The sequence below is a fragment of the Tenrec ecaudatus genome, chromosome 4 (genome assembly GCF_050624435.1).
Source record: "Tenrec ecaudatus isolate mTenEca1 chromosome 4, mTenEca1.hap1, whole genome shotgun sequence".
NCBI classification, from domain to species: domain Eukaryota; kingdom Metazoa; phylum Chordata; class Mammalia; order Afrosoricida; family Tenrecidae; genus Tenrec; species Tenrec ecaudatus.
Genome location: NC_134533.1, coordinates 11257052 through 11401230, shown reverse-complemented (window position 1 = coordinate 11401230; position 144179 = coordinate 11257052).

The window sequence follows — 144179 nt, the reverse complement described above, 5'->3', positions numbered from 1 at the left end:
ACCTCATAGATATTTATAAAGCTCTCCATCCTACAGCCAAAAAACCATACACATTCTTCTGCAGTGTGCATGGCTCATTTCTAGAATAGACCACATACTGCTCATATAGCAAGCGTGAGAAATCCAAACACATACAGATCATTTGATCCATTTTCACTGAAGGCCGTGTCATTAAGCTGTGTACAGCAATAGAGAGAATAGATGAATAAAGACAATAACATGGACAGCCAACAATTCACTTCTCAAAAAGGAATAGCTTACACTCCAAATAAGAGAGAAAATTAGAAAACTCATAGGAACTAACTAGAATGATAAAACAATCTACCAAACCTATGGAATGCAGCAAAGGTGGTTATCAGAGGTCACTTTATTGCAATAAAGGCACACATGAAAAAGAGGAGAGTATCACGGTCCCTCCTGAGCATAGCACCTCCACCTTTAGAACAGAGGCAACAGATAGTTACCCCAACAGCAAGAGAAAATAAATTGTAAACATAAGAACAGAAACAAATGAACTGGAATACAAGAAAATGATTCTAAAAAATGAACAAATAAAGAACCTAGTTCTTTGAAAGGATTAACAAAATCAACAAATCAACAGCAAACTTTAAAAAAGGAAAAAAAGACATGTAGGTCAAAATCAAGAAGTCCCAACAGACCATAATGAAATAAAAAGCATAGAACACAGTAATATGAAATGCTGTATACTAACCAGTCCTTTAACTTGGAGAACATGGACAAATACCTAGAATAACACCCATTTCCTAAAGTATCGCATATGGACATTAACAAGTTGAAGAGACCCATAGCAAAAGAAGAAACAGGTAAGGACATCAAAAAAGGTCCAACTCCATTCCATGATGCTCACTATCCCAACATGATCACTGAAGACAAAGTGGGTGCATATGCAAATGTGGTGAATAAAGCTGATGGTTCCTGGCTATCAAAAGATATGGTATCAGGGGTCTTAAAGGATGAAGATAAACAAGCAACCTTCTTGCTGAGAAGCAATAAAACATGGAAGAAGAAGCACACCATCCTGTGTGGTCACAAGGTGTCGATAGGATCAAGTATTAGGCATCAAGGAACAAAAACCATACTATTGTGAATGAGGGGGTAGTAAGGGGTGGAGATCCAAAGCCCATCTGTAGGCAACTGGACATCCCCTTGCCGATGGGTCTCAGGGAGGAGATGAATCAATCAGGGTGCGGTATAGCACCGTTGAAACACACAACTTTCCTCTAGTTCTTTAATGCTTCCTCCCCCACCGTCTACCCTATCATGATCCCAATTCTATCTTACAAATCTGGCTAGAATAGAGGATGTACACTGGTACAGCTCCGAGCTGGAAATGCAGGTATCCAGCAGAGATAAAACCCTCAGGGACAGTAATGAGGGTAGAGATACCGAGATTGTAAGGGGAAGGTCGAGGAGAAAAGAAGAATCAATCACAATGATCTACATATAATCCCTTCCTGGGGGAGGGACAACAGAAAAAATGGTGAAGGGAGATATAGGGCAGTGTAAGACATAAAAAAGGAATAATTTATAAATTATTAAGAGTTCGTGTTGGAGGGAGGGTGAAGGAGGGAGGGGGGAAATGGGAAGTTGATACTAAGGGCTCAAGTACAAAGAAAAGGTTTTGAGAGTGATATACCAATATCCTTGACACAATGGATTGATGTATGGATTGTGAAAAGGGTTGTATGAGCCCCCAACAAATGATTAAAATTAAATAAATATAATGTTAAATAAGAAAAGGAAAGTCCAAACTGAAAAAAAAGCCCTTGTCCAAATGATTTTGCAGGAGAAATCTACCAAGCATTTAGAAAAAAAGCTGACACCAAACCTATACAAACTCTTCCAGAACATAGAAAGGGACAGCAAACTCCCAAACTAATCCTGTGAAGATAGCATAACCCAATCTGGGCAAAGATACCACAGACACAGAGAACTACAGACCTATTTATCTCATGAACAGAGATTTAAAATCCTCAACCAAGTCTTGGGCAATAAAATCAAACAACATATCAAAAAATTACAGCATGACCAAGTGGGATTCATAATAGTGATACAAGGATGGGACAATATTAGAACAACAATTAATGTTATCCAACACATCAACATGAAAAAGAACAAGAATCATATGTCAAATCAATTAATGCACAAAATCATTTCATTATATCCAACAAATATACCTAATAAAAACTCTCAAGAAAATAGGACCGGAAGGGAAAATTCTCAATACAATAAAAGCAATATTCAAAAAGGCAAGAGCCTATATTATACGCAGTGGAGAAGAGCTGAAATCATTTCTACTGAATAACGGAACACAAAAAGGATGTCTCTTATGTCCACTTTTATTCAACATTTAGCAAGAAGTCCTAGCTAGTACCATAAGGCAACAGCAAGAGTCAACGGAGTATAATTGGGTAAAAAAGAAGCGAAATTTCCGCTATTTGCAAATGATATGATTGCATAGTTTGAGAATCCTGACGTGTCCCCAATAGGCTTACTGGAAACAAAATAGGAGTTTGGCAGTGCAGCAGGATACAAGAGTAAGCAGAAATCTATTGGTTTCTTACATTCCAGTGATGGGAACACCAAGAAGGATATCAAGGAGACAGTACCATTCACAATAGCCATGCAGAAGCAAAAACACTTAGGAATAAACCTAAACAACAAAAAAGGAAGACTTGTGAGAAGAAAACCATAGAGCATTGCTAAAGGAAATCAGAAGGGATCTACAGAAATGAAGAAACATCCCAGGTTCGTGGACTGGGAGGCTCAATATTGTGAAAATGGCAATGTTGCCTAAAGCACTAAAGAGATTCTATACCATCCTGACCCAAACTCCATCATAAGTCTTCAAAAGAAATGAAGCAAAAATGATTACCGACTGCACACAGAGGGAAGAAGCCCAGGATAAGCAAAGAACTCCTCAAAAAGAACAAGGTAGGTGGTCTTGCTGTACCTGACCTTGCAAACTACTATACAGTCACAGTGGTAGAAACAGCCTGGTATTGGTATAATGACAGATACACGGACCAATAGATCAGGACAGAAAATCCAGAAATAAAAACATCCACATACAGAAAATTGAATTTTGGCAAAGGTCACCCCAAAATTAAATGGGGAGACAGGTGCCCTCTACAATGAATTGTGTGGAAAACATGGTTTTCCGTGGTCAGAAGGATGAATTAAGTCCCATCTCTCTCTCCATGCACAAAAACAAACAGAAGGTGGATCAAATGCCTCATTGTAAAACCCAAAGCTATCAGAATCATCAGTAAAAAACCAGGCTATCAGAATTAACAAATGAAACACACTCAGTGGAAGATAACATAGAGGAATGGAACCTATTAAAAATAAAGCACTTGTGTTCATTGAAAGACTTTATTAAACACGTAAAAAAGAGAGTCCACACCCTGGCAAAAGATGTTTCGCAACAAAGTAACAGACAAAGGACTGATTACTAAAATCTACAGAATTTTACAAGCTTACAAGTAGAAAAAAGAACTAATAGCCCTCTGAGAAGGTGGGCAAAAAACCTGTAGAGATGATTCTCAAAGGAAGACAATTGAATGGCTTATAAACACACTAGGAAATGTTCCCAGTCATTAGCCATCCAGGGAATGCAAATAAAAAACAACCATGAGATACCACCTAATCCCCATTTCTGTAGCTCAGTTTATAAAACTGAAAACAGCAAATGTTGGAGGGGGTGTGGTGAGATAGGAATTCATATCCACTGCTGGTGGACTTGTAAAAATGGGCAGCCATTGTGGAAGGTGCTATGGCAATACCAAAACAGCTGGAAATTTAATTACCATATTACCAGCAATACCATTACTGTCTATTTATACCAAAGAAATAATACACAGATCATGTGTAGACGTTTGCTCCCAAATTTCATCACAGCACGGTTCACAATAGCAGGAATCTGGAAACAGCCTAAATTACCATCAATAGAAGAGTGGATAAAGAAAATATGTATATGTACACATGCAAATATATTTATATGTGAGCATGGGGAAATAGATCGATGTGCATAGGTTTAGTATTAAGGTAGCACATGGACGTTGGGCCTCCACTAAAGTACACCCTTAATGCAAGAATACTTTCTTCTTTTAAAGTGGCATTCTATGATGCTCACCCTCCCGACACAAGCGCTGAAGACAAAGCGGGTGAATAAGCAAATGTGGTGAAGAAAGCTGATGGTGCCCAGCTATCCAAAGATATAGCATCTTGGGTCATAAAGGCTTGAAGGTAAACAAGCAGCCATCTAGTTCAAAAGCAACAAAGCCCACAGGGTAGAAGCACACCAGCCTGTGTGATCACAAGGTGTCAAAGGGATCAGGTATCAGGCATCCTCAGAACAAAAAATCTTACCATACTGAATGAGAGGGGAATGTGGAGTAGAGACCCAAAGCCCATTTGTAGGCCACTGGATATCCCCTTACAGTAGGGTCTTGGGGAGGAGACGAGCCAGTCAAGGTGCGATGTAGCAATAATGAAAAACACATCTTTCCTCTAGTAATTAAATGCTGTCTCATCTCCACTATCATGATCCCAATTCTACCTTGCAAGTCTGGCTAGACCAGAGGATATACACTGGTACATACAGGAACTTGAAACACAGAATCCACGGCAGATGATCTCTTTAGGACCAGTGAAGTGTGTGGTTATACTGGGAGGGTAGAAGGAGAGTGGGTTGGAAAGGGGAAACCGATCACAAGAATCTACATGTGACCTCCTCCCTGGGGACGGTCAACAGAAAAGTGGGTGAAGGGAGACATCCAATGAGGCAAGATATGACAAAATAAAATTTATACATTATCAAGGGTTCATGAAGAAGGGGGGAGCAGGAAAAATGAGGACTTGAAGCTAGGGGCTTAAGTGGAGAGCAAATGTTTTGAGAATGATGAGGGCAATGAATGTACAAATGTGCTTTACACAATTGATGTATGCATGGATTGTAATAAGAGTTGTATTAGTCCCTAATAAAATGATAAAAATAACAACAACAACAAAAATACTCTGGCATTTAAACAGAATGGGATACGAACCATCCCTTAAAAACAGTGATGAAACCTTGAAACATCTTAGTGCATGGAGGGATCACAAACACATTATGCTGAGCGAAGTTATTCAAGCACAGAAGGACAAATACTAGATGAGTCCACTGTGGCAAGAACAAGCAGCCAAATAGGCACCATCTCAAGTTTGCAGGCCATCCAGACAATCTGGTAAGGAGGGGGAACCAGTGCCAATGTACCACACACCATTCACTCAAGGTAAATATAGTGTACGTCACTTGGCCAGAAGTTAACTCATGACAGCTGGGATCACACGAACAAGGCAGTGCGGGGTGGAGGAAGTGCTGTCTGCTGGGTGGTATCCAAGTAGATATGGGGTGAGGTCTCACAGAGAGTAAGGGAGCCCTGCAGGGGGATGAGGGTTACTGATGGAAGGGCAGCGCAGAAGTGCAGAAAGGAAATGGTCAAGTTTTGGGTGTACATAGATGCATGTCTGCAGAGGGGAGGGGAGGGAGAGCTAACCTCCAGGTGAGAGGAGGAGACACTGAGGATGCTCTTGGGAATAATAGAGAGAGGGGGTTAGTGACCTGAAGAGGGTGGACATAATTGACCTAGGTAATTGGGGGTACCCCAGGAACACAAAGCGGGTATTGTAGAACACTGGGGTATTGAACTCTGCACCTTCGGGGTGCATGGCACTCTCCAGAAGCTGCATCATTGAGTCCTACAGATAGGAAAACCACTGGGTGAACAGGAAGCCACCCCTACACAATTGTAACTTGAGGACTTGAGCTAGAAACATGTGGGGTCTGAGGAAGCAGAAGGCAGCTGTGACAAGAGCGATGTGTCACTGCTTGGTAGACAAACCAGATCTTGCTGCATCGATGCCCTATAAGCCTCACTAAGAGAGGTATTACTCTGGCAATGCTGTGATGGCCATCCTGGTATATTTTCCTTGTGCTTGTGTATATTAGTGTGTATCTCAGAAGTGTGCCACCATTGGGGTCTCAAAGCTGTGTTATTTGTGTTTTGTTTCTCGGTTTTTCAGTAAATGAACCCCAGGGATGTTGAGCCTGCAAGGAAAGAAAATATAATGGGGAGGAGCAATGTACAGGGGTGGGGGACACGAAAGAGATGTCAAGGAGTCCATGTAGGAAAAGTGTGTTCAGAGACTGATTACAGAAGCAAATATACAATTATGTTAGACATGACTGAACAATGACATATGTATCAATACCCATTTTTCAGCAATTTTTTAAAAAGCAGAGATCTTGGAATAAGTTCTGGGCTCACAGTGAATCCTAGCTCCAACTTAAGAACCATTAGTTCTTACATTCTGGCCTGGCTCAATACTCCTCCGCATGAAAGGATCACTGAAGATAAGGGTGCTAAAGTGAAGCATGGTAAAGAAAGTAGAGGGAGCCAAGCCATCCATCAGAAGAGAGTCTGGGCTCTTCAAGGCTCGTATTCAAACCAGCAATCATCTAAGTGAGGAGTCAACCAAGAAGAAGCACATCAGCTTGTGTGATCCAAACATGTCGATTACAAAATTCAAATATGGTGAAGAGAACCGTATCAGAGCAAAAGTTATAAACTCATAATATGTAGAAGCCTATGGAGGACAGTGGGAGCCCAAGCTCATTGTCAGAGTATCCAGTTAGACAGAGCTGCTGGCAGATCTGCTCTAGCCAAAGGCCAGACAAGGGCCTCTTAGATGTTCCATGACAAAAATGTCTTCCGTGGCTTGGAGATTATCCATGGGCTTCTTCTCCCTCTCCCACATGATTTGTATTTTTGTCTTTATGCTGATATGACCTTATCCTTACCACCTCAGTGTACTTTGTGTTTTCATTGCTTTCTGCTGGATTTGTTTCATTGTTTTCTGCTGGAGGAGTGGAGGTATAATGATAATAATTGATACATGGTGTTATAGGGAATGCAGGGATGGGGATGGGCAACAGGGCAGAAAAGAGGATTTTGGTAGTAAATAATCAAGAGGGGAGGGGGAGGAGCACTAGAACTGATCGATATTGCACAACTCACTTCAAAGGCCATCTGACCAGGGGGATGCTCTAAGACAGAAGTGGTGCTGATTGTAAATTCCTTTTCATAGCATTGATCCATTGAATTATTCAAATGTATGCTTTGCAAATTGTGTGGCAATAAGAATGCTGGTGGAAAAATAGTGCATCATTTTCGTATCGTTGGGGAATAGTATAGATCATGCCCATGAATCTGTGGCACTGCTGTTAACAGGAACATTGTTTTGGCCAATGGACGTTGTAGTCTTTACTGAGCAGATCTCCAGGATTTTATTCTGTAAAGTCACTGAAATCGAGTCCATGGCGACTCATGGTGAGAATATAGGACAGCGTAGAACTTCCCCTGTGGGTTTCCTGGACTGCAATTCATTCCTGGAATAGAAAGCTGGGTCTTTCTCCTGAAGAGTGCCAGTTTACAGATCGCGGCCCAGCACATGACCACTGTGCCACTGTGGGTCCTCTTCTCTGAAGTCTAGGGATTTCCATGTGCACAGGCAAGGCACTGGTGGGTGATGGCACTGCCTCTTCTTGGTAAATTGAGACCATTGGGATTAGGAGAGAAGAAGCCGGAAAGGAAACCAGTGTGACCACATGGTTGGTTTAATGTCAAAGTATATATGGACATTGGGATCAAGAAGTGATTCCTTATCCTCTTCATCCTGTGTGCCACGTGGAAGTCCTTGTGTGTCCTTCAGGCTGTGTGCCCACCAGCTTGACGACCAACGTTCTAGAGGGTTCTAGAACCTACAACCACAGCCAGAAAGGGCTTATGTGACCAACACATCCTGATGAGGACCTGAGTCGAAAGACAATGTGTTTTTTGAGGAGAAACAAATCTTTGTTTTCATTCACTCCTTCCTGTATTTTGCTTCCAATATCCACTTCTGAGAACATTAAAATCTCAATAACAGCCACTCAAAACTTATCACAAACAGGAAATGGAGTTACTTAAAAAATCATTAATTCATCTTCTCTGGAAGAAATGCCAATGGGACCAGAGGACATTTTGTTCCCATTTAGAATAAAACATCCGTATTGGCAGAATCAGTAAGATTTGTCTCTTCGTGTTACATTGGAAGTGAGGTGATTACTGTGTTTGATTTATTACTTATGCTATTGCCATGTTGCATCTTTGCTGTCCTTAGCATTTCCAGCCTATATGCCAGATACAGGGCTAAGAATTTTTCCCAAATTATTCTTTCCTCCTTAAAGCCAATGTAATCCGCATCATTATGATCACCCTTATTTTACAGGTGGGGAAAATGGAGCTGAGAGGTGAAGGACCATGCTGAAGACATCTTGGGCAGAAAATGTCAGAACTCAGTTTGAACCAAGATAGTCTGACACCAAACTTGCCACTTTCCAGTGAACAAGGTCATGTTGTTGCTGGTGCTGGGGGGTTGATTTGGTCTCACAGCCACTCAGTGGGGCAGAATTGAACTGCTCCATAGGGTTTTCTTTGCGATAATGTTTTTTTCAAATTTTATTTTCACGTTGTAGAGACAACAAAATACACAACTATTCAACAGCTTCTACATGTCTAACTCAGAGAAGTTGATTACATTTTTCAGCCATTGTCATCTTCCATTTCTATGTTGTTCCATCCCCATGGATCATATGATGTGCTTGTTTAATCTTTACACTTGCTCTTCTAATTTGACCCCTCACAGGTACATCTTAAAAGAACATCATGCTCGTCAGACATTCTTCACTAGGTAAGCTAAACTATTGTTTAATTTTAAGAGGACTTTAAGGGATATTTTGGATTAAGCTTTCATAATTATCTCATGGCAAAAATTCCTGAGATTTCTCCAGTATCCACGATTCTAGAAAGTCTGGCTTGCAAAGGTTTGTGAACCTCTGTTCTGCATGTCCCTTTTTTCATCAGGATGCCTCTGGAGAACCTTTGATCCAAATGCTCAGTGATCGTAGTCTTGGCTGTCATCTCTGCCGAAGCAGATTTCCAGGTCTTTCCCTTGGAGCAGCTAGGGGTTCACAACCAAGCACGTAACTTCTGAGTCACCAAGTCTCAAGAATGAATGAATGAAAGAATGCCATCTTATTTTTAAAGATTAAAAAAAATTGGGAATTCAAGGCAAATTATAAAACACTCCTTTAAAATTTTGATAGGGGCTTCATTGAACTTGTAGAATAATGTACAAATAATTGATACCTTTCCATTTTAAAATACTTCCTCTGAGATTGTGTATATCCATTTATTTATACTCTTTTTATATCTGTGAGTGTAGCTCATGCTTTTATCCATACAATTAGATGTGTTTCAATCCATTTTTATGGTTATTGTGGAAATTATGATATTTTTCAGTTATGTTATAGAATAGTAATAACTGGTTTGCAAAAAAGTTTTATAACTTTGAATCAGTAGTTCTCAACCTTCCTTATGCCATAACCCTTTAATACAGTTCTTCATGTTGTGTTGCTCCTCAAACATAAAATTATTTTCATTGCTACTTCATAGCTGTAATTTTGCTACTGTTACGAATTGGGAAACACCTGTGAAAGGTTCATTTGATCCCCAAAGGCGTCACAACCCACAGATTGAGAATTGCTGTTTTATATGCTTACTTAATGAACTCTAGAATTTGTACAAGATTTTTTATATTAGATTGACTTAGATTTCCTTGATGATTGGTCAAGTATAAAACATAACCAGTTCATAATGAAGAAAGATGATGGTGCCAGCTATCAAAAGATATAGGGTCTGGGAACTTAAAGGCTCAAAGGTAAACAAGCGGCCATCTAGCTCAGAAGCAACAAAGCCCACGTGAAAGAAGCACATCAGCCTGTGTGATCATGAGGTGTCTGTGGGATTAGGTATTAGGCATCAAAGACCCAAAACAAAACACACGCAAAATTCACATCAATGGAATGAGGGGGATGACAATGGAAACCCAAAACCCATCAGTAGTCAGTTGGACACCCCTGTCAGAAGGGCCTCAAGGAAAACAAGAGCCCTGCCAGGGTGCAGAATAGCTGCAAGGAAACACACATCATGCCTTTGGTTCAGAGGTTCTCGCCTGTGGATCATGACCGCTTTGGGGATCAAATTACCTTTTCACAGGGGTCATCTAAGACTATCAGAAAGGACATATTTCCCATATTTTTAGGATCTGAGACACAGCTCTTCCAGCCATCTCCAGACGGGTCCGCCCACATGCAGATATGCCCACCTTTGAGTACCAGGGGCTCAAAAAGAAAGAAAATGTTTTGGAAAACATGATAACAACATATGTACAGATGTGTTTGACAGGATGGGTATATGTATGGATTGTGATAAGAGCTGTAAGAGCCCCCAATAAATTTGAAAACATAAAATAAAGAAATCTCATTCCATTACAATGTCATATCCTTGTTATCCACCTGCGAGTGAATGTAGACATGAAGACACTCTATTTTACCTCAATGAATTGAATAAATAACGTGTTCTAAAAAAAAGTAACCTGTTGATATTTTTTAAAATACATTTTTCCTTGTATTATTTGTTAACTTATTAGTAATGTATCTTGGGGAGTCTCAGATCTGAGATACAATTGATATTAATGATAATGTTTCTTCAAACGTTTTTTGTTTATTTTTTAACCAGGTTCAAGTCATTTCTGATTTAATAATCCTTGATGTGGCATTTAAAGTTGTGTTTTTACAATCAATTTTGACAATTCAATGTATAAATTCATTTGACAGGTCTAATGGAAACTTTGTAGGCTATTTATCAATTTTTACTTTGTATTGCTATCAGATTTCAATGTATACTTTTTAATTTTATAACAGTAACCATTGTAAAACCCAGAGGGTTCATCCAGGTTCATTGTAACTTTTACCTGTCCCACGCTAATTTTCTCCTTCCACTGCGTTCTACTCCGCAGTGTGTTTGTCTGCCCTTAACATTGCAGCCCTGCTGCATCAGGCATACACTGGATTATCCTCTCTTATCCTTTTATCTACAGTCCATTTGCAGTTGAGTTTTAGATGATTTATTTTCATTGGAATTGCGCCAGGTTTTCACTTGTTTTCTTTTCCCTCCAAAAATCAATGTCTCCTAGCCAATTTAATCTATTGTGTTTATTGTGATTACTTAATTTGTCCTTGCCTTAGTTGAATATTTAACAACTGATTTTATTTTTCGTCTACCATGCTTTTTTTCTTTTTATACTGTGTGTTATTTAGGGCAGTTTGGGGTTTAAAGAAAATTGCACAAAATGTAATTTCAGTAGATCTTCCTACCTCTTATATACAATATCTCCCTCATAAATATCTTGAATATGGTGGTGTATTTATTGTAATTAATGAATAAGAATTGACAGATTATCATTAACTAAAGCCAATAGTTGCTGCTAAGGGACTTGAGCAGAGCTGTGGAATAAATATTGGGTTGATAGTCACTAGGTAGAGAGTTCAAAAACCACTAGCTCCTCTGCAGGAGAAGGATGAGTATCCATTCTCATAAAGAGTAAGCATCTATGAAACCAAGTACAGGGTCACTATGAGTCACAATGCACTCCATGGCCGTGAGTAGAATTAATAGTGCATATAATTTGGTATGATGCAACACTCTGTACTCTACCGAGCAAACAAAACATGAGTCAGATTCAGACTCATAATTTCCCTGTAAAACAGTAGAAATGATCCTTAAGGTTTCAGAAAAAATACACAAAATGAATTGGGGATGTAGGCAAACTCATCTTTCTCCTGCAGACCAGCTGGTGGGTTTGAACAACCTGCCTGACAGAGTACAGTGTTTGTCTCCCACAGCACCACCAGGGCTCCTTGACGTTGTAGAGTTTTATGGATTTTGACAAAAGTTTTATTTTTCATTACATATTTCATCGCCCCAGAAATGCCCTTTGCTCCTCCTACTCATTGCATCCTCTCTGTCCCAAACATCGGATGATCATTGCTCTTTGACCAGGCCCTATCATTTTGCCTACTCCAAATGTAATATGTTGTTGTTGTTGTTAGGTACCGTCCAGTCAGCTCTGACTCACAGCAACCCTGTGTGTGTAAGACAGAATGAAACCGCTCCCAGGCAATTTGTATTCCATTAATTTCTAGAGCCTTCTTTTGGATAATGCCTTCAGTGCAGCTTGAAATTCTTCCTTTAGTATCATTGGTCCTTGCTCATGTGCTTCCTCTTCAAGTGTTGGAATGCCAAGTAGCTCTTTTGGCAGAAAGACTCGGTGTTCTTTCCATGTTCTTTTGATGCTTTCTGAATTATCCCATATTTTGTCTGTACAATCTTTTAGCATTTCAACTCAGCCTTGAATGTTTTCTTGAGTTCGTTCCATTTAAAATGTGCAGAGCATGTTCTTCCATTTTGGTTTTCTAACCCTACTTCTTTGAGCTCTTCTTCATAACACTTTATTTTTGTCTCCTCCAGCTTCCCTCTGAAACTTGCTGTTCCAATTTGGGGCTTTGTCATTTCTTCCATTTTCCTTACCTCCTCAAAGATTAAGAACAAGTTTCACAGTCTCTTCTGACATCTGTTTGATCTTCTCTTTTTATCTTTTAAGTCTTTTAAGGACCTTTTCCCCCCTTCATTCATGGTGTCTCTCTGTAGTTCCACACCTCGTCAAGTCTTCTGCCATTAGTGTTCAATGCAGCATATCTATTCTTGAGATGTGCTCAAAATTCAGGTGACATATATTCAAGGTCATATTTTGCCTCATGTGGACTTGTTTTCATTTCCTCAAATTTCAACAGGAAAAGGAAGTTTACATCAAAAGTCATCCAGGAGTTTCAAATTAAAATAACAATGAAATACCACTACCTTCTTAAAAGAAGGGTCAGAAAAAAATGCCACTCCCCATAGCCGACAATAATTGGAACAATAAGAACGCTCATTGTTTGATATTATGAATGCAAATTTTATGGTGTCTTTAAAAACACTCTCGGCATTTGTTACTCAGCTAAAACCAAACTCACTATGAGACTCAGGTCTACTGGCAAATGTATGCAGATGAAATGAAAACTTACATTGAGGCAAAATCTGCCCACAAATGTTTATTGAAGCTTTATACCAAATCAACTGTGTGGATAGAAAAACTGGTATACCTGTTCCATGGTATATATCTAGAGCTGAAAATAAATTAGTTAGCCGGTTATGGGGAGACATGGAGGAGAAAACTTATTAAAAGATGGAATTAAAAAAGAAAGCCCTGGAGGAATCTGAATAGACTATTTCTAAATTCAAGAACTTTAAGGCCCTAGGACTAAGGTGTGCCTGGCCCAAGCCATAGTATTTTCAATGGCCTCATAAGCATGTAAATATTAGTCTTTGAAGATGGAAGAAGAATGGATACCTTTGAATGATGGGGCTGGTGAGGAATATTTGCCATGGCCTCCCAACAGGACAAACACATCTGTCTAGGAAGAAGTATCGTCAGAGTACTCCGTAGAGGCAAGGATAGTGAGCCTTTATCTCATGTACTTTCGACATCATTCTTGGTGACGCAGAGGGACAGCAAAATGAGGGAGACTCTCAACAAGGTGCTTTAACACAGTTGCTGCAATGACAGGCTTAACATAAGAGCAATTGAAAGGAATGTCCAGGATCTCTTTTAAGAAAGCTTTGTATGTTGTACATACCAGTCCTTTGTCAGATATGTATTTTCCAAATATGTGATTTATCTTTTCAGTCTCTTAACCATGTCTTTGTGGAACAGAACATTTTCATTTTAATGAAACTGGATTCTCTGTTATTCCCCTTCTCTCATGGGTTTTGCTCTTGGTGTTGTATCTAAAAACTCACTATCAAACCCAAGATCCCCTAGATGTTTGCCTCTACTATATTCTGAAATATTTATAGTGTCCCATTTCCCAAATGATTTCTATGAACTAGTTTCAGTTAACGTTTGTAAATGGAGACCCGGTGGTGAAATGATTGTGTGAAGGGCTGATATTGCCCAGGTCAGCAGGTCCCATCCATGAGCCAGTTTAGGGTAATTTTGATAATGATGTGTCTTGCTGGTTTTCTTTCCTGTTTCTGTATAGGATTCATTCTTGCTGGTTTTCTTTGCTGTTTCTGTATAGGGCTCATTCTTGCTGGTTTTCTTTGGGGTTTCTGTATAGGGATCATTCATTTTCTTGAATGTATATCTTCTGATGTTTCACATTAATTGGGAAAGGAGAAGAAAAAAGAGAAACAAGAAAAGAAAAGAGGAAGGCAGAGGAAAAAAAGATAAAAGTGAAGGGAGGGAATGAAAGAAAAGAAAAGGAAAAAAAACTGGAAAGGAACGGAATCAGAGGAGAGAAAACTGTGTGAGCCAGATAAGCAACATAGGTTAGTACTGTCAGCTAAAGAAGTCAGAAGGTTGGGGAATGAAGGTTGATGGGTGATACAAGTGGTCCTACATGGACTTTCTTCCCGCTTAGATATTGTCTTTGGCCAGGGAACATGCTAACGCAGAGTAGTTGAGATCAGGATACTTGTTCTGGACAGGGACTATATGAGGCCTAGTGGGTAGCTGGCATTTGGGGCAGCTGATGATGGAAGAAGCTCCTCCATGCCAAGAGGTAACATGGCAGTGAGTGTTATCTGGGTCTATGAGGTAGCGTTCACACCCTCCAGACACAGGTGATGCACCAACAGCTCAATCCACAGGGTAGGTCTCCTGTTTCAGGCAGATCAGAGAGTAATCAGGGGGGTAGGGGAGTATCAACAACCACCAGGTGGCTGAAGGTGAGAACTGATGACATTCTGATCACTAAAAGGAAATGGGAAACAAAGAAGGGGCCCTCTTTCCTGGTGCCAGTCATCAGAAAGCATTTGTGTCATCAGTTCACAGGCTCAAAAGTCAGCTGTTGTCTGCAGAAGTTCAAAATGTCCACACTGCATCAGACAACAATTTACTAATCTCAATACTTTTATTCACCTGCTTCTCCTACTTGACATTTTATCCATATCTCCTGTAGAGCACAAGATTATCATCCATATTTGCTTTATGTGGTCTTCATTAAGAGGGTCTGTTTAGTATGTCTGCCTAGTTCACCATCTTGCCGTATGTCAACACCAGGATGTCTTCATCACTGTAACCCTACTGTAAATCCTGAAGTAGGTTCATGTCAGTCCGACAATTTAGTTCAACTTTAGAATTTTGTTTATTGTATATGTTCTTTTGCCATTTTGTTCATCATTTATTTTTCTTTAACTGTTTTTGTATAGAATTGAATCCATTGAGAGAACTTCTAGGCAACAAAGACACTTAAGTCACAGGCACAAGAGGATCTGTTACACAACAATCAAAGAACGACCAATGCAGAAGAAAGCCAAAAGCTGAAAACAGACTCCCTGAACACTCAGAAAACAACTTGAAAGCTAGAGGATTTATTAAAAAAAAAAAATTTCATTGGGGGGGAGTGCTCATGGAGCTCTTATAACAGTCTATACATGCATGCATTGTGTCAAGCACATTTGTACATATGGAGCCAAAATCAATTTCAAAACATTTCCTTTTACTTGAGCCCTTGAAATCTAGTCATTTTCCCCCACCCCAACCTTCCTTCCCTCATGAAGCCTTGATAACCAACTGTTGTCTCCGTTCACCCATTTTTCTTTTGTTTGTCCCCCTCGGAGTGGGTTATATGTAGATCACTGTGATCGGCTCCCCATTTCTCTCCCCAAATTGCCCTTACCCTCCTGGTATCACTTCTGTCATTATTGGCCCTGAGGGAATTCCCTGTGTTTCCAGCTCTTATCTGTACCTGTGTACATGCTCTGGTCTAGCCAGATTTGTAAGGTAGAATTGGGTCATGATATATGGCTTGGAGGAAGCATTAAAGAACTATAGGAAAGTTGTATGTTACACTGATACTATACTGCACCCTGTCTAGCTCATTTCTTCCTTGCGACCCCTCGGTAAGGAGATGTCCAATTGTCTACAAATGGGCTTTGGGTCTCCACTCAGCACTCATCCTTAATTCATATTGAAATGATTTTTTTTCTGGGTCTTTAATATCTGACCCCACTGATACCTCATGATTTCACAGAGTGGTTTGCCTCTTCCATGTGGTCTTTGCTGCTTCTCAGCTAGATGACTGCGTGTTTATCCTCACGTCTTTAAGACCCCACATGCTATATCCCTTAATAGCTAGGCACCATCAAATTTCCTCACCACATTTGCTTATGCACACATTTTTTCTTCAGTGATCCTTTCAGGAAAGTGAGCATTGCAGAATGCCAGGTTATTACATTCTTGCATTGAGGGAGTACTTGAATGGAGGCCCATGTCTGTCTACTACCTTAATACTTAACATATAAATATATGTACACAGAGAAATTTCCCTATCGCTTTATATATATGTGTATATATATGTATATATGTGTATATATATATATATATATATATATATATATATATATATATATATATATATATATATATATGCCTGTATTTAGCCCTCTGTAAATATCCTTTGCTTCCTTGTTCTTTTCCTTGACTTTCCTCTGTTTGACCTTCATTTGGATTTCAGTAATTCCTCTGGGACACATTGATCTTAATCGAGTCCAACAAGGCATGCTATGCCCTCCTCACCGCTTTTAGATAACTTATTGTTCTTTTACCCCTGAGTTAATTGACACCCCCTTCCTTTCCCCCATCTTTCCCTCTCCCATATCGCCCTGGAACCATTGGTCCGGTTGTTTTCTCCTCTTGATTATTTATCCGACCTATCTTATCAAGATAGACATACAGAGAAAATAATAAGCAGAGAAACAAGAAAGAGCAAAACAAAGCCATGAAAGAAAAAAAAGAAAGAAAAATCAACCCAAAATGACCAAAAATGAAACGCCTGTAAATAGTTTGTTTGTTGACCTTTAGAAGTGGTTTTTGGTCAAGACTGATGGGGTGCCACATCTGGGCCCAAAGTCTATTTTTTGTATTCCCCTGGGACTTCATTGCTTTGCTCCCCTTGCTGCTCTCTTGCACATCCTTAGTATTTCACCCCAGTGTGGTGGGGTCACATCAGGCACAATTTCTGAACTGTGTCTCCAGTGTTGTCCCCCATAGCACTATGGTTCAGTGAGGGACATCATGTATCGTGGTGGAGCTGGACCTATGGTCCTCTCTGTGCATTGGCTGCTCTGAGCAGGAATATTGTCTCGGGCCTTGGTGGACCAGGTTGTGTTCCACTCTCTCTCCTTCCCTCTTTGTTTGCTCTGATCAGACACACTCCTCTCCCTGAGCTGTAACTTCAGTGCTATACTCTGAAGTTCATTCTTCTGGGCTGCAGGGTGGGGTACACATGGTTGGGACTGGGGCCAGCCCCACAGACCACTCTTGAAAGCTAGGGGGCATTTAATGACTCCAGACACCCCAGAAACTGGGGGGCAATGAGGAAGGGAGCAGAATAAAGGGGGGGAAAAGCAAACTCACACATATAAAACTCAGCTCGCTCTCTCAGCTGCCTCTGGCTGGGCATTGACCCACTAGGAACCACAACTGTAGCCATGCGACCCATCATGCTCCCCACAGTCGACTGTTGCCACTGCACATTCTTCACCACCAACTAAGGCCACCATTGCATGCTGTCCCAACACATGCTCATCCACTACTGCAGTGTAGAGTTACCACCTAATGTTCCACTGGACCTGCGCCTTCCCCACGTGGTTCACCACACTACCACCACCGAGCGCTGCTGCAAGTGAGCTCTTCAGAAACCCTGTCAGTCACTGATGCTGTATACACATCTGCTCCCACCATATGAGTGTCACCACCTCTATGCCTTCCCTTTCAGCAAGCCACTGTTACTGCCACGACTGCCTCATGCACTCTCACCGCTGAGTGAAATCTCAGTCACGTCCTTCCCGATTGCAGGCCACTACACTCCTGCTTGCCAGGCCCTGTCTGCATGCTCTGCCAGCATGCAACCCAAATACATTCCAATGCCCTGCCTTGCCCAAGCCTACTACCACTTCAAGCCTCCTTGGCTGAGAGAAAATCCCAACCAAATAATGCTCTCTTGTTTTATTTCCTTCTTGTTCCCCATTTTATCTTTTTTTCCTTGTTTTATTTTTATATATTTTGTCTGTGAATATTAACACCCCTTAAAATATATTTTATTGAGAATGATACTATTTTCCCTTCTTCCCTTTTGCATTCACACTCTTTTTTTCCTCTCTTTTCTTTCTTGTTGTTGTATGGTTCCTATCGAGACTCCCTTGCACCACTCTACAGAGTGAATTACTCACGTACTACGAGCCTCCCTCCTGCCCCTAAAACTACATCCCAATGTCATAGAAGCAGCAAAAAATATCAATGCACAAGAGAAAGTAAGAAAGCAAGCAGATAAGCAGAATAAACAAGGGAACATGACCCAAATTCAAAGGGGATTTTTGAAGAAGAAAGTTTCTGGGATAACCAAGGGGAAAATGTAGAGTAATGATGTTCAGATTCTTCCAAGGGATGGAGGAAGATGTCAAGAGGGTTATGGGGTGGGGTGGGGGGCATCAACTGGTAAACGAGAAACTTAACAACACACAAAACTCACAAAAGTCCAGAAGATGCATCCAAAAGTAACATAATTAAGTGACATTGTAAAAGAGTAAAGTAATGGAATCAAAGACATTAAAGGCCAAATTATTGAACTTGAAGACAAATCTATTGACTCATTACTGACAAGAAAAATATCAACAAAAGTAATGAAGGAAGTCTAAGAATTATGAGGGACGCTATTAGATAAACACTTACATCTCATTAGCATACGGGAGCAAGAAGAAACAAAAATATCTACCCCAAAAAAGTACAAAATTCCTGGAAGAAAACATCCTTAAACAATAAAAAAGAGGAGAAAATACAATTTAAGAAAGTGAGATAACCCAAAACAGGCTAGACCCTAACTAAAAAACATTGCAGAATATCATGATAAAACTCTCCAATATCAAGGACAAAGCGAATCCTGAATGCAGTTGAGGGGGCTGCGTGTGTGTGTTGTGAGGACAATCATCTACAAAGGAAAATCAATGAAAATAAACTCAGATTTTTCAGTGGAAACCTTGCGGGCAGGAAAACAATGGAATGACATATATAAAATACTGGTGGGGGGGGCGGGCATCCCACCAAACAAAAATCTTATATTCAGCAAAATTATCCATCAAATGTGAATGGGAAATAAGGGTATTACCAGGCCAGGAAAAAAGAAATCGTTTATTGAAAACAAGACCAGAATTACAGAGAATACATTGGGAAAGGAATCAACAGACAAACCTGAGATCAACTTACAAGACACAACGAGTCAGATACAAATGCACTTAAAAAACAGTATTCAAAGTAGCACAGAAATAGAGGAAGAACAAAGAAACGAACGACAGCACAAAGATGAAAACTCAAAACAAACACACACATCATAACAAAAGCAACAAACCCACACAAGTCAATGACAACTCTGAACGTTAATGGATTAAACGCACCTATCAAGAGACAGGGTATGCCTAGCAGAATGAAAGTTCACAACCCGTCAATATGCTGACAACAAGAAACACACATACTTAGCTGGAAAGACAAAAATAGACTAAAAACAACAGCAAAAAGAAGTCACAAGAATCCAAATCGGGAAGAAGGGAAACCCTCACTATTTGCACTTGATGATACGACTTTATATATACAACACCCAAAGACTGCAGGTGGGGAAAAGTTGGAAACAATAAAAAGACTTGGCAATGTGGCAGGGCACAAGGTTAACTGTGAGAAACTGAGGGCCTAGAAGGGAGTATACGTGACCTGCTCTCAGCACACGTGACCACAGGGCTTGGCACACCGTTCCTAGTGTGGGACACGCCTTCACAGTCGGAAATGTGGGAAATATGGGGAAAGTGCCTAAGTACACAATATTCCAGGATGGATATTCTCCACATTACATCTACCCACATAATTGTGAATGTACAGTTGTATCCTACAGACACCCGACTCTTCACATATACATTTAAAGGATGCTCAAATCTAAGAGCATTTGCTCCCTTTGTCCCTTATCTTATGGAGTATCCGCATCTCTTGTCTCTTGCCTCCTTGGTACTCGCTTTGAAGTATCCACTTTGAGGGTTTGAATATTCAAGATTAGTACATTCCCCATTTGTTTGATGTGCATGTCCAACAAGACGCTTGCATGACTCAAACCCACTGTGGATTAAACTCCAGGCTCTACTCCCTCTTCTCTCTTCTCCAAGAATGATGTTGAGTCCCCTGCGCCCCCTTTTCTGTCTCCTTTGTCTTTTCTTTATGCACACATCTCTCTGCAAGACATCTTGATTGTGGGATTGGGCCCCACAATTAAAATAAAAAGTTGATGGGATTTTATTACACTAACAAAGAGGTCTCTGAAAAAGAAATCAAGAAAACCATGCTATTTACAATAGTCACCCCAAACATTAAATAATAACAAAGAAACATAACTAGAGAAGTAAAATATGTATACACAGGAAACTGCAAAACCTACTACAATAAACCAAGAGACCTACATAAATGAATAGGAAAGTTTAAGATTGTGGAAACATCAATAGGGACAATTCTAAGTGCCAGATGCATAGCATAGAAACATTATCAAATATAACGAAGCAACACACAGAGTAGATGAAAAAAATCGATGACTGTTTAGATGACGTACTTAAAACACGACACGTGCATCCACCCCCACAGTCAAAGGGGTCCTTAGAATCGACATGTGTAATTAAAGAAATACAGAGACAGAAAAGACCCGGGCAGGGGTCTCATCTTCAGAGTCAGAATGAGAGCATGATCTTATTCAACAATGACTTTAGATAGTAATGAGGCCTGCACACCACCAGCAGGCACATACACAATAGAATGGACAAAGGGAATCATGGATATCCTGCACTCTTTAGCATTTTAATGAAGGGCCATTGTGGAGAAATTTATCTGGAAATTGTGCGTTTCCAGCTTTATCTATAATCTCATGACTGTGGAGGTCTTCTTCTAAGTCAAAAGGTGGTCTTCCCAGCCCTGTGGTCACCAGTGTAGAGATTAGGCCACTTACACTTTCATCCATGTTCTCAGTTTCCCACAAAAGACTTCATCTCATTCTTATGTGGACAGGGTCATGATCAAGAAGGTGCATTTCCAGGGGCTACATCAGAAGTACTTAACATAGAGGTCCAACGGGATGAACTGAGCCCTGCCTCAAAGGTGCCCACACCTTTGGACTGAGCACTGGGGTCCTCGAATAGGAGGGAAAGCAGAGTACCCACTTTGCACCTATGGAATAACATGCATTGGACTTTAGGAGTGAGACCCCTAGTTTGGTGGGAGTCCAATGTAAAGGGTCCTAGAATGACCATATATTTAGTACCGCAATGCCCCTCTCACAGTAACATGACAGCTGTTGGACAGGGATTTGAGCTTGAAAGAATTGAGCCAGGAAGTTTTCCTCTGCCACCTACCCCATGTTTAGTGGAAACAGAGCTCAATCAAATGAGAGACTGAAATTTGGGAAGCAACAGCTCATGGTGGAAATGTACTGGCATAGACTCCGCACACCTCCAGAGCCCAGAGGGATGTATCATTGGACAAATTGATGATGTTCCAAGTGGAATGGTCTTATTTCCCAAGGAGATGGTTGAAAATGTCTTACTTTTCCTTTTCTATAGGATTTTGTTTTCCTGCCTTTAGGCTGCTTGTTTTGTTTGCATGTTTGTCTTTTGTTACCTGCTAATTGGGTTGGTGCTGATGTTGGGGTAGTTGGCCGTCTGCGATTTTTTATTGGCCAAAAAACAATCACCACATAAGCCAGAGTCCTGCATTCCCAGGGACAAGCAGATGGATTCTGGGGCCCCACTTAATTCTAGCCCCAATTGAAGAACAGCTAGTTCAGATCACATGGCCCTGCTAGGCACTCATCTCCATGAAATGATCACTGAGGATAAAAGTAATGCATCAAAGTGTGGTTAAGAAAGCAGATGGTGCCTGGCTGTCAACCACTATAGCGTCTGGGTCTTAAATGCTTATATCCAAACAAGCAGCCATCTGAGCGACACGTCATCTATGTCCACATAAAAGAAGTAGAACAGGGTATGTGATCCAAAGATGACAGAAACAAAATTCAAAGGTGACATTGGGAAAAATATCAGAGCCTACATTATGAACACCTAATTTTTAAACTGGTATGCCGGACAATGGGAGCCCAGAAGCCATCTGCAGAGTATCTAGTCAGATTAAGCCTCTGGGAGATCCCCTATGGGAGATGCCCCCTCTGGGAGAACCCTCGGGCAAGGGTCTGGATCGGATTTACTATCAGATACAGATTATCATAATCATGATTATACTGGATAAAATGTGATACTTTGTCAGTTGACCTACCTCTTGACCCAACCTCAAATTGTTCTACATACAAATATTTCTTGCTTATTCCATGACAGAAATTTCTCCCCCAGTGTTTTACATTTTCATTGTGGTGTTTTCTTTCTTACTCATTATTTGGATTTTTTATCTCTGTATCATTATCATTTTATACTTACCAGTTAATTTTGTTTCTCGTTTTTATTGTTTCTATTGTGTTTTCCAGTTTGTGAATCAAAGAATGAGCAGATGCATAGAGAGAAGAACTGTGGCCAATAGGAAAAGCCATTGGAGTCGAGAAATGAGGAAGGAGAGTAGGTTGGAGGAGCAAACGATGGTTGTGGGAAGGGGCGGGAAGCACTAGAACTTATGGTGATTATCCAACTCTTGAAAATCCATTTAACCCTGGTGATGGGGAGAAAATGTTCTGAACTTCATTGTGGTAATGATTGTACAACCCTTCTTGATATTATTAAATTATTGAATTGTGTGATATGTGGGTGAAGCCCATTTAACCATTAAAAATAAAGTGGATTTCCTAAGGCAAGGCTGATAAATTGTACTCTGATGTGTTAACCCCTGACAATTACCAATTTTGGAACCTCAACTACAGTTTGTGGTAGTGGAGGACTGCATTTGTGTTCTCTGTGTTAAATAATTTTTAGAAACTTCATCAAAGTGTAAAAAGAGAACCAATGGATTGGAAGATGAAAACTGGTAATAACACAATGGTCAAGGGACATGGGACTAATTTCTAAAATCTGTAGAGAACTGCAAGACCTCAATAAGATAAAGATGAATGACACAATTAAAAATTGTCAAAGGATATGAACAGTTAGCCATGGATGTTATCCAAGATAACATCTTGGACAGATAACAAACATGAAAAATCCCACCACTAACTAGCCAGCCATCCAGGAAATGCAAATCAAAGCAAATAGAAGATACTTCCTTATACCTGAAGTCACAACCCTATTAAAAAATGGAAAGCAAGAAATGTTGGAAAGTGTGCAGAGAGATTTATCTCTACTCTACTAGCGGGGCTGCACCACAGTGGAAAGCAATATGTCTGTACCTCAAACAAGTGGGAGTAGAAATTCCATATGACCCAGAAATCCTTCTGCTGAGTAAAGAAGAGTCATAACAGGAACAGAAATATGGACACCCATGTTCATCGCAGCACTGTTCACAAAGAGCAAGAATACGGACGCAATCTACATGCCCATCAGTAGTAAAATGGCATGTACATACAATAGAATACCAGGCATTGTTAAAAAGAAAAAAATGAGGAAACCATGAAGCCTCTAATGGCAGATAATTAGGCTGAACGACATTATGCACAGTGATATAAGTCAATTACATGAGGACAAATACAGTGTGAGAACGCTGTTGTAAAGATGAGGCTTTCTATGCCTGTAAAGTTACAAACCTAGAAACCCACAGGGAAATACTACTCTGTTTTATAGTCACGATGAGTTAGGATCGAGTCAATGGTACTAATAATGCTCGTATAATATAGAATATTTAGCCTCCCCCAGAGTGAAATCTTTTAACTAAACTTTCACTTCCATTTTTTCCTCCCTCCACACCTCTCCACTGGAAGATATCTGACATTAAACAGACACACAAGCAATTTCATGCAACAAGGATGATTCAACTCCTCATGAGATTCACTGATTTCTTTTTTTTTTTGTATTACAGTTTTATGGCATTTAGTTCACATATCATAGTATTCAGCAGATCGATCACATAAAGAAGAGTTGTACAATCATCACCATTTCAATTTTAGAACATCTTCTTCATTCTGCATTTATCATTAGTAGTTCCTCCATTTCCCTCCGACTCCCTCCAACTCCAATAGCCATACTGGTTTTTCTTATCTAATACATCCCTTTCATTTTGGGGACACAGTTCTTTATGGTGCTGAAATATGTGGTCTAGTGATCATTTGAAAGTTTTGAGAGCTAAGATTTCCAAGCCCTCCAATATCAACAAATGAATTTATATAACTCTATCTATTCAATACTCGTAGGGAGCCCGGGTGGCACAGTGCATAACCACTCAGTTGCTAACTGAGACATCAGTGGTTTAAACCCACCAGCCACTCCATAGAGCAAAAAGAGTTGATAGTCTATGTCCATTAGTATTTACATTAGTTTTTTTCTGCACTACAAATTGGAATCAGTTCAACAGCAGTTGGGTTTTGGGGGGTTGTTTGTTCTGCTCTTTAAACATTCCTTTGGCACAAGTCTGTTATCATTCCTTGGATCATTATTTAATATCACAAGTAGTTACTGCTTCACTCAGGCGTGTTGGAGCCATCTGTGTCCAGTTGGTAACTGAATACTTTTGGCCACTGATTCTGGGGTTTGAACTGAAAAAGAAATCTGCTCCTGGAACATAAAGACGTACTGGTCTGATGGGTTGCCGGTGGAGAAAAATTTAAAGTCTCAGAAAACTAAAAAAAAAATCTTATGTATTGCTTCCCCATAATAACTGCCATGATTAAAGGATTATCGAAAGGTAACCAACAGTCAAAGGCATGTGCGAAACTTGATTGTATTCCAGATATTTTTTCAAAATCCACAAGACTCACACATGGGAGGTCCAGCTGCTGACATGTAATAAAAACTAATTTTCTTCCATTAGTTCATATTATTATGATTTTTTAGGACAAAGGCTCCTTGCATGCTGAATTATTTAGGGATGAAATGTTCTGATGGGCCCAACAGAATTTCAACTGACTTGCCAAAAAACATATGTTCATGCTGTTTTGACCACTGTAGCTGTGTAGTAGGCATTAAAATCAGGTAGGGCGAGTCCTCCAATTGTGTCCTTCTTCTTGAGGAGTTCTCTGCTAATTCTGGGTTTCTTCCCTCTCCATATGAAGTTGGTGGTCAGTTTTTCCAATTCTTTGAAGAAGGTTGATGGTAATTGGATTGGTATAGCATTGAACTTGTAGAGTGCTTTAGGAAGAACTGTCATCTTTACTATGTTCAGCCTACCTAACCATGAGCAGGGGAGGGTCATCCATTTGTGAAGGTCACTTTTGGTTTCCTGTAATAGGGTTTTATAATTATGCTTATAAAGGTCTTTAGTATTTTTTGTTAAATATATTCCTAGGTATTTCAGTTTGTTCTTGGCTACTGTGAAGGGTACTTCCCTCTTAATCGCCTCTTCCCTGGCCCTGTCCGATGTGTATAGAAACCCTACCGACTTCTGTTTATTGATCTTGTATCCTGCTACTCTTCCGTATTCCTCTATTGCTGTAAGTATTCCAACTGTGGAGTTTTGGGGGTCTTCAATGTATAGGATCATGTCATCTGCAAATAACGATAGTTTCACCTCCTCCTCTCCCAACTGGATCCCTTTGATGTCCTTCCGCTGTCTTATGTTGTTAGCCAGAACCTCCAAAACGATATTGAATAGAAGAGGGGGCAGGGGGCATCCTTGTCTTGTACCCTTTTTTCAGTGGTATTGTTCTTGTCTTTTCTCCATTGACTATGATGTTGGCTGTTGGTCTTTCATAGATAGCTTGTATGAGCTTGAGGAACTTACCTTCCAATCCTATCTTCATGAGTGTTTTGATTAGGAATGGGTGCTGGATGTTGTCAAATGCTTTTTCTGCATCTATGGATATTATCATATGGTTTTTATCCTTTTTCTTCTCGATGTGGTGTATTATATTGATGGATTTTCGGATGTTAAACCATCCCTGCATCGCTGGGATGAATCCTACTTGGTCGTGGTGAATGATATGTTTGATGTTCCTTTGTATTCTATTGGCCAATATTTTGTTAAGGATTTTTGCATCTATGTTCATTAGAGATATTGGTCTATAATTCTCTACACCTGTGGGGTCTTTTCCCTGTTTGGGTATCAAAGTAATGCTGGCTTCGTAAAATGAGTTTGGGAGCTTACCGTTCTTTTCTATGTTATGGAATACTTTGTGGAGGATAGGTGTCAGCTCTTCCCTGAATGTTTGGTAAAATTCTGCTGTGTAGCCATCTGGCCCTGGGGCCTTTTTCCTTGGTAGGTTTTTGATGGCACTCTCTATTTCTTCCTTCGCTATGGGTTTGTTGAGGTTCTTGATCTCTGTCTCAGATAATCTAGGGATAGATTGTTTTTCTAAATATTTATCCATGTCTTCCAGGTTTCTGAATTCATTAGAATACAAACCTTCATAGTACTTTGTGATTATCCTTTTTATCTCATTGGGGTCTGTTGTTATTGCCCCCGATTCATCCCTCATCCTGGCTATTGATGATTGCTCCTTTCTATCTTTGGTAAGCTTTGCCAGGGGAGTGTCAATTTTATTAATTCGTTCATAAAACCAGCTTCTAGTTGCGTTAATCCTTTGCATTGTTCTTTTGTCTTCCCACTGGTTTAACTCCGCCCTGATTTTTATTATTTCTTTTCTCTTGCTATTGGAGGGGTAGTTCTGTTGACTCTGTTCTAGTTGTTGGAGGTTTTGTGTTAACATATCTGTCATACGCCTTTCTTCTTTTTTCATATATGCATTCAGTGATATCAAGCTACCTCTGATAACTGCTTTTGCAGTGTCCCATAAGTTTTGATATGTTGTATGCTCGTTCTCATTAGTTTCTAGAAACTTCCTGATATCCTCTCTGATCTGGACCTTAACCCATTGATGTCGCAGGAGATCGTTGTTTATTCTCCAATTGGTGGCCCTTGCTTTTCTGGGTGCCCTCCTATTAATCTCCAGCTTTATGGCATGGTGGTCTGAGAAAGACGTCTGGATAATATCTATGTGTTTGAATTTACTCAGGCTGGCCTTGTGTCCCAGCATGTGATCTATTCTTGAGAAAGATCCGTGTGGATTGGAGAAGAATGTGAAACCTTTTGCTTTTGGATGAAAGGCTCTATAGATGTCTATCAGGCCCTGTTGCCTAATTACATTGTTTAGCTCTCTGGCCTCTTTGCTGAGCTTCTTTCCCTGTGACCTGTCTTTCTCTGATAGTGGAGTGTTGAAGTCCCCCACTATTATTGTTGTTTCCGTGATTTCTTCTGTCATTTTTTTAATAGTTTGTTTGACGAAATTTGCCGCGCCATTATTAGGTGCGTAAATATTCAGTATGCTAAGTGCTTCCTGGTTTACTGAGCCTTTGAGCATTATGTAATGTCCCTCTTTGTCTCTTTTTATGTTTTGGATCTTGAGATCCATTTTGTCGGAGATTAAGATAGCCACTCCTGCCTTCTTGGAGTTACCATTTGCTTGGTAAACTTTCTGCCAGCCCTTTATTCTCAGCATATGCTTGTCTGCTCGCTTAAGGTGTGTCTCTTGCAGGCAGCAGATTGATGGGTTATGTTTTCTAATCCAATCCTCCAGCCTCTTTCTTTTAACATATGAATTGAGCCCATTTGTATTCAGAGTGATTATTACAATCTCTGGCTTCATGGTTGCCATATTCTGTTTTGTGTTTTGGGTCTTTGCCTATCTTCCTTCATATCAGTGTACTGCGTTTGAGTGGAGGGTTTCTATCCTGTCCTCTTTTCCATCTGAGACCGTGTTGTCCTGGTACGTGTTGCTGGCATGTTGGCTTCTAGATGGAGATGGGCTATATGGTGGTCTCCTGGTGGTTCTTGTTGGAGCTTGATCTTCTGGCCATAGTGAGTCAGCCAGTATGTTCTGCAGGGTCGGGTGACTTGCAGTATATTTTTTGAGTTCTTCCTTGTCCTGGAAGACCCTTATCTTACCCTCTATCTTAATGGATAACTTGGCAGGGTATAGGATTCTGGGGGAGGCATTTTTATCTTTCAATTTTTGGAAGATGTTGCTCCATTCTCTCCTCCTCTTCATGGTTTCTGCTGATAAGTCTGAGCATATTCTTACCTGCGCTTCTTTGTATGTGACTGTCTTCCTTTCTATTGATGCTCGTAAAATTTTCTCTTTTTCCTCTAAGTTGGATAATTTTACAATTATATGTCTTGGTGTGTTCTTCTTGGTGTTTAGCTTAGCCGGCGTCCTCTCTGCTTCCTGTATGAGAGTCGGATTCTCCTTTGTTAGGTTGGGGAAATTTTCTTCCAGAAATTCCTTTGCTATCTTGGCAGTCGATTTGTGTGTTATGTTGTGTTCCGGTAGACCGATTATTCGAATATTATTCCTCTTCATAGCATCTGTCATTGATCTCAGGCTGTCTTCTGTTTCTTTAATTTTCCTATCTGATTGTTTTTCTCGCTTGCTTCGTTTGGTTTGAGCGTCCTCGAGTTCACTGATACGGTTCTCAGCCTCCTCAAGCCTAGATATAGCTTCTGTGACCTTTTGTGTGGCCTCTGCTACCTCCTCTGCTAGTTTCTGCAGTTCCTTTTGGTGGATAGTATTCATCCCCTCTATTGTGGACTTCATCCCCTCTATTGTGCATTTCATCCCCTCTATTGTTGCATCCTTATTTTGGTTTGCTTCTCTAAGCTCCTGTATTACTGCAAGCAGAGTTCTGAAGATTTCCTTTTGTGGCTGATCTATATCTGTTTCTTCTATGAGTGACGTTAGGTCTGTTAAAGTGCCTCGTTTCTCTGATTTTTTTTGTTGGGAGTGATGTGGTCTGTTGATTTTTCCTTGATCCTTTCATAGGCCCCATGCTTCTGGGAGACAGGAGTAACCTTATTGTGTGGAGGCTCAGGCCACTGTGCCGTCTCCTGGGGTGGCTGGGGCGGGCTGCGGCAGGCTTAGGGCTGGCACTGGGGACCCCACAGGGCCCCCAGGTGGTGAGAGCTGGCTGGAGCTCACTGACGGCTCCTCAGGGACTGCAAAGCCGAGTCCCAGGCTCCACTGCAGTTGGAATGTTTGATCTGCCCGGGCTGTTTGCGGGCGTGGGGAGGCCCCTCGGACAGCTGCGCAGACAGCGGGGCGACACTGCAGGGAACAATGGTGTTCGCTCTCCACCCTGCTCTGAGCTCAGAACCCCGCGGACCATAGTGGCTTGGCGCGAAACCGCAGGGGGCAATGGCGCCCTTCCTCCGCTCAGGCTCAGAGTCGCGGCCGCCGGGGTCCCCGCAGCACCCTGCGGAGGGCACCTACTCTTGTGCCTTGCGCAGGGAGGGGCCCTTGGCGGGCAGACTCAGCAGCGCGGGCCGCGGCGCTCCGCGGAAGCTCAGGGTCCGGGACAGGCGCGGGTTGGGCTATGGCTCCCGTCGGCGGGAAGTGCTCAGCGCAGGGTCCCGGCCAGGAGTGGAGCTGGTGCTAGGCTGCCAGGGGCGGGCGGGGGCGGGCGGGGGTGGTAGGCCGGCGCACGGAGGGCAGGTGGAGAGGTCCGCGGCAGCGGAGCGGGTGGATGGTCCCCCGTAGGGGTCGCCAGATAACCCGCGGGTCCGCTCCCCTGAGCTTGGATGAATGGAGGGAGGGATGCGGGCCCGAGGGCAGATCGCTGCCCTGCGGGGAGAGGGGAACCGCGGGAGAGGAAAGCTTCTCTCCCAGTGGGGATCCACGAGTGGGCCGCTGGTGTAGGGGAGCGTGACCTGCTGCGCCTGTCTAGGCAGGGCAGGCAAGCGGCTCTGGGCTGGGGTCCGGTTTGGGGATGGAGCCTAGGCCGGTCGCCAGTGAGCTCACGGCAGCTTAGTGACCAGAGATGTCCCACGAGTCCGGTCCTCTTTCACCTAGACCCCTGCTCAGGACAAATACGTGGGGTGGGACTGGGGTGCTGTCCCTGGGGGGTATTTCACTCACCAGACTCTTACTATTCAGCTATCTGGTCGCCAATCCCGCTTTGTTTGGAGGAGCTCTCAGAGTATGCGGGTGTCCCTGTCGGCCATCTTCCTGGACTCACCCTACCTGATTTTAATGCCTATTACACAGCTACAGTAGTCAAAACAGCGTGGTACTGGCACAATGATAGACACTCAGACCAGTGGAAAAGAATAGAAAGCCCAGGAGTAAAATCATCAGCATATAGACAATTGATCTTCGACAAGGGTCCCAAAAACGTCATGTGGGAAGCAGATGCCCTCTTTAATAAGTGGTGCTGGAAACAATGGATATCCACATGTAGAAAGTTGAAACAAGACGTCTATCTCACCCCATGCACAAGAATACACTCAAGGTGGATCACAGATCTAGAAGTCAAACCCCAAACCATCAGGACCATTAAGGAGGGAATTGGGACTAATCTCAGAGCACTGGCCAAGGGAGCACATAAGCTCACTGCAACAGGGAAGGGGACACACACAGGTGATCTGGAAATCGACAAATGGGATCTAATAAGAATAAAACACCTGTGCACCTCGAAAGACTTTGCCAAGAGGGTGACAAGGCAACCCACAGACTGGGAGAAGATTTTTAGTGATGACAAGTCAGACAAAGGGCTCATTACTAAAATCTACAACACCATCATGACCTGCAAAAAGAGGAAAACAGTTAACCCCCTAAGGAAGTGGGCAAAAGAAATGAGAAGAACTTTCACTAGAGAGGAGATCAATATGGCCAATAAATATATGAGAAAGTGCTCGAAGTCCCTTGCCATAAGAGAAATGCAAATCAAAACAACCATGAGATACCACCTAACACCCCTGAGGCTAGCCCAGATCAGTAAATCAGAGAGCAACAAGTGTTGGAGGGGCTGTGGTGAAGTAGGAACCCTCCTCCACTGCTGGTGGTCGTGCAGATTTGTACAGACACTGTGGAAAGCAATCTGGTGATACTTAAAGAAAATGGAAATTGATCTACCTTACGACCTAGCCATCCCTCTACTGGGCATATACCCGGTTGAAGCAGCAAATAAAACACGACCAGTCATATGCGCTCCAATGTTTATTGCGGCACAATTCACAATAGCAAAGACTTGGAAACAGCCTAAGTTTCCATCGATAGACGAGTGGATTAGCAAACTTTGGCACATACACACAATGGAGTATTATGCAGCACTGAAAAGCACCGATGAGCACATGAAGCACGTTATTTCATGGGAAGAGCTGGAAGGAATTATGTTAAGCGAGGTAAGCCAGACCCAAAGGGACAGGTACAACATGAGTCCCCTGAGGTAAGTACAATCAGCATGACTGAAATAGAAGAATAAACATCCATCCCACAATAAACGGGAGGAAGCATAGATAGTTGGAGGGAGGACAGGCCACACCTAGGGAGGTACATGAGAGCCCAGCATAAAGAATGAGTAGTGGGGTAGAGAGGGGGAGAACTGGGAGGGGGAGAATCTGAATGGAGGGTATGGGGGGGGGCAGGGTACTAACCCACCCGGGGGAGAGTATCAGTTGTGTCCCCACAGATCTGGAACATGCATACGGACCCCAACACGACACACCAAACAAGGAGGGCAACGCAAAGTACAGAGGTCTACACAAAGAGGCTGGACGACAAGCCGGCCCAAACCAGAATTAGGCCGACCCCCACACTCGAAGGGAATGCCACAGAAAACAAAAATAGATCGTCTGGAGTGGGAAAGGAACTGACCCACCACACCACATCCAGAAGGAAGCTGAAACAAAAGAAGGAGAAAGGACGTAGTGGAGTACACCTGGGTCCACCAAGCCCAAAGTCGATAGACCAGCTAGAAGGGCCCGTCATACAGAGAGGACCATTCAGCTGACCACATTACGAGATACGACATCCTGCACCAACACATGGCCCTACATGGGACAGCACCTGAGACACAATGGGGGATGGGCGACTGAGCTGACCCCGCCACACTGAGGCAAACACTGGGGGCGTGCAATGGAGCAGCGGAGGAAGCAGAGGGAGCCCGAGGGAGTATAAAGGATGGTCTACAGGCCAACGAAAGGACCTTGAACTACTAGCAATTTTTCTTTTAATATTTGCTATCTTTTTACTTAGTCTTTTTTAATTTGTTTTGTTTTTTACCTTGTAAATTTTGTATGTTAGTGGCTTTTCTGCTTATCAGCGTGTCGATGTTGCTTCTGTCAAAGCCATGTTCTTATGGGCCACTTGGGTACAGTCAAAGTCATATCCATTTGTATGCACATATTACTATGTCAGCAGGTCCACCTAGACAAGATAGGCTGGACAAATAATGAGAGAAGAAAACAACAGGACCAACGATCCTGGAGGAACATGAGAGCGTGGGAGGTAGGGGAAGGGAGGAGGTGTCGCCCAACACAGAAAAAAGGGAACAGCGAATGGTTCTAAACCAGAGGAGGGAGGGGAGGGGAGGACTGGAAGGGAGTGACCAAGAGCAAGGTAACTGAGAGGAACTACTGAATCCAGAATGAAGGCCAAACATGGTAATGGGTCGGGAGGAAAGCGAAAGGAAATAGAGGAAAGGAGTAGGAGGCAAAGTGCATACAGAGAAGCCTAAATACAGACATGTACATATGTAAATATATTTATGTTTATGGGGGTAATAGATTTATATGCATATATTTATAGGTTCAGTAGTAGGGTAGCAGATGGACATTGGGCCTCCTCATGCATAATCCCCCAATACAATAGCACCTCGCCCTGCTAAGCAGCCACTGCAGGATACCCATCTTCCCTACATGATCACTGAAGACAGCCGTGTGTGTAAGCAAATGTGGTGAAGAAAGCTGATGGTGCCCGGCTATCAAAAAAAGATATAGCGTCTGGGGTCTTAAAGGCTTGAAGGCAAATAAGCGGCCATCTAGCTCAGAAGCAACAAAGCCCACAGAGAAGAAGCACACGGCCTAAGCGAACACAAGGTGTTGAATGGACCATGTAGCAGATACAAAGGAACAAAAACAATCATTGTGTGATCACCTTCCTCACATAATGGCTGAAGACGAAAATGTGCATAAGCAAGTGTGGTGAAGAAGGCGGATGGTGCCCGGCTACTGAGAGATATAGCGTCTGGGGACTTAAAGACTTGAAAGCAAACAAGCGGCCATCTAGCCCAGAAGCAACCGAGCCCACACGGAAGCAGCACACCAACATAGGTGACCATGAAGGACAGAGGAGACCAGGTCTCCAGCATCAAAGGTGGGGTGGTGGTGAGAATCACATCACCGTGAAAGAGGGGGAGTGCATGATGGGGACCCAATGCCCACCTGTAGAGAGCTGACCACCCCTTCCAGAGGGGTAGTGAGGAGGAGATGGGCCACACAGGGTTCAGTGTAACAACAATGAAACTCAAAACCTTCCTCTAGTTCCTGAACGCTTCCTACCCTCCCAATCATCATGACCCCAATCCTACCTTGCCTTGCGGACCTGGTTGTACCAGAGGATGTACAGCGGTGCAGTGGGGATCTGGAGGCACAGGGAATCTAGGACAGACGAACCCTTCAACACCAGCGGTGGGAGAGGCGACACCAGGAGGGAAGGGCATGTAGAAAGGGAGAACCGATCTCAGAGATCTATGTGTAACCTCCTCTCTGGGAGATTGTCAAGGGGGAGGCGGGTGAGGGGAGACGCCGGGGAGTGTAAGATAAGATATAATAATTATTTATAAACTATCAAGGGACCAGGGGTGGGATCGGGGAGGGAGGGGGATGGGGGAAAAAAAGGGAAACCGAGCTGATTCCAGGAACCCAAGTGGAAGGTGAATTATGAGAGTGACAAGTGCAACGAATGTATAAGGGTGCTTTGCTCATTTGATGTATGCACAGATTGTGATAAGAGCCTTATGAGCCCCAATAAAAAGATTTTTTAAAAAAAGAAAGAAAATGATTAGGGCAAAGAATGTACGGATGTGCTTTATACAATTGATGTATGTATATGTATATGTATGGATTGTGATACGAGTTGTATGAGCCCCTAATAAAATGTTAAAAAAAAAGAACCCTTAATCCTAAAACCAATGGGAAATAATAAATAATCAGTTAATATAGTTTCACAAATTCCATATAAATATGCAATATATACTTCTACTTACTCTCAACTTATATATTGAGTCCTTTCCTGACTATGTACTAGTTCAGCAGGTAGATGAGCAAATGCTAGTTTGAAATTCAATATCTGTTTTCCATAACTACACTAATTACTAGGCTAAATGTCTGCTTTGGGAGAAGTGGTCAATTATTTAAAGAATATCAGCAAGTATTTATTGCACCCTATCGGCTAAAGAGAACTTGGAATACTGGGAAAGATTCTTAAATTAAAAAAAAACTTGAATTATCTAAAATATGACTGAAGAATATAACAAGCAAAATGATCAGTAATAAAAATATGCCATTAACATTTTGGTATCAAACTTTAAAAAAAACATATGTTCAAAAGGACATATAAAAGATCAGGTAAATGTGTCAAAATGTTCACACTTGGCGAATCTCGCCATTGATTGGGGAATGTGGGTATTGGTAAATCGAGGGTAGTAATTTATTATATTCTTCCATCTATTCTTTAGGTTTAAAACAAAACAAACAATTTTATTAAAGAACTTATGTTGAGTCCATTTTCACTCAAGGAGACCAGATGTGTGCAGAGTAGAACCACTCCACATTCTTCAAGCAAAACACTGAAGAGATGATATAACTGCTTATCTTTTTCTGCTAAGACCCTGGAGAGAGTGGGCTGGGGGTCACTTTCCAAGTGCCTACATTTGGATTAATCTAGCATATAACTCTTTGTGTCACCAAAAATAATATTAGCTGTGTTATAAAGTGCTTCTTAAATATGGAATGATTATGGTTCAATTCTAAGGAATACACAAACATAATCTGAATGTTCTCCCACCAGGAGCCCTGCTGTCCCAGTGGTTTAATGTCCAGTTGCTAAGTAAAAGTTCTCCAGTTGAACTCGCTGTCCCTCTCCATTAAGGAAGATGTGGTAGTCTGCTTCCATAAAGATGTATGACCCCGTGAGGCAGTTCTACCCACTCAGATAGGACTGCTCTTGGAATCAAGTCAATGGCAATTGGTCTCAATGTTCTTATTTAGCTCCCCATAAAACCTTGTCATGAAGTATTGAACTTTAAGAAAGCTTTGGCTTGGCCTCACTTCCCTCCTTCAGGTGTATAAATTACAAGTCTCATATCCACACATTTGCCCAAGTCCAGCTTCATTGAAACGCAGAGGAAAACAAGAAAACAAATGAGGAAGGTTGAACAGAAGAGCATATTTAGGTATCACCCAAGAAGATATAGAATGTCATTCGTATGAAAATGTTATCACACAAGATGGGAGATGGGTGGAAATAGGAAGCAGACCGGTACCGTTGAAACACCCCACATTCTAACATAAAATAATAGATTTTAATGCTCAAATATAATACACTGAGAAAAGTTAAGGATATATATAAATATTCAATCACTACAAAAACACCTAAAATTGTGCCAAAATGTATTAAAGGTTCACAATAAACAAATAAAAATGCTCTCAACAATACAAAAGACCACAATAATGGTTAGGATTCCTCTATAGAGTCTTTGATGAAAACCATCAGGAACGATAGCCTGATACCTTATGAAAGATTTTGTCTTAATGCTTATTTCATATGGTATTATAATTGTGACCCTCCCCAAGTCATTGATTCCATCCTTCCACTTGCACCTATTTGTTGTGTCCTTGGCCCTATGAAAAGTTTTTTGCTGATATCATATACAGCTCTCTCTTTTTCAAAACCCAGTATATGTCTCTGGAAATGCAAGTTATAGTTAGGAATATAGACTGAATTCTATCATTCTGATGTTGTTGTTTTTTTTCAGTATTTTATGCCTTTTTGGGGGGTCTCTCCTTATTGTAATACTGTTATATTTGCATTTTAATAGTTTTAGTAGTGAACCATTTTTATTCTTTATCCGTTTGAGTCATTGTCTAGCTATTGTCTTATGGCTATTATGTAGCACAGCATAACTTGTAACCCATAGGATGCTCGCGAAGAATAACTGGCTGTGTGCTTTCAGCGAGTCCTACTTAGATGGGTCCAATTTTCTGGGGCATTGGATCCACTGGAGCTATGCCAAGGTCCGTGAGCTCAAAGGGAAACAGTAGTCTGTTGACAGAATGAATTAGACAGTGGTAAAATCAGCTTAGGAAAGAGAATGTGCTCAGGAACTTCTTGAACTTGAATCTAGGGAAACGGCTAGCACAGAATTTATGTGGTTGGAAAATACTTTTTTACTCCAAGCTAGTATACATTTGAACAAGCAAGAAAAACACTGGGGGGAATTTCTGAATGTGCCAAGACTTACTCTTCATTCTGCCACCATTGCCCATGTAAAATAGAATGGAAACTTTCCATCCTGTGGCCCACCCTATATCTCCAGTCATGATGACTCCCATGTTCGACTGTGCTCTCATGAGTTCATATGTATAATCCTAGGTTTCAGGTTCACCTGGTTTCCTGATGTTCACGCCAGTGCTTTGTACTGGTTTGTCTTTCTTCCCTCACACAGTACCCTCAGTTGGTTCACCCAACGTTCCCACAGGACAAAATTCTATCTATCTATCTATCTATCTATCTATCTATCTATCTATCTATCTATCTATCTATCTATCTATCTATCTATCTATTTATCTATCTATCTATCTATCCTGTGTTATATCACCGTCCTTGTTTCCCCAGGCCTTCACTAAGAGTTTCTCTTTTTCCTCCTGTGTTTTCCTAAAACCCTCGCAAGGCTTGTGAGTAGGGAGCACAAAGGAAGTACAGCCATGGGCTCGCTACACTGCTGAGACTTGTGATCCTCAAAACTGACAAGTAAAACAGCAGAGGAACTTCATGTTTTGAAAGTTTTCTTGTGAACTGGGTGCAGCTCTACATAGGAGGTCATGAGTATTTGCACTCATTTTATTTCAACTCATGCATTGAGCCCCCTCAATGCACGTCACTTCCTCCCTGTGATTACCATTTCCATCCTTGCTCCTTTCCTAACCCTCTGAAGGTTGTCCTTGAGTAAATGCTTCCCTGTAGATCTTGAATGGCTAATTATTCTAACACAGGGTAAGTTCAGTTCCAGACCTGATGGATGACTTTCAGGGCCATCGTCCTGGATGTCCCTTCATGTGAGTCATCTCTTTTATGACTTTAAGTAGTTATGCTCCACGTGTTTCTCCCACTCCCTGAAGGGACTTCTAATGGGATCCTCTTCTAACAGTTGGTAGTAGTAGCCAGGTACCACCTAATTCTTTGGGTTCAGGGTTATATTGCCTACGTGGTCCATTAGTTCATTGCAATAATTGTTTCCATGGATCTTTTGATTTTCATTGTCCATGAATAAAGTCATATACAATTACCCTCTGTCAAAACTAAATGTATATATTCATAAATATATCCCCGCTCTCCCTCTCCCACCTGTTAGTTAGGCTTGCATATTTATGAAAGCATGTACTAATGAATCGCCACTTCTTCAGGATTGTGTGTATACAATAGTATTGACTTCTGTTGTCTATAATTTTTGCAAACCTCCCAGTGACTTTTCTGCCTCCATCAGTTTTTGCCAACCTCTCTGTAATTATATGCTACCTTCCCGTTCACCCTGGGCAACACTTCACTGCCTTCTCTAGTCAGTGATTTCACCGCTCTCCCTCCCCTGAAGGCATGTGTTAACCATGGAGGCATTCTTCTTTTTCCTGTGAAAACATTCTCTGGATTTTTAACAACATAGCCAGTATTTCTTCTTGGTAGATTGACTGATTTTGCTCAGCATAAGGTCCTTCAAGTTCATCCGTGATCTGGGATGTTTTGCAGATTTATGGTTGCTTTTCAAGGGTGTGTCACATGTACCAAAGTTTGTCTTTCCATGCTTCCATTGCTCGGCATTTAGGTTACGTGCATCTTCTTGATGTTGTGAATAGTACTGCAATGAACTTGGGAGTTCATGATTCCATTCGTGCTGCAACTTGTATTTCTCTAGGATATGAACGGGGTAATACTGATTGCTGGCTCACACAGTACTTCTATTGCCTGCTTTTTAAGTAAGCAGCGTGCCACTCTCCATGGTGGTTGCTCCATTGGACCGTCCCTCCAGCAATGCATGAGGGTTCCAGACGCTGTGCCCCCTCACCAGCATTTGTTGATTTCTGTGGGGGATGTGCTTGTTTATTACTTTGCTGTTAACACCCAGGTGGAGTACTAGCCCAGTGCTGTCTTGGTTTACCTCTCTGAAACTGAATGATGTGGAACATTTCTTCACGCTTGACTTCACCTGAATGTCTTCACTGGTGAACTATCTGTTCTTGTCTCACATCCGTTTTAAAAATTAGATTGTTATTTTTCTGGTTGAAGTGTTGAACTCTTTTTTACATTCTATCGATGGATCCCTTGTCCAATATATGATGGCGAAAAATGCCCTCCCAGTCTGTGAATTCGACATTTGGCTCATTTAGGGAAATCTCTTGATAAACACCAAGCTCTCATTTTCAGGAGGTCCACCTCATTCGTTTCGTCTTCTGCCATCTGTGTACTTCTTCATCAGGCTTGACGGTGTGTCCATGCCATTCACTGAGGCCCCTGAGTCTGTCCCCATGGAGCCCTGGTCGCGTAGTGGCTAAGTGATGATCTAGGATCCAAAGGGGCATCAGTTCAAAACTACCAGCAGCTCCAAGGGAGCTGGGCTTTCTGTTCTTATAAACAATAACAGTCTCAAAAACCCAAGGCATGGTCCCTATGAATCAGCATTGAGTCGATGGCTGTGAGTGAAAAGTTTGACCTAGGTTTTCATTGATGTGCTTTATAGGTCTAGATTATACATTTAAATCCTTGATCTATCTTGAGTTTACTTTTGTCTACTGCATAAGATATTGATCTTATCTCATTCTCCTGCAAATGAATATCCACTCTGGCCAGCACTATTTGTTGAAGAGATTATCTCTTCTCCATTTGATTTGTTTCTGATTTTTGGCAAAGATCAGCCATCTCTAGGTGGATGGATTTATGCTTCAGTTATCAATTCTTATTCAAAATCTATGTATCTATCACCGTAACAGTACAAGGCTATTTTGACTACTCTGTCTGTGTTGTAAGTTTGGGTACAGAAAGTGCAAGGCCTCCTACTCTGTTCTTCTCTACTGGTGCTTTCCTTCTCTGAGGTCTCTTTCTTTAACCTGTAAGTTGGGGTTAGTTTTTTCATCTCTTTCAGGAATACTGTTGGATCTGTACGAGGTTTGCATTTTATCTATGAATAAGTTTGGGCTTTATTGCCATTGTCATGAAAACATTGACGTCTTTTTAGCAATGCAGTTCTTAATAATGTTATTTGAGATCTCATATAATTTTTTAGAAATCTAATATCACTAAGCTAGGAGTCAGGATGGTGACCGGGTAAGTCTAACTCTTCCCCCTCTTCTTTTGAGGGACACTGGAAACCAGTTTTTGATATTGTTGTTTGTCCCACAATCACCACTATGCTACCAGTCGTTCTTCCTTGCCTTAGCCAAGGGGAAGCAAAGGAACATTAATATTCCATCAGACTGAAGATGATCCCTGACCCAGCTCAGTGGTTTAGTCCTTCATAACTTCACTATTCACTTATAGAAGCAAGATTTGCTGATACACTACTCTATGCTTGACACTCTACTAAACAAGGCTATGGAGACTCAGTACTAGCACCAAACCACATTGATTAACTGATTATATGCAAGGGCTTTTCAAGAGTTGGTGGAAACCACACAGGTCGAAATGCTAAGGCCATGCAACATGCAGCAAGGGGCGGAAAGCAATGAAGTCCACAGGGACTAACAAAAATAGACTTTGGGGCCAGGGCGTGACACTCCATCAGACTGGTCTCCTAAAGGTCAACAAACAGACCTGGAACTCTTTATAGAATTTTGCTTTTTTTATCTTTTTTTTTTTTTGGAGGGGTGTTGTTGTTCTCATTTCTTTTGTTGTTTGGTTTTGCTCGGGGTTTTTTTGTACTTATTTTTGTCTCTGCATGTCTCTCTAGATAAGATAGGTGGGATAAACAATCCAGAGGAGAAAACAACTGAATGGAGGTTGCGGGGGGGGGGGGGGGGGAGGAGGCCTGGGAGGGGGAGGCAGTGGAAAGGAAGTGCGTGTTAACAAACGCAGGGAGAAGAGGAGGGCACCATGGACAGGGGAACAACTAAGGAAGCAGAACCAGCATCTGGGAGAGGGTAGAGACCCTGTGAGTGTTAGAGCAACACCAAGCTAGTGGAGAGGAAGCACTAAGAGGTGGAAGAAGGGGGAAAGTAATGGAGGGCAGTAGGGGGCAAAAGGAAACAGGCAAGCTTTAGGAAACAAAGACATAGATAGGGAGATTAACATAGGTGTGCACTTATGTAAATACATTAATCATAGCCACAGTGGTATTGGCCTATGTACATATATTTAGAAGGCAATTCCCTGAGGCTTCAGATGGGCCTTGGGCCCTGCTCATGCCTTCCCTCAATACAAGAACACTTGGTTCTAACAAATTGGCATTCTGTGATGCTCATCCCACCACCACCACCATCACCTTCATGGTCGCTGAGGACAAAATGGGTACATAAACAGATGTGGTGAAGGCAGAGGATGTACCTGGCTATTCAGGGAATGCTGAAGGTGGACTTTGGGGTCAGGGAGTGGTCCCCCAACAGACTGGACTGGAAAACACTCCTAAAGGCCAACAAACAATCCTTGTACTAACTACAAGCTTTTATTTCTTGTGTTTTGTTCTTTGTCAATGGTTTGTTGTATATTATTGCTTTGTTTTGCTCTGTCTTGTTTTTGTGCGTGTTATTATCTCCACAGGTCTGTCTAAATAAGAAAGGCCAGATGAACAATCTGGAGGCAAAAACAACAGGACCAACAGCTCCTTAGGGACATGGGAGAGGGGGAGGCAGGGTGGGGGAAGGAAGTGATGTTAACAAACCCAGGGACAAGGGAACAACAAGTGATCCAAATTGGTGGTGAGGTGTGTGTGGGAGGCCTGGTAAGGCATGATCAAGAGTAATGTAACCAACAGGAATTGCTGAAACCTAGGTGGGACTGAGCATGATAGTGGAACAGGAGGAAAGTCAAGGGAAATAGAGGACAGAATTGGGAAGCAAAGGGCATTTATTGAGGTCTAGATAAATATATGTACATATGCAAATTTTGTGTGTGGATGGGGAGATAGATATATGTGCCTGTATTTATAGGTTTAGTATTAAGGTAGCAGAAGGACATTGGACCTCCACTCAAGTACTCCCTCAGTGCAAGAATACTTTCTTCTATTACATTGGCATTCTATGGTGCTCACCTTCCTGACACAACCACTGAAGACAAAGTGGGTGAATAAGCAAATATGGTGAAGAAAGCTGATGGTGCCCGGCTATCAAAAGATATAGCTTCTGGGGTTTTAAAAGCTTGAGGATAAACAAGCTGCAATCTAGCTCTGAAGTTACAAGCCCACATGGAAGAACATACCAGCCTGTGTGATCACGAGGTGCCGAAGGGATCAGTTATCAGGCAACAAAGAATGAAAAATCATATCATTGGGTGCACACCTCCATGATATGATCGCTGAAGACAAACGGGTGCATAAGCAAATGTGGCGAAGAAACCTGATTTTGCCCGGCTATCAAAAGGCATAGCATGTGGGGTCTTAAAGGCTTGAAGGTAAACAAGCAGCCATCTAGCTCAGAAGCAACAAAGCCCACATGTAAGAAGCACACCAGCCTGTGTGATCATGAGGTATTGAAGGGATCAGGTATAAAGGATCATCAGAACAAAAAATCTTACCATAGTGAATGAAGGGGGAAGTGGCGAGTGGAGACCCAAAGCCCATTTTTTGGCCACTGGAGATCCCCTTGCAGAGGGGTCTTGGGGAGGAGATGAGTCAATCAAGGTGCGATGTAGCAACAATGAAGAATACAGCTCTCCTCTAGTACCTAAATGCTTCCTCTCCCCGCCCTCCCCACCTCCCCCCACTATCATGATCGGAATCTTACCTTGAAAATCTGACTAGACCAGAGGATGTACACTGGTACAGCTAGGAACTGGAAACACAGGGAATACAGAGTGGATGATCCCTTCAGAACCAGTGGTGTGAGTGGCAATACTGGGAAGGTAGAGGGAGAGTGGGTTGGAAAGAGAGAACCGATTACAAGGATCTACATGTGCCCTCCTCCTTGGGGGACGGACAACAGAAAATGGGGTGAAGGGAGACGTCAGACTGGGCAAGGTATGACAAAATAATAATTTATAAATTATCAAGGGCTCACGAGGGAGTGGGGAGCGGTAAGGGATGGGAAAAATGAGGATCTCATGCCAGGGTCTTAGGTGGAGAGCAAATATTTTGAGAATGATGAGAGCAATGAATGTACAGATGTACTTTACACAATTGATGTATGTATGGATTGTGATAAGAGTTGCATGAGCCCCTAATAAAATAACTTTAAAAAAGATATAGTGTCTGGGGTCTTAAATGCTTAAAGTTAAACAAGTGTCCATCCAACAGTGAAGCAAGTCCACATGGAAGAAACACACCATCTGGTGCAATCGTGAGGTGTCATCAAGACTGGGCAATGGGCACCAGAACAGTCACAACAAATAGTAAACAAACAAACAAAAATGCATTGGTGAGAATGGAAGGGGATTGGAGCGGAGACCTAAAGTCCATCTATGGACAATGGAATATCCCCCAACAGAGGGGTCACAGGGAGGGGATGAGTCAGTCAGGGTGCAGTAGAGTACTCTGATCCTTTGAGGCCTACTCACCCCCACCTATCATGACCCCAGTACTGCTTCCAAATCTAGACTAGACGGTAGCATGTACATAGGTATTGACAAGAGATAAAACCCACAGTACATGGAACCCAGAAACAGGAATGGGAATATGGAGATACCAAAAGTGTTGGGGAAGGCGGAGAGAGGTTGGAAGAGAGGGAGGACTGATCGAAATGAATGCCATATAACTAGACACCTCCATCCAGAGGGAAGAACAACAGAAACCAGAGGGGAAGGGAGATATCGGTGGGTGTGAGACTTGAAAATAATTAATAAGATACAATCTATCAAGGGGCCGTGAGGGTAGGGGGCGGGTTTTAGGAGGGGAAAAAGAGGAGCTGATCCCAAGGGCTCAATGGAAAGTAAATGTCTAGAAAAGAATGATGGAATATATGGATGTATATATCAGATACAACTGATGTATGGATTGTAACAACAGTCTTAAAAGCCCCCAATAAAATGATTAAAAGAAAAAGAAATCCAGGGTGAAGGGAGCAACATATGATCCAAAATCGATGGCAAGAAGGGCATAGGATGCCTGGTTGGCCTTGATCAAGGGCAATGTAGCTGAGAGGAATTACTGAAACCTGAATGAAGACCGAACATGATAGTGGGACAAGAGGAAAGTAAAAGGAAATAGAGCATGGAAGTAGGAGGAAAATGGGTATTTATAAAGTCTAAATAGAGACATATGCAAATGTGAATATATTTATATATGATGATAGGGAAATAGATCTATGTACACACATTTATATGTTAAGTATTAAGGTAGCAGACAGACACTGGGCCTCTCCTCAAGTACTTTCTCAAAGCAAAAACACTTTGTTCTAACAAGTTGGCATTCTGTGATGCTTATCTCAGAACCACCACCACCTACTTGATCGCTGAAGACAAAATGGGTGCATAAACTGATGTGGTGAAGACAGAGGATGGTATCTGGTTATTAAAATATATAGTGTCTGGGGTCTTAAAGGCTTGAAGTTTGCTCTCTATGACTTTACTATAATCGTTAATTTCTCTCTATGACTTGACTATAATATTTATTTATTATCACTGTATACTTGTGCCTACCAGACCTATGATGATTTGTTAGGGGCTGGCTTCCCTGACACCTGTGTTTCCAGTTCCTATCTGTACAACTGTGCTTCCTCTGGTCTAGCCAGATTTGTAAAGTAGAATTGGGATCATGATAGAGGGGCAGGGGGTGGAGGGGGAAGAAGCATTTAAGAACTAGAGGAAAGTTGTATATTTCATCGATGCTACAGTGCACCCTGACTGGCTCGGCTCCTCCCCGCAACCCTTCTGTAAGGGGATGTCCCATAACTTACATATGAGCTTTGGGTCCCCAATCTGAACTCCCCCTCATTCACAATGATATGATTTTTTGTTCTTTGATACCTGATACCTGGTCCCATGGACACCTTGTGATCACACAGGCTGATGTGTTTCTTCCATGTGGGCTTTGTTATTTCTCAGCTAGATGTCCACTTGTTTAAGACCCCAGACGCTATATGGTTTGATAGCAGGCACCATCAGCTTCCTTCACTATGTTTGCTTATGCACCCATTTGTCTTCAGTGATCATTCTTCCTTTAAAAAACATCATTTTATTGGGGACTTATACAATTCTTATCACAATCCATATGTCAATCCATTGTGTCAAGCACATTTGCACATCTGTTGCCATCATCATTCTCAAAACATGTTCTTTCTGCTTGAACATTTGATAGCAGCTCCTCATTCCCGCCCTCCTTCCTCCTCCCTCCTTCCCTCCCTTCCTCCATCCCTCATGAACCCTTGATTATTTATAAATTGTTATTAGTTTGTCATGTCTTATAATTTCTTTTGTACCCCATCACCCACTTTTCTGTTGTCAGTCCCCCAGGGAGGGGGTTACATGTAAATCCTTGTAGTCACTTTCCCCTTACTCCCCCAACTTGCCCTTACCTTCCTGGTATGGCTACTCTCATTGGTCTTGAGGGGTTTACCTGTCTTGGATTCCTTGTGTTTCCAGCTCTTATCTGTACCCATGTACATGCTCTGGTCTAGCTGCGTTTGTAAGGTAGAACTGGGATCATGAGAGTGGTGGGGAGGAAACAGTAAAGAACTAGAGGAAAGTTGTATGTTTCATCGGTTTCATTGGTGCTATACTGGTTCATCCCTTCCTTGTGACCCTTCTGTAAGTGAATATCCAATTGTCTACAGATGGCTTTGGGTATTAACTCTGCACTCCCCCTCTTTCACATTGATATGATCTTTTGTTCTGCCTCTTTGATGCCTGATACTTGATCCAATTGACACAACATGATCACATATGCCAGTATGCTTTCTCCATGTGGGCTTTGTGGCTTCTCAGCTAGATGGCCGCTGGTTTACCTTCAAGCTTTTAAGACTCCAGACTCTATATATTTTAATAGCAGGAACAATCACCTTTCTTCACCACAATTACTTATGCACCCCCTTTTTTTTTCAGCAATCGTGGAGGGAAACTGAGCATCACGGAAAGCCAGGATTATAGAACAAAGTATTCTTGCCTTCAGAGTATCCTTGAATAGAAGCCCAATATCTGTCTGCTACCTTACTACTTAGCATATAATAATGTGTACATAGATCTATTTCTATATTGTTATTTATAAATATATTTACATATGTGCATGTCTGCATTTAGACCTCTCCAAATATCTTATGCCTCCTGGTTCTTTCTTCTATTTTTTTTTACTTTCCTCTTGTCCCATTATCATATTTGGCCTTCATTCCAGTTTCAGTAATTTCTCTTAGCTACATTGTCCTTGATCAATCCCCAGCAGTGATTATATACCCTCCTCAACATCAAATTGAGATCACTTGTTGCTCCTTTGTGCCTGGGTTGATTGACACCCCTTTTCCTTGCCCCGTCTCCCCTTCTCCCATGTCCTATGGAACCATCGGTCCTGTTGTTTTCTCCTCTGATTGTTTAACCTGCCTATCTTATCTACACAAACATGCAGAGATAATAATAAGAACAAAAACAAGACAGAGTAAAACAAAGCAACAAAGGAAAACAAAAAGCGACCAACAACAAAAACAACAAAAAATGAATGTCTATATATAGTTCCAGGTCTGTTTGTTGACCTTTAGGAGTGTTCTCTGCTGGAGTTTGATGGGGTGCCACACCCTGGCCCCAAAGTCTATTTTTGGTATTTCCCAGGAACTTCTTTCCTTTGCTCTCCTTGCTGCTCTGTTGCATACCCTTAGCACCTTGTAAACAATTTTTATTGCAGTATTATCATAATAACCAAAACTCAAAACTGTGATGCAGGCTAATGTCAAATCTATGGGACAGGGTGCATCTGCCACTGTGGGTTCCTGACACTAAAACTCTTTAAAGGATAAAATGTCCTGTAAGGGTTTCTCCCAATGAGCAACTGGTGGTTTTGAACTGCTGACCTCATGGTTAGTAGCCCAAGAGATAAACACCACCACCACATCACCAGGGCTCTACTTCAAAATAGCCAGAGGGTAGAAATAACCCCTGTGTCCACCAAGATGTAACTGCATAAATTCAACATAGCATTCAGGTAGCAATAACAGACAAGAAGAAATTATTGTAACTTCCCTAACTGGAAATCCTGTCTTTAAAGAAAACACACACACACACACACACACACACACACACACACCCCTGAACATACTGCTGCTTTCGTGAAATCTTGGCAGGGTGAGCTCGAATGGTTCCTGCTTGTAATAAGACAACTTATTGTCCAATAAACCCTGTTAACCCTGGTTGACCTGTTGATCAAACTCCCTTGTTTCAGCATTAAAGCAATCAACGACAAAATGTGAAATGCCTTAGTGTGTGTGACGAGTGATAAAATACAGCAAGGATTTGATCCCTGGCAAATAACTATCCTACTCAATGCAATCTGTTCCTGAAGGCCAAGTCTGTGCAGGCAGAAGTGCTGTTTGCCACATATGCAGTCTACCTCGTGGCTTTGCCTGCTATGAAAGGTGTTTGACGACCACGATTTGTATCCCTGTGTCTGTAGACATAAGCTATGAGCTGACTTTTCATATAAACCTATTTCAGGAATGGAGCTCTATATATATTTTCTTACAGTTCTGAACATGGAGGCTTTCTCAGCTGTCCCTTGTGTTCTAAATTTGCAGCTGCTAGCCAGCCATGACACGTATGACAAATAATTCGTGAGCATCCAGATACTAAGGGTTAATATTTATTTATTATTAAGTTGACTATGTGTCATAATTTCTATATCATCTCATTATCACACCAACCCTCATAATGTAGGTGGTGCAATTAACAACCTCCCAGATGATAAAAACTGAGTTTACATAAACTGAGTAAGTCTTCAGCTTCAAAAGTCAGCAGACTAGGTTTTGGAATTAGATAATCCACTACTTCACGTCTATACCACCTGACTCCTTTGAAGATGGAGGCAGTGATGACCCAGGGACTCCTTCCTTCTACCACCTTATGTGATGAAATTGAGTCCCACTCATGCCGTCCATAGACGTCATCAAAACCGTGCCGATGTGTTCGTTGGTGACAGACTTCATCTAAGTCCTTTGAGTTGATACGGTCTGTTTCAGAAAGCCTCAGATGTTCTTGTCCATCAAAGCCATCAGAGGAGTTCTAGAGGGTAAACATGTGTGGGTCTGCACCCTGACCCACTGGATCTAATCTCCAGAGAGAGCCGCCTGGGCAACTTGAACTTTTTTCTTAAAGTTCCCCAAGGGGTTTCATAGTCCAAATAAGAATGGGATTCCTTGGCATAAATTGTTTTTCCTTTTGAACACACTGTCATGAAGTTGGCTGATTTCTGGTGATAGAAAATGCTTCTCAGCTCACACTTCAAATGATGGCGTAACATTAGATTCACAAGTTCCGAGTGGACTGCTGTGGCTGGGGGCTGTCATTACCCTTCATTTAAAATTCAGCAGACTGGTCAGTGCAGTGTGCACTTGCTCTTGTTCAGCAGGCAGTTAAAGCTCAGGCTGTCCAACTCATGGAGCAGGGAGTCTAAGGGGGCTCCTTTATGTGCTTGCTGAACCTTTCCAAATGCAGCCCGACAGCTTCACCTGAGGTTCTGCCACTCTGATGTCAGCCCCAGCTGTGTTTCAGCAATGACTCAACGTGCCCAAAATAATCATCACCACACTCAGAATGAAACAAGGAGCCAGAAAATATCCCTCAGGGGACCCTGTACATGCCCCCAGATGGACAAAGTGGAGTTCCTGCAGGACTGGTTTCCTTGACCCTGTCCTGAGGGAAGGAGGAAGAGAGCCTGGGGCTGTGACACTGGTGGCTGACCTAAGGGCTCAGTGAGGGTGGCAGGGCTGGAAGCCAGACCTGTGAGCTGCCACGTATCAGTGTGGGTGGGACCAGCGAGGATCACTGGGTACAAAGAGCCCTGGGCTCTGCAGGCTCCTGAGATCTTCCTTTGCACAGGTCAGAGCGCATAGCACAAGAAGCCAACATGAGGCTGCCCATCATTCTCCTGCTGGTCACACTGGCCTTTGGCTGCACTGAGGGTGAGTGATATTTCCAAGCAATTCTGCTTCCAGCTCCTTGATAAGTCTCCTCTCTCGGAGCTACAGAAACTTACTTCTGGGGTGAGAACTAGGTGCAGTTAAGGGTGCTGGAAACCTTGGGGGAATGCGTTGTGGTGATGGCTGTGGAGCATAACATCATTAAAGCCCCTGAATTATATTGGTTTAAAAAAAGTTGAAATTTTTGTTGTATATACATATATTTACAATAAGGGGATCTGAAAAAATAATCCAATTTCCTCTGCTTCTTGAATGAGGGCTTATATCAAAAACATCTCAGGACCTAAATTTCAGTTTGAAAAAAAACAAACAGGTGTTTCTACTCAAGGATATACGGTAAGTGTTTCTAGAGAATTACTTCAGTTGTATGTTAGGCACTTCTTCCCTTGCAGGCTGGCTCTTCATCTGTGATCTGTGTTTAGGTTGTACTTGGTTGAATGGAACTCTCTGGGTTTTGATCATGGATCTTCCACTGGAGTGGAACCCTGAGCAAAAGAGCTCACCTCTCTAAGCCTCCTCCCGATACAGATTTTCGTAACAGGCAATAGCACAGTCTCAAAATAATATCTTTCAGTATCTCAATCATTTTATGTATTACTCTTTGGCTTTAATTTTCCTTCCCTTGTGTCTCATAAGATTTTGATTAGACTGTTCACTTCCATTGTGGATGATCCCAAGTTCGCTCTTTCCCAGTCGCCAAGAAAAAACAAGGCATTCTCTGTCGTTACTGAATCCCGAATGACTACATGCTCCACCTGCTGGGAGAGCAGGGGCTTGAGCTTTCCAAATCCAAAGGAGCCCAACTAGGTATGGAGAGGACCACGTCCAGATTCTAGCTTTGCCACTTGCCACGTGATCCTGAGCATGTTAGAAACTGAGAGGTCCTCCTTTGTCATCTGTACAGTTCTAGTACTGGATCATGAAATCCCTGTGGGTCATGTGGGTTTTCAGGGACCTTGATGAGAAATATTGCTTTGTTACTCACATGAATTGTGTCACTTTTTATTCTCATCCAGCGATCGACCTCCCTTGCCCGACTGTTATTGAGATGACAAAAATGTTCCTACTTGGGACACAAGAGAAGCTTAAACAGTCACTTGCTTCTTTTAAGCCACCTGAAGATGTTATGCAAGCCAACCTACAAGTGAAGACATGTGTAGACCAAATGTCGCTTTTTGATAGAATGCGTGTTGAAGCAATAATGGTAATTTCACATTTTTATTGTGCATAATGCCCTCTGATCTGCTATCAGCCTGCAAGGAGGTCCAATTACTGCTCTGTAGGGTGCACATGAGGTGAAGGCACCTGCCTAGCTGCTCACATCTGGATAGGCTCCCAGGGCCATGCGGTAGATATTTCTTTTACACCTGCTGAACTAAACGAAAGCTCCACAGAGCATCACGGACACATCCCTCCTACTCAGGTCACCTCCCTGGAAACCATGTTCCCCACAGTGTCTGGGAAGAACAAGCAGGGCCCCCACACAGTGATGCTGAAGGGCCAAAACACAGCCACTCACCAGCACAGGAACATTCCTGGAAGAGAGTCCACCACCCAGAGGGGACTTCTTCCCTATTCAGCTCTCCTCTGAAGTGCTGCGATGGGGGTGGGGAAGACAGATGGGAGCAAGGAGTTTTAGGGACCTGGTGGATTAGTGGTTAAGCATTGAGCGTCAAGCCACAAGATAGCAGTTCCAAACCACTAGCAACTCCTCGGGGCAAAATCCTGGGATTTTTACTCCCGTCAACACGTACAGTCTCAGAAACCCACAAAGGGGCTCATTATGAGTCCACATGGATTCCATGCCAGTGAGTTTGGCTTTTCGGTTTGATCTGAGCTGGAGCCTAGCTGGCTGCATGTCTCTGCCAGCTTCTGCAGAGCCTTTTGCCCCTCTGCTCCACGTTCCAACCACCCAGTCAACTCTGCTTCAGTAAGGTGTGCGGGTGCTTAGGAAAAGGACATTCAGCCCCTTTCTTCCTGGGCTTAGGTTGAGAAGAACCGCTACAAAGGGCAAAGAGTTAGATCCCCAGGGCTGACAAATGCTCCTGGGCTGGGACAAAATAGCCAGACTGGGAGACTTGGGAGGCCCTGAACGTAAGGTTCTTCGCAAACACTCTCCAATCCCTTTCCCTGGGTCCAAGGAAAGGAAGAGATCACTGTTTGAGGAGGTCAGAGATTATGACCCCTGGGCTGCCCCAGGTTAGCCTTCACTCTTCTTTATACATTGAAAATTCAGTCCACACTCTCAGATGAACTCTGGGGTCTTTTTGTTTTGTTTTTTGGCATGGAGAAGGGTTTCCCATAACTTGGAACTGTTGATGGTACCGATACCAGGTCATTGCCCTTGATTCCCAGGAACACTGGTGTTAGTTCTGAGCGTTGCCCATTGGTAGGAATTCCACTGACATCTTGATTGTAAACAACTGTTGGCATTCACATGTCATTTTCAGTGGTAACACGACTGATCTCACCTGGTCCTCTTTTTCTTTTTTGGCTATTTCAGGGAAAAGTCGCTTTGGATTGTATTTTGTAGATGAAAACTGTGTTGGATCCAACATTTCTCTCTCCTACATGATCTCCCCTGGAAAATGTAAAGGTTACATCGTCTTGCTTCAATAAATTACTCGCAGCACAATTCTCCACTTGTCTTGTTATCCAACAGCGCCTGGCCTGGAGTTGGGGGTGGTTTTCATATGATGGCCATCTGTTGTGGTCAACAGGACATTTCATAGAATCAAAGTTCTAGTCCATTGGCTGTTTGCGAGTCAGGGCTCACAAAAACAGACTTTTGGTGTGGGAATCCTCTCACACTCCTTTACAAAGTTTTGCATGTGTACAGGCTGAAGTAAAAACAATGGTTAAAGATCAAAAGCAATTATATTGCTCCTACATTGTTATGCTTTTAGTTTTGTTTTGTTATTGTCTTGAAGGCTAAGCGCACCCAACATGTGGTTGTATCTAATCACCTTTCACAACCAATAGCACTAATATAATTCGATGTCTCTCAACAAACCATGAGTGCTATGCTTGGTTTTCACTCTTTCAATGCACTTCCATGGCTTATTCAGGATCAATTATATTCCAACTCTTTCTAAATTTTAGTGATTCTTTAGGATTGTGTTAGGCCAGGTTGACTAGAGGAACAAATCGTGTGACACACCTATATGTGTAAAAAAGAGCTTTGTATCACGCACTAATTATATATCAAGAAAACATCCCAGCCTAGTCTAACACAAGTACACAAGTCCAAGACTAATCCATAAGTCCCTCTTCAGACTCACGCAGCCACATGATGCAATGATTTAAAAGGCAGGAATTTCACAGGCTGGTGGGTGCAAAGTCTTGGGGATTCAAATGGCAGTGGATACATCCCCAGGGTTCTGAGAGCAACCAGAGTCAACCAGGAGGAAGGTGAAGGAAGAGGTGGGGGTGGGGGAACGGGGTTCCTTATGGGAAGGCAAAACCCACACGGAGTCACAACACTACACGTTGTTTTTGTTTTCTTTTTTTAAAGATCATTTTATCAGAGTCTCTTCCAGATCTTATAACAATTGTATAAAGCATATGTTGCCATAATTATTTGAGCCCTTGGTATCACCTCCTCCCTTATAAACCCTCCTACAATTTTATATATCTTCAAGTTGGCATGAAATTATATAACAACCACAAGGTTGCAACATTTGGTAAACTTTTTTTTTAGCTTCTTGGTGGGGCTCAGCCAGGTCTACAACACTCACCAACATCTTGCAAGAGCTTCAGAAATCAGTAACCAGGTGCCATCTGACCAACCCCACTGAAGCAGTCAGTCATTTCTGAAGCAACCTGTAAACACTGAACACTCTGTCTGCCTGGAGCCTGTGCTTCCTTTGATGATCCCTAATCCCAGGTCCAATCCCAGGTCCTCATTTACAAGTCATCTGATCAGGAAACCTGGAGATGGCATTGGCTATCTGTGCTAGGTTTCTGGGGCTGATGATAGCATTTTCACCATGGTAAAATGAATAACAAACAGGTCACCTTCAGTATGATTTTCCTTCATGAGCTGCTATCAAGGAGTGTAAGTTGGGCTCCAGCAAGACTCCACAGGCTTCAAGAAGGTAACAGTGGAGAGGGGGAAACTTGTATTCCACTATTGCTGGATTTTCTCTCAGGGATGAGGGCACCTCACTGTCAGCACATCTCTGGATGTCACTTCTCAGCATGATTCATATTGCGACTTCCTCTGTTTTTAAATATACCAATCTCCTTAAAGAAACTCTTGTCAAATCACAAATTGAAGTTCACCAAGTTCAAGAGACTAATTGGGCAGAGTCTGTGGACTTTATGCTTTGATACTCTCTCAGGAACCCTGCACTGACCCAGGTCCTAACATTTATTTCTTTGCCCAGAACAGAATTATCAATCTCTTCCTAGATTCTCCTTCTGAAATCTCTTCTCCCACACCTACCGCTCTGACCAGGTCAAGCTCTGATCTTGCCACCGTGTTGTTACTGAGTGCCAGAAAATCCGTTCCAACTCACAGCAATCTTACAGCACCTCAGAGAATTGCCCCCTTAGAACTTCCTGTGCTGCCATCATTTTTAAATAGTCTATTGATACATCATTGCCATATCATGCATTTTAATATCCTAATCATCTTGAGAAGAATTGTATAATCATCACCACAATTAACTTCAGAACATTTCTTCTCTCTAATACTCTTTGTCTTTAGCTTGCCATTCTCCCTAACCTCCCCTGCCATGCTCCTAACTAATTTTTAATCCAGCTGCTGTCCTTATAGAGTTCTATTCTGGATTTCATATATAGAAAAATGATATAAAAAAGAAACCGATGACAAAAAGAAAATCAACAGCAATGACAAAATAGGACAGAAAAAACCCTCAATTGAAAAGCAAGCAGAAAATATAAAAAACTGGAACAACTTTAAAATGGGTCAAAAAGGAGATTAACTGACAAGTTGTTGCATTGTATTCCAACTGCACCTGCCATTATTGACTTTAGAGTGATCTCCGTCTTAGAGCAAAGCTATCTGCATCCCTAGTCCATGGTCAGAGAGGATTCACTGGAGGTTTAATGTATGTGAGAACCCTGAAGATGGATTGGGGCTTCCACTGTCACCCATAACTTTCTGAAACCAAGGCATTCAGACTTCAAGCTTCGATACCATTTCCTCTTCTGAATTTGGAGTTTATTATTTATACTGATATCCTTCAATCGCACAGGCTGATTTGCTTCTTCTGTGTGGACTTGACTCCTCATTTCGGTGACTGCTTGTTTAAAGACAAGTCTTTAACATCCGAGATGCTATTCCTTTTTAAAATTTATGCTGCAATATTTGGGAGAGCAGAATACTAGATTTTTTTTAATGTGGAAGCACTAGAGAATTAAAACTGTCAACCATGCAATTAACAGCTGATCATTTCATCATTATGTGACTGGTGCACCTGGATTGTGTCCTTGAGTAAACATCCCATGATTCACACTTTCTTGTGAAATACAGCACAATGTCTTCATTCAAAAATTAATTACTCAGACCTGTGTCATAGTCAAAAGTTCACTCATTCAAAATTAAGGACTCTCTTTTCTCTTGCTCCTTAGGTTTCCACTGTCTCTCCCCCAGTCAATTTCTCCAGGCGATAAGTGCTTTTATCCAAAGGATAGGAAACTTTTTCATTACATTGTGAATTGGCCAGGTTCTCTAGCCGGGCAGGCGATTTCTATCAAGGAATGCTTTCAGAAAATTTTCATGGTGTTATAGCTGACTTCATCATTAATTTTATTCTTAAAAAATCAAAATCCAAAAGCACAGCAGGAGCTTTGTGAGTGGGGCATGGAATTGAATGCAATTTCTGGGAATTTTAAGGAAACTGTTGGAAGACAAAATGAAATGAGCACAACAAAAAGCAGTAGCCCTGTAGAGCAGAGTTTAACAAATATATGAAGCAATGCTTGCCATCGCTAGTCATCTGAGAAATGCAAATCAAAATAATACTGGCATGCCACCTCATCCCAGCATTGAAAACAGCGTTCAAATAAGCAGAAAGCAACAAATGCTGGAGGGTTATAAAGAGACTAGAGCCTCATACAATGATGGGAGGACTCTGAAGGAATGCAACTCCTGGGCAAAGGGAAGCGGGTCTGGTGGTTAATTGCAACAGGAATGGAAATACTACATATCCTGGCAATAATGTATCTTGGTATCTGCCTGTGGTGGTTACATAAGATCTCGTCTATTTGATAAAGAAAGGGCAGGGCTGAAGTCTAGCTTGTCAATCAGGTCAGAGTCTAATGGTGCCTTCATGTGGGTGTGACCTCCTCTTAAGGAGGGTCCTGGGAAACTTCCCTGGCTCTCTCTGTTTCACCTTCGTGTTCATGAGCCACTTCAAGTCACGCTGATGACAGCCAGAACCCTGGAGATGCATCCACCACCATTGGATCTATAACAATTTGCACCCACATGCATCATTGAGTGTGGCTGCACACATCTGAAAAGAGATATATGCACATATCTGAAGAGAGATATATGGACTACTATCAGACTTATGGAGTAGTATGGGACCAATGGACTTGATCAGATGGACTTGATCGGATGGACCAGGATGTTTGCTTGATACATAATTATTTCGTGAAATAGTGCTCTCTCTTACATGTTTATGTTTCCCTGGATTTGTTTCTCTAGTCAACCCAGCCTAGCACATTACCCTTTAAAATAAAACGCATAGCACAAGCATAAATATGCAAACCTGTGTTCATTGTAGCATTATTCACACTAACATTCAGATGAAGACCACCTCAGTACATATTGGTGGAAGAATGGATAGAATTTCTTTGGTAGTTACATAATCTGGTGCCAACATGAGACTATTAAGGGTGAAAGGGTTGAGCAGAGCCCGTCAATCAAATTGCTGCTTGATGACCTCACTTGGAGGTGCTAAGGAGATAAATAGTTCGTTGGACGTGGGTCACACATACTCTGTCTCCTTGGTATTCCTGATGACAAGAAACATGGAGCTGCGCTAGAGCCCTGGAGCTTGACGAATCACGTGGAGACCCACACCAGTACTGAGATGCTTTCACCACCACTGGATCCACAAAACTTTCCATCCACTGGCCTGTGATCTTCCTGCATTCGGTGTCATTGCATGTGTTTCATGAGTCTGAAGAGGAATTATAGATCAGCATCTGACATATGGGCTAATGTCAAACTTATGGACTTGATCAGGACTGGGCTGGGATGTTTTCTTTTCTTTTATTAATCATTTTATTGGGGGCTTATACAACTCTTATTACAATCCATACATACATCAATTGTATAAAGTACATTTGTACATTTGTTACCCTCATCACTCTCAAAATATTTGTTCTCCATGTAAGCTCCTGGCATCAGCTTCTCATTTTTCAACCTCCCTCCCCACTCCCCGCTCCCTTATGAACCCTTTATAATTTATATTATTATTTTGTCATATCTTATACTGTCCGATGTCTCCTTTCGCCCACTTTTCTTTTGTATGCATCCAAGGGAGGAGGTTATATGCAGGTCCTTGTAATCGGTTCCCCTTTTGTACCCCAAATTCCTTCCTCCCTACCGTTATCGCCACTCTCACCACTGGTCCTAAAGGGCTCATCTGTCCAGGATTCCATGTGATTCCAGTTCCTATCTGTACCAATGTATATGATATGATATTTTTTCTTTGATGCCTGCTATCTCATCCCTCTGACATCTCATGATCACACAAACTGGTGTTCTTCTTCCAGGTGGACTTTGGTGCTTCTCAGCTAGATGGCTGCTTGTTAACACCAAGCCATTAAGACACCAGACACTATATCTTTTGATAATCGGGCTCCATCAGCTTTCTTCACCACATTTGCTTATGCACCCACTTTATCTTTAGCGATCTTATTGGGAAGGTGAGCACACAAGGATACGATGTTTTGTTCTCTGATGCCCGATAACTGTTCCCTTCATCACCTTGTGATCACACAGGCTGGTGTGCTTCTTCCATTTGGGCTTTGTTGCTTCTGAGTTAGATGGTTGCTTGTTCATCTTCAAGTCTTTAAGACCCTAGATGCTATATCTTTTGATAGCTGGACTCCATCAGCTTTCTTCACCACATTTTCTTATGCACCCACTTTGTCTTTAGCGATCATTTCGGGAAAGTGAGCATCATGGAATGCCAGTTTAATAGAACAAAGTATTCTTGCATTGAAGGAGTTCTTGAGTGGAGGCCCAATGACCATCTGCTATCTTAATACTAAACCTATAAATATATGCATATAAATCTATTTCCCCATCCTCATATAAACTATATTTACATATGCACATGCCTTTATTTAGACCTCTATAAATGTCCTTTGCCTCCTAGCTCTTTCCTCTCTTTCCTTTTACTTTCCTCCTGTCCCACTATCATGCTCAGCCTTCATTTGGGTTTCCTCTCCATTACATTACCCCTGATCATGCCCTACCAGGCCTCCTACATCTTCCTCACCACCGATTTGGATCACTTGTTGTTCCCTTATCCCTGGGTTTGTTAACACCACTTCCTCTTCCCAACCTGGCCCTCTCCCATGTGACCCCGGAACTGTCATTCCTGTTGTTTTCTCTTCCAGATTTCTAATCCAGCCTATTTTATTTAGACAGACCTGCAGAGATAATAACATGCACAAAAAGAAGACAGAGCCAAATCAAGCAACAAAACAACAAGAACAAAAGCAAAATGACCAAAAAAGAAAGAAAGCCACAACACAACAACAAAGAAAAGCATGTAGTTATTTCAATGACTTTTTGTTGGCTTTTAGGAGTGTTTTCTGGTCAAGTCTGATGAGGTGCCAAGCACTGACCCCAAAGTCTACTTTTGGTATTCCCTGGGGATTTTGTTTCTCTGTTCACCTTACTGTTCTCTTATTCACCCTTAGTGTTTTGCCTCGGTGTATTGGGGTCAGATCAGGCACAATGTCCACACTGTTTTTCCAGTGTTGTACCCAGTAGGGTTATGGGTCAGTGAGGGATGTCATGTCTTACAGTGGGGTCTCCCATATGGTCTTCTCTGTGGATTGGCTTCTCTGAGTGGGACGTCAATGATTGGTGGCCCAGGATGTGCTCCTCCCTCTGTTTCTCCTCCTTCATTTGTTCCCGTGTGTTCTGATCAGACATGTTCCTCTCCCTGAGCTTCAGCTTCAGGGTTGACCACTGAGAAAAATTCTTCTGGGCGAAGAGCCAGCTGTCCACATATTTGGGATTGGGGTAAGCCCCTCAGACCTCTTCACTGGTTCATAAAGTTCTCTCTTATATGCATTAGAGTGTCTATGAATTTGTTTCTCAAGTCAACCAGACTAACACAACATACTTAATGGATAATGTTGAAACTGTGACGCATCTCATGACCTGGATGGCCTTAGAGGACCGTGTGCCGAGTAACGATGATTAATGCATGAGATCACTGTTATTTTTTTTTAATCAAGAAAAACTTATTTTAAGAAACATGTTCTCATAGTTACCAAGGGAAAAGGAGGAAAGAGCGGGTAAATGTTAGAGAGTAGAGAGATGTAAACTTTAATGAAAAGGAAGATAATATGTTACAAGACTAAGATGGAGTGGTGGGGAGAACAAAGGACAAGCCATTGGGAGGTTTGATAGGTTGTTTAAGTTGCTAAGTGTAAAGATGGTAATCTGGTTTGAAAATGCCCACCCAATTCAAAATAAAAATTTGGAGGGTTCAAGAAATAACTACAGTTAAAGAAATGAAAATTATGACCAAAAGAAGCAAAGACTATCGATGATCAATCCAAGTAATCCAAGTCATAGTATTCCAGAATGGGGAAAGGCACAATGATGGGAAGAAAATCACCAAAGAAACATTACAAGAGAATTCAAAATGCCGACTGTCAACCCACCCCTATATTAGAATGTCATCCTAACTGAAAGTTATTTTTGAATAAAGAAGCACTAGGACATTATTATACGATGAATGTGGGAGACAAATGGCACCAACACAAGAATATATCAAGAAAAGGGTGGTATCTAACATTTCGAATATTTTCAACTTCTAATTCCATGCACAGTTTATCCTACAGCCAGGCAGCTATCCCTTAAGCATAACAATAGAATAAAGATATTTTCACACACGCTGATCCTCAGGAATGTTGCTCGCAACAAATCTTTCTTGAGGAAGGTACTGGAGGCTAGGCTCCACACAACAATGAAGAGAGTGAAACAAGACTGAGAAAGCGAGAAATCCAGCACACAGAGGATTCACACAGAAGGTGATAGATCCCTGAGGCTGATGGCTCGATGCACACCAGTATTTAAGTCTGATTTGGAAGCCTTAAGGTCAACAAAAGAAAAAACACTGAAGACGCCAAAGGTGCCTATGGGATCTTGAGGTGTGGATGGGAGGAGGAGGAGGGCCTTTTTTATATCATTTTCCTTTTCAAAAATGAACTCATATTGTTTTGTAAACATTGAATTTTGGAAATTATCGGCATTCAGAAGATGTAAATGAAGAGAAAATATCAGGTAGAAGACAAACGGTGAAAAAGAAGGGACATAGTTTCCGAAACCAAGTAAAGGGACTACACATTACCTCAGGTCAACTTGTAGCCTATATTCCATCAGGACCTAAGAGGGGCTTGGTGTACTCACATTCTGTTAAAAGAATTGGTGTCTTTTCTTAAGGAAAGAATAATTATATGGGAGTATAAGACACTAGACAGAGCACTGAAGAAATATATGCAGACTGCTACAAAAAATGAAATTTTATCCTACGAATGGAAGCCCTATAGAAATCCCAAGAACAAAGTCCTGTGAACTGTCCATTCCCCAAGGAGAAAGACTTGGTGGGGGGTGTGATGGTTCAGTAGAATCATGAGGATGAGGATGGCATGAGAGGGAAGCAGAGTGTTCCAGGCGGAGGAAGCACTCTGGGCAGAGAGATGGACATGAGGTTGGGCCTATCACATTTTAGGAAAAAGACCCAAAATCCTGTCTGCATCTTAACACACCTGGTGCTCAGCTAAGGGTCTGCTGAGCATGAGGCCAGGTAGTACTACAGGTGCCTCTTCATCAGATAATTTAAATAATCTACTACTGGGCATTCTCAACCTGAGCACTATTGACATTGGAGGCTGCATATATCTTTATTGTGTGGGAGATTGACCGGGTTTAGATGTGGAGCAGTGTCCCTAAATTCTACCCTTTTGGTACAAGTAGCAACTGTCACACACAACTGTGCCAATTATATAGATATCTACCCACTGACAAATGTGTTGAGTCTTGAGGCAACAAAATTGTCCCCATGGAACCCCTGCTCTGCTCTGCTCTGCTAGTAGGAAATACTTTATTTGATTTTCCTCATTCAGAGCTATCTAGATGTCTTTCAAAACCACAGCTCAACAACAGTGGGATAAATATGATACAACAGGATGATTGTGCTTAGGAGGGAAAAGTTGGCTCTGAACTAGAGGGAAAATTACGAAGTGCCTGGCAATCGAACCAGTGCAAACACCTAATAAACCAACTCAAAGTGTCCCATGTGTACAAAGATCCCACGTCTTTAACCACACATTTTATGGAAATTTCAAGTTGTGTACTGTTCAGGGTTTGGGTGAAGGAGCCAAGGAGAACTAGCCGGTGGCTACCACCTGTCGGTGCTTCTGCTTCCAATATCCGGCTCCTGTTTTCCACTCCTTAACTAGATCCAGGTTAGGCTGGGTCAGGATATTGGTTACATCTGGCAAAAGGGAAAGCTGCGGTGGCCCTGGCCCTGCATGGCAGGTGTTGCCACTAACTCCTGTGTCCACCTGACCTCTCAATGTTCCAACCCCGAGCTCTTGATCCTGCAAAGTGCAAAACCTGGTATTACACCCAGAACATCAGGCTGCTGTATGATTACAGTATTGCATCTGAAATATGCCTTCATAAACGTTTAAATTTAAATGCATTCATATTTGTAATTATGCAGTTGTTAAGTCCACACTCAGGATTATTGATCTACAAAAACAGGAAGTACATGGGACTTGTCTCCATGAACACAGTAAGGGAAGATAGGGCCAGGACAGGGTTCCAGAAGAGGGCTGCCCTGCAGTGGAACTGGGAGTGAACAAGCTGTGTCACCTCAGAGAGAGATGAGCCAAGAGCAATGGAGGTGCTATGCTCACAGGCAACAGCAGCCCAAAGCGTCTGTGTGCATCACGTTCTGTGACTGGTGCGAAATAATGTCCCCTTCACAGGTAGGGTGACTACATTTCAAAAAGTGCTCAGGGAAGCATGGCTTAGGTTTTTGCCTGACATGCTTTCCAGTTAATGTCTCTTTCACCCTTAGAAGTGCACCCGTTTGAGCAATAGATACTATGGCATTGCTTCCCAAAGGGCGAACCCAGTCATCAGGTCATTATATCAAGCGTGCCTATCACCTGTGGTTGACGTTTCTAGGTGCCATCTAGTTGACCCTAGACACAGCAGAAGGACCACTGCCCTCCTCACAGCAGTTCCTATGCTGGAGTCCGTGTTTGCAGCCACAGTGGCAATCCATTTCATTGAGGGCCTTCCTCTATTTCACTGCCCCTCTACTTACCAAGCATGCTGTCCTTATCCAGGATTGCTCTGTCCTGAAAATATGTCCAAAGCTGTGAGACTCAGTCTCGCCATCCTTGCCTCTAAAGAGCATCTGGCCATACTTCTTCCAAAGCAGATTGGCTGGTCCTTTTAGCAGTCCGTGGCACTTTCAATAATCTTCTCCAGCATCACAATTCAAAGGCATTGATTCTTCTTAGCTCTTCTCCAGGCCCAGCTTTCACAGGCAGATGAGGCAATGGAAACACCACGGCTTCAATCAGGGGCACCTTAGTCCTCAAAGTCACACTCTTGCTGTTCATCTGTGTCTATCATACAGTAAATACTGTATAATTATTTGTCATCGATGTTTCACTAAATTACCTTGCCTGCATGCTCTCACATTATAGGTGCTGAATAAAGATTTGTTCTAACTACACAAATACCAAATTATACGTACCGTATATACTGGAGTAAAAGCTGACCCATAATTTTCAAGCGGCAATCCGTATAGAGTCAAGTATATACAGTAAATATTCAATTTTGAAAAGAAATGGGTAATCTAGAAAAAGTCCCCTTTGAGAAAGGAAAGTGTTAGACCATCAATGTGAGCTTTCTGAACTTTTTAATTCTGGTTTCTGTTTGTAAACGTTGGCCTACAAATCAGTGTTTTCTGAGTTGAGTTATTATTTGCTTCACCAGAAATCATCATCATCTGATATGTGGCTAAAACCTGAAGTAAAGAAAACACAGCTCCATTCAGACTGGCACAGTGACCATAATGTGGGGGGCTTTGTTGATGTTATTCTTGCCTCTGTCGCAGCAGGTGACAGGACAGGTTTACAATCACTGGAGATCAGGCAGAGCCTCACTGCATCCTGAGCAAGGAGAGAGTCTCCATTTCATTATCAAAGCCCTCCATTGACTTCAGGGAAGAATGCCTACCATCCACCAGGGCATGGAAGCATACATGGGAACAGACACATTTCTCTGTCTCTACCCACTACCAAAGTGAGCCTGCTGTTGACAACTCACGAATGACAGAAAGATGTCACAAATAATCCAGAGAACAAATAATACAACCTCAGGACACTATGAACTGATTCACCAATCTGGTTCTCCCATATATTCCCCAACCCTGTTTTTTGTTGGTTTTTAACCTGAGTCAAAGTTGTTTTCTTGTTCTTGTTTCTACTCATACTGCACTGGCCTTTCTATCAGACGACCCTGATCTATGTGTCTCTGTCTATGTGTACTCTAACTGGTCCCCTCTTTGTTTGTTTTCCTGAGCTCTTCAAACACCATTTTTCTCAAAGCCTCCATGGTAGCTGTTTCCTCTGTAAAACAGACAGGGACTCTTCTTCAGATGTCCCCATAGAGAGCATTGTCCTCTCATCTCACCTCAGCTAAAGCAGCACCTCACCCAACAATCTCCCTTGAACATTCCCACCAAAGAGGGGCTCCAACTCTAGTCCATCTCTATCACACCATTCTGCTTTTGGGTCCTGGTGCTATTCTTTGTGGAAATCACCACTTTCCTATATGACCCAATGACTCATGGGCCAATCCATTGCCTTTTTCATTAGAAGACAAGCTCCACACGAGCTAGGTTCTGCATTCAATAAAGTTCTTACACCGAATCTCTAAGCTATATAGCACAAAGACTAGATCACAGGAGAAATACTAGAGGCATGTCTTTAAGGATGAGATCACAGATGGATGGATGGGTAAATGGATGGATGGTTAGATAGATATTCCCATTTATTCAAGATTAGCATATACTAGGAGCATGGGCTAGGCTCCTGAGACAGAGAATCTATAATCCTTATGAAACCCCATATGGTCTCATGAATATCTCTTTTATAAAGGAGAGTGAAGCTCAGAGAAATCTACAATGAATCCAGGCTCAGAGACACTTTGGGACTGACTGCTACATCTAATATTCAAATCCAAAGCAGTAGGAAAAAATCCATTAGCATGCCATCATTCAGCACTGCCTCTATTAACATCATTTCACCCGACTTACTCACTTTGATCTTTTAAATTAACGTCAGGCAAATGCTAAAGCACCAACAAAATTTCAAAACTTTGCAATAGAGTATAAAGGATATTTCCGGTTCAGTGAATTGTGATATTGAAGTGACCAAGAAATTCTTTGAAATTATTTTTTCAGTGGTGGTTCAGTGTCATTAGAAACCCACTGCACTTTAATCAGAGTCAGAGCGATCCTGTAAGAAGAGAGAGAATACCAAGACCAAATTCTGCCAACATGTTGCAGCTGACACATAACTTTTTAGAGCACCTTACTGAAAAAGAGATGTGTAATGTGAAGGAAGCAGGGGGTAAAGGAGAGGCTTTCTATTCCCATAAAGATTTACAGTCTCAGAAACGCAGAGATGCAGTTTTACCCTGTACTATAGGGTAGCTATGAGCCACAATCAAACTCGCTAGCAGTGAGCATGGGCAGGGATGCCTGCTTCTCCTTGACAAGGGTATACTCCACTCAGATGTTAGTATCTTTCTGAAGCTGTTTGTATGGTAAAGAGGGGAACCACCTGACAAAAGAGACAAGAAGGAGCAAGTGACAGACCGATAATAGTCCAAACAGCAATCATGACGCTACTACTGACATCCCTATGTCATTACAGCACTCCCCAAATTGTCTTGGATCCAAAAATCTCCTGTCTGCTTGGTCTTCCACAAACATAACACACAAGTTGGCTGGGTTCTCATTGGGCCTCACTGTCATTATCTGATCTAAGGATAAGCTTGGCATGTGACTTCTTCCCTCCTTCCTGAGAGGGATTAAGGAGGCTCTTGTGAGCATAAATAGAAGCATTTTAGGTGCTGATGTACACAGCAAGTTCCCTGATCCCTGCCATCTAAGGAGCACCCAACAACAGCCATGCCAACCATGAAGCTGGTGATAGTCCTCATGCTGCTTGCCGTTCCCCTTTGCTGCTACGCAGGTGAGTACTGCAGAGGGAGGGCAAACGTTGGGCAAAGAATATTGACTTGGTCCCTCTGGAAGACCTCCTGGTGCTCAAACCCTAGCACAGGTCAGCTTTGAATACAAATGATGTAAGAGTAACCGACCTAAGGATAACCACTCATCCATAAAAACAATGAAACATTTCCCTTGGGGACTTTGACTCTCTATTGGAACTACATGGAGTTTGTCTTGCTATCATTTTAGTTGTTCAAACAGAGTCACTGATACAATAAACTGAAGGGCAAATCTTGGTTTGATTGTAAGAATTGGATGCTTCCGTGAGGCAGGAAAAGATGCTTGCATGACATCTAGATTCAGATAAGTCTCCTTAAACACATACGGATGGAGTCTCCTTGAATATGGAAAACCGTAGGAAACCACACTGGAGAGTAGACTTAGGCTAAAATGCGTTGCAGGGCCCAGGCTCCAGCCCCACCTAAGGACCGCTTGACCCACATTCTTGGAGTCCAACTAAACCCTTCTTCTTGTCCCCCACTCTGAGTCCCTACTGGATCTTACACCTTCTATAAGTCTCCTTCTAGCATTCAGAAAAGGAAAGAATCCTGGAAGCAGAAACTGATCGTGAAGACTGCTTCACACACAGAGTGTGCTTCTTACAATTTACCAAACTCTTTCAAATACTCGCCCTACTGTGTTTCCAGAGTCAGACTAGATGGGTAAAACACAATGCACTCAAAGTTATCTAGGAAGAAACTGGACTGGGGGACAGCCAATAGAAAAGTGAGTGAGCGGAGACATCGGAAAGTGTAACATATGACAAAATAAAAATTCATAAATTATCTGGGGTTCATGAGGGGGTGGGGAATGGGGTGGAATGAAGAGCTGATGCCAGGGCCTTAAGTGGAGAGCAAATATTTTGGGAATGATGGGGGTAACGAATGTACAAATGTGCTTTATACAATTGGTGTATGTATGGATTGTGATAAGAGTTGTATGAGCCCCCAATAAAATGATTAAAAAGAATGAAAGTGGAAGTAACAACAGACAAAGCCAAGCTTTCCTAAACTCAACTCAGTGACTTTCAGCCCTGTGGCACAGGGATGGACACATCATGCACATTATAAACAAAGATTTCTCCTCCACTTTCCCCTTCCCTCTCCAATTGTTTTACTCCTTCTCCTCATCCTCATCCTGCCCCTCCTCCTCTTCCTTCTCCTCCTCCTCATTTCCTTCTTTTCCTCCTCCCTTTCCTACTTCTTTTCTCCTTTCACATTCATTACTGTTGTGCAGAGAGTGTCCAAATCAACAGAATTGTTTGATAATATTCTAGAGACATCATCTTTCAGCCAGACAAAAACACTCTAAGACAAACTATAAGGGAGCCATCCACTCCTTAGAGGATCAGCCATAGGAGCACAGAAGGGCAGCCTTTTCCTGAGGAGGGAGTGAAATAAGGCTCAAAAGACAGGCAGGGATAGAAAGAAGGACAAGAGGAAATGGTGAACACAGAAACGTAGTAAGAGTGCTACTATGCTGTTGGGATTACAATCAATGTCACAAAACCAAGTTGTGTGACTTGTATGGAAAATCAATTTGCTCTCTAAACTTGCACCCACACCACACTCAGAAAAAGATTTATACATATGTGTGTGTATATGGACATATATCTGAATGAGGTTAGTGAAGCATCACATGACGTTAATTAATGAAAGATCAAACAAGGTTTACAGTGTTGCACCAAGTCAGAGGCCCTTTTCATCTTTTTTTCTTTAATCAGTTTATTGGGGTCTCGTAGAGCTCTTATCACAATCCATCCATTCATCCACAGTGTCAAGCACATTTGTACATTTGTTGCCATCATCATTTTAAAAACTTGGTCTTTCTACTTGAACCCTTAACATCAGCTTCTCATATTCCCCTGCTTCCTCCCCCACCCTAACTCCATCCCTCATGAACCTTTGCTTATTTATAAATTATTATTATTTTGTCATATCTTACACTGTCCGACTTCTCCTTTCACCCACTTTTCTGTTGGCCGTCCCCCAGGGAGAGGATTATAGGTAGATCATTGTGATCAGTACCCCTTTTGTCCCCCCACCTTCACCTTCCCCTCCTGTTAATACTATTCTCAATATTGTTCCTGAAGTGTTTATCTGTCTTTGATTCCCTGTGTTTCCAGCTATTATCTGTACCCGTGTACATGCTCTGGTATAGCCGGATGCTTAAGGTAGAATTCGGATCATGAGAGTGGGGGAGGGGAGGAAGCATTCAAGAACTAGAGGAAAGTTGTATGTTTCATTGTTGCTACACTGATCCCTAACTGGCTCATCTCCTCCACAGAGGCCCTTTTTCATGATCATCCTTGTTTAACCAAATGTATATGGAGTTTGCTTCCTTGAGCTGGTTTATGGAAGGGCAGGGGATACCCTGATAGGACACACAAAATCTTGAGCTTGCTTTCTGTGGAGAAAGGTTTCTTCCTCAGAATTAAAAACTCCAAATCACACACAAACATGTTTGGAATTTCTGTCTCTATATTGACAAATGACAAATCTCCCAGGGAGACCTAAAAAGGGGCTCGTGGTTTTGAACATCATTTCTGATGTTTTCTCCCCAGGTGGCTGCACACTTCTTCAGGATGCTATTGAAAGTACTATTAATAAAAACGTGTCAACTTCTGAATACTTAAATAGTCTTCAAAGATATGTACTTACTGATAAAGACAAGAAAGCCATGTCACAACTGAAGCAATGTTATCTCCAGCAGTCTGAAGATACTCTAAACAAATACCAAGAGATGATGGTAACTTTTCTTTTTTACTTATGTGCTTTTTATACCATTGAGAAAAGTCAAGCAGGGTCATAGTTTGCTTCTGATAATGCCACAGCAAGTGAAGTGATTCTATTGTATATCGAGCCCTTAATTGAATTGTGTGATGAATCTGATGACTTTGGCATCAAATAAGAGATGCAAGGTCCCAAGATTTTCTATCGAGAGAAACAACATCTTGTTCTCAAAGGCCCCTCACTTAAAGCACCCAACAGAAAAACTTCATGACTTTCTTTTTTTTTTTTCTTTTTTTTTATTATTTTTTCTCAATCATTTTACTGGGGGCTCGTACAACTCTTATCACAATCTATATATACATCCATGTATCAAGCACATTTGTACAATTGTTGCCATCGTTGTTCTCAAAACATTTGCTTTCTACTTGAGCCCTTGGTATCAGCTCCTCGTCTTGATTTCTTTTTTTTTTTTCTTTCTTTCTTTCTTTTTTTTTTTTTTAACAATTTATTGGGGCTGATACAATTCTTTTCACAGTTCATACATATACATACATCAATTGTATAAAGCACATCTGTACAGTCTTTGCCCTAATCATTTTTTTCTCTTTTCTTCTTTTACATTTTATTAGGGACTCCAACAACTCTTACCACAATCCATACATATACATACATCAATTGTATAAAGCACATCCATACATTCCCTGTCCCAATCATTCTCAAGGCATTTGCTCTCCACTTAAGCCCCTTGCATCAGGTCCTCTTTTTTTTCCCCCCCTCCCTCCTTTATCCCCCCTCCCTCATGACTTTCTAAACAAACTCTTCACAGAGTTGAGAAAGTTTTCGTTTGGCAAGATTCTAAATACCTTGCATGTAAAGGATTTGACATGGACATCCAAGGGATCAAGATGCATTTGCATAAATGATTGGAAACCAAGGACCACTTAATTAACCACACCATGAGCTGACAGAGATCACACAATGAAATCACCCTGGATAAAATAATTTTTGAAGACAAAAAATCAATAATTACAACAATGAACATTATATTCTAATGATAAATATATGTTGGTCGATGTGTCCCCAACCTCTGTTCTGTATCTTGCTATTCCATTTCTAATATTCCATGGAAGAAGATAGAAAAATATATTAGAAAGCATACTGACAAAAATAAGAACCAACTTCAATTTGAGATGATGGATATTTTTCCATTAAATAATGCCCTGTGGAGTTTCTCTTTCTCCTTTAGGGGTTAAATAAAAAGAACAGTTTAGATGATGTTTCAGTTTAATAATTCAACATTTTATAGGGCACAAAAGTAATGGAGGTGGTCTAGATCGTCTCACTATTACTGAATGTAAGGCAACTCTGGCTGCCACAATGGACTCAAACAAGGGAAAAGAACGATTGTGAGATGGTTCAAGAGTAGGTAGCATTCATTTTGTTGTATGTAGAGTTGCTTATGTACACCTCTATGTACATATGAATCAGAGCTTAGTCCATGATTCATAATAAAAAAAGACACTTACAAGGCTATATAGAAAATACAAAATAACACTTTTCTCTTGATTTTAGCAAAGATTTTAACAAGTTTTTGTTGAAGACCTGATTTCAGACATGGTCCAAAGTGGCGTGTCCTTAGCAAATAATCAGCAGAGAATATTTACAAAGTATTTTCTTTTCCAAAGAACTTGAACCTTGAAAAAATTTCTGCTGAAGATGGGAAAGATCCGGAATCCCTAAGACCTCTTTGGCATCAGCAAGTGAATACTGAAAGTCAGAATGAATAAACAGATCTTTCTGCCTTCACTTCCAAATCTAAACTTTTTTGATGCTGAATGTTTGTGCCATTCTAGGTAGACTTGAGAAACAAATTCATAAGCACATTATGTATATAAGGGAGAGGTTTATATGCAGGAGGAATTAAACATTGGGAAAACATCTCAACCCAGTCCAGTCCAAGGTCATAAGTCTGATATTAGACCGTATGTCTGATACCAATCTATAAAGTCCTCTTCTGACTCAAGAAACACATGCAAAGAAGCCAAATGCAGGACGATCACAAGCCAGTGGGTAGAAAGTTTTGGGGTCCAGTGGCGTTGTAAGCTGGCAGGGGTCTCTCTGTGGCTTCTCTGGCTCGTGAGTTCTGGCTGCGTCCATGTAGCTCATCTTCTGCAATGTCTCCCAGGGAGTGGCAGAGAGAGAGACAAGTGTCTTCCGCCTCCAGGAGGAAGTACCAGATTTCCCAGAATACTCAGGAGAAGATCATGCCCACACAGAGGTCTTATTGGCGATCTCTAGATTGACAGCCTAGACTCCATCCCTTACACTCTTAATCCTTTAATCGACACCAGATTAGGTGACCACCACAATGCTTTTCTTATCAAAATCACTGCCACTGAGTCAATTCTGACTCTTAGTGATGCTATAGGACAGAGAATATCTCCCTTTTGTGTTTTAGATGCTCTTAAGCTTGACAAAAGCAGAAATCCTCTTCTTTCTCTCATAGAACAGCTGATGTACTTGAACCATCAACCTTACAATTAGCAGCACAACACATAATCCATTAGTTCACCACAGACAAACCTTGATAATAGGCCTGGTGGCCTAATGGGTTATCTGTCAGGGTTATGTGTAAGGGATATGTGTTGGTCTGCTTAGAGAAGTCATAAGAAGTTTTCTGAATTTCAAATATTATAGAGTAAGGGAGAGTTGAAATCCAAGTGATGTTTCTGTGTTTGTTTTACAGGAAATGATATATAATAGCTCAGCATGTTCAAAATATTAACTTTCCACAAGAGCGATAGCACAAGGAAACACAGAACTCTGGCCACAAACTGACTGACTGACTGAAGCTGATTGAATACCATGATTTCTGTACATTACTTTTTTCCCCCTACAATCTATGATCTGCAAGACAATTGGTGAAACCTCAGTTACATTTTCCTTTCAATAAACTATCTGCAAGTAACAAATGTTTGTTGTTATTCTCACACAAAAATGTGTGCTTTTTAGATTCGGGAGTGCCTGTAAGGCAAGGAACAGAATGAACGAACAGAAAAGCACCTTCTTCCATCCCGTCTGAAGCCCTTACACAAGTGCTCTCTGGGTAGAGTTTTACCTCCATCACCACCATGCGCATCTTGTTCCCTATGCCTACTCTTCTCTCTCTCTCTCTCTCTCTCTCTCTCTCTCTCTCTCTCTCTCTCTCTCTCTCTCTTTCTCTTTCTCTCTCTCTCTCCCTCCTTCCCTTGCGCTCTCGCTCCTCTTTTTCTCTTGCTCTGGCTCCTGGTAGGGGATCAAAACTGTATTCAAGGATAAATGGCACTGGTCTCAATGACTCTGGGACCTGCCACTGGTTACATGAAGAACAACATGGAGTCTGTACCGTTGAATGGTTATCATCCCAAGGTCCTGACCTGGCATCTTGGGATGTTGGAGGTAGTGCTCTACAGAACACTTTGTGACAATGGGTAGGCCCAATACTCTGAGTGAATGGAATCATAAATACATCTTCACAAAAATTGTAATCATTTTATCGGGGGCTCTTACAGCTCTTACAACTTTCTAAACATCAAGTGTATCAAGCATATTGGTACATATGTTGCCATCATCATTTCCAGAATATTTTCTGCTTGAGCCCTTAGTATAAGCTCCTTTCTCCCCTCCCTCCCCAAGCCTCCCACCCGCATGAATCCTTGATCAATTATATGTTGTTATTATTATTTAATATCTTACACTGTCCATTGTCTCCCTCCACCCACATGTCTGTCATTCAACTCCTTCAGGGTGTAGGGGAACAATATATCCAACCCTTTGAAGGGTTACTGCTTTATCCCCCCTCCCCCTCCCCAACCGCTCTCCTATCCTCATGTTATCACTATTCCCACTACTGTTGCGGAGGGGTTTCTCTGTCCTGAATTCCCTGTGTCAAGAGCTCTTATCTCTACCAGTGTGTGTTCTCCAGTCTCTCCAGATTCCTAAGGTTCAGCTGGGTCGTGGTAGTGGGCAGGAGGAAGCATTCAAGAACTAGAAGAATGATGTGTGATTCATCAGTGCTATTCTACACCTTGGTTGAATCATCCCTTCCATAAACCCTTCTATGTTTGATATCCAATTGCCTACAGATGGGCTTTGGCTCCCCACTCCAAACCCCCTCATTTGCATCGAAATAGTTGTTTCTTTGGGATCTTTTGATACCTGATATCTAGTCCTGATGACACCTCGTGATCACACAGGCTGGTGCTCTTCTTCCATGTGGGCTTATTTGCTTCCCTGTTGTATGGCTACTTCTTTAGCATCAAGCCTTTAAGACCCCAGACACTATATCTTTTGATATCCAGACACCACAGCTCTCTTCACCACATTTGCTTTTGCACCCATTCAGTCTTTAGCAATGGTGTCAGGAAGGTGAGTATCAAAGAGTGCCAGGTTTTTAGAACAAAATATTCTTGTGTTAAGGGAGGCCTTGAGAAGAGCCCAAAAGTCCAGCTACTATCTTAATACTACACACACACACACACACACACACACACACGTACATTGGCCTCTAACATTTCATTATAAATTAGTATAGTTACATATATGCATTCCTATAGCTATATCTTTATAAATAGATTTTGCCTCCTATTTCTTTGCTCTATTTAATTTCACCCTTCTCCTATTCCAATATCATGCTCACCCTCCGTTTGACTCTCAGTAATTCCTCTCAGACTCATTTCACTTGATTAAACTCCACCAGGAATTATATGCCCTCCTCACCATCAATTTTAGATCGCTTGTTGTTCCCTTACCCTGAGTTTGTTGACTCAAAACACCCCTTCCCCATCCCATCCTCTCCCATGTCCCCATGGAACCACAAGTCCTGTTGTTTTCTCTTCTGGCTTGTTCAACCTGACTACCTTCTAGAGCTAGAAATAGGGTGAAATGAAAACAAAAAACAAAACAAGAAAAAAGAGATATTTCCAGGTCGCTCTGTTGACCCTTAGGTATGTTTTCCAATCAAGTCTGTTGAAGTGTCAAACCCTGGGACCCAAGTCAGAAGTCTATTTTCAGGATTCCTCGGGGACTTTCTTCCTTTGCTACCTTGCCTAAGTGCATTGGGCAGACCGGGGACACTTTCCACACAGTGTCTCCCATGATGTTCCCCATAGCACTATGGGTCAGCACGGGAATGTGGTGTCTCATAGTGGGGCCCCCTACGGTCCCCTCTGCGCATTGGCTACTCTGAGAGCAGGGATGTCATCCCCAGGCTGGGTGGGCCATGATGAGGCTCTCTCACTCTCTCCCCCACTCCCCATTAGTTTTCTCCCATGTGGTCTGGACAGACCCTCCTGTCTCCCCGGACTATATATCCAGTGATGTCCTATGTATTGCCTTTATTTGAGGAGGGGTCAACATACATCTGCTTGTACCTAGGCCCATCATCCTCTTTGTTAGTTTGCTGCTCCAAGCCAGTGTATTGTCCTCAAGGATTGGGCCTCTGGAATAGGGTCTGGTCCCTCTCTCCCTTTCCTGTGGAGACATAATCAATACCCTCCCCATAGGTGTATTAGTACTCTGTTCCCCCTTACCCTCATTTTTCCCTCCTATTTCCACCCCCCCCTTTCTTTACCCCTCATTTTAGTGGGCTGTCATATGCATCCCTAAGTTGGGTGAGACCCCTGCCAAAGTGCCTGGGCTTCGACCCAGGATTTATGCAATAAGTAGTTTATCCTCTACGCCCAATGTACTTTTCAACATGTACCTCAGTGATCTCGTGTTGTACATTTCCCTTTGTGCTTGGCTAATTTCACTTAGCATAATTTCCTTCGACTTTTCCCATGAGACAACATGCTTCGTGCATTCATGGCTGCTTTTTAGGGCTTCACAGTACTCCATTGTGTGTATATACCAGAGTTTTCTAATCCATTCTTTACCTGATGGAAATTTAGATTGTTTCCAGGTCTTCACAACTGTGAAAGGCACCAAAATGAACATTGGATCACACATGTCTGATCTTGGTCTGTTTCTTATTTCTTCTATATATTGCTGGATTATATGGTAGCTCGATTTCCATTGTTTTGTGACACACCACTCAGCTGAGTGAAGCTCTTCCCATCATCCAATGGCACTCCACGTGGATAAAGTATCACCTGCCTACCCTCCACAATCCTTCACATGACAGAGGGAACTTCCTCCCGCCTTCTGCAGTGCTTCACACGGACTAAGGCAGCCCTGCCAACCCTTTCCAGTGTTCCACACTGCTACCGGAACCTCCACCTGACAACCGTGCTGGTATTGACAACAAGGGCATTTCCTCCTGCCATCCACAATGCTCTACACCAAATCAGACATCCCCACCCACCCTCCGCGGAACTCCCACTGCAGTAGAAACCCCTACATGCCCTCCGAGGTACTTCAAAACCCTGTGTATCACACCTCCACAGCTTCCTGTGAAATCATCCAGCACAGCGCCATCCCCACAGGCCTGCACACACCCGATCATCTTACTCTGAGAGGGTCATCCAAATTGCCCTACAAATAACAGAACACGGATTGGCTAGGGAGAGAGTAAAACCACAGGGGATAAAGCTGTGGACTGAGGCCCACGCACAATTAGCTGCAGGCTGTCTGAGGAAACATTCCTACAAGACTCCCAAAGAGAGGGTCCAGTGTTCCTTGACTCTCTGGAAAATAGCACCAAGCTCCTCTAAAACAACGTGAACACAGCAACCAAACTGAATAAACTCAACGCAAAACCAGGAGAAACAAAAGGCAAAGTTGGAAGAAGTCCAGAACTTGATGTACATAGAAGAAGCAGATGTAGATATAACACGGAAAGAAATCCTCAGAATGCTGTTTGGAGTCATACATAACATAGGGGAAGCAATACAGGAAAAAGATTAAATGATAGAGGAGATAAAGGCTGTACGCCAAAGGGAGTTACAAAAAAAAAAGTGTAATGGATTCGCACCAACGAGAAATACAAGAGATAAGGAATGAGGTGATGAACGCAAATAACAAGTTAACTGACATCACTAACAAACTAGAAGAAGCAGAGAACCATACCAGTGACCTCAAGGAAAACCAAGCAGACTTCAACAAATGAGAAATAATTTAATCAAAGAAGCTGAAGAAAACCTAAGAACAATGTCTGATGCCATGAAGAGAGACACCATTTGAATAATTGCATTACTAGGACAAGACACAACCAAGAAGTCAACTGCAAAATAGTGAAGGGGTTCCTGGAAGAAAACTTCCCTAGCTTCATGAATGAGAATCAGGCAACCATTCAGAAAGCAGAGACACATCAGCTAGACTGAATCTCAGGAAGAAGTCACCGAGACACATAGTAGTTAAACTATCCAACTTGGAGGAAAAGGAGAAAAATCATCAGAGCAGCATGGAAAATAAAGGTAGTCACCTGTAAAGGTACACCAAACATTTTATTAAACATTTTATTGGGAGCTCTTATAGATATTATTACAATCCATGGTTCCATTAGATCAGGCGTGGTTGTACAACTCTTTCTATCATCCATTGACAATCCATTTCTTTCTTGTTTAACTTTGTGATATCAGCTGCCCTTTATCCCCTTCCTCCCCCACCTTGTCATTCTTAATAAATTATGATATTATCAGTTACTGTGGTGGTGGTTTTTGCCATAATTTACACTATCTAATAAATCCATTCACTAAAAATTTCCATGTTCATTCCCCTTCAGTGAAATTATACATTTATCATTGTTGTCAGTTCTCCCTGACCCAACACATCCCCAACTTCGGGTAACCTCAGGGAATCATTACTCCCATTTATGTTTCTCATGAGTTAATTTATCTTGAATTCTGTGCATTGAAAGATCTTACAAGTGCCAATGAACATACTCAGGTCTAGAAAAATTAGCGAGGTAAAACTAAGGCCATAATACTGGGAGGAGGAACTTTTTTAACATTTGAAATATTTGGTTTCTTATGATCAATAGGGTTTTATTTCGCTTTTATTAAAAATCATTTTATTTGGGGCTCCTACAACTCTTATCACAATCTCTATTCATACATCTATTGTGTCAAATACATTTGTTGCCCTCATTCTCAAAATATTTGTTTTCCACAAGAGCCCTTGGTATCAGCTCCTCATTTTCCCTCCAAACTTCTTTACGAACTCTTGATAATGTACAAATTATTTTTTTCATGTTTTACATTATCTGACGTCTCCCTTCACCCAGTTTTCTGTTATCCATCCCCCCCAAGGAGGAGATTATATGTAGATCCTTGTAATCCGTTCCCCCTTTTGACCCCACTTTCCCTCCACCTCCTGGTATTGCCACTCTGACCACAAGTCTGGAGGGGCCCATCTGTCCTGGATTCCCTTTGTTTATGGTTCCTATAAGTACCAGTGTTCATCCTCTGGTCTAACTGAATTTGTAAGGTAAAGTTGGGGTCACTATACTGAGGTGGGTGTGGAGGGGAGAATTTAAGAACTAGAAGAGAGTTGTATGTTTCTGAGGTGCTTGTTTAATCTTTCCACTTACTCTTGTAATTTGACCCCTCACAGGTACATCTTAAAAAAACATCATGCTCGTCAGACATTCTTCACTAGGTAAGCTAAACTATTGTTTAATTTTAAGAGGACTTTAAGGGATATTTTGGATTAAGCTTTCATAATTATCTCAGGGAAAAAATTCCTGAGATTTCTACAGTACCCATGATTCTAGAAAGTCTGGCTTGCATAGGTTTGTGAACGTCTGTTCTGCATGTCTCTTTTTTCATCAGGATGCCTCTGGAGAATCTTTTATCTAAATGCTCAGTGATAGTACTCTTGGCTGTCATCTCTGCCGAAGCAGATTTCCAGGTCTTTCCCTTGGAGCAGCTAGGGGTTCACAACCAAGCACGTAACTTCTGAGTCACCAGGTCTCAAGAATGAATGAATGAAAGAATGCCTTCTTATTTTTAAAGATTAAAAAAAATTGGGAATTCAAGGCAAATTATAAACCACTCCTTTAAAATTTTGATAGGGGCTTCATTGAACTTGTAGAATAATGTACAAATAATTGATACCTTTCCATTTTAAAATACTTCTTCTTGGATTGTGTATATCCATTTATTTATACCCCTTTTATATCTATGAGTGTAGCTCATGCGTTTATCCATACAATTAGATGTGTTTCAATGTGTTTCAATCCATTTTTATGGTTATTGTGGAAATTATGATATGTTTTCAGTTATGTTATAGAATAGTAATAACTGGTTTGCAAAAAAGTTTTATAACTTTGAATCAGTAGTTCTCAACCTTCCTTATGCCATAACCCTTTAATACAGTTCTTCATGTTGTGTTGCTCCTCAAACATAAAATTATTTTCATTGCTACTTCATAGCTGTAATTTTGCTACTGTTACGAATTGGGAAACACCTGTGAAAGGTTCATTTGATCCCCAAAGGCGTCACAACTCACAGATTGAGAATTGCTGTTTTATATGCTTACTTAATGAACTCTAGAATTTTTACAAGATTTTTTATATTAGATTGACTTAGATTTCCTTGATGATTAGTCAAGAATTAAACATAAGCAGTTCATAATGAAGAAAGATGATGGTGCCAGCTATCAAAAGATATAGGGTCTGGGAACTTAAAGGCTCAAAGGTAAACAAGCAGCCATCTAGCTCAGAAGCAACAAAGCCCACGTGAAAGAAGCACATCAGCCTGTGTGATCATGAGGTGTCCGTGGGATTAGGTATTGGCATCAAAGACCCAAAACAAAACACACGCAAAATTCACATCAATGGGAATGAGGGGGATGACAATGGAAACCCAAAGCCCATCAGTAGTCAGTTGGACACCCCTGTCAGAAGGGCCTCAAGGAAAACAAGAGCCCATCAGGGTGCAGAATAGCTGCAAGGAAACACACATCCTGCCTCTAGTTCAGAGGTTCTCACCTGTGGGTCATGACCGCTTTGGGGATCAAATTACCTTTTCACAGGGGTCACCTAAGACTATCAGAAAGGACATATTTCCCATATTTTTAGGATCTGAGACGCAGCTCTTCTAGCCATCTCCAGACGGGTCCGCCCACATGCAGATACGCCCACCTATGAGTACCAGGGGCTCAAAAAGAAAGAAAATGTTTTGGAAAACATGATAACAACATATGTACAGATGTGTTTGACAGGATGGGTATATGTATGGATTGTGATAAGAGCTGTAAGAGCCCCCAATAAATTTGAAAACATAAAATAAAGATATCTCATTCCATTATGTCATATCCTTGTTATCCACCTGAGAATGAATGTAGACATTAAGACACTGTATTTTGCCTCAATGAATTGAATAAATAACGTGTTCTAAAATAAAGTAACCTGTTGATATTTTTTAAAATACATTTTTCCTTGTATTATTTGTTAACTTATTAGTAATGTATCTTTGGGTGTCTCAGATCTGAGATACAATTGATATTAATGATAATGTTTCTTCAAACGTTTTTTGTTTGTTTTTTAACCAGGTTCAAGTCATTTCTGATTTAATAATCCTTGATGTGGCATTTAAAGCTGTGTTTTTCCAATAATTTTTGACAATTCAATATATAAATTCATTTGATAGGTCTAATGGAAACTTTGTAGGCTATTTATCAATTTTTACTTTGTATTGCTATCAGATTTCAATGTATACTTTTTTTAACAATTTATTGGGGCTCATACAATTCTTTTCACAGTTCATACATATACATACATCAATTGTATAAAGCACATCTGTACAGTCTTTGCCCTAATCATTTTTTTCTCTTTTCTTCTTTTACATTTTATTAGGGATTCATACAACTCTTACCACAATCCATACATATACATACATCAATTGTATAAAGGACATCCATACATTCCCTGCCCCAATCATTCTCAAGGCATTTGCTCTCCACTTAAGCCCCTTGCATCAGGTCCTCTTTTTTTCCCCCTCCCTCCCCATTTCCCCCCTCCCTCATATGCCCTTGGTAATTTATACATCGTTATTTTGTCATATCTTGCCCTATCCGGAGTCTCCCTTCCCCCCTTCTCTGCTGTCCCTCTCCCAGGGAAGAGGTCACATGTGGATCCTTGTAATCAGTTCCCCCTTTCCAACCCACTCACCCTCCACTCTCCCAGCATCGTCCCTCACACCCTTGGTTCTGAAGGTATCATCCACCCTGGATTCCCTGTACCTCCAACCCTCATATGCACCAGTGTACAGCCTCTGTCCTATCCAGCCCTGCAAGGTAGAATTCGGATCATGGTAGTTGGGGGAAGGAAGCATCCAGGATCTGGGGGAAAGCTGTGTTCTTCATCGATACTACCTCACACCCTAATTAACCCATCTCCTCTCCTAAACCCCTCTATGAGGGGATCTCCATTGGTCGACACTTCAATGTATACTTTTTTATTTTATAACACTAACTATTGTAAAACCCAGAGGGTTCTTCCAGGTCCATTGTAACTTTTACCTGTCCCACGCTAATTTTCTCCTTCCACTCTGTTCTACTCTGCAGTGTGTTTGTCTGCCCTGAACATTGCAGCCCTGCTGCATCAGGCATACACTGGATTATCCTCTCTTATCCTTTTATCTACAGTCCATTTGCAGTTGAGCTTTAGATGATTTATTTTCATTGGAATTGGGCCGGGTTTTCAATTGTTTTCTTTTCCCTCCAAAAATCAATGTCTCCTAGCCAATTTAATCTGTTGTATTTATTGTGATTACTTAATTTGTCCTTGCCTTAGTTGAATATTTAACAACTGATTTTATTTTTCATCTACCATGCTTCTTTTCTTTTTATACTGTGTGTTATTTAGGGCAGTTTGGGGTTTAAAGAAAAATGCACAAAATGTAATTTCAGTAGGTCTTCCTACCTCTTAAATACAATATCTCCCTCATAAATATCTTGAATATGGTGGTGTATTTATTGTAATTAATGAATAAGTATTGACAGATTATCATTAACAAAAGCCAATAGTTGTTGCTAAGGGACTCGAGCGAGCTGTGGAATAAATATTGGGTTGATAGTCACTAGGTTGACAGTTCAAAAACCACTAGCTCCTCTGCAGGAGAAGGATGAGTATCCATTCTCATAAAGAGTTAGCATCTATGAAAGCAGGTACAGGGTCACTATGAGTCACAATGCACTCCATGGCCCTGAGTAGAATTAATAGTGCATATACTTTGGTATGATGCAATGCTCTGTGCTCTACCAAGCAAACAAAACATGAGTCAGATTCAGACTCATAATTGCCCTGTAAAACAGTAGAAATGATCCTTAAGGTTTCAGAAAAAATACACAAAACGAATTGGGGATGTAGGCAAACTCATCTTTCTCCTGCAGACCAGCTGGTGGGATTGAACAACCTGCCTGACACTTAGAGTACAGTGTTTGTCTCCCACAGCACCACCAGGGCTCCTTGACATTGTAGAGTTTTATGGATTTTGACAAAAGTTTTATTTTTCATTACATATTTCATCACCCCAGAAATGCCCTTTGCTCCTCCGACTCATTGCATCCTCTCTGTCCCAAACTTCGGATGATCATTGCTCTTTGTCCAGGCCCTATCATTTTGCCTATTCCAAATGTAATATGTTGTTGTTGTTAGGTACCGTCCAGTCAGCTCTGACTCACAGCAACCCTGTGTGTGTACGACAGAATGAAACCGCTCCCAGGCAATTTGTATTCCATTAATTTCTAGAGCCTTCTTTTGGATAATGCTTTCAGTGCACCTTGAAATTCTTCCTTTAGTACCATTGGTCCTTGCTCATGTGCTTCCTCTTCAAATGTTGGAATGCCAAGTAGCTCTTTGGCAGAAAGACTCGGTGTTCTTTCCATGTTCTTTTGATGCTTTCGGCAGTATCCCATATTTTGTCTGTACAATCTTTTAGCATTTCAACTCAGCCTTCAATGTTTTCTTGAATTCTTTCCATTTAAAATGTGCACAGCATGTTCTTCCATTTTGGTTTTCTAACCCTACTTCTTTGAGCTCTTCATCATAACACTTTATTTTGCCTCCTCCAGCTTCCCTCTGAAACTTACTGTTCCAATTTGGGGCTTCATCATTTCTTCCATTTTCCTTACCTCCTCAAAGTTTAAGAACAAGTTTCACAGTCTCTTCTGACATGTGTTTGATGTTCTCTTTTTATCTTTTAAGTCTTTTAAGGACCTTTTCCCTCCTTCATTCATGATGTCTCTCTGTAATTCCACATCTCGTCAAGTCTTCTGTCATTAGTGTTCAATGCAGCATATCTATTCTTGAGATGTGCTCAAAATTCAGGTGACATATACTCAAGGTCATATTTTGCCTCATGTGGACTTGTTTTCATTTCCTCAAACTTCAACAGGAAAAGGAAGTTTACATCAAAAGTCATCCAGGAGTTTCAAATTAAAATAACAATGAAATACCACTACCTTCTTAAAAGAAGGGTCAGAATAAAACGCCACTCCCCATAGCCGACAATAATTGGAACAATAAGAACGCTCATTGTTTGATGTTATGAATGCAAATTTTATAGTGTCCTTAAAAACACTCTCGGCATTTGTTACTCAGATAAAACCAAACTCACTATGAGACTCAGGTCTACTGGCAAATGTATGCAGATGAAGTGAAAACTTACATTGAGGCAAAATCTGCCCACAAATGTTTATTGAAGCTTTATACCAAATCAAGTGTGTGGGTAGACAAACTGGTATACCTGTTCCGTGGTATATATCTAGAGATGAAAATAACTTATTTAGCCAGTTATGGGAAGACATGGAGGAGAAAACTTTTTAAAAGATGGAATTAAAAAGGAAAGCCCTGGAGGAATCTGAATAGACTATTTCTAAATACAAGAACTTTAAGACCCTAGGACTAAGGTGTGCCTGGCCCAAGCCATAGTATTTTCAATGGCCTCATAAGCATGTGAATATTAGTCTTTGAAGATGGAAGATGGAAGAAGAATGGATACCTTTGAATGATGGGGCTGTTGAGGAATATTTGCCATGGCCTGTCAACAGGACAAACACATCTGTCTAGGAAGAAGTATCGTCAGAGTACTCCGTAGAGGCAAGGATAGTGAGCCTTTATCTCATGTACTTTCGACATCATTCTTGGTGACGCAGAGGGACAGCAAAAAGGAGGGAGACATCTCAACAAGGTGCTTTAACACAGTTGCTGCAATGGCGGGCTTAACATAAGAGCAATTGAATGGAATGTCCAGGATCTCTTTTAAGAAAGCTTTGTATGTTGTACATACCAGTCCTTTGTCAGATATGTATTTTCCAAATATGTGATTTATCTTTTCAGTCTCTTAACCATGTCTTTGTGGAACAGAACATTTTCATTTTAATGAAGCTGGATTCTCTGTTTTTCCCATTCTTTCATGGGTTTTGCTCTTGGTGTTGTATCTAAAAACTCACTATCAAACCCAAGATCCCCTAGATGTTTGCCTCTACTATATTCTGAAATATTTATAGTGTTCCATTTCCCAAATGATTTCTATGAACTAGTTTCAGTTAACATTTGTAAATGGAGACCCGGTGGTGAAATGGTTTCGTGATGGGCTGATATCGCCAAGGTCATCAAGTCCCAACCACGAGCCAGTTTAGGGTAATTTTGATAATGATGTGTCTTGCTGGTTTTCTTTACTGTTTCTGTATAGGATTCATTCTTCCTGGTTTTCTTTGCTGTTTCTGTATAGGGCTCATTCTTGCTGGTTTTCTTTGGGGTTTCTGTATAGGGATCATTCATTTTCTTGAATGTATATCTTCTGATGTTTCACATTAATTGGGAAAGGAGAAGAAAAAAGAGAAACAAGAAAAGAAAAGAGGAAGACAGAGGAAAAAAAAGACAAGAGTGAAGGGAGGGAATGAAAGAAAAGAAAAGGAAAAAAACCTGGAAAGGAACGGAATCAGAGGAGAGAAAACTGTGTGAGCCAGATAAGCATCATAGGTTAGTACTGTCAGCTAAAGAAGTCAAAAGGTTGGGGAATGAAGGTTGATGGGTGATACAAGTGATCCTAACTGGACTTTCTTCCCGCTTAGATATTGTCTTTGGCCAGGGAACATGCTAACGCAGAGTAGTTGAGATCAGGATACTTGTTCTGGACAGGAACTATATGAGGCCTAGTGGGTAGCTGGCATTTGGGGCAGCTGGTGATGGAAGAAGCTCCTCCATGCCAAGAGGTAACACGGCAATAAGTGTTATCTTGGTCTATGAGGTAGCGTTCACTTCCTCCAGACACAGGTGATGCACCAGCAGCTCAATCCACAGGGTAAATATCCTATTTCAGGCAGATCAGAGAGTAATCAGGGGTGTAGGGGAGTATCAACAACCACCCGGTGGCTGAAGGTGAGAACTGATGACACTCTGGTCACTAAAAGGAAATGGGAAACAAAGAAGGATCCCTCTTTCCTGGTGCCAGTCATCAGAATGCATTTGTGTCATCAGTTCGCAGGCTCAAAAGTCAGCAGCTGTTTGCAGAAGTTCAAAATGTCCACACTGCCTCATACAACATTTTATTAACCTTAATACTTTTGTTCAGCTACTACTCTTACTTAACATTTTATCCATATCTCCTGGAGAGCACAAGATTATCATCCATATTTGTTTAATGTGGTCTTCGTTAAGAGGGCCTGTTTAGTATGTCTGCCTAGTTCACCATCTTGCCGTATGTCAACACCAGGATGTCTTCATCATTGCAACCCTACTGTAAATCCTGAAGTAGGTTCATGTCAGTCTGCCAATTTAGTTCAACTTTAGAATTTTGTTTACTGTATATGTTCTTTTGCCATTTTGCTCATCATTTATTTTTCTTTGACTGTTTTTGTATAGAATTGAATCCATTGAGAGAACTTCTAGGCAACAAAGACACTTAAGTCACAGGCACAAGAGGATCCGTTACACAACAATCAAAGAACGACCAATGCAGAAGAAAGCCAAAAGCTGAAAACAGACTCCCTGGACACTCATAAAACAACTTGAAAGCTAGAGGATTTATAAAAAAATAAATTTCACTGGGGGGGGCTCATGCAGCTCTTATAACAATCTATACATACATGCATTGTTTCAAGCATATTTGTACATATGGAGCCATCATCAATTTCAAAACATTTCCTTTTACTTGAGCCCTTGAAATCTAGTCATTTCCCCCCACCCCAACCTTCCTTCCCTCATGAAGCCTTGATAACCGACTGTTGTCTCTGTTCACCCATTTTTCTTTTGTTTGTCCCCCTCAGAGTGGGTTATATGTAGATCACTGTGATCGGCTCCCCCTTTCTCTCCCCAAATTGCCCTTACCCTCCTGGTATTACTCCTGTCATTATTGGCCCTGAGGTGATTCCCTCTGTTTCCAGCTCTTATCTGTACCTGTGTACATGCTCTGGTCTAGCCAGATTTGTAAGGTAGAATTGGGTCATGATATATGGCTTGGAGGAAGCATTAAAGAACTATAGGAAAGTTGTATGTTACACTGATACTATACTGCACCCTGTCTAGCTCATTTCTTCCTTGCGACCCCTCAGTAAGGGGATGTCCAATTGTCTACAAATGGGCTTTGGGTCTCCACTCAGCACTCATCCTTATTCATATTGAAAGGATTTTTTTTCTGGGTCTTTAATATCTGACCCCACTGATACCTCATGATTTCACAGACTGGTTTGTTTCTTCCATGTGGTCTTTGTTGCTTCTCAGCTAGATGACTGCGTGTTTATCCTCACGTCTTTAAGACCCCACACGCTATATCCCTTAATAGCTAGGCACCATCAAATTTCCTCACCACATTTGCTTATGCACACATTTTTTCTTCAGTGATCCTTTCAGGAAAGTGAGCATTGCAGAATGCCAGGTTATTGCATTCTTGCATTGAGGGAGTACTTGAATGGAGGCCCATGTCTCTCTACTACCTTAATACTTAACATATATAAATATATGTACACAGAGAAATTTCCCTATCTCTTTATGCATATGTATATATATATATATATATATATATATGCCTGCATTTAGCCCTCTGTAAATATCCTTTGCCTCCTTGTTCTTTTCCTTTACTTTCCTCTGTTTAACCTTCATTTGGATTTCAGTAATTCCTCTGGGACACAGTGATCTTAATCGAGTCCAACAAGGCATGCTATGCCCTCCTCACCGCTTTTAGATAACTTATTGTTCTTTTACCCCTGAGTTAATTGACACCCCCTTCCTTTCCCCCATCTTTCCCTCTCCCATATCGCCCTGGAACCATTGGTCCGGATGTTTGCTCCTCTTGATTATTTATCCGACCTCTTATCAAGATAGACATACAGAGAAAATAATAAGCAGAGAAACAAGAAAGAGCAAAACAAAGCCATGAAAGAAACAAAGAAAGAAAAATCAACCCAAAATGACCAAAAATGAAACGCGTGTGAATAGTTTGTTTGTTGACCTTTAGAAGTGGTTTTTGGTCAAGACTGATGGGTTGCCACATCTGGGCCCAAAGTCTATTTTTTGTATTCCCCAGGGACTTCATTGCTTTGCTCCCCTTGCTGCTCTCTTGCACACCCTTAGTATTTCACCCCAGTGTGGTGGGGTCACATCAGGCACAATTCCTGAACTGTGTCTCCAGTGTTGTCCCCCATAGCACTATGGTTCAGTGAGGGACGTCATGTATCGTGGTGGAGCTGGACCTATGGTCCTCTCTGTGCATTGGCTGCTCTGAGCAGGAATATTGTCCTCGGGTCTTGGTGGACCAGGTTGTGTTCCACTCTCTCTCCTTCCCTCTTTTTTTGCTCTGATCAGACACACTCCTCTCCCTGAGCTGTAACTTCAGTGCTATACTCTGAAGTTCATTCTTCTGGGCTGCAGGGTGGGGTACACATGGTTGGGACTGGGGCCAGCCCCACAGACCACTCTTGAAAGCTAGGGGGCATTTAATGATTCCAGACACCCCAGAAACTGGGGGGCAATGAGGAAGGGAGTAGAATAAAGGGGGAAAAGAGAAATCTCACACATATAAAACTCAGCTCTCTCCCTCATCTGCCTCTGGCTGGGCATTGACCCACTATGAACCACAACTGTAGCCATACGACCAATCATGCTCCCTACAACCGACTGTTGCCACTGCACATTCTTCACCACCAACTAAGACCACCATTGCATGCTGTCCCAACACATGCTCATCCACTACTGCAGTGTAGAGTTACCACCTAATGTTCCACTGGACCTGCGCCTTCCCAACATGGTTTACCACACTACGACCACCGAGCGCTGATGCAAGAGAGATCTTCAGAAACCCTGTCAGTCACTGATGCCGCATACGCATCTGCTCCGAGCATATGAGTGCCACCACCTCTATGCCTTCCCTTTCAGCAAGCCACTGTTATTGCCACGACTGCCTCATGCACTCTCACCCCTGAGTGAAATCTCAGTCACGTCCTTCCCGATTGCAGGCCACTACACTCCTGCTTGCCAGGCCCTGTCTGCATGCTCTGCCAGCATGCAACCCAAATACGTTTCAGTGCCCTGCCTTGCCCAAGCCTACTGCCACTGCAAGCCTCCTGGGCTGAGAGAAAATCCCACCCAAATAATGCTCTCTTTTTTTATTTCCTTCTTGTTCCCCATTTTATCTTTTTTTCCTTGTTTTATTTAAATATATTTTGTCTGTGAATATTAACACCCCTTAAAATATCTTGTATTGAGAATGTTACTATTTTCCCCTTTCCCTTTTGCATTCACACTCTTTTTTTCTCTCTTTTCTTTCTTGTTGTTGTATGGTTCCTATCGAGCCTCCTTTGCACCACTCTACAGAGTGAATTATTCACGTACTACGAGCCTCCCTCATGCCCCTAAAAGCTACATCCCAATGTCATAGAAGCAGCAAAAAATATCAATGCACAAGAGAAAGTAAGAAAGCAAGCAGATAAGCAGAATCAAACAAGGGAACATAACCCAAATTCAAAAGGGTTTTTTGAAGAAGAAAGTTTCTGGGATAACCAAGGGGAAAATGTAGAGTAATGATGTTCAGATGCTTCCAAGGGATAGAGAAAGAGATCAAGAAGGTTATGGGGTGGGGTGGGGGCATCAACTGGTAAACAATAAACTTAACAACACACAAATTAACAAAAGTCCAGAAGATGCACCCAAACATAACAGAATTAAGTGACATTGTAAAAGAGAAAAGTAATGGAATCAAAGATATTAAAGGCCAAATTATTGAACTTGAAGACAAATCTATTGACTCATTACTGACAAGAAAAATAATCAACAAAAGTAATGAAGGATGTCTAAGAATTATGAGTGGCACTATTAGATAAACAACTTACATCTCATTAGGATACGGGAGCAAGAAGAAACAAAAATATCTACCCCAAAAAAGTACAAAATTCCTGGAAGAAAACATCCTTAAACAATAAAAAAGAGGAGAAAATACAATTTAAGAAAGTGAGATAACCCAAAACAGGCTAGACCCTAACTAAAAAACATTGCAGAATATCATGATAAAACTCTCCAATATCAAGGACAAAGCGTGTCCTGAATGCAGTTGAGGGGGCTGCGTGTGTGTGTTGTGACGACAATCATCTACAAAGGAAAATCAATGAGAATAAGCTCAGATTTTTCAGTGGAAACCTTGCGGGCAGGAAAACAACGGAATGACATATATAAAATATTAATGGGGGGGGGGCATCCCACCAAACAAAAATCTTATATTCAGCAGAATAATCGATCAAACGCGAATGGGAAATAAGGGTATTACCAGCCCAGGAAAAAAGAAATAGTTTATTGAAAACAAGACCAGATTACAGGAAATACTGCAGGGAATACATTGGGCAAAGAATCAAGAGACAAACCTGAGATCAACTAACAAGACACCACGAGTCAGATAGAAATGCACTTAAAAAACAGTATTCAAAGTAGCACAGAAATAGAGGAAGAACAAAGAAACGAACGACAGCACAAAGATGAAAACTCAAACAAACACACACAACATAACAACAGCAACAAACCCACACAAGTCAATGACAACTCTGAACGTTAATGAATTAAACGCACCTATCAAGAGACAGGGTATGCCTAGCAGAATGAAAGTTCACAACCCGTCAATATGCTGACAACAAGAAACACACATACTTAGCTGGAAAGACAAAAATAGACTAAAAACAACAGCAAAAAGAAGTCACAAGAATCCAAATCGGGAAGAAGGGAAACTCTCACTATTTGCACTTGCAGATACGACTTTATATATAGAACACGCAAAGACTGCAGGGGGGAAACTTGGAAACAATAAAAAGACTTGGCAATGTGGCAGGGCACAAGGTTAACTGTGAGAAACTGAGGGCCTAGAAGGGAGTATACGTGACCTGCTCTCAGCACACGTGACCACAGGGCTTGGCACACGGTTCCTAGTGTGGGACACGCCTTCACAGTAGGAAATGTGGGAAATATGGGGAAAGTGCCTCAGTACACAAGATTCCAGGATGGACATTCTCCACATTACATCTACCCACATAATTGTGAATATACAGTTGTATCCTACAGACGCCCGACTCTTCACATATACATTTAAAGGATGCTCATATCTAAGAGCATTTGCTCCCTTTGTCCCGTATCTTAAGGAGTATCCGCATCTCTTGTCTCTTGCCTCCTTGGTACTCGCTTTGAAGTATCCACTTTGAGGGTTTGGAATATTCAAGATTAGTACATTGCCCATTTGTTTGATGTGTATGTTCAACAAGAGGCTTGCATGGCTCAAACCCATTGTGGATTAAACTCCAGGCTCTTCTCCCTCTTCTCTATTCTCCAAGAATGGTGTTGAGCCCCTGTGCCCCCTTTTCTGTCTCCTTTGTGTTTTCTTTATGCACACATCTCTCTGCAAGACATCTTGATTGTGGGGCTGGGCCCCACAATTAAAATAAAAAGTTGATGGGATTTTATTACACTAACAAAGAGGTCTCTGAAAAAGAAATCAGGAAAACCATGCTATTTACAATAGTCACCCCAAACATTAAATATAACAAAGAAACATAACTAGAGAAGTAAAATATGTATACACAGGAAACTGCAAAACCTACTACAAGAAACCAAGAGACCTACATAAATGAATAGGAAAGTTTAAGATTGTGGAAACATCAATAGGGACAATTCTAAGTGCCGGATGCATGGCATAGAAACATTATCAAATATAACGAAGCAACACACAGAGTAGATGAAAAAAATCGATGACTGTTTAGATGACCTCCTTAAAACACGACACGTGCATTCACCCCCACAGTCAAAGGGGTCCTTAGAATCGACATGTGTAATTAAAGAAATACAGAGACAGAAAAGACCCGGGCAGGGGTCTCATCTTCAGAGTCAGAATGAGAGCATGATCTTATTCAACAATGACTTTAGATAGTAACGAGCCCTGCACACCTCCAGCAGGCACATACACAATAGAATGGACAAAGGGAATCATGGATATCCTGCACTCTTTAGCATTTTAATGAAGGGCCATTGTGGAGAAATTTATCTGGAAATTGGGCATTTTCAGCTGTATCTATAATCTCATGACTGTGGAGGTCTTCTTCTAAGTCTAAAGGTGGTCTTCCCAGCCCTGTGGTCACCAGTGTAGAGATTAGGCCACTTACACTTTCATCCATGTTCTCAGTTTCCCACAAAAGGCTTCATCTCATTCTTATGTGGACAGGGTCATGATCAAGAAGGTGCATTTCCAGGGGCTACATCAGAAGTACTTAACATAGAGGTCCAACAGGATGAACTGAGCCCTGCCTCAAAGGTGCCAGCACCCATGGACTGAGGACTGGGGTCCTCGAAAAGGAGGGAAAGCAGAGTACCCACTTTGGACCTGTGGAATAACATGCTTTGGATTTTAGGAGCGAGCCCCCTAGTTTGGTGGGAGTCCAATGGAAAGGATCCTAGAATAACCATATATTTAGGACCGCAATGCCCCTCTCACAGTAACATGACAGCTGTTGGACAGGAATTTGAGCTTGTAAAAATTGATCCAGGCAGTTTTCCTCTGCCACCTATCCCATGCTTAGAGTAAACAGAGCTCAATCAAATGAGAGATTGAAATATGGGAAGCAACAGGCCATGGTGGAAATGTACTGGCATAGACTCCACACACCTCCAGAGCCCAGAGGGACGTGTCATTGGACAAATTGATGATGTTCCAAGTGGAATGGTCTTATTCCCCGAGGAGATGGTTGACAATGTCTTACTTTTCCTTTTCTATAGGATTTTGTTTTCCTGCCTTTAGGCTGCTTGTTTTGTTTGCGTGTTTGTCTTTTGTTACCTGATAACTGGGTTGGTGCTGATGTTGGTGCAGTTGGCCTTCTGGGTTTTTGAATTGGCCATAAAACAACCACCACATAAGCCAGAGTCCTGCATTCCCAGGGAAAAGCAGATGGATTCTGGGGCCCCACTTAACTCTACCCCAATTGAAGAACAACTAGTTCAGATCACATGGCCCTGCTAGGCACTCATCTTCATGAAATGATCACTGAAGATAAAAACTAATGCAGCAAATTGAGGTTAAGAAAGCAGATGGTGCCTGGCTGTCAACCACTATAGCGTCTGAGTCTTAAATGCTTATATTCAAACAAGTAGCCATCTAAGCGATACGTCATCTATGTCCACATAAAAGAAGTACACCAGGGTATGTGATCCAAAGATGACAGAAACAAAATTCAAATGTGACATTGGTAAAAATGTCAGAGCCTACATTATGAACACCTAATTTTTACACTGGTATGTCGGACAATGGGAGCCCAGAACCCATCTGCAGAGTACCTAGTCAGATTAAGCCTCTTGGAGATCCCCTGTGGGAGAGCCCCCCTCTTGGAGATCCCCTCAGGGAAGGGTCTGGAACAGATTTACTGTCAGAGACAGATGATCATAATCATGATTATACTGGATGAAATGTGATACTTGGTCAGTTGACCTCTCTCTTGACCCAACCTCAAATTGCTCTACATACAAATATTTCTTGCTTATTCCATGACAGAAATTTCTTCCCCAGTGTTTTACATTTTCATTGTGGTTTTTTCTTTCTTACTCATTATTTGGATTTTTTATCTCTGTATTATTATCATTTTATCCTTACCAATTTATTTTTGTTTCTCTTTTTTATTATTTCTATTGTGTTTTCCAGTTTGTGAATCAAAGAAAGAGCAGATGCATAGAGAGAAGAGCTGTGGCCAGTAGGAAAAGGCATGGGAGTAGGGAAATGAGGGAGGAGAGCAGGTTGGAGGCGCAAACGATGGGTGTTGGAAGGGGCGGGAAGCACTAGAACTTATGGTGATTATCCAACTCTTGAAAAGCCATTTAACCCTGGTGATGGGGAGAAAATGTTCTGAACTTCATTGTGGTATTGATTGTACAACTCTTCTTGATATTATTAAATTATTGAATTGTGTGATATGTGGGTGAAGCCCATTTAACCGTTAAAAATAAAGTGGATTTCCTAAGGCAAGGCTGATAAGTTGTACTCTGATGTGTTAACCTCTGAAAGTTACCAAATTTGGGAACCTCAACTACAGTTTGTGGTAGTGGAGGACTGCATTTGTGTTCTCTGTTTTAAATAATTTTTAGAAACATCATCAAAGTGTAAAAAGAGAACCAATGGGTTGGAAGATGAAAACTGGTAATAACACAATGGACAGTGGACAACGGACAAGGGACTAATTTCTAAAATCTGTCGAGAACTGCAAGACCTCAATAAGATAAAGATGAATGACACAATTAAAAATTACCAAAGCATATGAACAGTTAGCCATAGATGATATCCAAGATAACATCTTGGATAGATAACAAACATGAAAAATCCCACCACTAACTAGCCACCCAGGAAATGCAAATCAAAGCAAATAGAAGATACTTTCTTATACCTGCAATCACAAACCTATTAAAAAAGGGAAAGCAAGAAATGTTGGAAAGTGTGCAGAGAGATTTAATCTCCACTCTACCAGTGGGCCTGCACCACAGTGGAAAACAATATGTCTGTACCTCAAACAAGTGGGAGTAGAAATTCCATATGACCCAGAAATCCCTCTGCTGAGTAAAGAAGAATCATAACAGGAACAGAAATATGGACACCCATGTTCATCGCAGCACTGTTCCCAAAGAGCAAGAACATGGACTCAATCTACATGCCCATAAATAGTAAAATGGCATGTACATACAATAGAATACCAGGCATTGTTAAAAAGAAAAAAATGAGGAAACTATGAAGCCTCTAATGGCAGGGAATTAGGCTGAACGACATTATGCCCAGTAATATAAGGCAATCACCAAAGGACAAATACAGTGTGAGAATGCTGTTGTAAAGAAGAGGCTTTCTATGCCTGTAAAGTTACAAACCTAGAAACCCACAGGTAAATACTACTCTGTTTTATAGAGTCACGATGAATTAGGATCGAGTCAATGGTACTAATAATGCTCGTATAATAGAGAATATTTATCCTCCCCAGAGTGAAATCTTTTAAGTAAACTTTCACTTCCAGTTTGTACTCCCTCCACACCTCCCCACTGGAAGATATCTGACATTAAACGGACACACAAGCAATTTCATGCAACAAGGATGATTCAACTCCTCCTGAGATTCACTGATTTCTTTTTTTTTTTGTATTACAGTTTTATGGCATTTAGTTCACATATCATAGTATTCAGCAGATCGATCACATCAAGAAGAGTTGTACAATCATCACCATTTCAGTTTTAGAACATCTTCTTCATTCTGCATTTATCATTAGTAGTTCCTCCATTTCCCTCCGACTCCCTCCAACTCCGACAGCCATACTGGTTTTTCTTACCTACTACATCCCTTTCATTTTGGGGACACAGTTCTTTATGGTGCTAAAATATGTAGTCTAGTGATCTTTTCAAAATTTTGGGAGCTAAGATTTCTAAGCCCTCCAATATCAACAAATGAATTTATATAACTCTATCTCTTCAATACTGGTAGGGAGCCCGGGTGGCACAGTGCACAACAACTCAGTTGCTAACTGAGACATCAGTGGTTTAAACCCACCAGCCACTCCATAGAGCAAAAAGAGTTGATAGTCTATGTCCATTAGTATTTACATTAGTTTTATTCTGCCCTACAAATTGGAATCAGTTCAACAGCAGTTGCGTTTTGGGGGGTTGTTTGTTCTGCTCTTTAAACATTCCTTTGGCACAAGTCTGTTATCATTCCTTGGATCATTATTTAATTTCACAAGTAGTTACTGCTTCACTCAGGCGTGTTGGAGCCATCTGTGTCCAGTTGGTAACTGAATACTTTTGGCCACTGATTCTGGGGTTTGAACTGAAAAAGAAAATTGCTCCTGGAACATAAAGACCTACTGGTCTGATGGGTTGCCAATGGAGAAAAATTTAAAGTCCCAGGAAACTAAAAATAACTTATGTATTACTTCCCCATAATAACTGCCATGATTAAAGGATTATCAAAAGGCAACCAACAGTCAAAGGCATGTGTGAAACTTGATTGTATTCCAGAAATTTTTTCCAAATCTACAATACTGACACATGAGAGGTCCAGCTGCTGACATGTAATAAAAACTAATTTTCTTCAATTAGTTCATAGTATTATGATTTGGTAGGACAAAGGCTCTTTGCATGCTGAATTATTTAGGGATGAAATGTTCTGATGGGCACAACAGAATTCAACTGACTTACCAAAAAACATATGTTCAAAAGGAAATATAAAAGATCAGGAAAATGTTTCAAAATGTTCACACTTGGCGAATCTCGCCATTTTGGGGGAATGTGGGTATTGGTAAATCGAGGGTAGTAATTTATTATATTCTTCCATCTATTCTTTAGGTTTAAAACAAAACAAACAATTTTATTAAAGAACAGATGTTGAGTCCATTTTGCTCAAGGAGACCAGATGTGTGCAGAGTAGAACCACTCCACACTCTTCAAGCCAAACACTGAAGAGATGATATAACTCCTTTATCTTTTTCTGCTACGACCCTGGAGAGAGTGGGCTGGGGGTCACTGTCCAAAGTGCCTACATTTGGATTAATCTAGAATATAATTCTGTGCCACCAAAAATAATATTAGCTGTGTTATAAAGTGCTCCTTAAATATGAATGATTATGGTTCAATTCTAAGGAATATACAAACATAATCTGAATGTTCCCCCACCAGGAGCCCTGCTGTCCCAGTGGCTTAATGTCCAGTTGCTAAGTAAAAGTTCTCCAGCTGGAACTCGCTGTCCCTCTCCATTAAGGAAGATGTGGTAGTCTGCTTCCATAAAGATGTATGACCCCGTGAGGCAGTTCTACCCTCTCAGATAGGACTGCTCTTGGAACCAAGTCAACGGCAATTGGTCTCAATGTTCTTATTTAACTCCCCATCAAACCTTGTCACAAAGTATTAAACTTTAAGAAAGCTTTGGCTTAGCCTCACTTCCCTCCTCCAGGTGTATGAATTACAAGTCTCACATCCACACATTTGCCCAAGTCCAGCTTCATTGAAACACAGAGGAAGACAAGAAAACAAATGAGGAAGGTTGAACAGAAGAGCATATTTAGGTATCACCCAAGAAGATATAGAATGCCATACGTATGAAAATGTTATCACACACGACGGGAGGTGGGTGGAAATAGGAAGCAGACCGGTACTGTTGAAACACCCCACATTCTAACATAAAATATTAGATTTTAATGCTCAAATATAATACACTGAGAAAGTTAAGGATATATATAAATATTCAATCACTAGAAAAACACCTAAAATTGTGCCAAAATATATTAAAGGTTCACAATAAACAGATAAAAATGCTCTCAACAACACAAAAGACCACAATAATGGTTAGGATTCCTCTATAGAGTCTTTGATGAAAACCATCAGGAACGATAGCCTGATACCTTATGAAAGATTTTGTCTTAATGCTTATTTCATATGGTATTATAATTGTGACCCTCCCCAAGTCATTGATTCCATCCTTCCACTTGCACCTATTTGTTGTGTCCTTGGCCCTATGAAAAGTTTTTTGCTGATATCATATACAGCTCTCTCTTTTTCAAAACCCAGGATATGTCTCTGGAAATGCAAGTTATAGTTAGGAATATAGCCTGAATTCTATCATTCTGATGTTGGTTTTTTTTCTCAGTATTTTATGCCTTTTGGGGGGTCTCTCCTTAGTCTAATACTGTTGTATTTGCATTTTTAATAGTTTTAATAGTGAACCATTTTTATTCTTTATCCGTTTCCGTGATTGGCTAGCTATTGTCTTGTGGCTATTATGTAGCACAGCATAACTTGTAACCCATAGGATGCTCGCGAAGAATAACTGGCTGTGTGCTTTCAGCGAGTCCTACTTAGATGGGTCCAATTTTCTGGGGCATTGGATCCACTGGAGCTATGCCAAGGTCCGTGAGCTCAAAGGGAAACAGTAGTCTGTTGACAGAATGAATTAGACAGTGGTAAAGTCAGCTTAGGAAAGAAAATGTGCTCAGGAACTTCTTGAACTTGAATCTAGGGAAAAAGGTAGCACAGAATTTATGTGGTTGGAAAATATTTTTGTACTCCAAGCCAGTATACATCTGAACAAGCAAGAAAAGCACTGGGGGGAATTTCTGGATGTGCCAAGACTTACTCTTCATTCTGCCACCATTGCTCATGTAAAATAGAATGGAAACTTTCCATCCTGTGGCCCACCCTATATCTCCAGTCATGACGACTCCCATGTTCTACTGTGCTCTCATGAGTTCATATGTATAATCCTAGGTTTCAGGTTCACCTGGTTTTCTGATGTTCACCCCAGTGCTTTGTACTGGTTTGTCTTTCTTCCCTCACACAGTACCCTCAGATGGTTCACCCAACGTTCCCACAGGACAAAATTCTATCTGTCTATCTATCTATCTATCTATCTATCTATCTATCTATCTATCTATCTATCTATCTATCTATCTATCTATCTATACTGTGTTATATCACCGTCCTGGTTTCCCCAGGCCTTCACTAAGAGTTTCTCTTTTTCCTCCTGTGTTTTCCTAAAACCCTCGCAAGGCTTGTGAGTAGGGAGCACAAAGGAAGTACAGCCATGGGCTCGCTACACTGCTGAGACTTGTGATCCTCAAAACTGACAAGTAAAACAGCAGAGGAACTTCATGTTTTGAAAGTTTTCTTGTGAACTGGGTGCAGCTCTACATAGGAGGTCATGAGTATTTGCACTCATTTTATTCCAACTCATGCATTGAGCCCCCTCAATGCACATAACTTCCTCCCTGTGATTACCATTTCCATCCTTCCTCCTTTCCTAACACTCTGAACGTTGTCCTTGAGTAAATGCTTCCCTGTAGATCTTGAATGGCTAATTATTCTAACACAGGGTAAGTTCAGTTCCAGACCTGATGGATGACTTTCAGGGCCATGTCCCTTCATATGACTCATCTCTTTTATGACTCTTTAAGTAGTTATGCTCCACGTGTTTCTCCCACTCCCTGAAGGGACTTCTAATGGGATCCTCTTCTAACAGTTGGTAGTAGTAGCCAGGTACCACCTAGTTCTTTGGGTTCAGGGTTATAATGCCTACGTGGTCCATTAGTTCATTGCAATAATTGTTTCCATGGATCTTTTGATTTTCATTGTCCATGAATAAAGTCATATACAATTACCCTCTGTCAAAACTAAATGTATATATTCATAAATATATCCCCGCTCTCCCTCTCCCACCTGTTAGTTAGGCTTGCGTATTTATGAAAGCATGTACTACTGAATCGCCAATTCTTCAGGATTGTGTGTATACAATAGTATTGACTTCTGTTGTCTATAATTTTTGCAAACCTCCCAGTGACTTTTTTGCCTCCATCAGTTTTTGCCAACCTCTCTGTTATTATATGCTACCTTCCCGTTCACCCTGGGCAACACTTCACTGCCCTCTCTAGTCAGTGATTTCACCGCTCTCCCTCCCCTGAAGGCATGTGTTAACCATGGAGGCATTCTTCTTTTTCCTGTGAAAACATTCTCTGGACTTTTTAACAACATAGCCAGTATTTCTTCTTGGTAGATTGACTGAGTTTGCTCAGCATAAGGTCCTTCAAGTTCATCCGTGATCTGGGATGTTTTGCAGATTTATGGTTGCTTTTCAAGGGTGTGTCACATGTACCAAAGTTTGTCTGTCCGTGCTTCCATTGCTCGGCATTTAGGTTACGTGCATCTTCTTGATGTTGTGAATAGTACTGCAATGAACTTGGGAGTGAATGATGCTATTCGTGCTGCAAATTTTATTTCTCTAGGATATCAACAGGGTAAAACTGATTGCTGGCTCACACAGTACTTCTATTGCCTGCTTTTTAAGTAAGCAGCGTGCCACTCTCCATGGTGGTTGCTCCATTGGACCGTCCCTCCAGCAATGCATGAGGGTTCCAGACGTTGTGCCCCCTCACCAGCATTTTTGATTTCTGTGGCGGGGTGTGCTTGTTTTTTACTGTGCTGTTAACACCCAGGTGGAGTACTAGCCCAGTGCTGTCTTGGTTTACCTCTCTGAAACTGAATGATGTGGAACATTTCTTCACGCTTGACTTCACCTGAATGTCTTCACTGGTGAACTATCTGTTCTTGTCTCACATCCGTTTTAAAAATTGGATTGTTATTTTTCTGGTTGAACTGTGGAACTCTTTTTTACATTCTATCGATGGATCCCTTGTCCAATATGTAATGGCCAAAAATGCCATCCTAATCTGTGAATTTGACATTTTGCTCATTTAGTTAAATCTCTTGATAAAATCAAGCTCTCATTTGCAGGAGGTCCACCCATTCGTTTAGTCTTCTGCCGTCTGTGTACTTCTTCATCAGGCTTGATGGTGTGTCCATGCCATTCATTGAGGCCCCTGAGTCTGTCCCTATGGAGCCCTGGTCGTGTAGTGGCTAAGTGTTGGACTATGATCCAAAGGGGCATCAGTTCAAAACTACCAGCAGCTCCAAGGGAGCTGGGCTTTCTGTTCTTATAAACAATAACAGTCTCAAAAACCCAAGGCATGGTCCCTATGAATCAGCATTGAGTCGATGGCTGTGAGTGAAAAGTTTGACCTAGGTTTTCATTGATGTGCTTTATAGGTCTAGATTTTACATTTAAATCCTTGATCTATCTTGAGTTTATTTTTGTCTACTGCATAAGATATTGATCTTATCTCATTCTCCTGCAAATGAATATCCACTCTGGCCAGCACTATTTGTTGAAGAGATTATCTCTTCTCCATTTGATTTGTTTCTGATTTTTGGCAAAGATCAGCCATCTCTAGGTGGATGGATTTATGCTTCAGTTATCAATTTTGATCCAAAATCTATGTATCTATCACTGTAACAGTACAAGGCTATTTTGACTACTCTGTCTGTGTTGTAAGTTTGGGTACCGAAAGTGCAAGGCCTCCTACTCTGTTCTTCTCTACTGGTGCTTTCCTTCTCTGAGGTCTCTTTCTTTGACCCGTAAGTTGGGGTTAGTTTTTTCATCTCTTTCAGGAATACTGTTGGAGCTGCACCAGGTTTGCATTTTACCTATGAATAAGCTTGGGCTTTATTGCCATTGTCATGAAAACATTGACTTCTTTTTAGCAATGCAGTTCTTACTAATGTTATTTGAGATCTCATATAATTTTTTAGAAATCTAATATCACTAAGCTAGGAGTCAGGATGGTGACCGGGTAAGTCTAACTCTTCCCCCTCTTCTTTTGAGGGACACTGGAAACCAGTTTTTGATATTGTTGTTTGTCCCACAATCACCACTATGCTACCAGTCATTCTTCCTTGCTTTAGCCAAAGGGAAGCAAAGGAACATTAATATTCCATCAGACTGAAGATGATCCCTGACCCAGCTCAGTGGTTTAGTCCTTCATAACTTCACTATTCACTTATGTAAGGAAGATTTGCTGATACACTACTCTATGCTTGACACTCTACTAAACAAGGCTATGGAGACTCAGTACTAGCACCCAAACCACATTGATTAACTGAATATATGCAAGGGCGTTTCAAGAGTTGGTGGAAACCACACAGGTCGAAATGCTAAGGCCATGCAACATGCAGCAAGGGGCGGAAAGCAATGAAGTCCACAGGGACTAACAAAAATAGACTTTGGGTCCAGGGGGTGACACTCCATCAGACTGGTCTCCTAAAGGTCAACAAACAGACCTGGAACTCTTTATAGAATTTTGCTTTTTTTATCTTTTTTTTTTTTGGAGGGGTGTTGTTGTTTTCATTTCTTTTGTTGTTTGGTTTTGCTCGGGTTTTTTTGTACTTATTTTTGTCTCTGCATGTCTCTCTAGATAAGATAGGTGGGATAAACAATCCAGAGGAGAAAACAACTGAATGGAGGTTGCGGGGGTGGGGGGGGGTGGGGGGGGAGGCCTGGGAGGGGGAGGCAGTGGAAAGGAAGTGCGTGTTAACAAACGCAGGGAGAAGAGGAGGGCACCATGGACAGGGGAACAACTAAGGAAGCAGAACCAGCATCTGGGAGAGGGTAGAGACCCTGTGAATGTTAGAGCAACACCAAGCTAGTGGAGAGGAAGCACTAAGAGGTGGAAGAAGGGGGAAAGTAATGGAGGGCAGTAGGGGGCAAAAGGAAACAGGCAAGCTTTAGGAAACAAAGACATAGATAGGGAGATTAATATAGGTGTGCACTTATGTAAATACATTAATCATAGCCACAGTGGTATTGGCCTATGTACATATATTTAGAAGGCAATTCCCTGAGGCTTCAGATGGGCCTTGGGCCCTGCTCATCCCTTCCCTCAATACAAGAACACTTGGTTCTAACAAATTGGCATTCTGTGATGCTCATCCCACCACCACCACCATCACCTTCATGGTCGCTGAGGACAAAATGGGTACATAAACAGATGTGGTGAAGGCAGAGGATGTACCTGGCTATTCAGGGAATGCTGAAGGTGGACTTTGGGGTCAGGGAGTGGTCCCCCAACAGACTGGACTGGAAAACACTCCTAAAGGCCAACAAACAATCCTTGTACTAACTACAAGCTTTTATTTCTTGTGTTTTGTTCTTTGTCAATGTTTTGTTGTATATTATTGCTTTGTTTTGCTCTGTCTTGTTTTTGTGCGTGTTATTATCTCCACAGGTCTGTCTAAATAAGAAAGGCCAGATGAACAATCTGGAGGCAAAAACAACAGGACCAACAGCTCCATCGGGACATGGGAGAGGGGGAGGCAGGGTGGGGGAAGGAAGTGATGTTAACAAACCCAGGGACAAGGGAACAACAAGTGATCCAAATTGGTGGTGAGGTGTGTGTGGGAGGCCTGGTAAGGCATGATCAAGAGTAATGTAACCAACAGGAATTGCTGAAACCTAGGTGGGACTGAGCATGATAGTGGAACAGGAGGAAAGTCAAGGGAAATAGAGGACAGAATTGGGAAGCAAAGGGCATTTATTGAGGTCTAGATAAATACATGTACATATGCAAATTTTTTGTGTGGATGGGGAGATAGATATATGTGCCTGTATTTATAGGTTTAGTATTAAGGTAGCAGAAGGACATTGGACCTCCACTCAAGTACTCCCTCAATGCAAGAATACTTTCTTCTATTACATTGGCATTCTATGGTGCTCACCTTCCTGACACAACCACTGAAGACAAAGTGGGTGAATAAGCAAATATGGTGAAGAAAGCTGATGGTGCCCGGCTATCAAAAGATATAGCTTCTGGGGTTTTAAAAGCTTGAGGATAAACAAGTTGCAATCTAGCTCTGAAGTTACAAGCCCACATGGAAGAACATACCAGCCTGTGTGATCACGAGGTGCCGAAGGGATCAGTTATCAGGCAACAAAGAATGAAAAATCATATCATTGGGTGCACACCTCCATGATATGATCGCTGAAGACAAACGGGTGCATAAGCAAATGTGGTGAAGAAAGCTGATTTTGCCCGGCTATCAAAAGGCATAGCATGTGGGGTCTTAAAGGCTTGAAGGTAAACAAGCAGCCATCTAGCTCAGAAGCAACAAAGCCCACATGGAAGAAGCACACCAGCCTGTGTGATCATGAGGTATTGAAGGGATCAGGTATAAAGGATCATCAGAACAAAAAATCTTACCATAGTGAATGAAGGGGTAGTGGTGAGTGGAGACCCAAAGCCCATTTTTTGGCCACTGGAGATCCCCTTGCAGAGGGGTCTTGGGGAGGAGATGAGTCAATCAAGGTGCGATGTAGCAACAATGAAGAATACAGCTCTCCTCTAGTACCTAAATGCTTCCTCTCCCCGCCCTCCCCACCTCCCCCCACTATCATGATCGGAATCTTACCTTGAAAATCTGACTAGACCAGAGGATGTACACTGGTACAGCTAGGAACTGGAAACACAGGGAATCCAGAGTGGATGATCCCTTCAGAACCAGTGGTGTGAGTGGCAATACTGGGAAGGTAGAGGGAGAGTGGGTTGGAAAGAGAGAACCGATTACAAGGATCTACATGTGCCCTCCTCTTTGGGGGACGGACAACAGAAAATGGGGTGAAGGGAGACGTCAGACTGGGCAAGGTATGACAAAATAATAATTTATAAATTATCAAGGGCTCACGAGGGAGTGGGGAGCGGTAAGGGATGGGAAAAATGAGGATCTCATGCCAGGGTCTTAGGTGGAGAGCAAATATTTTGAGAATGATGAGAGCAATGAATGTACAGATGTACTTTACACAATTGATGTATGTATGGATTGTGATAAGAGTTGCATGAGCCCCTAATAAAATAACTTTTAAAAAGATATAGTGTCTGGGGTCTTAAATGCTTAAAGTTAAACAAGTGTCCATCCAACAGTGAAGCAAGTCCACATGGAAGAAACACACCATCTGGTGCAATCGTGAGGTGTCATCAAGACTGGGCAATGGGCACCAGAACAGTCACAACAAATAGTAAACAAACAAACAAAAATGCATTGGTGAGAATGGAAGGGGATTGGAGCGGAGACCTAAAGTCCATCTATGGACAATGGAATATCCCCCAACAGAGGGGTCACAGGGAGGGGATGAGTCAGTCAGGGTGCAGTAGAGTACTCTGATCCTTTGAGGCCTACTCACCCCCACCTATCATGACCCCAGTACTGCTTCCAAATCTAGACTAGACGGTAGCATGTACATAGGTATTGACAAGAGATAAAACCCACAGTACATGGAACCCAGAAACAGGAATGGGAATATGGAGATACCAAAAGTGTTGGGGAAGGCGGAGAGAGGTTGGAAGAGAGGGAGGACTGATCGAAATGAATGCCATATAACTAGACACCTCCATCCAGGGGGAAGAACAACAGAAACCAGAGGGGAAGGGAGATATCGGTGGGTGTGAGACTTGAAAATAATTAATAAGATACAATCTATCAAGGGGCCGTGAGGGTAGGGGGCGGGTTTTAGGAGGGGAAAAAGAGGAGCTGATCCCAAGGGCTCAATGGAAAGTAAATGTCTAGAAAAGAATGATGGAATATATGGATGTATATATCAGATACAACTGATGTATGGATTGTAACAACAGTCTTAAAAGCCCCCAATAAAATGATTAAAAGAAAAAGAAATCCAGGGTGAAGGGAGCAACATATGATCCAAAATCGATGGCAAGAAGGGCATAGGATGCCTGGTTGGCCTTGATCAAGGGCAATGTAGCTGAGAGGAATTACTGAAACCTGAATGAAGACCGAACATGATAGTGGGACAAGAGGAAAGTAAAAGGAAATAGAGCATGGAAGTAGGAGGAAAATGGGTATTTATAAAGTCTAAATAGAGACATATGCAAATGTGAATATATTTATATATGATGATAGGGAAATAGATCTATGTACACACATTTATATGTTAAGTATTAAGGTAGCAGACAGACACTGGGCCTCTCCTCAAGTACTTTCTCAAAGCAAAAACACTTTGTTCTAACAAGTTGGCATTCTGTGATGCTTATCTCAGAACCACCACCACCTACTTGATCGCTGAAGACAAAATGGGTGCATAAACTGATGTGGTGAAGACAGAGGATGGCATCTGGTTATTAAAATATATAGTGTCTGGGGTCTTAAAGGCTTGAAGTTTGCTCTCTATGACTTTACTATAATCGTTAATTTCTCTCTATGACTTGACTATAATATTTATTTATTATCACTGTATACTTGTGCCTACCAGACCTATGATGATTTGTTAGGGGCTGGCTTCCCTGACACCTGTGTTTCCAGTTCCTATCTGTACAACTGTGCTTCCTCTGGTCTAGCCAGATTTGTAAAGTAGAATTGGGATCATGATAGAGGGGCAGGGGGTGGAGGGGGAAGAAGCATTTAAGAACTAGAGGAAAGTTGTATATTTCATCGATGCTACACTGCACCCTGACTGGCTCGGCTCCTCCCCGCAACCCTTCTGTAAGGGCATGTCCCATAACTTACATATGAGCTTTGGGTCCCCAATCTGAACTCCCCCTCATTCACAATGATATGATTTTTTGTTCTTTGATACCTGATACCTGGTCCCATGGACACCTTGTGATCACACAGGCTGATGTGTTTCTTCCATGTGGGCTTTGTTATTTCTCAGCTAGATGGCCACTTGTTTAAGACCCCAGACGCTATATGGTTTGATAGCAGGCACCATCAGCTTCCTTCACTATGTTTGCTTATGCACCCATTTGTCTTCAGTGATCGTTCTTCCTTTAAAAAACATCATTTTATTGGGGACTTATACAATTCTTATCACAATCCATATGTCAATCCATTGTGTCAAGCACATTTGCACATCTGTTGCCATCATCATTCTCAAAACATGTTCTTTCTGCTTGAACATTTGATAGCAGCTCCTCATTTCCCCCCTCCTTCCTCCTCCCTCCTTTCCTCCCTTCCTCCATCCCTCATGAACCCTTGATTATTTATAAATTGTTATTAGTTTGTCATGTCTTATAATTTCTTTTGTACCCCATCACCCACTTTTCTGTTGTCAGTCCCCCACGGAGGGGTTTACATGTAAATCCTTGTAGTTACTTTCCCCTTACTCCCCCAACTTACCCTTACCTTCCTGGTATGGCTACTCTCATTGGTCTTGAGGGGTTTACCTGTCTTGGATTCCTTGTGTTTCCAGCTCTTATCTGTACCCATGTACATGCTCTGGTCTAGCTGCGTTTGTAAGGTAGAACTGGGATCATGAGAGTGGTGGGGAGGAAACAGTAAAGAACTAGAGGAAAGTTGTATGTTTCATCGGTTTCATTGGTGCTATACTGGTTCATCCCTTCCTTGTGACCCTTCTGTAAGTGGATATCCAATTGTCTACAGATGGCTTTGGGTATCAACTCTGCACTCCCCCTCTTTCACATTGATATGATCTTTTGTTCTGCCTCTTTGATGCCTGATACTTGATCCAATTGACACAACATGATCACATATGCCAGTATGCTTTCTCCATGTGGGCTTTGTGGCTTCTCAGCTAGATGGCCGCTGGTTTACCTTCAAGCTTTTAAGACTCCAGACTCTACATATTTTAATAGCAGGAACAATCACCTTTCTTCACCACATTTACTTATGCACCCCCTTTTTTTTTCAGCAATCGTGGAGGGAAACTGAGCATCACGGAAAGCCAGGATTATAGAACAAAGTATTCTTGCCTTCAGAGTATCCTTGAATAGAAGCCCAATATCTGTCTGCTACCTTACTACTTAACATATAAATATGTGTACATAGATCTATTTCTATATTGTTATTTATAAATATATTTACATATGTGCATGTCTGCATTTAGACCTCTCCAAATATCTTATGCCTCCTGGTTCTTTCTTCTATTTTTTTTTACTTTCCTCTTGTCCCATTATCATATTTGGCCTTCATTCCAGTTTCAGTAATTTCTCTTAACTACATTGTCCTTGATCAATCCCCAGCAGTGATTATATACCCTCCTCAACATCAAATTGAGATCACTTGTTGCTCCTTTGTGCCTGGGTTGATTGACACCCCTTTTCCTTGCCCCGTCTCCCCTTCTCCCATGTCCTATGGAACCATCGGTCCTGTTGTTTTCTCCTCTGATTGTTTAACCTGCCTATCTTATCTACACAAACATGCAGAGATAATAATAAGAACAAAAACAAGACAGAGTAAAACAAAGCAACAAAGGAAAACAAAAAGCGACCACCAACAAAAACAACAAAAAATGAATGTCTATATATAGTTCCAGGTCTGTTTGTTGACCTTTAGGAGTGTTCTCTGCTGGAGTTTGATGGGGTGCCACACCCTGGCCCCAAAGTCTATTTTTGGTATTTCCCAGGAACTTCTTTCCTTTGCTCTCCTTGCTGCTCTGTTGCATACCCTTAGCACCTTGTAAACAATTTTTATTGCAGTATTATCATAATAACCAAAACTCAAAACTGTGATGCAGGCTAATGTCAAATCTATGGGACAGGGTGCATCTGCCACTGTGGGTTCCTGACACTAAAACTCTTTAAAGGATAAAATGTCCTGTAAGGGTTTCTCCCAATGAGCAACTGGTGGTTTTGAACTGCTGACCTCATGGTTAGTAGCCCAAGAGATAAACACCACCACCACATCACCAGGGCTCTACTTCAAAATAGCCAGAAGGTAGAAATAACCCCTGTGTCCACCAAGATGTAACTGCATAAATTCAACATAGCATTCAGGTAGCAATGACAGACAAGAAGAAATTATTGTAACTTCCCTAACTGGAAATCCTGTCTTTAAAGAAAACACACACACACACACACACACACACACACACACACACACACACCCCTGAACATACTGCTGCTTTCGTGAAATCTTGGCAGGGTGAGCTCGAATGGTTCCTGCTTGTAATAAGACAACTTATTGTCCAATAAACCCTGTTAACCCTGGTTGACCTGTTGATCAAACTCCCTTGTGACAGCATTAAAGCAATCAACGACAAAATGTGAAATGCCTTAGTGTGTGTGACGAGTGATAAAATACAGCAAGGATATGATCCCTGGCAAATAACTATCCTACTCAATGCAATCTGTTCCTGAAGGCCAAGTCTGTGCAGGCAGAAGTGCTGTTTGCCACATATGCAGTCTACCTCGTGGCTTTGCCTGCTATGAAAGGTGTTTGACGACCACGATTTGTATCCCTGTGTCTGTAGACATAAGCTATGAGCTGACTTTTCATGTAAACCTATTTCAGGAATGGAGCTCTATATATATTTTCTTACAGTTCTGAACATGGAGGCTTTCTCAGCTGTCCCTTGTGTTCTAAATTTGCAGCTGCTGGCCAGCCATGACACGTATGACAAATAATTCGTGAGCATCCAGATACTAAGGGTTAATATTTATTTATTATTAAGTTGACTATGTGTCATAATTTCTATATCATCTCATTATCACACCAACCCTCATAATGTAGGTGGTTCAATTAACAACCTCCCAGATGATAAAAACTGAATTTACATAAACTGAGTAAGTCTTCAGCTTCAAAAGTCAGCAGACTAGGTTTTGGAATTAGATAATCCACTACTTCACGTCTATACCACCTGACTCCTTTGAAGATGGAGGCAGTGATGACCCAGGGACTCCTTCCTTCTACCACCTTATGTGATGAAATTGAGTCCCACTCATGCCGTCCATAGACGTCATCAAAACCGTGCCGATGTGTTCGTTGGTGACAGACTTCATCTAAGTCCTTTGAGTTGATACGGTCTGTTTCAGAAAGCCTCAGATGTTCTTGTCCATCAAAGCCATCAGAGAAGTTCTAGAGGGTAAACATGTGTGGGTCTGCACCCTGACCCACTGGATCTAATCTCCAGAGAGAGCCGCCTGGGCAACTTGAACTTTTTTCTTAAAGTTCCCCAAGGGGTTTCATAGTCCAAATAAGAATGGGATTCCTTGGCATAAATTGTTTTTCCTTTTGAACACACTGTCATGTAGTTGGCTGATTTCTGGTGATAGAAAATGCTTCTCAGCTCACACTTCAAATGATGGCGTAACATTAGATTCACAAGTTCCGAGTGGACTGCTGTGGCTGGGGGCTGTCATTACCCTTCATTTAAAATTCAGCAGACTGGTCAGTGCAGTGTGCACTTGCTCTTGTTCAGCAGGCAGTTAAAGCTCAGGCTGTCCAACTCATGGAGCAGGGAGTCTAAGGGGGCTCCTTTATGTGCTTGCTGAACCTTTCCAAATGCAGCCCGACAGCTTCACCTGAGGTTCTGCCACTCTGATGTCAGCCCCAGCTGTGTTTCAGCAATGACTCAACGTGCCCAAAATAATCATCACCACACTCAGAATGAAACAAGGAGCCAGAAAATATCCCTCAGGGGGCCCTGTACATGCCCCCAGATGGACAAAGTGGAGTTCCTGCAGGACTGGTTTCCTTGACCCTGTCCTGAGGGAAGGAGGAAGAGAGCCGGGGGCTGTGACACTGGTGGCTGACCTAAGGGCTCAGTGAGGGTGGCAGGGCTGGAAGCCAGACCTGTGAGCTGCCACGTATCAGTGTGGGTGGGACCAGCGAGGATCACTGGGTACAAAGAGCCCTGGGCTCTGCAGGCTCCTGAGATCTTCCTTTGCACAGGTCAGAGCGCATAGCACAAGAAGCCAACATGAGGCTGCCCATCATTCTCCTGCTGGTCACACTGGCCTTAGGCTGCACTGAGGGTGAGTGATATTTCCAAGCAATTCTGCTTCCAGCTCCTTGATAAGTCTCCTCTCTCGGAGCTACAGAAACTTACTTCTGGGGTGAGAACTAGGTGCAGTTAAGGGTGCTGGAAACCTTGGGGGAATGCGTTGTGGTGATGGCTGTGGAGCATAACATCATTAAAGCCCCTGAATTGTATTGGTTTAAAAAAAGTTGAAATTTTTGTTGTATATACATATATTTACAATAAGGGGATCTGAAAAAATAATCCAATTTCCTCTGCTTCTTGAATGAGGGCTTATATCAAAAACATCTCAGGACCTAAATTTCAGTTTGAAAAAAAACAAACAGGTGTTTCTACTCAAGGATATACGGTAAGTGTTTCTAGAGAATTACTTCAGTTGTATGTTAGGCACTTCTTCCCTTGCAGGCTGGCTCTTCATCTGTGATCTGTGTTTAGGTGGTACTTGGTTGAAAGGAACTCTCTGGGTTTTGATCATGGATCTTCCACTGGAGTGGAACCCTGAGCAAAAGAGCTCACCTCTCTATGCCTCCTCCCGATACAGATTTTCGTAAGAGGCAATAGCACAGTCTCAAAATAATATCTTTCAGTATCTCAATCATTTTATGTATTACTCTTTGGCTTTAATTTTCCTTCCCTTGTGTCTCATAAGATTTTGATTAGACTGTTCACTTCCATTGTGGATGATCCCAAGTTCGCTCTTTCCCAGTCGCCAAGAAAAACAAGGCAATCTCTGTCGTTACTGAATCCCGAATGACTACATGCTCCACCTGCTGGGAGAGCAGGGGCTTGAGCTTTCCAAATCCAAAGGAGCCCAACTAGGTATGGAGAGGACCACGTCCAGATTCTAGCTTTGCCACTTGCCACGTGATCCTGAGCATGTTAGAAACTGAGAGGTCCTCCTTTGTCATCTGTACAGTTCTAGTACTGGATCATGAAATCCCTGTGGGTCATGTGGGTTTTCAGGGACCTTGATGAGAAATATTGCTTTGTTACTCACATGAATTGTGTCACTTTTTATTCTCATCCAGCGATCGACCTCCCTTGCCCGACTGTTATTGAGATGACAAAAATGTTCCTACTTGGGACACAAGAGAAGCTTAAACAGTCACTTGCTTCTTTTAAGCCACCTGAAGATGTTATGCAAGCCAACCTACAAGTGAAGACATGTGTAGACCAAATGTCGCTTTTTGATAGATTGCGTGTTGAAGCAATAATGGTAATTTCACACTTTTATTGTGCATAATGCCCTCTGATCTGCTATCAGCCTGCAAGGAGGTCCACTTACTGCTCTGTAGGGTGCACATGAGGTGAAGGCACCTGCCTAGCTGCTCACATCTGGATAGGCTCCCAGGGCCATGCGGTAGATGTTTCCTTTACACCTGCTGAACTAAACGAAAGCTCCACAGAGCATCAGGGACAACTCCCTCCTACTCAGGTCACCTCCCTGGAAACCATGTTCCCCACAGTGTCTGGGAAGAACAAGCAGGGCCCCCACACAGTGATGCTGAAGGGCCAAAACACAGCCACTCACCAGCACAGGAACATTCCTGGAAGAGAGTCCACCACCCAGAGGGGACTTCTTCCCTATTCAGCTCTCCTCTGAAGTGCTGCGATGGGGGTGGGGGAGACAGATGGGAGCAAGGAGTTTTAGGGACCTGGTGGATTAGTGGTTAAGCATTGGGCTTCAAGCCACAAGATAGCAGTTCCAAACCACTAGCAACTCCTCGGGGCAAAAACCTGGGATTTTTACTCCCGTCAACACGTACAGTCTCAGAAACCCACAAAGGGGCTCATTATGAGTCCACATGGATTCCATGCCAGTGAGTTTGGCTTTTCGGTTTGATCTGAGTTGAAGCCTAGCTGGCTGCATGTCTCTGCCAGCTTCTGCAGAGCCTTTTGCCCCTCTGCTCCCCGTTCCCACCCACCCAGTCAACTCTGCTTCAGTAAGGTGTGCGGGTGCTTAGGAAAAGGACATTCAGCCCCTTTCTTCCTGGGCTTAGGTTGAGAAGAACCGCTACAAAGGGCAAAGAGTTAGATCCCCAGGGCTGACAAATGCTCCTGGGCTGGGACAAAATAGCCAGACTGGGAGACTGGGGAGGCCCTGAAAGTAAGGTTCTTTGCAAACACTCTACAATCCCTTTCCCTGGGTCCAAGGAAAGGAAGAGATCACTGTTTGAGGAGGTCACAGATTATGACCCCTGGGCTGCCCCAGGTTAGCCTTCACTCTTCTTTATACATTGAAAATTCAGTCCACACTCTCAGATGAACTCTGTGGTTTTTTTGTTTTGTTTTTTGGCATGGAGAAGGGTGTCCCATAACTTGGAACTCTTGATGGTACCGATACCAGGTCATTGCCCTTGATTCCCAGGAACACTGGTGTTAGTTCTGAGCGTTGCCCATTGGTAGGAATTCCACTGACATCTTGATTGTAAACAACTGTTGGCATTCACATGTCATTTTCAGTGGTAACACGACTGATCTCACCTGGTCCTCTTTTTCTTTTTTGGCTATTTCAGGGAAAAGTCGCTTTGGATTGTATTTTGTAGATGAAACCTGTGTTGGATCCAACATTTCTCCCTCCTACTTGATCTCCCCTGGAAAATGTAAAGGTTACATCGTCTTGCTTCAATAAATTACTCGCAGCACAATTCTCCACTTGTCTTGTTATCCAACAGCGCCTGGCCTGGAGTTGGGGGTGGTTTTCATATGATGGCCGTCTGTTGTGGTCAACAGGACATTTCATAGAATCAAAGTTCTTGTCCCATTGGCTGTTTGCGAGTCAGGGCTCACAAAAACAGACTTTTGGTGTGGGAATCCTCTCACACTCCTTTACAAAGTTTTGAATGTCTACAGGCTGAAGTAAAAACAATGGTTAAAGCTCAAAAGCAATTATATTGCTCCTACATTGTTATGCTTTTAGTTTTGTTTTGTTATTGTCTTGAAGGCTAAGCGCACCCAACATGTGGTTGTATCCAATCACCTTTCACAACCAATAGCACTAATATAATTCGATGTCTCTCAACAAACCATGAGTGCTATGCTTGCTTTTCACTCTTTCAATGCACTTCCATGGCTTATTCAGGATCAATTATATTCCAACTCTTTCTAAATTTTAGTGATTTTTTAGGATTGTGTTAGGCCAGGTTGACTAGAGGAACAAATCGTGTGACACACCTATATGTGTAAAAAAGAGCTTTGTATCACGCACTAATTATATATCAAGAAAACATCCCAGCCTAGTCCAACACAAGTCCACAAGTCCAAGACTAATCCATAAGTCCCTCTTCAGACTCACGCAGCCACATGATACAATGATTTAAAAGGCAGGAATTTCACAGGCTGGTGGGAGCAAAGTCTTCTGGATTCAAATGGCAGTGGATACATCCCCAGGGTTCTGAGAGCAACCAGAGTCAACCAGGAGGAAGGTGAAGGAAGAGGTGGGGGTGGGGGAACGGGGTCCTTATGGGAAGGCAAAACCCACACGGAGTCACAACACTACACGTTGTTTTTGTTTTCTTTTTTTAAAGATCATTTTATCAGAGTCTCTTCCAGATCTTATAACAATTGTATAAAGCATATGTTGCCATAATTATTTGAGCCCTTGGTATCACCTCCTCCCTTATAAACCCTCCTACAATTTTATATATCTTCAAGTTGGCATGAAATTATATAACAACCACAAGGGTGCAACATTTGGTAAACTTTTTTTTTAGCTTCTTGGTGGGGCTCATCCAGGTCTCCAACACTCACCAACATCTTGCAAGAGCTTCAGAAATCAGTAACCAGGTGCCATCTGACCAACCCCATTCAAGCAGTCAGTCATTTCTGAAGCAACCTGTAAACACTGAACACTCTGTCTGCCTGGAGCCTGTGCTTCCTTTGATGATCCCCAATCCCAGGTCCAATCCCAGGTCCTCATTTACAAGTCATCTGATCAGAAAACCTGGAGATGGCATTGGCTATCTGTGCTAGGTTTCTGGGGCTGATGAAAGTATTTTCACCATGGTAAAACCAATAACAAACAGATGACGTTTAGTATGATTTTCCTTCATGAGCTGCTGTCAATGAGTGTAAGTTGGGCTCCAGCAAGACTCCACAGGCTTCAAGAAGGTAACAGTGGAGAGGGGGACACTTGTATTCCACTGTTGCTGGATTTTCTCTCAGGGATGAGGGCACCTCACAGTCAGCACATCTCTGCATGTCATTTCTCATCGTGATTCGTATAGTGATTTCCTCTGTTTTTAAAGATAACAATCACTTTAAAGAAACTTTTTCAAATCATAAATTGACGTTCACCAAGTTCAAGAGACTAATTGGGCAGAGTCTGTGGACTTTATGCTTTGATACTCTCTCCGGAGCCCTGCACTGACCCAGGTCCTAACATTTATTTCTTTGCCCAGAACAGAATTATCAATCTCTTCCTAGATTCTCCTTCTGAAATCTCTTCTCCCACACCTACCCTTCTGACCAGGTCAAGCTCTGATCTTGCCACCGTGTGGTTACTGAGTGCCAGAAAGTCCGTTCCAACTCACAGCAACCTTACAGCACCTCAGAGAATTGCCCCCTTAGAACTTCCTGTGCTGCCATCATTTTTAAATAATCTATTGATACATCATTGCCATATCATGCAATTTAATAGCTTAATCATCTTTAGAAGAATTGAATAATCATCACCACAATTAATTTCAGAATATTTCTTCTCTCTAATACTCGTTGTCTTTAGCTTGCCATTCTCCCTGACCTCCCCTGCCATGCTCCTAACTAATTTTTAATCCAGCTGCTGTCCTTATAGATTTCTATTCTGGATTTCATATATAGAAAAATGGTATAAAAAAGAAACCGACGACAAAAAGAAAATCAGCAGCAATGACAAAATAGGACAGAAAAAACCCTCAATTGAAAAGCAAGCAGAAAATATAAAAAACTGGAACAACTTTAAAATGGGTCAAAAAGGAGATTAACTGACAAGTTGTTGCATTGTATTCCAACTGCACCTGCCATTATTGATCTCCGTCTTAGAGCAAAGCTATCTGCATCCCTAGTCCATGGTCAGAGAGGATTCACTGGAGGTTTAATGCATGTGAGAACGCTGAAGATCGATTGGGGCTTCCACTGTCACCCATAACTTTCTGAAACCAAGGCATTCAGACTTCAAGCTTCGATACCATTTCCTCTTCTGAATTTGGAGTTGATTATTTATACTGATATCCTTCAATCACACAGGCTGATTTGCTTCTTCTGTGTGGACTTAACTCCTCATTTCGGTGACTGCTTGTTTAAAGACAAGTCTTTAAGATCCGAGATGCTATTCCTTCTAAAAATTTATGCTGCAATATTTGTGAGAGCAGAATACTAGATTTTTTTAATGTGGAAGCACTAGAGAATTAAAACTGTCAACCATGCAATTAACAGCTAATCATTTCATCATTATGTGACTGGGGCTCCTGGATTTTGTCTTTGGGTAAACATCCCATGATTCACACTTTCTTGTGAAATACAGCGCAATGTCTTCATTCAAAAATTAATTACTCAGTCCTGTGTCATAGTCAAAAGTTCACTCATTCAAAATTAAGGACTCTCTTTTCTCTTGCTCCTTAGGTTTCCACTGTGTTTCCCCCAGTCAATTTCTCCAGGCGATAAGTGATTGTATCCAAAGGATAGGAAACTTTTCATTCCATTGTGAATTGGCCAGGTTCTCTAGCCGGGCAGGCAATTTCTATCAAGGAATACTTTCAGAAAATATTCATGGTGGTATAGCTGACTTCATCATTAATTTTATTCTTAAAAAATCAAAATCCAAAACCACAGCAAGAGCTTTGTGAGTTGGGCATGGAATTAAATGCAATTTCTGGGAATTTTAAGGAAACTGTTGGAAGACAAAATGAAATGAGCACAACAAAAAGCAGTAGCCCTGTAGAGCAGAGTGTAACAAATAAATGAAGCAATGCTTGCCATCGCTAGTCATCTGAGAAATGCAAATCTAAACAATACTAGCATGCCCCCTCACCCCAGCATTGAAAACAATGTTCAAATAAGCAGAAAGCAACAAATGCTGGAGGGTTATAGAGAGAATAGAGCCTCATACAATGCTGGGAGGACTCTGAAGGAATGCAACTCCTGGGCAAAGGGAAGCGGGTCTGGTGGTTAATTGCAACAGGAATAGAAATACTACATATCCTGGAAATAATGTATCTTGGTATCTGCCTGTGGTGGTTACATAAGATCTTGTCTATTTGATAAAGATAGGGCAGGGCTGAAGTCTAGCTTGTCAATCAGGTCAGTGTCTAATGGTGCCTTCATGTGGGTGTGACCTCCTCTTAAGGAGGGTCCTGGGAAACTTCCCCGGCTCTCTCTGTTTCACCTTCCTGTTCATGAGCCACTTCAAGTCACGCTGATGACAGCCAGAACCCTGGAGATGCATCCACCACCATTGGATCTATAACACTTTGCACCCACATGCATCATTGAGTGTGGCTGCACACATCTGAAAAGAGATATATGCACATATCTGAAGAGAGATATATGGACTAGTATCAGACTTATGGAGTAGTATGGGACCAATGGACTTGATCGGATGGACCAGGATGTTTGCTTGATACATAATTATTTCGTGAAATAGTGCTCTCTCTTACATGTTTTGTTTCCCTGGATTTGTTTCTCTAGTCAACCCAGCCTAGCACAATACCCTTTAAAATAAAACGCATAGCACAAGCATAAATATGCAAACCTGTGTTCATTGTAGCATTGTTCACACTAACATTCAGATGAAGACCATCTCAGTACATATTGGTGGAAGAATGGATAGAATTTCTTTGGTACATACACACAATGGAATACTATACATCTGTGGTAGTTACAAAATCTGGTGCCAACATGAGACTATTAAGAGTGAAAGGGTTGAGCAGAGCCCGTCAATCAAATTGCTGCTTGATGACCTCACTTGGAGGTGCTAAGGAGATAAATAGTTTGTTGGACGTGGGTCACACATACTCTGTCTCCTTGGTATTCCTGATGACAAGACACATGGAGCTGCGCTAGAGCCCTGGAGCTTAACGAATCACGTGGAGACCCACACCAGTACTGAGATGCTTTCACCACCACTGGATCCACAAAACTTTCCATCCACTGGCCTGTGATCTTCCTGCATTCGGTGTCATTGCATGTGTTTCATGAGTCTGAAGAGGAATTATAGATCAGCATCTGACATATGGGCTAATGTCAAACTTATGGACTTGATCGGGACTGGGCTGGGATGTTTTCTTTTCTTTTATTAATCATTTTATTGGGGGCTTATACAACTCTTATTACAATCCATACATACATCAATTGTATAAAGTACATTTGTACATTTGTTACCCTCATCACTCTCAAAATATTTGTTCTCCATGTAAGCTCCTGGCATCAGCTTCTCATTTTTCAACCTCCCTCCCCACTCCCCGCTCCCTTATGAACCCTTTATAATTTATATTATTATTTTGTCATATCTTATACTGTCCGATGTCTCCTTTCGCCCACTTTTCTTTTGTATGCATCCAAGGGAGGAGGTTATATGCAGGTCCTTGTAATCGGTTCCCCGTTTGTACCCCAAATTCCTTCCTCCCTACCGTTATTGCCACTCTCACCACTGGTCCTAAAGGGCTCATCTGTCCAGGATTCCATGTGATTCCAGTTCCTATCTGTACCAATGTATATGATATGATATTTTTTCTTTGATGCCTGCTATCTCATCCCTCTGAAATCTCATGATCACACAAGCAGGTGTTCTTCTTCCAGGTGGACTTTGGTGCTTCTCGGCTAGATGGCTGCTTGTTTACCACCAAGCCATTAAGACCCCAGACACTATATCTTTTGATAACCGGGCTCCATCAGCTTTCTTCACCACATTTGCTTATGCACCCACTTTATCTTTAGCGATCTTATTGGGAAGGTGAGCACACAAGGATATGATGTTTTGTTCTCTGATGCCCGATAACTAGTTCCCTTCATCACCTTGTGATCACACAGGCTGGTGTGCTTCTTCCATTTGGGCTTTGTTGCTTCTGAGCTAGATGGTTGCTTGTTCATCTTCAAGTCTTTAAGACCCTAGATGCTATATCTTTTGATAGCTGGACTCCATCAGCTTTCTTCACCACATTTTCTTATGCACCCACTTTGTCTTTAGCGATCATCTCGGGAAAGTGAGCATCATGGAATGCCAGTTTAATAGAACAAAGTATTCTTGCATTGAAGGGGTTCTTGAGTGGAGACCCAATGACCATCTGCTATCTTAATACTAAACCTATAAATATATGCATATAAATCTATTTCCCCATCCTCATATAAACTATATTTACATATGCACATGCCTTTATTTAGACCTCTATAAATGCCCTTTGCCTCCTAGATCTTTCCTCTCTTTCCTTTTACTTTCCTCCTGTCCCACTATCATGCTCAGCCTTCATTTGGGTTTCCTCTCCATTACATTACCCCTGATCATGCCCTACCAGGCCTCCTACATCTTCTTCACCACCGATTTGGATCACTTGTTGTTCCCTTATCCCTGGGTTTGTTAACACCACTTCATCTTCCCAACCTGGCCCTCTCCCATGTGACCACAGAACTGTCATTCCTGTTGTTTTCTCTTCCAGATTTCTAATCCACCCTATTTTATTTAGACAGACCTGCAGAGATAATAACATGCACAAAAAGAAGACAGAGCCAAATCAAGCAACAAAACAACAAGAACAAAAGCAAAATGACCAAAAAAGAAAGAAAGCCACAACACAACAACAAAGAAAAGCATGTAGTTATTTCAATGATTTTTTGTTGGCTTTTAGGAGTGTTTTCTGGTCAAGTCTGATGAGGTGCCAAGCCCTGACCCCAAAGTCTACTTTTGGTATTCCCTGGGGATTTTGTTTCTCTGTTCACCTTACTGTTCTCTTATTCACCCTTAGTGTTTTGCCTCGGTGTATTGGGGTCGGATCAGGCACAATGTCCACACTGTTTTTCCAGTGTTGTACCCAGTAGGGTTATGAGTCAGTGAGGGATGTCATGCGTTACAGTGGGGTCTCCCATATGGTCTTCTCTGTGGATTGGCTTCTCTGAGTGGGACGCCAATGATTGGTGGCCCAGGATGTGCTCCTCCCTCTGTTTCTCCTCCTTCATTTGTTCCTGTGTGTTCTGATCAGACATGTTCCTCTCCCTGAGCTTCAGCTTCAGGGTTGACCACTGAGAAAAATTCTTCTGGGCGGAGAGCCAGCTGTCCACATATTTGGGATTGGGGTAAGCCCCTCAGACCTCTTCACTGGTTCATAAAGTTCTCTCTTATATGCATTAGAGTGTCTATGAATTTGTTTCTCAAGTCAACCAGACTAACACAACATACTTAATGGATAATGTTGAAACTGTGACGCATCTCATGACCTGGATGGCCTTAGAGGACCGTGTGCCGAGTAACGATGAGTAATGCATGAGATCACTGTTATTTTTTTTAATCAAGAAAAACTTATTTTAAGAAACATGTTCTCATAGTTACCAAGGGAAAAGGAGGAAAGAGCGGGTAAATGTTAGAGAGTAGAGAGATGTAAACTTTAATGAAAAGGAAGATAATATGTTACAAGACTAAGATGGAGTGGTGGGGAGAACAAAGGGCAAGCCATTGGGAGGTTTGATAGGTTGTTTAAGTTGCTAAGTGTAAAGATGGTAATCTGGTTTGAAAATGCCCACCCAATTCAAAATAAAAATTTGGAGGGTTCAAGAAATAACTACAGTTAAAGAAATGAAAATTATGACCAAAAGAAGCAAAGACTATCGATGATCAATCCAAGTAATCCAAGTCATAGTATTCCAGAATGGGGAAAGGCACAATGATGGGAAGAAAATCACCAAAGAAACATTACAAGAGAATTCAAAATGCCGACTGTCAACCCACCCCTATATTAGAATGTCATCCTAACTGAAAGTTATTTTTGAATAAAGAAGCACTAGGACATTATTATAAGATGAATGTGGGAGACAAATGGCACCAACACAAGAATATATCAAGAAAAGGGTGGTATCTAACATTTAGAATATTTTCAACTTCTAATTCCATGCACAGTTTATCCTACAGCCAGGCAGCTATCCCTTAAGCATAACAATAGAATAAAGATATTTTCACACACGCTGATCCTCAGGAATGTTGCTCGCAACAAATCTTTCTTGAGGAAGGTACTGGAGGCTAGGCTCCACACAACAATGAAGAGAGTGAAACAAGACTGAGAAAGCGAGAAATCCAGCACACAGAGGATTCACACAGAAGGCGATAGATCCCTGAGGCTGATGGCTCGATGCACACCAGTATTTAAGGCTGATTTGGAAGCCTTAAGGTCAACAAAAGAAAAAACACTGAAGACGCCAAAGGTGCCTATGGGATCTTGAGGTGTGGATGGGAGGAGGAGGGCCATTTTATATCATTTTCCTTTTCAAAAATGAACTCATATTGTTTTGTAAACATTGAATTTTGGAAATTATCGGCATTCAGAAGATGTAAATGAAGAGAAAATATCAGGTAGAAGACAAACGGTGAAAAAGAAGGGACATAGTTTCCGAAACCAAGTAAAGGGACTACACATTACCTCAGGTCAACTTGTAGCCTATATTCCATCAGGACCTAAGAGGGGCTTGGTGTACTCACATTCTGTTAAAAGAATTGGTGTCTTTTCTTAAGGAAAGAATAATTATATGGGAGTATAAGACACTAGACAGAGCACTGAAGAAATATATGCAGACTGCTACAAAAATGAAATTTTATCCTACGAATGGAAGCCCTATAGAAATCCCAAGAACAAAGTCCTGTGAACTGTGCATTCCCCAAGGAGAAAGACTTGGTGGGGGGTGTGATGGTTCAGTAGAATCATGAGGATGAGGATGGCATGAGAGGGAAGCAGATTGTTCCAGGTGGAGGAAGCACTCTGGGCAGAGAGATGGACATGAGGTTGGGCCTATCACATTTTAGGAAAAAGACCCAAAATCCTGTCTGCATCGTAACACACCTGGTGCTCAGCTAAGGGTCTGCTGAGCATGAGGCCAGGTAGTACTACAGGTGCCTCTTCATCAGATAATTTAAATAATCTACTACTGGGCATTCTCAACCTGAGCACTATTGACATTGGAGGCTGCATATATCTTTATTGTGTGGGAGATTGACCGGGTTTAGATGTGGAGCAGTGTCCCTAAATTCTACCCTTTTGGTACAAGTAGCAACTGTCACACACAACTGTGCCAATTATATAGATATCTACCCACTGACAAATGTGTTGAGTCTTGAGGCAACAAAATTGTCCCCATGGAACCCCTGCTCTGCTCTGCTAGTAGGAAATACTTTATTTGATTTTCCTCATTCAGAGCTATCTAGACGTCTTTCAAAACCACAGCTCAACAACAGTGGGATAAATATGATACAACAGGATGATTGTGCTTAGGAGGGAAAAGTTGGCTCTGAACTAGAGGGAAAATTACGAAGTGCCTGGCAATCGAACCAGTGCAAACACCTAATAAACCAACTCAAAGTGTCCCATGTGTACAAAGATCCCACGTCTTTAACCACACATTTTATGGAAATTTCAAGTTGTGTACTGTTCAGGGTTTGGGTGAAGGAGCCAAGGAGAACTAGCCGGTGGCTACCACCTGTTGGTGCTTCTGCTTCCAATATCCGGCTCCTGTTTTCCACTCCTTAACTAGATCCGGGTTAGGCTGGGTCAGGATATTGGTTACATCTGGCAAAAGGGAAAGCTGCGGTGGCCCTGGCCCTGCATGGCAGGTGTTGCCACTAACTCCTGTGTCCACCTGACCTCTCAATGTTCCAACCCCGAGCTCTTGATCCTGCAAAGTGCAAAACCTGGTATTACACCCAGAACATCAGGCTGCTGTATGATTACAGTATTGGATCTGAAGTATGCCTTCATAAAAGTTTAAATTTAAATGCATTCATATTTGTAATTATGCAGTTGTTAAGTCCACACTCAGGATTATTGATCTACAAAAACAGGAAGTACATGGGACTTGTCTCCATGAACACAGTAAGGGAAGATAGGGCCAGGACAGGGTTCCAGAAGAGGGCTGCCCTGCAGTGGAACTGGGAGTGAACAAGCTGTGTCACCTCAGAGAGAGATGAGCCAAGAGCAATGGAGGTGCTATGCTCACAGGCAACAGCAGCCCAAAGCGTCTGTGTGCATCACGTTCTGTGACTGGTGCGAAATAATGTCCCCATCACAGGTAGGGTGACTACATTTCAAAAAGTGCTCAGGGAAGCATGGCTTAGGTTTTTGTCTGACATGCTTTCCAGTTAATGTCTCTTTCACCCTTAGAAGTGCACCCGTTTGAGCAATAGATACTATGGCATTGCTTCCCAAAGGGCGAACCCAGTCATCAGGTCATTATATCAAGCGTGCCTATCACCTGTGGTTGACGTTTCTAGGTGCCATCTAGTTGACCCTAGACACAGCAGAAGGACCACTGCCCTTCCTCACAGCAGTTCCTATGCGGGAGTCCGTGTTTGCAGCCACAGTGGCAATCCATTTCATTGAGGGCCTTCCTCTATTTCACTGCCCCTCTACTTACCAAGCATGCTGTCCTTATCCAGGATTGCTCTGTCCTGAAAATATGTCCAAAGCTGTGAGACTCAGTCTCGCCATCCTTGCCTCTAAAGAGCATCTGGCCATACTTCTTCCAAAGCACATTGGCTGGTCCTTTTAGCAGTCCGTGGCACTTTCAATAATCTTCTCCAGCATCACAATTCAAAGGCATTGATTCTTCTTAGCTCTTCTCCAGGCCCAGCTTTCACAGGCAGATGAGGCAATGGAAACACCACGGCTTCAATCAGGGGCACCTTAGTCCTCAAAGTCACACTCTTGCTGTTCATCTGTGTCTATCATACAGTAAATACTGTATAATAATTTGTCATCGATGTTTCACTAAATTACCTTGCCTGCATGCTCTCACATTATAGGTGCTGAATAAAGATTTGTTCTAAGTACACAAATACCAAATTATACGTACCGTATATACTGGAGTAAAAGCTGACCCATAATTTTCAAGCGGCAATCCGTATAGAGTCAAGTATATACAGTAAATATTCAATTTTGAAAAGAAATGGGTAATCTAGAAAAAGTCCCCTTTGAGAAAGGAAAGTGTTAGACCATCAATGTGAGCTTTCTGAACTTTTAAATTCTGGCTTCTATTTGTAAACGTTGGCCTACAAATCGGTGTTTTCTGAGTTGAGTTATTATTTGCTTCACCAGAAATCATCATCATCTGATATGTGGCTAAAACCTGAAGTAAAGAAAACACAGCTCCATTCAGACTGGCACAGTGACCATAATGTGGGGGGCTTTGTTGATGTTATTCTTGCCTCTGTCGCAGCAGGTGACAGGACAGGTTTACAATCACTGGAGATCAGGCAGAGCCTCACTGCATCCTGAGCAAGGAGAGAGTCTCCATTTCATTATCAAAGCCCTCCATTGACTTCAGGGAAGAATGCCTACCATCCACCAGGGCATGGAAGCATACATGGGAACAGACACATTTCTCTGTCTCTACCCACTACCAAAGTGAGCCTGCTGTTGACAACTCACGAATGACAGAAAGATGTCACAAATAATCCAGAGAACAAATAATACAACCTCAGGACACTATGAACTGATTCACCAATCTGGTTCTCCCATATATTCCCCAACCCTGTTTTTTGTTGGTTTTTAACCTGAGTCAAAGTTGTTTTCTTGTTCTTGTTTCTACTCATACTGCACTGGCCTTTCTATCAGACGACCCTGATCTATGTGTCTCTGTCTATGTGTACTCTAACTGGTCCCCTCTTTGTTTGTTTTCCTGAGCTCTTCAAACACCATTTTTCTCAAAGCCTCCATGGTAGCTGTTTCCTCTGTAAAACAGACAGGGACTCTTCTTCAGATGTCCCCATAGAGAGCATTGTCCTCTCATCTCACCTCAGCTAAAGCAGCACCTCACCCAACAATCTCCCTTGAACATTCCCACCAAAGAGGGGCTCCAACTCTAGTCCATCTCTATCACACCATTCTGCTTTTGGGTCCTGGTGCTATTCTTTGTGGAAATCACCACTTTCCTATATGACCCAATGACTCATGGGCCAATCCATTGCCTTTTTCATTAGAAGACAAGCTCCACACGAGCTAGGTTCTGCATTCAATAAAGTTCTTACACCGAATCTCTAAGCTATATAGCACAAAGACTAGATCACAGGAGAAATACTAGAGGCATGTCTTTAAGGATGAGATCACAGATGGGTGGATGGGTAAATGGATGGATGGTTAGATAGATATTCCCATTTATTCAAGATTAGCATATACTAGGAGCATGGGCTAGGCTCCTGAGACAGAGAATCTATAATCCTTATGAAACCCCATATGGTCTCATGAATATCTCTTTTATAAAGGAGAGTGAAGCTCAGAGAAATCTACAATGAATCCAGGCTCAGAGACACTTTGGGACTGACTGCTACATCTAATATTCAAATCCAAAGCAGTAGGACAAAATCCATTAGCATGCCATCATTCCGCACTGCCTCTATTAACATCATTTCACCCGACTTACTCACTTTGATCTTTTAAATTAATGTCAGGCAAATGCTAAAGCACCAACAAAATTTCAAAACTTTGCAATAGAGTATAAAGGATATTTCCGGTTCAGTGAATTGTGATATTGAAGTGACCAAGAAATTCTTTGAAATTATTTTTTCAGTGGTGGTTCAGTGTCATTAGAAACCCACTGCACTTGAATTGGAGTCAGAGCGATCCTGTAAGAAGAGAGAGAATACCAAGACCAAATTCTGCCAACATGTTACAGCTGACACATAACTTTTTAGAGCACCTTACTGAAAAAGAGATGTGTACTGTGAAGGAAGCAGGGGGTAAATAAGAGGCTTTCTATTCCCATAAAGATTTACAGTCTCAGAAACACAAAGATGCAGTTTTACCCTGTACTATAGGGTAGCTATGAGCCACAATCAAACTCGCTAGCAGTGAGCATGGGCAGGGATGCCTGCTTCTCCTTGACAAGGGTATACTCCACTCAGATGTTAGTATCTTTCTGAAGCTGTTTGTATGGTAAAGAGGGGAACCACCAGACAAAAGAGACAAGAAGGAGCAAGTGACAGGCCGATAATAGTCCAAACAGCAATCATGACGCTACTACTGACATCCCTATGTCATTACAGCAGTCCCCAAATTGTCTTGGATCCAAAAATCTCCTGTCTGCTTGGTCTTCCACAAACATAACACACAAGTTGGCTGGGTTCTCATTGGGCCTCACTGTCATTATCTGATCTAAGGATAAGCTTGGCATGTGACTTCTTCCCTCCTTCCTGAGAGGGATTAAGGAGGCTCTTGTGAGCATAAATAGAAGCATTTTAGGTGCTGATGTACACAGCAAGTTCCTTGATCCCTGCCATCTAAGGAGCACCCAACAACAGCCATGCCAACCATGAAGCTGGTGATAGTCCTCATGCTGCTTGCCGTTCCCCTTTGCTGCTACGCAGGTGAGTACTGCAGAGGGAGGGCAAACGTTGGGCAAAGAATATTGACTTGGTCCCTCTGGAAGACCTCCTGGTGCTCAAACCCTAGCACAGGTCAGCTTTGAATACAAATGATGTAAGAGTAACCGACCTAAGGGTAACCACTCATCCAGAAAAACAATGAAACATTTCCCTTGGGGACTTTGACTCTCTATTGGAACTACATGGAGTTTGTCTTGCTATCATTTTAGTTGTTCAAACAGAGTCACTGATACAATAAACTGAAGGGAAAATCTTGGTTTGATTGTAAGAATTGGATGCTTCCGTGAGGCAGGAAAAGATGCTTTCATGACATCTAGATTCAGATAAGTCTCCTTAAACACATACGGATGGAGTCTCCTTGAATATGGAAGACCATAGGAAACCACACTAGAGAGAAGACTTAGGCTAAAATGCGTTGCAGGGCCCAGGCTCCAGCCCCACCTAAGGACCGCTTGACCCACATTCTTGGAGTCCATCTAAACCCTTCTTGTCCCCCACTCTGAGTCCCTACTGGATCTCACACCTTCTAGAAGTCTCCTTCTAGCATTCAGAGAAGGAAAGAATCCTGGAAGCAGAAACTGATCGTGAAGACTGCTTCACACACAGAGTGTGCTTCTTACAATTAACAAAACTCTTTCAAATACTCGCCCTACTGTGTTTCCAGAGTCAGACTAGATGGGTAAAACACAATGCGCTCAAAGTTATCTAGGAAGAAACTGGACTGGGGGACAGCCAATAGAAAAGTGAGTGAGCGGAGACATCGGAAAGTGTAACATATGACAAAATAAAAATTCATAAATTATCTGGGGTTCATGAGGGGGTGGGGAATGGGGTGGAATGAAGAGCTGATACCAGGGCCTTAAGTGGAGAGCAAATATTTTGGGAGTGACAGGGGTAACGAATGTACAAATGTGCTTTATACAATTGGTGTATGTATGGATTGTGATAAGAGTTGTATGAGCCCCCAATAAAATGATTAAAAAGAATGAAAGTGGAAGTAACAACAGCCATAGCCAAGCTTTCCTAAACTCAATTCAGTGACTTTCAGCCCTGGGGCACAGGAATGGACACATCATGCACATTATAAACAAGGATTTCTCCTCCACTTTCCCCTTCCCTCTCCAATTGTTTTACTCCTTCTCCTCCTCCTCATTTCCTTCTCTTCCTCCTCCCTTTCCTACTTCTTTTCTCCTTTCACGTTCATTACTGTTGTGCAGAGTGTCCAAAACAACAGAATTGTTTGATAATATTCTAGAGACATCATCTTTCAGCCAGACAAAAACACTCTAAGACAAACTATAAGGGAGCCATCCACTCCTTAGAGGATCAGCCATAGGAGCACAGAAGGGCAGCCTTTTCCTGAGGAGGGAGTGAAATAAGGCGCAAAAGACAGGCAGGGATAGAAAGAAGGACAAGAGGAAATGGTGAACACAGAAACGTAGTAAGAGTGCTACTATGCTGTGGGGATTACAATCAATGTCACAAAACCAAGTTGTGTGACTTGTATGGAAAATCAATTTGCTCTCTAAACTGGCACCCACACCACACTCAGAAAAAGATTTATACATATGTGTGTGTATATGGACATATATCTGAATGAGGTTAGTGAAGCATCACATGACGTTAATTAATGAAAGATCAAACAAGGTTTACAGTGTTGCACCAAGTCAGAGGCCCTTTTCATCTTTTTTTCTTTAATCAGTTTATTGGGGTCTCGTACAGCTCTTATCACAATCCATCCATTCATCCACAGTGTCAAGCACATTTGTACATTTGTTGCCATCATCATTTTAAAAACTTGGTCTTTCTACTTGAACCCTTAACATCAGCTTCTCATATTCCCCTGCTTCCTCCCCCACCCTCACTCCATCCCTCATGAACCTTTGATTATTTATAAATTATTTTTATTTTGTCATATCTTACACTGTCCGACTTCTCCTTTCACCCACTTTTCTGTTGGCCGTCCCCCAGGGAGAGGATTATAGGTAGATCATTGTGATCAGTACCCCTTTTGTCCCCCCACCTTCCCCTTCCCCTCCTGTTAATACTATTCTCAATATTGTTCCTGAAGTGTTTATCTGTCTTTGATTCCCTGTGTTTCCAGCTATTATCTGTACCCGTGTACATGCTCTGGTATAGCCGGATGCTTAAGGTAGAATTCGGATCATGATAGTGGGGGAGGTGAGGAAGCATTCAAGAACTAGAGGAAAGTTGTATGTTTCATTGTTGCTACACTGAACCCTAACTGGCTCATCTCCTCCACAGAGGCCCTTTTTCATGATCATCCTTGTTTAACCAAATGTATATGGAGTTTGCTTCCTTGAGCTGTTTTATGGAAGGGCAGGGGATAGCCTGATAGGACACACAAAATCTTGAGCTTGCTTTCTGTGGAGAAAGGTTTCTTCCTCAGAATTAAAAACTCCAGTTCACACACAAACATGTTCGGAATTTCTGTCTCTAGATTGACAAATGACAAATCTCCCAGGGAGACGTTAAGGGGCTCGTGGTTTTGAACATCATTTCTGATGTTTTCTCCCCAGGTGGCTGCACACTTCTTCAGGATGCTATTGAAAGTACTATTAATAAAAACGTGTCAACTTCTGAATACTTAAATAGTCTTCAAAAATATGTACTTTCTGATAAAGACAAGAAAGCCATGTCACAACTGAAGCAATGTTATCTCCAGCAGTCTGAAGATACTCTAAACAAATACCAAGAGATGATGGTAACTTTTCTTTTTTACTTATGTGCTTTTTATACCATTGAGAAAAGTCAAGCAGAGTCATAGTTTGCTTCTGATAATGCCACAGCAAGTGAAGTGATTTTATTTTATATCGAGCCCTTAATTGAATTGTGTGATGAATCTGATGACTTTGGCATCAAATAAGAGATGCAAGGTCCCAAGATTTTCTATCGAGAGAAACAACATCTGATTCTCAAAGGCCCCTCACTTAAAGCACCCAACAGAAAAACGTCATGACTTTCTAAACAAACTCTTCACAGAGTTGAGAAAGTTTTCGTTTGGCAAGATTCTAAATACCTTGCATGTAAAGGATTTGACATGGACATCCAAGGGATCAAGATGCATTTGCATAAATGATTGGAAACCAAGGACCACTTAATTAACCACACCATGAGCTGACAGAGATCACACAATGAAATCACCCTGGATAAAATAATTTTTGAAGACAAAAAATCAATAATTACAACAATGAACATTATATTCTAATGATAAATATATGTTGGTCGATGTGTCCCCAACCTCTGTTCTGTATCTTGCTATTCCATTTCTAATATTCCATGGAAGAAGATAGAAAAATATATTAGAAAGCATACTGACAAAAATAAGAACCAACTTCAATTTGAGATGATGGATATTTTTCCATTAAATAATGACCTGTGGAGTTTCTCTTTCTCCTTTAGGGGTTAAATAAAAAGAACAGTTTAGATGATGTTTCAGTTTAATAATTCAACATTTTATAGGGCACAAAAGTAATGGAGGTGGTCTAGATCGTCTCACTATTACTGAATGTAAGGCCACTCTGGCCGCCACAATGGACTCAAACAAGGGAAAAGAACAATTGTGAGATGATTCAAGAGTAGGTAGCATTCATTTTGTTGTATGTAGAGTTGCTTATGTACAACTCTATGTACATATGAATCAGAGCTTAGTCCATGATTCATAATAAAAAAAGACACTTACAAGGCTATATAGAAAATACAAAATAACACTTTTCTCTTGATTTTAGCAAAGATTTTAACAAGTTTTTGTTGAAGACCTGATTTCAGACATGGTCCAAAGTGGCGTGTCCTTAGCAAATAATCAGCAGAGAATATTTACAAAGTATTTTCTTTTCCAAAGAACTTGAACCTTGAAAAAATTTCTGTTGAAGATGGGAAAGATCCGGAATCCCTAAGACCTCTTTGGCATCAGCAAGTGAATACTAAAAGTCAGAATGAATAAACAGATCTTTCTGCCTTCACTTCCAAATCGAAACTTTTTTGATGCTGAATGTTTGTGCCAGTCTAGGTAGACTAGAGAAACAAATTCATAAGCACATTATGTATATAAGGGAGAGGTTTATATGCAGGAGGAATTAAACATTGGGAAATCATCTCAACCCAGTCCAGTCCAAGGTCATAAGTCTGATATTAGCCCGTATGTCCGATACAATCTATAAAGTCCTCTTCTGACTCAAGAAACACATGCAAAGAAGCCAAATGCAGGATGATCACAAGCCAGTGGGTAGAAAGTTTTGGGGGCCAGTGGCGTTGTAAGCTGGCAGGGGTCTCTCTGTGGCTTCTCTGGCTCGTGAGTTCTGCTTGCGTCCATGTAGCTCGTCTTCTGCAATGTCTCCCAGGGAGTGGCAGAGAGAGAGACAAGTGTCTTCCGCCTCCAGGAGGAAGTACCAGATTTCCCAGAATACTCAGGAGAAGATCATGCCCACACAGAGGTCTTATTGGCGATCTCTAGATTGACAGCCTAGACTCTATCCCTTACACTCTTAATCCTTTAATCGACACCAGATTAGGTGACCACCACAATGCTTTTCTTATCAAAATCACTGCCACTGAGTCAATTCTGACTCTTAGTGATGCTATAGGACAGAGAAGATCTCCCTTTTGTGTTTTAGATGCTCTGAAGCTTGACAAAAGCAGAAATCCTCTTCTTTCTCTCATAGAGCAGCTGATGAACTTGAACCATCAACCTTACAAAAAGCAGCACAACACATAATCCATTAGTTCACCACAGACAAACCTTGATAATAGGCCTGGTGACCTAATGGGTTATCTGTCAGGGTTATGTGTAAGGGATATGTGTTGGTCTGCTTAGAGAAGTCATAAGAAGTTTTCTGAATTTCAAATATTATAGAGTAAGGGAGAGTTGAAATCCAAGTGATGTTTCTGTGTTTGTTTTACAGGAAATGATATATAATAGCTCAGCATGTTCAAAATATTAACTTTCCACAAGAGCGATAGCACAAGGAAACACAGAACTCTGGCCACAAACTGACTGACTGACTGAAGCTGATTGAATACCATGATTTCTGTACATTACTTTTTTCCCCCTACAATCTATGATCTGCAAGACAATTGGTGAAACCTCAGTTACATTTTCCTTTCAATAAACTATCTGCAAGTAACAAATGTTTGTTGTTATTCTCACACAAAAATGTGTGCTTTTTAGATTCGGGAGTGCCTGTAAGGCAAGGAACAGAATGAACGAACAGAAAAGCACCTTCTTCCATCCCGTCTGAAGCCCTTACACAAGTGCTCTCTGGGTAGAGTTTTACCTCCATCACCACCATGCGCATCTTGTTCCCTATGCCTACTCTTCTCTCTCTCTTTCTCTCTCTCTCTCTCTCTCTCTCTCTCTCTCTCTCTCTCTCTCTCTCTCTCTCTCTCTCTCTCTCTCTCTCGCTCGCTCTTTCTCTTTCTCTCTCTTTCTCTTTCTCTCTCTCTCTCCCTCCTTCCCTCCCTCCTTCCCTTGCGCTCTCGCTCCTCTTTTTCTCTCGCTCTGGCTCCTGGTAGGGGATCAAAACTGTATTCAAGGAGAAGTGGCACTGGTCTCCATGACTCTGGGACCTGCCACTGGTTACATGAAGAACAACATGGAGTCTGTACCGTTGAATGGTTATCATCCCAAGGTCCTGACCTGGCATCTTGGGATGTTGGAGGTAGTGCTCTACAGAACACTTTGTGACAATGGGTAGGCCCAATACTCTGAGTGAATGGAATCATAAATACATCTTCACAAAAATTGTAATCATTTTATCGGGGGCTCTTACAGCTCTTACAACATTCTACACATCAAGTGTATCAAGCATATTGGTACATATGTTGCCATCATCATTTCCAGAATATTTTCTGCTTGAGCCCTTAGTATAAGCTCCTTTCTCCCCTCCCTCCCCAAGCCTCCCACCCGCATGAATCCTTGATCAATTATATGTTGTTATTATTATTTAATATCTTACACTGTCCATTGTCTCCCTCCACCCACATGTCTGTCATTCAACTCCTTCAGGGTGTAGGGGAACAATATATCCAACCCTTTGAAGGGTTGCTGCTTTATCCCCCCTCCCCCTCCCCAACCACTCTCCTATCCTCATGATATCACTATTCCCACTACTGTTGCGGAGGGGTTTGTCTGTCCTGAATTCCCTGTGTCAAGAGCTCTTATCTCTACCAGTGTGTGTTCTCCAGTCTCTCCAGATTCCTAAGGTTCAGCTGGGTCGTGGTAGTGGGCAGGAGGAAGCATTCAAGAACTAGAAGAATTATGTGTGATTCATCAGTGCTATTCTACACCTTGGTTGAATCATCCCTTCCATAAACCCTTCTATGGTTGATATCCAATTGCCTACAGATGGGCTTTGGCTCCCCACTCCAAACCCCCTCATTTGCATCGAAATAGTTGTTTCTTTGGGATCTTTTGATACCTGATATCTAGTCCCGATGACACCTCGTGATCACACAGGCTGGTGCTCTTCTTCCATGTGGGCTTATTTGCTTCCCTGTTGCATGGCTACTTCTTTAGCATCAAGCCTTTAAGACCCCAGACACTATATCTTTTGATATCCAGACACCACAGCTCTATTCACCACATTTGCTTTTGCACCCATTCAGTCTTTAGCAATGGTGTCAGGAAGGTGAGTATCAAAGAGTGCCAGGTTTTTAGAACAAAATATTCTTGTGTTAAGGGAGGCCTTGAGAAGAGCCCAAAAGTCCAGCTACTATCTTAATACTACACACACACACACACACACACACACACACACACACACACGTACATTGGCCTCTAACATTTCATTATAAATTAGTATAGTTACATATATGCATTCCTATAGCTATATCTTTATAAATAGATTTTGCCTCCTATTTCTTTGCTCTATTTAATTTCACCCTTCTCCTATTCCAATATCATGCTCACCCTCCATTTGGCTCTCAGTAATTCCTCTCAGACTCATTTCACTTGATTAAACTCCACCAGGAATTATATGCCCTCCTCACCATCAATTTTAGATCGCTTGTTGTTCCCTTACCCTGAGTTTGTTGACTCAAAACACCCCTTCCCCACCCCATCCTCTCCCATGTCCCCATGGAACCACAAGTCCTGTTGTTTTCTCTTCTGGCTTGTTCAACCTGACTACCTTCTAGAGCTAGAAATAGGGTGAAATGAAAACAAAAAACAAAACAAGAAAAAAGAGATATTTCCAGGTCGCTCTGTTGACCCTTAGGTATGTTTTCCAATCAAGTCTGTTGAAGTGTCAAACCCTGGGACCCAAGTCAGAAGTCTATTTTCAGGATTCCTCGGGGACTTTCTTCCTTTGCTACCTTGCCTAAGTGCTTTGGGCAGACCGGGGACACTTTCCACACAGTGTCTCCCATGATGTTCCCCATAGCACTATGGGTCAGCACGGGAATGTGGTGTCTCATAGTGGGGCCCCCTACGGTCCCCTCTGCGCATTGGCTACTCTGAGAGCTGGGATGTCATCCCCTTGCTGGGTGGGCCATGATGAGGCTCTCTCACTCTCTCCCCCACTCCCCATTAGTTTTCTCCCATGTGGTCTGGACAGACCCTCCTGTCTCCCCGGACTATATATCCAGTGATGTCCTATGTATTGCCTTTATTTGAGGAGGGGTCAACATACATCTGCTTGTACCTAGGCCCATCATCCTCTTTGTTAGTTTGCTGCTCCAAGCCAGTGTATTGTCCTCAAGGATTGGGCCTCTGGAATAGGGTCTGGTCCCTCTCTCCCTTTCCTGTGGAGACATAATCAATACCCTCCCCATAGGTGTATTAGTACTCTGTTCCCCCTTACCCTCATTTTTCCCTCCTATTTCCACCCCCCCCCTTTCTTTACCCCTCATTTTAGTGGGCTGTCATATGCATCCCTAAGTTGGGTGAGACCCCTGCCAAAGTGCCTGGGCTTCGACCCAGGATTTATGCAATAAGTAGTTTATCCTCTACGCCCAATGTACTTTTCAACATGTACCTCAGTGATCTCGTGTTGTACATTTCCCTTTGTGCTTGGTTAATTTCCCTTAGCATAATTTCCTTCGACTTTTCCCATGAGACAACATGCTTCGTGCATTAATGGCTGCTTTTTAGGGCTGCACAGTACTCCATTGTGTGTATATACCAGAGTTTTCTAATCCATTCTTTACCTGATGGAAATTTAGATTGTTTCCAGGTCTTCACAACTGTGAAAGGCACCAAAATGAACATTGGATCACACATGTCTGATCTTGGTCTGTTTCTTATTTCTTCTATATATTGCTGGATTATATGGTAGCTCGATTTCCATTGTTTTGTGACACACCACTCAGCTGAGTGAAGCTCTTCCCATCATTCCATTATGTCATATCCTTGTTATCCACCTGAGAATGAATGTAGACATTAAGACACTGTATTTTGCCTCAATGAATTGAATAAATAACGTGTTCTAAAAAAAAGTAACCTGTTGATATTTTTTTAAAATACATTTTTCCTTGTATTATTTGTTAACTTATTAGTAATGTATCTTGGGGTGTCTCAGATCTGAGATACAATTGAAATTAATGATAATGTTTCTTCAAACGTTTTTTGTTTGTTTTTTAACCAGGTTCAAGTCATTTCTGATTTAATAATCCTTGATGTGGCATTTAAAGCTGTGTTTTTCCAATAATTTTTGACAATTCAATATGTAAATTCATTTGATAGGTCTAATGGAAACTTTGTAGGCTATTTTTCAATTTTTACTTTGTATTGCTATCAGATTTCAATGTATACTTTTTTTAACAATTTATTGGGGCTCATACAATTCTTTTCACAGTTCATACATATACATACATCAATTGTATAAAGCACATCTGTACAGTCTTTGCCCTAATCATTTTTTCTCTTTTCTTCTTTTACATTTTATTAGGGACTCATACAACTCTTACCACAATCCATACATATACATACATCAATTGTATAAAGCACATCCATACATTCCCTGCCCCAATCATTCTCAAGGCATTTGCTCTCCACTTAAGTCCCTTGCATCAGGTCCTCTTTTTTTTCCCCCTCCCTCCCCATTCCCCCCTCCCTCATATGCCCTTGGTAATTTATACATCGTTATTTTGTCATATCTTGCCCTATCCGGAGTCTCCCTTCCCCCCTTCTCTGCTGTCCCTCTCCCAGGGAAGAGGTCACATGTGGATCCTTGTAATCAGTTCCCCCTTTCCAACCCACTCACCCTCCACTCTCCCAGCATCGTCCCTCACACCCTTGGTTCTGAAGGTATCATCCACCCTGGATTCCCTGTACCTCCAACCCTCATATGCACCAGTGTACAGCCTCTGTCCTATCCAGCCCTGCAAGGTAGAATTCGGATCATGGTAGTTGGGGAGAGGAAGCATCCAGGATCTGGGGGAAAGCTGTGTTCTTCATCGATACTACCTCACACCCTAATTAACCCATCTCCTCTCCTAAACCCCTCTATGAGGGGATCTCCATTGGTCGACACTTCAATGTATACTTTTTTATTTTATAACACTAACTATTGTAAAACCCAGAGGGTTCTTCCAGGTCCATTGTAACTTTTACCTGTCCCACGCTAATTTTCTCCTTCCACTGCGTTCTACTCTGCAGTGTGTTTATCTGCCCTGAACATTGCAGCCCTGCTGCATCAGGCATACACTGGATTATCCTCTCTTATCCTTTTATCTACAGTCCATTTGCAGTTGAGCTTTAGATGATTTATTTTCATTGGAATTGGGCCGGGTTTTAAATTGTTTTCTTTTCCCTCCAAAAATCAATGTCTCCTAGCCAATTTAATCTGTTGTATTTATTGTGATTACTTAATTTGTCCTTGCCTTAGTTGAATATTTAACAACTGATTTTATTTTTCATCTACCATGCTTCTTTTCTTTTTATACTGTGTGTTATTTAGGGCAGTTTGGGGTTTAAAGAAAAATGCACAAAATGTAATTTCAGTAGATCTTCCTACCTCTTAAATACAATATCTCCCTCATAAATATCTTGAATATGGTGGTGTATTTATTGTAATTAATGAATAAGTATTGACAGATTATCATTAACTAAAGCCAATAGTTGCTGCTAAGGGACTCGAGCGAGCTGTGGAATAAATATTGGGTTGATAGTCACTAGGTAGACAGTTCAAAAACCACTAGCTCCTCTGCAGGAGAAGGATGAGTATCAATTCTCATAAAGAGTTAGCATCTATGAAAGCAGGTACAGGGTCACTATGAGTCACAATGCACTCCATGGCCGTGAGTAGAATTAATAGTGCATATAATTTGGTATGATGCAACACTCTGTACTCTACCGAGCAAACAAAACATGAGTCAGATTCAGACTCATAATTTCCCTGTAAAACAGTAGAAATGATCCTTAAGGTTTCAGAAAAAATACACAAAATGAATTGGGGATGTAGGCAAACTCATCTTTCTCCTGCAGACCAGCTGGTGGGTTTGAACAACCTGCCTGACAGAGTACAGTGTTTGTCTCCCACAGCACCACCAGGGCTCCTTGACATTGTAGAATTTTATGGATTTTGACAAAAGTTTTATTTTTCATTACATATTTCATCGCCCCAGAAATGCCCTTTACTCCTCCTACTCATTGCATCCTCTCTGTCCCAAACTTCGGATGATCATTGCTCTTTGTCCAGGCCCTATCATTTTGCCTATTCCAAATGTAATATGTTGTTGTTGTTAGGTACCGTCCAGTCAGCTCTGACTCACAGCAACCCTGTGTGTGTACGACAGAATGAAACCGCTCCCAGGCAATTTGTATTCCATTAATTTCTAGAGCCTTCTTTTGGATAATGCTTTCAGTGCACCTTGAAATTCTTCCTTTAGTACCATTGGTCCTTGCTCATGTGCTTCCTCTTCAAATGTTGGAATGCCAAGTAGCACTTTGGCAGAAAGACTCGGGGTTCTTTCCATGTTCTTTTGATGCTTTCTGCAGTATCCCATATTTTGTCTGTACAATCTTTTAGCATTCAACTCAGCCTTCAATGTTTTCTTGAATTCTTTCCATTTAAAATGTGCACAGCATGTTCTTCCATTTTGGTTTTCTAACCCTACTTCTTTGAGCTCTTCATCATAACACTTTATTTTGCCTCCTCCAGCTTCCCTCTGAAACTTACTGTTCCAATTTGGGGCTTCATCACTTCTTCCATTTTCCTTACCTCCTCAAAGATTAAGAACAAGTTTCACAGTCTCTTCTGACATGTGTTTGATGTTCTCTTTTTATCTTTTAAGTCTTTTAAGGACCTTTTCCCTCCTTCATTCATGATGTCTCTCTGTAATTCCACACCTCGTCAAGTCTTCTGTCATTAGTGTTCAATGCAGCATATCTATTCTTGAGATGTGCTCAAAATTCAGGTGACATATACTCAAGGTCATATTTTGCCTCATGTGGACTTGTTTTCATTTCCTCAAACTTCAACAGGAAAAGGAAGTTTACATCAAAAGTCATCCAGGAGTTTCAAATTAAAATAACAATGAAATACGACCACCTTCTTAAAAGAAGGGTCAGAATAAAACGCCACTCCCCATAGCCGACAATAATTGGAACAATAAGAACGCTCATTGTTTGATGTTATGAATGCAAATTTTATAGTGTCCTTAAAAACACTCTCGGCATTTGTTACTCAGATAAAACCAAACTCACTATGAGACTCAGGTCTACTGGCAAATGTATGCAGATGAAGTGAAAACTTACATTGAAGCAAAATCTGCCCACAAATGTTTATTGAAGCTTTATACCAAATCAAGTGTGTGGGTAGACAAACTGGTATACCTGTTCCGTGGTATATATCTAGAGATGAAAATAACTTAGTTAGCCAGTTATGGGAAGACATGGAGGAGAAAACTTTTTAAAAGATGGAATTAAAAAGGAAAGCCCTGGAGGAATCTGAATAGACTATTTCTAAATACAAGAACTTTAAGACCCTAGGACTAAGGTGTGCCTGGCCCAAGCCATAGTATTTTCAATGGCCTCATAAGCATGTGAATATTAGTCTTTGAAGATGGAAGATGGAAGAAGAATGGATACCTTTGAATGATGGGGCTGTTGAGGAATATTTGCCATGGCCTGTCAACAGGACAAACACATCTGTCTAGGAAGAAGTATCGTCAGAGTACTCCGTAGAGGCAAGGATAGTGAGCCTTTATCTCATGTACTTTCGACATCATTCTTGGTGACGCAGAGGGACAGCAAAAAGGAGGGAGACATCTCAACAAGGTGCTTTAACACAGTTGCTGCAATGGCGGGCTTAACATAAGAGCAATTGAATGGAATGTCCAGGATCTCTTTTAAGAAAGCTTTGTATGTTGTACATACCAGTCCTTTGTCAGATATGTATTTTCCAAATATGTGATTTATCTTTTCAGTCTCTTAACCATGTCTTTGTGGAACAGAACATTTTCATTTTAATGAAGCTGGATTCTCTGTTTTTCCCCTTCTTTCATGGGTTTTGCTCTTGGTGTTGTATCTAAAAACTCACTATCAAACCCAAGATCCCCTAGATGTTTGCCTCTACTATATTCTGAAATATTTATAGTGTTCCATTTCCCAAATGATTTCTATGAACTAGTTTCAGTTAACATTTGTAAATGGAGACCCGGTGGTGAAATGGTTTTGTGATGGGCTGATATCGCCAAGGTCATCAAGTCCCAACCACGAGCCAGTTTAGGGTAATTTTGATAATGATGTGTCTTGCTGGTTTTCTTTCCTGTTTCTGTATAGGATTCATTCTTCCTGGTTTTCTTTGCTGTTTCTGTATAGGTCTCATTCTTGCTGGTTTTCTTTGGGGTTTCTGTATAGGGATCATTCATTTTCTTGAATGTATATCTTCTGATGTTTCACATTAATTGGGAAAGGAGAAGAAAAAAGAGAAACAAGAAAAGAAAAGAGGAAGGCAGAGGAAAAAAAGACAAGAGTGAAGGGAGGGAATGAAAGAAAAGAAAAGGAAAAAAACCTGGAAAGGAACGGAATCAGAGGAGAGAAAACTGTGTGGGGCGGTAAGCATCATAGGTTAGTACTGTCAGCTAAAGAAGTCAAAAGGTTGGGGAATGAAGGTTGATGGGTGATACAAGTGATCCTAACTGGACTTTCTTCCCGCTTAGATATTGTCTTTGGCCAGGGAACATGCTAACGCAGAGTAGTTGAAATCAGGATACTTGTTCTGGACAGGAACTATATGAGGCCTAGTGGGTAGCTGGCATTTGGGGCAGCTGGTGATGGAAGAAGCTCCTCCATGCCAAGAGGTAACACGGCAATAAGTGTTATCTTGGTCTATGAGGTAGCGTTCACTTCCTCCAGACACAGGTGATGCACCAACAGCTCAATCCACAGGGTAAATATCCTATTTCAGGCAGATCAGAGAGTAATCAGGGGTGTAGGGGAGTATCAACAACCACCCGGTGGCTGAAGGTGAGAACTGATGACATTCTGGTCACTAAAAGGAAATGGGAAACAAAGAAGGATCCCTCTTTCCTGGTGCCAGTCATCAGAATGCATTTGTGTCATCAGTTCGCAGGCTCAAAAGTCAGCAGCTGTTTGCAGAAGTTCAAAATGTCCACACTGCCTCATACAACATTTTATTAACCTTAATACTTTTGTTCAGCTACTACTCTTACTTAACATTTTATCCATATCTCCTGGAGAGCACAAGATTATCATCCATATTTGTTTCATGTGGTCTTCGTTAAGAGGGCCTGTTTAGTATGTCTGCCTAGTTCACCATCTTGCCGTATGTCAACACCAGGATGTCTTCATCATTGCAACCCTACTGTAAATCCTGAAGTAGGTTCATGTCAGTCTGCCAATTTAGTTCAACTTTAGAATTTTGTTTATTGTATATGTTCTTTTGCCATTTTGCTCATCATTTATTTTTCTTTGACTGTTTTTGTATAGAATTGAATCCATTGAGAGAACTTCTAGGCAACAAAGACACTTAAGTCACAGGCACAAGAGGATCCGTTACACAACAATCAAAGAACGACCAATGCAGAAGAAAGCCAAAAGCTGAAAACAGACTCCCTGGACACTCATAAAACAACTTGAAAGCTAGAGGATTTATAAAAAAATAAATTTCACTGGGGGGGCTCATGCAGCTCTTATAACAATCTATACATACATGCATTGTTTCAAGCATATTTGTACATATGGAGCCATCATCAATTTCAAAACATTTCCTTTTACTTGAGCCCTTGAAATCTAGTCATTTCCCCCCACCCCAACCTTCCTTCCCTCATGAAGCCTTGATAACCGACTGTTGTCTCTGTTCACCCATTTTTCTTTTGTTTGTCCCCCTCGGAGTGGGTTATATGTAGATCACTGTGATCGGCTCCCCCTTTCTCTCCCCAAATTGCCCTTACCCTCCTGGAATTACTCCTGTCATTATTGGCCCTGAGGTGATTCCCTCTGTTTCCAGCTCTTATCTGTACCTGTGTACATGCTCTGGCCTAGCCAGATTTGTAAGGTAGAATTGGGTCATGATATATGGCTTGGAGGAAGCATTAAAGAACTATAGGAAAGTTGTATGTTACACTGATATTATACTGCACCCTGTCTAGCTCATTTCTTCCTTGCGACCCCTCAGTAAGGGGATGTCCAATTGTCTACAAATGGGCTTTGGGTCTCCACTCAGCACTCATCCTTATTCATATTGAAAGGATTTTTTTTCTGGGTCTTTAATATCTGACCCCACTGATACCTCATGATTTCACAGACTGGTTTGTTTCTTCCATGTGGTCTTTGTTGCTTCTCAGCTAGATGACTGCGTGTTTATCCTCAAGTCTTTAAGACCCCACACGCTATATCCCTTAATAGCTAGGCACCATCAAATTTCCTCACCACATTTGCTTATGCACACACTTTTTCTTCAGTGATCCTTTCAGGAAAGTGAGCATTGCAGAATGCCAGGTTATTGCATTCTTGCATTGAGGGAGTACTTGAATGGAGGCCCATGTCTCTCTACTACCTTAATACTTAACATATATAAATATATGTACACAGAGAAATTTCCCTATCGCTTTATGTATATGTATATATATATATATATATATATATATATATATATATATATATATATATGCCTGCATTTAGCCCTCTGTAAATATCCTTTGCCTCCTTGTTCTTTTCCTTTACTTTCCTCTGTTTAACCTTCATTTGGATTTCAGTAATTCCTCTGGGACACAGTGATCTTAATCGAGTCCAACAAGGCATGCTATGCCCTCCTCACCGCTTTTAGATCACTTATTGTTCTTTTGCCCCTGAGTTAATTGACACCCCCTTCCTTTCCCCCATCTTTCCCTCTCCCATATCGCCCTGGAACCATTGGTCCGGATGTTTGCTCCTCTTGATTATTTATCCGACCTCTTATCAAGATAGACATACAGAGAAAATAATAAGCAGAGAAACAAGAAAGAGCAAAACAAAGCCATGAAAGAAACAAAGAAAGAAAAATCAACCCAAAATGACCAAAAATGAAACGCCTGTAAATAGTTTGTTTGTTGACCTTTAGAAGTGGTTTTTGGTCAAGACTGATGGGGTGCCACATCTGGGCCCAAAGTCTATTTCTTGTATTCCCCAGGGACTTCATTGCTTTGCTCCCCTTGCTGCTCTCTTGCACATCCTTAGTATTTCACCCCAGTGTGGTGGGGGTCACATCAGGCACAATTCCTGAACTGTGTCTCCAGTGTTGTCCCCCATAGCACTATGGTTCAGTGAGGGACGTCATGTATCGTGGTGGAGCTGGACCTATGGTCCTCTCTGTGCATTGGCTGCTCTGAGCAGGAATATTGTCCTCGGGTCTTGGTGGACCAGGTTGTGTTCCACTCTCTCTCCTTCCCTCTTTTTTTGCTCTGATCAGACACACTCCTCTCCCTGAGCTGTAACTTCAGTGCTATACTCTGAAGTTCATTCTTCTGGGCTGCAGGGTGGGGTACACATGGTTGGGACTGGGGCCAGCCCCACAGACCACTCTTGAAAGCTAGGGGGCATTTAATGGCTCCAGACACCCCAGAAACTGGGGGTCAATGACGAAGAGAGCAGAATAAAGGGGGAAAAGAGCAATCTCACACATATAAAACTCAGCTCTCTCCCTCAGCTGCCTCTGGCTGGGCATTGACCCACTAGGAACCACAACTGTAGCCATACGACCAATCATGCTCCCCACAACCGACTGTTGCCACTGCACATTCTTCACCACCAACTAAGACCACCATTGCATGCTGTCCCAACACATGCTCATCCACTACTGCAGTGTAGAGTTACCACCTAATGTTCCACTGGACCTGCGCCTTCCCAACATGGTTTACCACACTACGACCACCGAGCGCTGATGCAAGAGAGATCTTCAGAAACCCTGTCAGTCACTGATGCCGCATACGCATCTGCTCCGAGCATATGAGTGCCACCACCTCTATGCCTTCCCTTTCAGCAAGCCACTGTTACTGCCACGACTGCCTCATGCACTCTCACCCCTGAGTGAAATCTCAGTCACGTCCTTCCCGATTGCAGGCCACTACACTCCTGCTTGCCAGGCCCTGTCTGCATGCTCTGCCAGCATGCAACCCAAATACGTTTCAGTGCCCTGCCTTGCCCAAGCCTACTGCCACTGCAAGCCTCCTGGGCTGAGAGAAAATCCCACCCAAATAATGCTCTCTTGTTTTATTTCCTTCTTGTTCCCCATTTTATCTTTTTTTCCTTGTTTTATTTAAATATATTTTGTCTGTGAATATTAACACCCCTTAAAATATATTGTATTGAGAATGTTACTACTTTCCCCTTTCCCTTTTACATTCACACTCTTTTTTTCTCTCTTTTCTTTCTTGTTGTTGTATGGTTCCTATCGAGCCTCCTTTGCACTACTATACAGAGTGAATTACTCACGTACTACGAGCCTCCCTCATGCCCCTAAAAGCTACATCCCAATGTCATAGAAGCAGCAAAAAATATCAATGCACAAGAGAAAGTAAGAAAGCAAGCAGATAAGCAGAATCAAACAAGGGAACATAACCCAAATTCAAAAGGGTTTTTTGAAGAAGAAAGTTTCTGGGATAACCAAGGGGAAAATGTAGAGTAATGATGTTCAGATGCTTCCAAGGGATAGAGAAAGAGATCAAGAAGGTTATGGGGTGGGGTGGGGGCATCAACTGGTTAACGAGAAACTTAACAACACACAAACTAACAAAAGTCCAGAAGATGCACCCAAACATAACAGAATTAAGTGACATTGTAAAAGAGAAAAGTAATGGAATCAAAGACATTAAAGGCCAAATTATTGAACTTGAAGACAAATCTATTGACTCATTACTGACAAGAAAAATAATCAACAAAAGTAATGAAGGATGTCTAAGAATTATGAGTGGCACTATTAGATAAACAACTTACATCTCATTAGGATACGGGAGCAAGAAGAAACAAAAATATCTACCCCCAAAAAGTACAAAATTCCTGGAAGAAAACATCCTTAAACAATAAAAAAGAGGAGAAAATACAATTTAAGAAAGTGAGATAACCCAAAACAGGCTAGACCCTAACTAAAAAACATTGCAGAATATCATGATAAAACTCTCCAATATCAAGGACAAAGCGAGTCCTGAATGCAGTTGAGGGGGCTGCGTGTGTGTGTTGTGAGGACAATCATCTACAAAGGAAAATCAATGAGAATAAGCTCAGATTTTTCAGTGGAAACCTTGCGGGCAGTAAAACAACGGAATGACATATATAAAATATTAATGAGGGGGGGGCATCCCACCAAACAAAAATCTTATATTCAGCAGAATAATCGATCAAACGCGAATGGGAAATAAGGGTATTACCAGCCCAGGAAAAAAGAAATCGTTTATTGAAAACAAGACCAGATTACAGGAAATACTACAGGGAATACATTGGGCAAAGAATCAAGAGACAAACCTGAGATCAACTAACAAGACACCACGAGTCAGATAGAAATGCACTTAAAAAACAGTATTCAAAGTAGCACAGAAATAGAGGAAGAACAAAGAAACGAACGACAGCACAAAGATGAAAACTCAAACAAACACACACAACATAACAACAGCAACAAACCCACACAAGTCAATGACAACTCTGAACGTTAATGGATTAAACGCACCTATCAAGAGACAGGGTATGCCTAGCAGAATGAAAGTTCACAACCCGTCAATATGCTGACAACAAGAAACACACATACTTAGCTGGAAAGACAAAAATAGACTAAAAACAACAGCAAAAAGAAGTCACAAGAATCCAAATCGGGAAGAAGGGAAACTCTCACTATTTGCACTTGCAGATACGACTTTATATATAGAACACGCAAAGACTGCAGGGGGGAAACTTGGAAACAATAAAAAGACTTGGCAATGTGGCAGGGCACAAGGTTAACTGTGAGAAACTGAGGGCCTAGAAGGGAGTATACGTGACCTGCTCTCAGCACACGTGACCACAGGGCTTGGCACACGGTTCCTAGTGTGGGACATGCCTTCACAGTAGGAAATGTGGGAAATATGGGGAAAGTGCCTCAGTACACAAGATTCCAGGATGGACATTCTCCACATTACATCTACCCACATAATTGTGAATATACAGTTGTATCCTACAGACGCCCGACTCTTCACATATACATTTAAAGGATGCTCATATCTAAGAGCTTTTGCTCCCTTTGTCCCGTATCTTAAGGAGTATCCGCATCTCTTGTCTCTTGCCTCCTTGGTACTCGCTTTGAAGTATCCACTTTGAGGGTTTGGAATATTCAAGATTAGTACATTGCCCATTTGTTTGATGTGTATGTTCAACAAGAGGCTTGCATGGCTCAAACCCATTGTGGATTAAACTCCAGGCTCTTCTCCCTCTTCTCTATTCTCCAAGAATGGTGTTGAGCCCCTGTGCCCCCTTTTCTGTCTCCTTTGTGTTTTCTTTATGCACACATCTCTCTGCAAGACATCTTGATTGTGGGGCTGGGCCCCACAATTAAAATAAAAAGTTGATGGGATTTTATTACACTAACAAAGAGGTCTCTGAAAAAGAAATCAGGAAAACCATGCTATTTACAATAGTCACCCCAAACATTAAATATAACAAAGAAACATAACTAGAGAAGTAAAATATGTATACACAGGAAACTGCAAAACCTACTACAAGAAACCAAGAGACCTACATAAATGAATAGGAAAGTTTAAGATTGTGGAAACATCAATAGGGACAATTCTAAGTGCCGGATGCATGGCATAGAAACATTATCAAATATAACGAAGCAACACACAGAGTAGATGAAAAAAATCGATGACTGTTTAGATGACCTCCTTAAAACACGACACGTGCATTCACCCCCACAGTCAAAGGGGTCCTTAGAATCGACATGTGTAATTAAAGAAATACAGAGACAGAAAAGACCCGGGCAGGGGTCTCATCTTCAGAGTCAGAATGAGAGCATGATCTTATTCAACAATGACTTTAGATAGTAACGAGCCCTGCACACCTCCAGCAGGCACATACACAATAGAATGGACAAAGGGAATCATGGATATCCTGCACTCTTTAGCATTTTAATGAAGGGCCATTGTGGAGAAATTTATCTGGAAATTGTGCATTTTCAGCTGTATCTATAATCTCATGACTGTGGAGGTCTTCTTCTAAGTCTAAAGGTGGTCTTCCCAGCCCTGTGGTCACCAGTGTAGAGATTAGGCCACTTACACTTTCATCCATGTTCTCAGTTTCCCACAAAAGGCTTCATCTCATTCTTATGTGGACAGGGTCATGATCAAGAAGGTGCATTTCCAGGGGCTACATCAGAAGTACTTAACATAGAGGTTCAACAGGATGAACTGAGCCCTGCCTCAAAGGTGCCAGCACCCATGGACTGAGGACTGGGGTCCTCGAAAAGGAGGGAAAGCAGAGTACCCACTTTGGACCTGTGGAATAACATGCTTTGGATTTTAGGAGCGAGCCCCCTAGTTTGGTGGGTGTCCAATGGAAAGGGTCCTAGAATAACCATATATTTAGGACCGAAATGCCCCTCTCACAGTAACATGACAGCTGTTGGACAGGAATTTGAGCTTGTAAAAATTGATCCAGGCAGTTTTCCTCTGCCACCTATCCCATGCTTAGAGTAAACAGAGCTCAATCAAATGAGAGATTGAAATATGGGAAGCAACAGGCCATGGTGGAAATGTACTGGCATAGACTCCACACACTCCAGAGCCCAGAGGGACGTGTCATTGGACAAATTGATGATGTTCCAAGTGGAATGGTCTTATTCCCCGAGGAGATGGTTGACAATGTCTTACTTTTCCTTTTCTATAGGATTTTGTTTTCCTGCCTTTAGGCTGCTTGTTTTGTTTGCGTGTTTGTCTTTTGTTACCTGATAACTGGGTTGGTGCTGATGTTGGTGCAGTTGGCCTTCTGGGTTTTTGAATTGGCCATAAAACAACCACCACATAAGCCAGAGTCCTGCATTCTCAGGGAAAAGCAGATGGATTCTGGGGCCCCACTTAACTCTACCCCAATTGAAGAACAACTAGTTCAGATCACATGGCCCTGCTAGGCACTCATCTTCATGAAATGATCACTGAAGATAAAAACTAATGCAGCAAAGTGAGGTTAAGAAAGCAGATGGTGCCTGGCTGTCAACCACTATAGCGTCTGACTCTTAAATACTTATATTCAAACAAGTAGCCATCTAAGCGATACGTCATCTATGTCCACATAAAAGAAGTACACCAGGGTATGTGATCCAAAGATGACAGAAACAAAATTCAAATGTGACATTGGTAAAAATATCAGAGCCTACATTATGAACACCTAATTTTTACACTGGTATGTCGGACAATGGGAGCCCAGAACCCATCTGCAGAGTACCTAGTCAGATTAAGCCTCTTGGAGATCCCCTGTGGGAGAGCCCCCCTCTTGGAGATCCCCTCAGGGAAGGGTCTGGAACAGATTTACTGTCAGAGACAGATGATCATAATCATGATTATACTGGATGAAATGTGATACTTGGTCAGTTGACCTCTCTCTTGACCCAACCTCAAATTGCTCTACATACAAATATTTCTTGCTTATTCCATGACAGAAATTTCTTCCCCAGTGTTTTACATTTTCATTGTGGTTTTTTCTTTCTTACTCATTATTTGGATTTTTTATCTCTGTATTATTATCATTTTATCCTTACCAATTTATTTTTGTTTCTCTTTTTTATTATTTCTATTGTGTTTTCCAGTTTGTGAATCAAAGAAAGAGCAGATGCATAGAGAGAAGAGCTGTGGCCAGTAGGAAAAGGCATGGGAGTAGGGAAATGAGGGAGGAGAGCAGGTTGGAGGCGCAAACGATGGTTGTTGGAAGGGGCGGGAAGCACTAGAACTTATGGTGATTATCCAACTCTTGAAAAGCCATTTAACCCTGGTGATGGGGAGAAAATGTTCTGAACTTCATTGTGGTATTGATTGTACAACTCTTCTTGATATTATTAAATTATTGAATTGTGTGATATGTGGGTGAAGCCCATTTAACCGTTAAAAATAAAGTGGATTTCCTAAGGCAAGGCTGATAAGTTGTACTCTGATGTGTTAACCTCTGAAAGTTACCAAATTTGGGAACCTCAACTACAGTTTGTGGTAGTGGAGGACTGCATTTGTGTTCTCTGTTTTAAATAATTTTTAGAAACTTCATCAAAGTGTAAAAAGAGAACCAATGGGTTGGAAGATGAAAACTGGTAATAACACAATGGACAGTGGACAACGGACAAGGGACTAATTTCTAAAATCTGTCGAGAACTGCAAGACCTCAATAAGATAAAGATGAATGACACAATTAAAAATTACCAAAGCATATGAACAGTTAGCCATAGATGATATCCAAGATAACATCTTGGATAGATAACAAACATGAAAAATCCCACCACTAACTAGCCACCCAGGAAATGCAAATCAAAGCAAATAGAAGATACTTTCTTATACCTGCAATCACAAACCTATTAAAAAAGGGAAAGCAAGAAATGTTGGAAAGTGTGCAGAGAGATTTAATCTCCACTCTACCAGTGGGCCTGCACCACAGTGGAAAACAATATGTCTGTACCTCAAACAAGTGGGAGTAGAAATTCCATATGACCCAGAAATCCCTCTGCTGAGTAAAGAAGAATCATAACAGGAACAGAAATATGGACACCCATGTTCATCGCAGCACTGTTCCCAAAGAGCAAGAACATGGACTCAATCTACATGCCCATAAATAGTAAAATGGCATGTACATACAATAGAATACCAGGCATTGTTAAAAAGAAAAAAATGAGGAAACTATGAAGCCTCTAATGGCAGGGAATTAGGCTGAACGACATTATGCCCAGTAATATAAGGCAATCACCAAAGGACAAATACAGTGTGA